Raw genomic sequence first — 144,179 nt, forward strand, 5'->3', positions numbered from 1 at the left:
ATCCAGGATCTGACTGACACAGAGACACACGCACACAGACGCATAACCTCAACGCTGTCATTGAAAACGTTGCCAATCCATTCAGATCAGGCCATGGCCTGCAGTAATTCAATCTCTCATGAAATTATTCTCAAGAGAATTTACAATTAATAATTCCAACAACGTGGTCTTTCTTAATTAAGCCAACCTTAACATTTCCTTTTGCAGTGTTTTCTAATATCCTGTTCCACTTATCCCTCCATCCCTAGAGAAAACCAAAGAGAAAAAAAATGCCGTGTTGCAGACACTGCAGAGAAGGACATCCCCAGCTGTTACTAAGTCAAAGCAGAGGCTCTCTTAAGGCACCTTCACTCGAGCCTTGAAAAAGCACTTTACATGCAGTAATGAATGGCATCTCATCAGACCCCTGCAAAGCAAAGCCATCTCCACTCTCTGAAGGGACTGTCTCCATTCTTCAGTTTCCTTAGATTACAGCAAAGCCACAGTTTTGCTTTTAGTAATAAGAGTTTAAGAAATCAAAATGCAAAAGGTGATGAGAATTGAGGGGCCAGAAACCTCTCTCTGATGTTTGCACTTCCCCAGGTGAGGGATTGGGCAGGATCCTTCAGGAACACTTGCACCAGAGATACTGGCATGGGATTCATGAATTTTACCAGGGATTTTTTGTAGAATATGTTTACTGTTACAGCTTTTACCTGGGAACCTGCAGTCCTTCCTTCATACAAGAAGCAAGAGCAGCAGCAAAGCAGGTTTTTGGACTCATGGGAATTGGCAATCCACAAACTTGGATGGGAGTCACCTCCCTTGAGCAGAGAGGCTCACCTCCTGCAGTGCACTCCTTGTCCCACACTGGCCTGGAGGTGGCTGGTACCAACTGTGATGTGAACACACTGAGGTGCAACAAGCCAAAATATGCCCTTTTTTTTTTAACTTCCATGAATCAGGGCTGGATTGCAACCTCACCCTGAGATTAGCTCAGTCGCTTAAAACTTGGTGCTAATAGTGCCAGCGTCAAAGGTTCAATCCCTGTATGGGCCATTCACTTAACAGTTAGACTCGATGATCCTTGTGGGTCCCTTCCAACTCAGAGTATTCTGTGACTCTGTAAAAGAAGGGTTAGATGCTCCTTCTGCCAGATTCAGACTCCCCAGGAACGATAAAGCAGGATTTAAGATGGCAGCATTGTATCACACACTTTAGGGAAATGGCAAAGCAAACTTCTTCAATCTCTGCTGAACAGACACAAAATTTAAAAATAGCCAAAGACAACGATGCCAAATAGTAATCCCCAAAAATGGAAAGTTATGAAGGAAAGTGGAGGAAAGATTTATTTGCTGTGAATAAGATTAGCATCTGCAGGCAGACACACCGGAATAAATTGCAAATCACCCTCAGGAATTGGAAAAGTTCATTGCCTACCAATCTATCTGTATCTCAAAGCCTTTTAACATTGAAACACAGGAATTACTGTACATAGCCATCTCAAACATTTGGGCTGAAAAAGCTGGTCTCTAGACATAAGCAACTGTATCTCCACACAGCCACAGAAGAGAGTCCCCATCCAACACTCACAAATTAAAATGTAGTTCTATACCTGTCAGTGTCCCTTCAGTGTGTGTGTGCTGTTCTTCTTCACGTTGACTCTCCAATTCATCTTTTTTTCAGTCTTCTCCATTATTGTGCCCAACAACCCTGTGCCCAACTATCACCTGGCACAGAGCTACTTCTGAGATCGGATGGAAGAGACACATCTCACCAAGTAGCTTAGCATAACATCAGCATAGCATTTTTGTGTTCAAATAATCACCTGGTTTTTTGCTCCTATTCCATGATTAATATCAAGCATGTAGAGCACTGCTGTGTTCAGAAAAGCAATTTCAAAAGTGCCATGGCAGAGTTTCACAGTTTGTCTTTTCAGACACCAGATAATGTCAGGTATTTACTAAACTGAACACGGATGATTACCCACAGTTTGCAGCCAGACTGAGCAATCAGTGGTATTAAATACTGCATGTCAAGTTTAATAAACTTACTAAAATAGGAGAAATACTTGCACTTTTAATGAAGAAAACCTGCTACTGCAGCCAGGGGCTTGGTCTATGTGATCCTGGACTAGAGAAGTTCTGAAGTATCTGAAAGATACTTCAGTAGGACTCAGACCAGCTGCTAAACATCTGTAGCCCTTACAGGGGTCTTGGTTAGTGCAATAAACTGACTAAATAGATAATTACATGTAGATAATTATTATAGATAATCATCCATATCTATTCTCTTGCCTGGGATGACAGCAGCCCATTTCAAGGCATGGTGCGCCAAAGTGATTTTAGAAGCTGCTTTTACATTGAATAAAATATATCTGCCTCCCTCCTGGCCTGGGGTGGATACACACACACCAAGCACAGACAAGCACTCAGGTGGACTCAGTGTGTGCCAGCAAGAGCTGTCTATTGCTCATGTGATAAGCAAAAGAAATTCAGGAACTTTTTCCCAGTGGCCACCACATATGATCTGTTTCTCATGATTTGTCCTATAATGTCCCCACCAAATTGCAATGGAAACATCTATAGAGTGGTGGTTCAGCAGGCCAGTGGTAAATCACATATCATGAACAGCTTGCAAAGCACTAGGATGAAATGCTTTGATTGCTTTGCAGTGCACTGATTGCTTCCCCAAAGAGCAGCCTGCAGCAGGGATGACCAGGCACCCACTGAGCAAGGGAGACCAGGTGCCAAACAAAACTGGGCTGCAAGGGAGCTGCCCTGCTACAGCCCAAACCCTGGTGGTGCTGGAAATCCTGTCCTATGCTATGTAGGTGGGGACCCAGCCTCACACCTGTGCATCACGTTTAACTACCAGAGATATGCCAGATCAGCCAGACCGTACTCTTCTCCCCATGTGCTTTCCCTACCTGTTGTCTCCTTGGTTTTATGTCCACTGGGCCCAACCAGCTCTGCTTTCGTGCTGCAAATAACCAAATAGCTTTCATGCTACTCAAGAGGGAGAAAACTGGAGTAGAAAAGACAAAAAGAAAGAACTTCCTCTTACTGTTTCTTTTCAAACAATGAGGAGCTATTTATAACATGGTTAGGTTCATTGTTGCGCGACAGCATTGCCCTTTCCCAGCTGACAGAGCCTCTCTAGCAATGACAGCCTCGCAGTAGCCTGCAGGATTTTATTGCCTGAGGTAGCTTAACCCAGTTTCTCATGTGGATAATGAAAATCAGCAGTGGATGAGATTTAATGTGGCTGCTGTTCTTCAGGATCCTACGCAAAGGTTGAAGCAGCCAGGAACACATGAGCATCTCTATCTCCTTAGGACAGATTTACTTTAAAATGGGTGGTTGCAAAGCTCTCTTCCCTCATTGAAAACAAAGCATAACACCTTATCCAGAGTCTGGGGGATTTACAATTAAGTTCAAAAGTTGCCTTCCCTCCTGTCAGCACCTCAGGACTGTGCGATAGAGGCAGTCAGCAGAGAGCAAACTGCTCCCTAGGCAGGTGACCTAAATCCTGCTTTGCCCAATGATGCTGCAGGGCACTGAGGGGGTGTGTGTGCTGCCTCCCCTCCCCATCAGTTAGGTGCTCTGGGATGCTTTCTCCCCCAGGCAGGCCATCCTCTCAATTTGGAGTAATGCAACTGTTCCACAGTCCCCAGGGCTGAGGAGAAGTCTCCCCCGGAGAGGGACAGCCTGCAGAGGCACTGGTAACATGCCCAGTGTCACACATGCCAGGCCCATATCCACATGGGTCATGTCCACACAGTATGGCTGAAGGGCCCAACTCTGCCCTTCTTGTTGCCCTCTACAGTGCCAGGAAAGGGACCTGGAGGTTCTGGTGGATGTCAGTTTGAATATGGTGGATGTCAAGTCAGCAGTGCCCTGGCAGTCAGGAGGGTCAGCCGTGTCCTGGGGGGCATCAGGCAAAGCATTGCCAGCCAGTCGAGGGAGGGGATTGTCCCTCTCTGTCCTGCACTGGTGTGGCCTCACCTTGAATATTGTGTGCAGTTTTGGGTGCCACAATATAAGAAAGATATTAAGCTCTTAGAGAGCATCCAAAGGAGGGCAACAGAGATGGTGAAGGGCCTTGAGGGGAAGCTGTATGAGGAATGGCTGAGGTCACTTGGTCTGTTTGGCCTGAAGAAGAAGAGACTGAGGGGAGACCTCATCACAGTTTACAACTTCCTAGTGAGGGGAAGAGGAGGGGCAGATATTGATCTCTTCTCTGTGGTGACCAGTGACAGGACCCAAGGGAATGACCTGAAGTTGTGTCAGAGGAGGTTTAGATTGGATATTAAAGAAACATTCTTCACCCAGAGGGTGGTTGGGCACTGGAACAGGCTATCCAGGGAAGTGGTCACAGCACCAAGACTGACAGAGTTCAAGAAGCGTTTGCATGATACCTTCAGGCACATGGTGTGACTCTTGGAGATGGTCCTGGGCAGGGCTAAGGGTTGGACTCAGTGATTCTTATGGGTTCCTTCCAAGTCAGCATATTCTGTTATTCTGAGTGTCCAAAGAAGTGGCAAGAACAGCAGATCTGTAGGTCTCTGAGCTGCTCAAAGCAGTGGGGAGAAGATGGAGCAGGAGTGTTTTAGGAAAAGGTGATAAAGCATCACTATTGTGAGATGTTTTAAACCTTTGGTACCTTCACAAGGCCTTGAGTTTCATGGGATGCTCCTTGGATGGACCCGAGCCTCCCAAGTCAAGCTATGGTCGAAGAACTTTGCTGTAACATTGCAGTAGTGGTTGGAAAAAGATGCAGGAGTTGTATTTGGCATGGCTGCCAAAAGTTAATTAAAACAACAAAAACAAACTGAGGAGAGGGCTGTGCATATGACAGAGTTCATCAGTCGAATCAGGTAGAGCTTGTGCTTATTACATGCGTCAGACCAAACTCCCTGCAGCGAGCTTCCTCTACCTTACCACCTCCTCAGGGCTAATTTAAGAGCTGTTCTTTGCAGCCCATAATAATAGTGAGAAAGAAAATCAAATTCTGTTCTGCCACAAAGAAGAAACTGGAACAAGGGAACTGGCAGGAAACTTGTCTTGCTGCCATCTCTGGCTTTCCTAAAGAAACTTGTGCTCCAGGGCACCCAGTCACAGAAAACAGAGCTGCCAACAGGATGCACAACTCCAATTCTCCCCACAAGGGAAGCCAAGCTCATGTGCTGGGAAAGGAAATGACATTTCCCACAGATAAAAAAGTAGGGGGGTGGTATTTATAGGTGAACACAGAAATAACCATACCGTCCAGACAAGCATTTTCTCTGGGATTACCTTATGCTCAGACAGCCTCTTTTGTATGTACAACCCCACCCAAATCATTCCTGCAAGGGGCAGGTAAACCTCCCCTGCCCTAAAAAGTGACCCATGACAAACCAGAAAGCATCATCACACTAACAGAGCTCTTCACACATTACACCCCCAGCTCAACAACACACGCAATACACATTTGGGGCTACTCTTGCTCCAGCCTGTGTGGGCACAGGGAGCAAGGCTGATGTGAGTGCCATCTCCAAAGCAAATATTCAGGCAAAGCCAGAATGGAGCAAGCAGGCTAAAAGGGATTTGGGCCCACCCTTTGTGTCCCCCATGAAACGATCTTTTATTTGGCCAGATCTAAATAAGCAAGTGCTTTTCTTTATTTTTAATTTTTCTGGAAAGCCATTTGATAGTGCTCACTACAAGGGTATCGCTCACTTCTGCCAGGCTAAGCTCTGCTCCATGCAGGTTGGTCATGTCTTCAGCTTCATGCCAGAAAATGTTTTAATCCATACAAAATGGATCACAGAAATACAGTAGTACTGGCATTGCCAAAACAATGGGGCTGGTTCCCACTAAACCCACAGTGCAGGGGTTCTTGGGGCAAAAGCCATTTGCCCTTTTTGTCATAACGTGTCTAGAAATGGAGCCCAGGGTACCCCAACTCAAAGCAAGACCCCCCTTGTGCCAGGTGAAGATATTCAGAAGTTCATATAAGCCATTCTCCAGGCACTGCTAACAAAGGTCGAAATTTAGATGCAGCATGAAGATCTTTGCATCCAGGCTAATTGCAAATCCCATGGCATGCTTTCAGAACTCTATAGAACTTGTTTTCTTCAGAAGCTCTCAAAGACCATCCTTAGGGACTTGTATAATGAAGAGTCACCAGAACGTCAGATGCCATCTTCTACCTAAGAGGCTATTGAGAATGCGAATACTTATGGATTTATATCTGTAGCAGTTTTGAATAGGAATAAAATTCTTAAAATGATGTATGGAATTTGATCCCCTATTCACAACAAAATACAAAATTATTTTCCTAATCTTTTCTAGACTCACTTTTTTTCCATATTTACTCTTTCTATGTGAAAGCCTGAAATCTAAAACCTTTCTGCAGCCATTTTCCATTATAACATAAAAATCAAACAGAAACCTTTTCACATTTTATGCAAGAGGTTAAAGGACACCTCTTTGTAAGTAAGTTGTAGCAAGAAAGGCAATTTGAAATGAGACCTGGAGATGGGATTCTCTGCCTAGCATATTAAATACCAGCTGCTTGGTCATTACTTACTGTTGCTTACATAGCCTGCTGTCCTCCAAGGTGCTCCGTGCATCCATGTGTTTGTTCAGCCTCCAGTATGAGCTACTCAGCACACTTCAGCTGGAAACAGTTAGCCAGCATGGGCCAGAGGATGAGATAACCCCTTAACCAATTGCCTAAGGAAAAACCACAGGAATGGGATTAAGACCAAGTAGTATTTCCTCCACCTGCCCTTCAAGCTCCTATCAATCTCTGACTTAGAGACTTCCTCTGGTGCATGTTTACATATTTGCATGTTTTACAGTCCTGTTTTCCACTGAAAGGGCTGTTACATCCATGGCATAATTCTCAACAATATGAAGTCCTTTTGTCCTTCAATCTCATACCTGAAAACATCTTTTTTCACCTTCTCATTCGCTATTTGCTAAGGGCAGCCGTGCGTTAACTCCCTATCCATATACTCCTTTCTGTTCATGATCTAACCTCTTCTTGTCAGTCAGCATGCCTTTCCAGCTCAAATCAGATGTAGCAAGACATTTCCTGCTACTTGCTGATAAAGAATTTCAAATTAACAGGGAAAGGAAGTGGGCCATGGCATCCACTCTGTGCCACTTGGCTCATAGTTGAGCTATGTCTGCCTCCCTTATTCCATTTTCCCTGTCTTTCAAGATTTACCAGCACACTGTGCAAATACTTTGATATATTCCAGGACATAATCTTGCTCTGAAAAACAGGAATCACAACAGCGATTCTCATATGGACAACAAATTTTTGGGATGTTCCCCGAGCAAACTGACAGAACCTCAAGAGCATTAGTTCAGAACGGTAGCCTGCAAGCACTGCTTGTGGACACCTATCAGTGTTTTCTTTATTGATTTAATCCAGAAAAAAACACCTATAGGCCCAGCATTGATTTACCTTGCCTTGTTGGAAGCCAAGGAAGATGTACCCCTCCTCAGGATCATTGACTCAGAGCACTGCCTGGCTGTCGTCAGAAAGCCCCAAGTACAGTGTGAGGGACAAGCATCAGCAGGAATCTTGCACAATTAACAACCATAAGGGCCTCAACCTATTTTTACTGGGTTTGAGAGGAGGACCATACCTCATACCTCACCATCCCTCCATCTGCCTTGAGGACAGAGCTCAGGGAACAGCTGTAGCAATGCATGGTCTGAAAAGCCTGCTTCTCACCCAGTTTAAAAGGCTCAGTCTGTAAGGGGAAAAGTAAAGAAATAACAATCATATTCCAGAAGCTCTGATTCTGTGAAGAATATTTTAAGGAATCAAACATAATTAGCAGACAAAATGGTTGGGAGCTGAAGCTAGACATTCAGCCTGGAACCAATTATTCATGAAAGCAAAGGTATATTGGAAGAGCTAACAAAAGAATTAGATCAGCTGAAGAGTAAGATTTCCTAATTCTCAAATTCATCTGTTTCTCAAGATTTTAAATTCCTAAATTTTATTTTTAAAAACTGAATGCCCTAAAAACTTCTTAAAATTGTATCCAGGATATAAAAGCTGAGGACTTGTCACAGATATCGCTGTTGAAGATGTTACAGCTTATGCTGTACAGTACAGGAGAGTTAGATCTCATTTTACCTTAAACTATGAATTTACTGACTTTGAAATACATTCGAAGCTGCACTTCTGCAGCTGCTTCTCCACATCCTCTCAACTTTGCATCTCTTTCTCTTCCACTTCACTTTTTCCCCCATCTTTTCTACCTAGACATAAAGATAAGAGTATGTGTGTCATTTTCTTTTGTATCTCCTGCCATGACAGAAGCCCTGACCCTCACCAGTGACCCAAAGATGCAACCCTCTCTCAACTCATTCAACAGCGAAAAGCAAAAGAAACATCTTCATACAATTCTGAAACCAGCTGGCAGAGAGCGTAACACTAGTATGGTGTGCTCCATACCTCACAAACGACATGTAAGGTAGAGCATTTTCTTTCTCCAGATTGTCTAAACAAAAGCATTAAATCCCTTTCTAGTAGGAAACTCTCTATTCAACATCAGCTCGATGTTGAAACAAAGACCTTCATGCAACTTAAAACCTTTTAGTCTCTCTTGCCCCATTTCTCCTCTCTTGACAGTATAGGTGTTGCTGGCTTTAGACTCAGATATCAGCAGTGAGGCTGTTCTGGTATAAGTAATAATAATAACTATTATTCTTATTAAAGGCATCTCAACAGGAAAGCAAACTAGAACATCCCTCAGCTCAGGTTCTGTCATGACAACATAAGGCTTGATTTTATAGTCGAGTTAAGCCAAGCTCAAAGAGCTTTCAGCTACTGAAAGTAACACTTTCCATGTTGTTTTTTGTTGGGCTTTTTTTGCCAGCCTTCCTTATGACCCCCACTGCCTCACCACAAGGCATTCCTAATGCTCCCTTACATGCTGCTAGCTCACAGATGAGCACGTGCAGTGACAAAACTGTACCCAAAATCTCACAGTGACAAGTAGGGAGTAGCAATCACCTGAAGAGATGTTATATCCTATTGCTCCACAGAATGGACAAATGGCTTTTACATTCCACTTATGCTACGGGGAAGGGACATTGAACATCTTCCCCCCTCAGCTACTTCTGGTTATGACACCCTGCCACTTTGTGCCAACTCCAGCTCTCTTCAAAAAGGTCACCTCGACTCTCCAAGACTGACATTTTTTTTCTGTCTACCTTGGCCTGCTGCTTTATTCACTTAATCGTCTCTTGGATTTGGCACAAACACTAGACCAAGGGAGGAGGCAGGATGAGCGTTCCTTTCCCTCTCAGCAGCAACGGATAGTCTGGCTCAGCTGAGCACACAGCTGCCACCTAGGAATCTACCTCACGTTCTCCTCAAAAATAACCTGTTGGACAGGAAGAAAGGTGGCATAAAAGAAAACTCTTTTGCACAAATGGTGCTCACCACACTACCAGAGCACAATAGACTCTTGGTAGTGATTCTCTAACCCTCTTTTTACCAGATTACCAAAGGTGTTGTTCAATTAATATAGGTTTGGCAGAAAGCATAGCTATTTGTTACTTCCAGATCCTTTTTAACTAACTAAATAAAAAAAAAATCAAAAAATCCTTGGATTAAAAACATCTGCTGGGTAGAAATAGGAACTTGAAATCCAACAGGTTCATCTTCCTGCATACAGAGCAACAACATGCTGCTCTGCTGCAAGAAATCAAATCAAATTAAAAGAGTATTTTGCACCCATTCAGACAACCTCTTGGAGAGCTCTACAGAGAGAACATCTGTGGACTGACTTTATTCACAATTTTTAAGCTTGATTACTAGCAGATCTTAAAATAGCTACTGGATGCTAAGCTGTAAATAAAATGTGCACTCTAACAGAAGATGCAACCCTGACATTTGTGCTCATCCTGTAATCATGGCCTATTATCCCAGACTTTTTTTCAGTGGCTTCTATTCATTTGAAATCATTCTGTAAAGGAATAAGCCTCTTGCTAGAGCGTTCTGTAATGAGCTATTGCTATGAAATTATTCGTTGTGTTTCAGGCATGAATGAGGACACAAGTGATGCACACATGCTTCTCAGGGCCATAGAAATTTTAGAGAGAATCTACATTTAAAATAAATATAAGTAAGGCAAAGTAGATGGTGGTATTCATATACAAAAATTAAACAAAATAACTGAGGTTATGACTGTAACACCCCAGAAAGGAACTGAACAATGCTCTACAGAATCCACTTCAAACAAGACAACAGTCCTTACCTCAAGCAGATCACAGCCTTTTAATATCTCCCAATATTCACTTTCCTTTTCAAACACACAGAGGCATCTTCCTGAAAATTCAGGATTTAAAATATGGGGGTTTTAATCCACAAAGAGCAAAGATTAAACATGCCCTTAAAAAGGGGATATAAACACATCTGCTTTTATGCACAGTGACAAGCAAGCAGAGTAAACCCATGCAGAAAACCGGCTAAGAAAAGCATGACCTGAAATTCCGGGAAACAAATGGGGAAAATCTTTTTCACGTAGATTTACTTGGGTAAAAAGGAAACAATGGAGGTTTGGTCAGCAGTAATGCAAAATTTGCTGGATGGTTCATTCAGTCCTGCTACTATACTAAAGTTAACCGAGAACAGCAGGCACAGGAAATATGTAAAACTCTAGGCAGAGACATTAGAGATAGACTTCTACATTTAACATTGGATTAGATTAAAAGCTTCTATTGCCAGAAGCCTGTTGTAATTATCTCTTAGTATCACCTGTCAGGTCCTGAGTGTCAAAGGGCATTTAAGATGGAGAATCCTCATTTGAATTCTCAGATACAATCTGCAGATGCAAAGGTGTTTCTTTTGTTTACTGCAGCTTGACAAGGCCTTTTTATTTTTGCCAACCATAAATATTAAAGACCTATTTCCTTCATTTAATTTACATTGTGAAAGTCACTAACTTCTGCTACACAGAGAGGGTAAGTTTGTACCCAAGACCTCTCCTTTCCCACAGCTTGATAGGTAAAAATCTTCCTGTCAGTACAACTAAAAGAGTGGAAGTGTTTAAATCTTTCCTACAGATGCTTCTGCAGGTTATGCTAGCTGACCACGTCCTTGGGGCCAACTGTAAAGCTAAGTTTGTTAGACCAGGAGTAAAGATCCTAGTCCTATATGCCACAGAGCGGGAAAGAATGATGTACCCTAAAAACTGACCTGAGGCATCTCTGAGGCTGGACAGATCACACATTTTTTGAGCATCGTACCATTCCCATCCCCTTTAGCCTGCAGCCCACCTCTGCCAAGGTGATGCTGAGACTGAGCATCAAGCCCTGGCTGCAGCCCCACTCACTCTTATGGTAGCAGGAGAATCTCGCACTTCCCAGCTGCCCATCATCTCCCGTGGAAGATTTGCTCCCTCCCCAGCTGTGCTGGTGCAGGATCATTTGCAAGGTCTCTAAACTAGATCTGTGGAATCACTGGCACAGTGATTTCTGGCAGCAGAGAGAGGGACAGTGGAAGTCTCAAGAAGATTAGGCCTAAAGGGGCAGGAGGGAGGAGTGCCTTGACAGTATAATTTCAGGTGACTATACAGTTGGCATTAACCCACTATTCAATGTAACAGCTTCTAGAATAAGATAATTACCTCAAAGTTATAATATTACATACAAACAAAATCTCTTTTCATAAATAGATATATACATCCATATATACACACTTCTAGAACAGGAACTTTATGAAGCTACCAAGTGAAATGAAGCATTTGAAAACTACTTGAGTGTACAAGTTCCAGTCAGTCTTTTACTGGTTTTACTCAGTTGTATCAACTAGCACACATTTATCTATAAAGTGTTGTTCTTTATTTAAGTTAAACAAATTTTCAAGGATGGTTTCCATCTATAAAATGAACAAGTACAAGCTCTGTACAGCAGACTTTTCAAACCAACTGAAAAAAACAGTTTTCAAACTATGTTTTGAAAATCTGCAAAATAAACAATATCACCATTCTTGTTCTGAAGACGGTAAGAAAAGTTCTCAGGAGACTCCATCGCAATTTCCTTCAAGGACTCTTAATTTATCTTTCAAATGGGTGAACTTCTTCAACATTGAAAGCCCCTAAAATCACAGTAAGTAACTTTGGCACACTGTCATGTAAACATAACAAAAGGATACCTCTTCTTGTCCGTTCTCTCAAAGAAAAGCGACACACAGCTCCTATATTAAAACCCCTATGAGCAGCACCCATGGGGAATTGAAAAAATACTGAAAAAATATTCCTACTTTATGATTGCTGTTGTCATTAAAGACTAAAGAGATGAAATATGGATTTCTTTTTTTTTTTAAACTAGCAATTCTGATTGAGAGATAAGAGGCAGGTCAATATTCAGAGTTGCAAATGCTCATGTCAGTTAGTGCTACCCTTACTTTGATCAAAGTTGCAAATGGAAATACCTCCATGGTTGAAGCTGAGTCGCTGGGCTGGTGTTTTTCCCTTTTAAATTCTATTTTTAAAAACCTGAAACAATTGACTTGCTACTGAGCCCATATTTCAGCATTTGTATTTCCAAATCATGAAGGAATCTATTGCTATGTTTATGAAACATCTTCAAGTTCTCAGCTAGGTTAAAAGGCTACAGGGAGAGACTAAACACTGAAAATAGTTTAACCACTGCCTGGCCTCTAAACAGGCAAGTTTTTGAGAAAGTGGACTGTGAATGATAAGAAAAAAAAGTATTAATTATTCATAAAAAGAGTCAGATGATGGATGGCTAAAACTGGATTTAATGTCCCCATCCAAATCCAAATCCCCATGCAGGTACTTGCAAGTCTTAACTTCAGACACACGAGGTCTCTGTGGGCTCACTGACTGGCAATGTTAAAGCCATGTTGCCCAGAAGAGTACCATCCCTACACCTAATGCACAGATACAGCCAAAGGAAAATGAAAAATCAGGAACTACTCTACTCCCAGGACAAAGAAAGAGGGGGACTGTACCAGCATTCTACAGTACAGCACATATTCTTCATCTCCTTACAATCAACCATTTCATTTTTCCAAGATCATCATCTTTCCAAAACCACTTCCTGGCACTTCATGTCTGCACTAATTTTTGTCAATACTGTCTCACTTATTAGTACTTATTTACTTTGCCTTCTCATTTTAAAAGCTCGTTGAAGCATTTGCTTTTAATAGAAAAGTATATAGTCTATGCAAACATAAGAAAGGACACATCAAAGTTGGGGTTAACTTTGACAGTATTATTTTATAAAAATGACATCAGCTGGACTGAAGCTGCAAAATGCACAAGTTCTATGGTTAAAAACACAAAGGCTATGCAGGTATCCAGGTTGACTCCCAGAGCCAACCCTGAATCCACTCAAAAGCTCCATTTAAAGAAACAAAATGGAAGAAAATTCCCCAGTAGTAGGTCTATAGATTAAGCAAGTGCAATTCAGAGATATTACATAGCTGCTCATCCTTGCAAATTAAAATTCAGATCTTGTGCTGTCATCAGTGATGTAACTTATTTCTACAGCTCAAAAGGGGAGTTTGAGACAAATTTTTCTCATTAGGGCCCAGAATAAAACTGTGCTGAACGAACACCGCTGCATAAAAGATCTGTGCGGTTTATATAATTTTATAACAAAAGAAGAAGTATTTAAAAGACTAAGTACTACAGAAATGATCAACACAAATATCAAGTACAAGTTTAACATTATCCAGAGCACATGTAATGAATTTCCAAGTTGGAATAAACAATCCAAGTGATCATCTGGGCAGAGGCATTGACTTTTTCTGCTGTTTTCTTTTTCCTCCTGAGTTTCATGATCTCTCCAGTAAGGGTGAAGTGTTAAGAAGTAGATCCACTTTGCAAAGCAAAAGCATCCAGTGTTAGCACGGACATCACACCCAGTAGCACAAAATCCGCACCTTCATAAAGTTTCTCTCTCCTAGCACTCCAATCCAATTTCTGGTTATACATATGTCAATCACTGTTGATAATTGCAGGATATAAATCATTGGGAGCTGACAATATATATACTTTCATATATTTATATTTAGAGTCCATCATAGAAAAGTTCATATTCAAATTACCAAGTACACACAGGAGAAAAAAAACAACTTCAAAATGACACTTCTGTTTCTGGAAATAACAAACCATGACTTCTATGCAAATGGAGTTTTCAAATGACCTTCTCCTAGTAATTTTTCCCACCCTCCCTCCCACACCCTGTTCCCCACAGGTGTTTCTTCAGATCCTTTTGTTTATCATACGTCAGTTGTTCCTAGAGTTAATTATCTGCTGTGCAAGTAGTAACTGAAGACAGAAAGGAACCTTGAAGGTTGTAGCACAATTCCTTCTTGGTGCGAAGTAATGCTCAGTGCCATCTTTGCAGTGCTCTGAGTTCCCTGGATCCCTGGTGTCTGCTTCAGCACTCTACTTTCAGATAAAGGTGGAATACTGAGGTATATAAGTTCCATGGAAAGTTTTAAGAAATACATCAGTAATTCAATCAAAACTTTGCCCAATGTTTTTCAGTTGAAACAGCATTTTGCTTGTAAGTCCTTCTACTGCTGCAGATTAAGTGTGAATTTCCACTGTTGTGACAAAGAAGGATTGCAGATCTCAACGGTGAGACCACCATTTTTGGCATTTCGGCTGTCTAGACAGAGGTTGCTGCCAACGTGCCTCAGTTTAGAATTGCTTTCAATTTGTTCCCATTTCTGGAAGAGAAAACACAGTTATTGACCTGGAAAGGCAGGAAAAGGAAGAATTCTACATCCTGTCCTTTCAAGTCTTCATAAGCTTCCCTGGCTTGTGCCTGGGAAAGCTGTGAAAACTGCAGTAATAGTAGCAGTTTAGATGATTCTTGAATAAGAGTATGTAAGTTATGGCAAGCCTTGCCAAAACAGCTCTTCATTAAGCTGACACTCTGCAAGACATGCAGAATACACCAAGCCATTCTCCTCTAATTCAGAACTTCTCAAATACCCTGTTACCTGCATGAAACCTTTGGTCTGAAGAAAAAGCTAAAAATCTTAAAATCCATACGCATACCACTACAATACTGAGCATAGAGAAGCATGAAGCAGAATCAATAAAGACAACTTTACAGAAATGCAGAAATTTGTCAGACATCTTTCAGTTATGCAGAAGACAACCAGTCAGTCAATTTGTGCTGTCAAAAGCTCTTTGCCTAACGTGATGTCAAAGGACAGAGTAAATCCCAGAAACAGGATGTTAAAAAACAAGGTTTTTCCTCTTATATTTCTAACATACTGGGCCCTGTAAACCTTATCAAGAAAATCTTGCTTAGTTTCCTGTTCTGAAAAGTGGCAAGAATACTCTTCCCTCATCAAGGACAGAGTTTCAGTTATCTGTGTGCAAAGGGAGATGCAGAAGCAAGGAAGCTGGCAGATGATCAGAACTGATGACTGAGCAGAAGGAGATGAATTGTTACATGACTAGATCAAAAAGACGGTATGACTCTGCAAATGTGATTTTCCTCAGGCGTGGGAAATAGATGAAGTTACAGTACTGCATAAATAAAAAAAAATTTAAGGAGTCTAATGCTGTTATAAACAGGTCACCATTGAATAGAAGGAAAGCCAAAGAACACTCTTCTGAGACACAGACTACACAATCTTCAAACTTCATTTAGTAAGACCTTTCAAAAACACACTGTGGAATATAGAATCTATTTCAGAAAACAGACGTGGCAGTTGAAGACTGTTACACATCAGTGCTGTTGGGTGAAACCTTTACATAAGGCCCCTGTTGGGATAGAACCTCTACGTGACAAAAGATTATCACTGGCTATGAAAAGAAAAGCTCAACACACAAGCTTATTCCTGCTGCTCTGTCTAGACGTCACGCATCCTAACTTTACACACATAAGCAACAGCATGAAGAGTAGAAGCTGTAGATGATCATCAGTGCATGTTCTTGCATTCTCATTCACAGCCCTTGTTTTCCCCACTGTTTGCAGAGTGCAGTCACGATATACTGACCTGTCTGCTGTCATTTTCCCTACAGCCCTGAAGTTTTATTAGTGAACCAGGTGCTCTGTCCACAACAGTAAGGCACAAATCCATGTGTTTCACTGACTTGTCCTTTGTTAAGGCCCATTCCTACAAAAAGGAAGAAAAAAAAGTGTACAAAATTGTGTACATTAACAGATGCACATGCATATACAGCAAAGGTTAAAATCCTAATAAATAGGTATGTGTGAGCATTAGAATTGTTCATTGCTTCCCACAGAACAGGAGAGGAAAAACGTCCTTTCCAAACACAGTAATTCCAATTGCTTCTGTGTCCCCACGTCAGCTCAGGGCTAAACTGGCTGTCTGCTCCCTCTGCTGGCTTCACACAGCTGCAGCAGGCAGTCACACCTAAATATCTATTTAGGTATAAGTTTATTTATGTGTATATATACATGTGCGTGCGTGTTACACCTTCCCCATATCTTCTTTATATATATGTATATATATTTTAAAAAAGGATGTAATTACATACATAAAACCCCTAAAAGCTTGGTCTGCAGCATCACTGGCCACCTACTCACACACTAAACAAAGCATATGGACCACAGTGAGGAAACAGTAGTTCTTAATACAATAGACACCACCAGAAAGCAATACACAAGAGGGCTGAACTCAAAGGTAGAGGGAAAATGTTCCTTCCTATCCAAGGCACGAGGTACAAAAGAATTTTTGTTAAATGCATTTAAATAGGCAACTCTTAAAAGAGCAAAGGAAAGCTGTTCTATATGTAACTGTTGCCCAGCTTATTTGATCTTGGTATCTTCTTACACAGAGTCTGATCTTGCACTGATGTTTAGACTCTCCACATGCCTTTCTCCTTCAAATTTGATCTCCAGCATCTCCGTTGGTCGTCATTTGTCTAACTATGCTTTGAGGAAAGAAGCCACTTCATTAAAGCCACACTAATTATCCAAATCATGCTTGTAACTACTTAAAATGGCACAATTAGTTTCTCTCAAACAATTAAAGAGGATTTAGTTGTATAACACAAAATCCTAGATATATGGGGCCAAGCCTGGTTACATTTAAATGTTATTTTGCAAGCAATCAGTGTTTCAGAAATAAATTACATTACTAATCCCATCCCTTGCTTTTAAAACTTAGCCCTTCATGATATGAAACAGATACTTTCCTTCAGTGATCAGAAACTAAGACTAGCTATAATGGAGATAAAATGAAGCAAGTTCCACTATACCAGAGGAGAAGAAAAGTTGGAAACAGTGTATATGCTCAGGGCACAGCCATAGGATAGCTGTAGTAACACTTTGAAAATCAGGACATCTGAGAAAGCCTTCTATACAAGTACAAAATTCCCTGGAATTTTTTTGGCCTCTAGTGTAAAAGTAAATATTAATAGTGACAAAGGAAGGGGATAATGTGATGCACACTGAATGTATCTTTGGGAGAAGCTATTTAGTCAATCTGTTATAACAACTGATCTGCTAATTTGGGATCATCTTCCTATCACCAGTACATAGTAACTGCTCGAGTTAAAAAGCTTAGGTTCACGTTCACTTCTTTTAAGACTTTTATTGTGAAAAACAAAAATTAATGGCATACAGACCTGGTTTCCCCCGGCATTATGACACTCATAAACTCCAACAACACCATCTGCAAAATGGCCCAAAGTGTCAAGGCAATTGGTACCCTGCTGCAAAGCCCCAAAAGCTATATCTTGATGATCAGGTACCCTAAAACAAAACCACAAATATCTGCTTAATTCAGTTGGGTTTTTTCCGTTGGTTTTTAAGTTTTTCTATAAACTCCTTGGTTTTACTCAGAGTACTTTTAAGATGAGACGTTAAGGATCAGTGATGACTATCGTCTGGAAATCTCAATCATCTTTTGAAGGGAGGCAATTATCTGATCATGAACTGATCAAGCACAGGTAAACTCGCAAGCTTAGAACACAATACAAAAAGACTTGTGCCAGAGAATGAGGATAAACATATGAACTCAGCATAAAAATCAAATTAAAGATGACTTATTATTTAAGGTGACCCAAAGCTTAATGCTATCATTAAGGTCATCAAAACCTTTTGTCTTTTCAGGTAAGGTACCTTGTGGCAGAAATAGGACATTCTACATTTTTCTCAGACTATTTTTTACTAAAATGTTAAAAAAGGGGTTAGGAATTTAAAAAAAAAAAAGTAATCAAAGTTTTTCTGATATCTATTTTCTAACAGTTACATATAAAATACACTCATAGTATGGAAATACCTAGGTAAGCCCATTCAGCAAAGCACAGTTGTGGGGTAGAGCCCATGAGTTCATGGGCATATCAGAGCCTTTAAAAACTTCAGACTAATATGACTATAATAATTCAATCCAGCAGAATGAGCACATGAGGGATGACACAGAGTAAGATGACATTACACTTCAGCAGTACTTACGGTAGCACATTTTCCAGGAGAGCTTGCAAGACACATTTTTTCTGACAAATTAAACAAAACCAAATATCCTCTGGCACTTTTAAGAGAAAATAAAGGAAAACTTACTTCCTCAGCATCACCCTGGTTTATGAGACTCCTTAGTATGTGTGGTACTGTATATATTTCACTGGAGCTATAATAGCTGGTGCTTTTGCATCATAGCCTATACATCTATCACTAGCAGTTACCTGAATTCACTGAAGTGAAGTGCCATCAGGAAAAAACCACCATGTATTCTTACAAGCTACACACAGTATGTTGCACCATTACACTACTAACTGGTTTATAGACTCAGATCTGACCAACATACTTATTAATGGGCTATTTAACCACAACCTTTGTATCTTTTCAAAAAATGTTTCTCTTCAAGGATTTTTCACTAGTTAGGATGCATTCATGTTAGAGAAACTGTTAGCAGTATTATCCCTCACTTCCCTCTTCTCACCCCTACCCAAAAGTCAGTGATTATCCAGTAACAAGAGACTCAGTTTCTTAGAGTCTTAGGCATCTGCCCTTGTCTGCCAACCATACAAGGCCCTCTTGTCTACTGACTCCTGTTACTTGAACTGTACTGAGATTCAGTCTCCTTACTCAACTAGGCATGTGATTAGGTAAAGGCACAAGCTTTAAAGGGATGACAACAGGATACAGAACAGTGTGCTTTTGAGCAAATGGCTTGTGTAGGAGACTAACTTCTAGGTAAGTTGAGTCCTTTGGACACTGTTCTCTAATATATCTGCTACTGCAGCTGTAGTTGCAGTAATTAGAAAAAGAAAAAGCAGCTTACTAGGGAGAAGTTACTCTTAAGGGACAGAACTAACAAAAACAAAAAGCAAATAAGCATGCATGAGGCATTGCATTCACAGATAAATTAAAAAGCATCCTTCACATCCAAGGAAGGAGAAACCGATAATTTCTGGGGAGGCCAAAAAGAGAACTGCATACTAGTGTCAGCCAAAACTCACCGTAACTCAGGATAAACATTTTCAAGATACCACTTGAAGGGTTTGCAGCTAAGTCTCTTTCTGAGTTCCATTCGGCTTTGAATACTAGAGGAGAAAAAAAAAAAGGAGTTTTCAAAGTCAGGCTGTTGTCTTCATATAATGTTATGGATTACACAGAAAACTCAAGAACAGCGGAATTGTTGAAATAAACTGTAAAGCGACAACACGAGAGCCAGCACTGCTTTCACCTCAGAAGGTGCTGTCGCATGAAGAATAAACAAACAGGGCAAAGAAGCTCTTGTGACTTACTTGCCATAAGGTACATTCCTGGCTGAAGGCACTGCTGCATAATAGAAATTTTTATACTCATCCATCCAGACTTCTGCTGCCCTGCGTGTATTTCTAGGAACAATCATATAAAACACATGGGTTATACTTTCTCGAAGTGCAATTAAATCATGTAATTTATCCTCTGTTTGATTTTAATCCTTCCTAGTACTACATAGTTAGCTGCCTTGAGCCAGACAGAATAGTCTCTATAAAGGACCCAAGTAATAGAAAACCATTAGAGACTAATATAACTGAAATAAATGCATTTAGAACAAATTTTATGTCTTTTCCACACTCATCACTGCCTTGGGTTTTCATCCAGAATTTAATACACATCTTGGAGCTCTTTCTGCAAACCTAATGGAATTTTTTACGCTGGTGTTTGGTTGGTTTTTTTTTAGTAAGAATAACTTCACAGAAGCCAAATTTAGCGAGTGTTCACCTGGATAAAGCAAGCTAATTGGAAACATAAAAATCCCAACAATTTTTGGCAATATTTAATAATGTCTTTTACCTTTTTGAAAGCAGATACGCTAACATAGGCAAGACATTTTCAGTCTTCATCCTATTCCTACCAGCACAGCATTCAAAGTTCCAAAAAGAAATAAGCTACCATGAAGTTTAAAGCTATGAACAAAACAAGTTCAAATCTACAAGTCTGCTGTAGTTGAAGTAAGAGAAGAGAAGAAGGAATCAAAAAATATTTTTAATTCTTTAAAAGTCAAGAGAGATTATTGCAATTAATGTGAAAAAAACACTACCCCAAATGCTTTACTTCTAATCATACACATCTCTAACTGAAATTCTTTTATTTATGTATCTCGTGTCTTTAAAACTCCTTTTGGACTGCAAAAGTGCAATGGCTTTTTCCATTCCCTTGATTCTGTGTAAAACTCATTTACTTTTATTGTTCATAATTTTTGCTTAGAAAATTAAGTCTCATTTCACTTGAAACTGCCATGTTCTGAACCTTATTTTACATTTGGCAGCAAGCTCATCTAAAGCAACTGGAGTAAACTCAGTGAGCCAACAGCTTCTCTAATATGATTTTCCAATTCAAAAGACAAAAGCAGTCAGGATAAAGTGAGGAATCTTGCAGGTTGCCGACAAAGAATAAAAATGATAGGAATAAAAATGTCACAAGAATGATCTGAATAATTTTTTGTTTGAGGACTGATTTTTTTCTTGCAAAGATTCCTTTAGATTTTTGTAAGCAAAATTCCACTCAATTTAGATTAGAAGGTGTGTCAGTTTACCTTCACCTGCAGTCTCTCAGACCTGTGTCAGTGTCAACCACTCAGCACCTGCCTCTCTTGCTTGCTCAGCAAGCAGCTTGCCTGCCCACAAGCCAGATTTTGGTGGTCAGAGAGGAACTATTTGGTTTGCCAGGATTTAATGACTCCAAAGGCACTTTCAAGGCCAGAATACATGCCTGCATTATGCTTCCCTACACTCAGGGATGAACAGTTCAGGTTTAGTGTGACATTAATATAGGCACTGTGTAGATGCTGAGAACTGCCTAAACTAGTAAGGCCCCAAAGAAGGCAGGGTGCTGAGGAGCACAGCATAGAGTACACTTAATGCTGAGCCACAGTTAATGAAACCGAGCACCAAGCAATGAGGTAGCTTTGCACAGAGCAGACTGGGGTCTGCAAGACTTACTGGCTTGTTGAAGTGGTGTATTGAGGCAGTGCACACTGGTCTAGCAAATCCTGCCAGACACAAGCTGTATCTGCCCACACCACAGAGCCAGGATGTGGTCTCTCCTTTCATGAAACAGGACTCCCAGTCTCTCATCCAGAACTACCAATTTGTTTTGGCTGCCAAAAGGCAGTGCATACTGACTAGCCAGCTAAAAATAGGATGGTTACCCAGAGCAGTCCAGAATAAATTGCATATAGCCAAGGGAGAGATGATAGCATAAGCCAACAAGTCCCAGCTGCAAGACCAGAACAGATTCCACGCACTAAGTTTCTTGGCAGCATGGTCCTACATATATCTGATAATACCTGTATTACAAGGATAGCCCATTACCTTAGGTTTATCATTCTCTTATTGGTATAATTGATTTTAAGGCATTCTGCTTTATAGGTTTGACATCCAAAAAAGCTAAGTGAGGAGGAAACCTTCAAATATACAACCTGTAAACCTTGCTTTTAAGTGATATACAACTCTTCTAGGTCAATTCAAAAATAATTCCATTGAAACAAAGAATTTTAATGGTATTTCGGAATTTGAGATAGTTGGACAGATAAGGACAAAGGTAATAAACCCCTTTCAGAGAAACACAGAACCGGAAAGGGATCTGGAAAGGGTAAGTACCCAAGACACCAGTTTGCAGGCTTCAGCTGTCCTCACCATTCAAGTACATATGGGATCTCTTTGCAAAGTAATTTTGAACACAAATGACAAACTTGTCACAGTAATTGTGAAGACATTTGAGAGATCAAATCAAAATGATGATTTGACTTCACAACAAAATCAAAAAGCTGTAATCCCAATGAATGCAGAATCTTCAACCCATGACAATACAATGCATTGCTCTACCCTGCGTGCATACAGCCTCACCTTTTTCCTATTTTTCCACTGAGTTATGTTTAAGTATCTATTTACATCACAAGATGGAAAAGCTGCAGGAGTGGGAAAGCTGCACATTATATTTATATATTTATTCACTTTTGTTAACCATGTTCCTTGTTATGACGTCCATTTCAAAACCTCATGAAACTAAACCAGTTTCATCCTCAGCCTGTATGATGCAGTTTAATTGGTAGATCTTTCTACCATCTCAATGCACATGATAAATGCTGGAACGGAGATGTGATGTATTGAGGATATTTCACTGCTAGCTTTTGTTTTCCCATAAGTACTATTATTAGTTTTTCACTGCAGCATAAAATACAGATCTCAAAGAATAGGGGAGCAGAAAAAAACCCTACTATAACTAGTGGAAGAAAGAGGACAGTGACTTTATTTTAGCAGACTATTGAATTCACTAAAGTCACCTTGATGGTATAATCAGCATGGAAGGGAAGAATGACACCCTAAGGAGATTCCTCAGTCTAAAGTGAATCACAAGTCCAAAAATATCAGGAACATTCTTATAAATTTAAGAACATCTGCACTCTCTGTGTTGCTTCATGTTAAATGGAGTTTGGGTTCCATATCCCTTCAAGGGTAAAGAAACAGTTTTATTTCCAGCTCTTAATCTACAGAATCTTTAGCAGAAACTTGTACTTCTTCACCCCCTGAGCACTAAGCATTCTCTAAACCATTCTCTAAACCAAAACCTACAGTGATTCTTCAGCTATAGTTGATACAGCTTTGATCAAAATATCCACCAGTCACATAATACTTTTATCCACATTAATTAAAAAACACTATGAACATAAATCAGCACTGCTATTTTCACTTTAAAAAAGAGAAACTGAGGAAATAGCTCAGTATTTCAGCTACTGCTGTGCATTGTACCAACAGCAAAATTAACCAGCATAATAATCTAATCCCTTAAAACTGCAGTTTCTTTGGTCTATAGAAAAAGCATCTTCAAACACAGCACCGGAAAGGCAAATGAGAGAGAATGAAGTTGCTAACAGACTGGCACAAATATCAGAATCAGTCTACATAATCATTTGCATCTCACATACTGACCATGCATTAACAAAAAGCAAGCACGTTCATAACTTATTGTATTCTGGCTCTTAATGAACAATGAAACTGTTTCTATAAAATGAAGTTTTATGATACAGTTCTGAAAATAAAGCCTTCTTTAAAACCAAATAAACAGAAAGTGCTCAATAGTGATGGAACGCCAAGCTAAGCATTTCCTTCTTTTACAGATTCTCAGTCTGGGTCCACTAGAAATTTCCCTCTTTCAACTCTGATTCTTCTCCCAATCCATAATAACTACCGCAAAGTCATTAATTTATTTTAATTAATATTTTTCTATGATAGATAATATTGCATATATTTCTAAAGACGAGATCCCTAAAATGAAATTACTGCCACCTGCTGATCATCTGAAGAAATCCAAAACATTGCTATTTTGCTGAAGCCTTAACAGTTACCTTGCAAACACGGTACCACTCCCACCAGGAAACGTGTAAGGATGCTGTTTGCGGAATACATGACCCACTCTGCTGCAAGGGATGATTTCTAGGCTCCCACCACATTGCCAAACTCTGAATGAGATCTCTGAAATAAAAACAGGAATGAAAGACCAACATCATAAACCACTGTAATTTTGTAGCATACTATTTACAGAGAAGGCTTTTAGTGACTATTGCTGAGAAGATCAGTAAGGTAGTTTTCTGATAAATTCTAGGACAAACAAAGGCATACCTGAGCATTTCTTATTCTGCAAGGTCATGAGAAATACTCATATTAACTTGGAAGCAAAACTGTATGTTTTCTCCTATCTGAACTTACCAGAATTCCCCAAATCCATAAACCATGATGTGATTTGCCAGAGTGAGTTAAGTGTATGCATACTATTACTTTGCTCTGCCTGAAGGGTAAACAACAGTAAGTACACTTAACAGATAAATTAGTGATCTAGCTTATAATAAAATTTTTCAGCTGAAGATAGAATAACACAGTGGACAAAAATCAAGGCATAATAAAACAATCTATTGATTCAAGCTCCTAACTTATTATAGTACATAAGCAAACACTCCCAAACATTGGTTGTAGAAGGAGTTACATCAAGTCAATCTTGACTTGAAAATAGACTAAATAAAGACAAGACAATCGTAAATTGAAGGTTATGGACAGTACACTTCTAAGCCAATCCAGTGATCTGAACCAATTAGTGATGACAAGAAGGTCTAGAAATATTTATACACTTTTCTCAACTTTGGCCTTTGATAGTAGAAGTCACCTACTACTGACAGAACGTTTCCTCATTCATTCCAACTAAGGGCAGTAAGAAGGGTGCTTCCAGTAGCACTGTTTCAATTTTGATGATACCCCCTTTAGTCCAGCAGCTGTTGCTAGACAGTCTTAGTTTCAAGCCTCTTCATAATCATTGTCTTACCACAGACTTAAAAAAAATGGTCTGCCCAGAGAAATAAAAATAAATAAATATATAAAAGAGGTGCTGTGATTTCAGCAGTGCAAGTTAACTGCCATTATTCTTGATGATCTCTGCTTGCACAAGGATCATTTCCTATTTGTTTTACTTCAGTGACAAATTCTGATGCGTAGGGGCCAATTAGCCATATTCATGTACTTTAGACAGTCAACATAGTCCAATCTATAGACAAATTATCCTCCAAAATATGAATGACTGTACCGCCCTTGACAATAACTTACAGTCTTGATTTTCCAATTGAATTTATGTAGGACAACAGGCAAAACTGATTTTTAAAGCAAAGATGACATTCACTCTGTGCATTTTTCAGAGCACTGACTTCAGTATTGCACCTCTTATTTTGAGAATGAAAAAGAATCACAGTAAATGACTGGATGCTGCTAAAGAAGTTAGAAACATAAAAGTGCTTTTGTTACTACAAGATTAAATTACACATGGATAGAAGACTTTAGGCTTTTCCATATCTAGCTCAAATTTGGTCCCATGTTGCTCAAACAGTGAAAGCAAAAGAGTAATAGCTTTCTTGTACCGTTTTGAAGCACTATTTATGGAGTTCTGCTATAAAGTTCATACAGTTATTAGCCCAATATGAGGGGATACTGCACTCAGTAAGAACAGTCCAGTGAAAGACGACTGAAAGATCTGATCAAAGACAAAGGGTTTTGCATTAGACAAGCAAGTGCAGACTAAATGCTTGAAATAGAGTATCAAACTTATTTAAGTATTAGTAAATACATGCCTCTGAAAGAGATGGACTGAAATCCTAGTTAAAAACAAAGGGCAATGCAGTATGCCTCAAGCTCACTTTTTAAAAAGATTCATCTGAAGGTTTAAACCAAAAAGTCACTGTCATCTATTAAATGTATGTAGACAATGAAATAGTATTTTTGTTTTACAAGTTAGAAATGTTTTGTGTCAATTTTTTTCATTATTCATAACTTCCTTTACTGTGTACAATAATTTCATTAATTCTCCCTCTATAAATTCCCAGAAATGTAAGCCTACACATGTATATTTTCCAGCACCTTAAATTGGGAAGAATCACAAAAAAGGTGAAAATTATTACAAATAGCTCTATGGGAAAGGCAACAAAAGGACTAGCATATAGGGAGAAGCAAACTAATTCTTATTTGCACCAACATGGTTTCTAAAGCCTGCATAGATTTTTAAAGAAAAAAAGAATATACAGCATCTAAAATCCAAAACAACCCCACAATCCCAAGGCCAGACTGAATCGGGCTCTGAGTAACCCGGTCTAGTGGAAGGTGTCCCTGTCCATGGCAGGGGGGTTGAAACTAGATGATTTTCAAGGTCCCTTCCAAACCAAACCATTCTATTATTCTATGAAGCTCCCTGTTATAGGTTAGAAATCCAAAGGGGGGGGGGGAATTTTTCTTCCCCCTGCCCCCACTGTAGGAAAGACCAAGTTTGAATGGAAAGGGGGGCGATTAGCTTTACAAAGGACCTAGCTGCTGAGCTGCATTCCTACCGAATGGCCCATCAGAGACTGGGGGGAGGGGGGAGGAGTTCTGGGGAGGAGCTTGTCCTCCTCACAAGGGAGAGGACAGATTGCTGGGTTTTGAACGGAGACGGGGTTTTGAATGGAGACGGGGTTTGCGTGCATTTGGAGAAAAAAGTCTAGAGGTCGGTCTTTCTGGCTTCTCGTCCTGGTCAGCCCTGACCTCTGGCCTCAGCTTGCTTGCAAGCTGCCTTTGCCTCCAGCCTGAACCTGCTGTGTTTTCATCGGAGAGTTTTGTGCTCACTGGGAGAAAAGGAGGAGCCTTGAAACATCATCATCTGAGAACAACAGTGAGTTCCGTGGGGGTGGACTGTTTTCCCTTCTGCCCTTCTTCCACTGGGGGAAGGGTCCCCGTTTTCTTTTCAGCTTGTCTGCGATCCGATACCACCCCCCAGATCCCCTCCCCAGGTAGTGACCGCCAGAGACCAACAGCACCTCTGCAGGCCAACAGAGAGCACTGCAGGCCCTGCACTTCCAGCGATCCAACAGCACCCTCTGCCAACCGTGATTAGAACCGCGCTAAAGGACAGAGAAGTATTCAGACTTTTCCTTTTGTTTGAAGGGGACTACTGTCTAGGTTTTCTTTTTTGTGTTCTGTTACTGTTCTTGCCAACATACATATATCTTTTAATAAAGGGTTGTTATTTCTTTTTCTCTACACTTCCTCGATTAGAGCCCCCTTAATTTTGGATTTACAATTGCTGAGAGAAAGGAGTTTGGTCTATCTCATAACTCATCCTCTTTAGCAAACATTCCAGTCTCATCAAACTGAGACACTCCCTTAAAGCATCTTCGTCACACTCCAACAGTGGGAGGAGAAATGCTACTATTGTAACAATTTCAGCGGATATAGTTTGTAATTGAAAAGGCAGAAAGAACATGTAAAAAATTCTTTGATATTATATTACACCTCCCTAACAGATTTGTTCTATGTATTATAGTGTGTCGTCAGTAGAGAAGGTAGGGAATGTCTTAATAAGAAAAATTAATAGGAAAATTAATTACAAAATTAATAAGAAAAGCACGGATTTTCAAATTAGACCCAAACCTTCTAATAGTCCACCCAGTTCTCCAGTGTACTCTTATTCTCCTAGGCTTAACAAAAAGCATCATGAAGATGGTAAGAATTAGAGTTTACGATTTGAGACAAGCTGAAATAACCTTGATCCACATTTCATACAGTAAGCATGTGTTATCAGTCACATTTAGCAACAGTCTGAAAATGCACCTATCTTTATGGTAATTTGGCCAATTTAGGCAAAATACTGCAGGTCCATCTTGAAATTTGTCAAATTTAGACTATACTAGCATGTGAACAAAACCTCATATAAAAGCTGCTCTGTACATTCTTGGGCAAAAAGCTAACTTTTGTAAAATGAATAAAATGTGCAGAATTATTTTGCAAGTCCATTTAGCAGTTTATTTGCATGTAATACTGATCCATCGATTCAGAGAGCCTGGAGGCCTGACAAGTGTGCACGTTAAATTTTAAACAGTATCTGGTGTATGTGCCATTTATATCATATGCCATGTGGTTTTTACTTGTCTTCAGTTAGTATGACAGCTAGGAAAAAATCATTAGCTGCCTTCTGCCTGCTTTTCAGGAATCCCTAAGTCTCCATCTCCTTCCTGTGGAGGAAGGGGATCAGAATGCAGCAGGAGCAACATAAACAGCTTTTTGCACCCTTGATTGAGGAGCCATTGCTTGTGCCCTTTCCTGCTATCAAGGCCTCAATTATCAAAGCATAAACGTAGCTGATAAATGTTCAGAAAAAATTCAGTTGCTCAAGTACATGTTTGTAGCTAATCAAATATTTAAGCGCTCTAGTGGCAAGAGTGGTTTTCAGAGTGAATAGGAGCATTGCTGGAGGAAATTTATCCAATGACTTGGCAGGACGTTTAAAAGTGACAAATTATTATACTTATATTAATACGATTTAGCAATTTACAGCCAGAATAGTGAGGAAACAGAAACATGGAATGTAATTGTTCAGAATACCTAAAAGGATTCTTCAAGTACTGCATAGGATGGTCAGAGACAGGTCTGTAGGGATGTCTCTTCCAACCTTAGTGCGTTACAGTAGTGTTAAACATTTGGTTACCGTATCTCCATACTTAGTGTGCTGCACACAGCAGAAATTTCCTTGTAGACCAAGCATATGCTTAATGCATATGCAGATTTCAGTAACTCAAAATATTCACGGGTTTTTACAAGTTTGAGGTATTTTAGGATTTTGTAGCTGGCACGTGCAGTAGAGAAGCTTCTATCATCAGAACTTTTCCTAAAACACATTATTTGGAACGTTTGAGATGCATCTCTACTCAGAAAAACTACACTAATGACAAACTGGAAGTCTCGAGAAGTTTTAGAATTCTGCTGCTTCCAAATCCTTTTCTGTTTTCACACAATTATACCAGTCTTAACTAACTTTGTTCAATACTGTAATGCAAATAGCCAAAAAAACCCAAACCTACTAATGCCAGATTTAACCAGCAGGTCAAAGCAGAAGTGGCTAAAGCACAAGTTCTTTCAGGCCCTCCTCCCTCTTGCTTAAACCTCGCTCACTTAAACATCTGAAAATAAGGAATTACAGAAAAAATGCCTTCTCAACCATCATTATCTCCTAGGGCTAAAGCAGCAGCATAAAACTACAAAACTCACTAAGTTTAGATGTCAGGCAATATTCTATTGCAAAGGTTAAGAAACAGAATCAGGAAAACCATGACTCTGCGACAGTATAGGCAATGACAAAACCTGCTCTCTTTCAAGACTGATCAGAAGGTAAACAATATACATACCTAAGTTTTCTCCACCCCAAACATCCATCATCATGTCATACTTTCCTAATTCTTCAAAATAGGATTTGTCCATCACAAATAACCCACCAGCTATCATAGGTGTCCTAAACAAATAAGAAAAATTAAATTAAATACTTACAGAACCATGAACTGGGGGTCACTATTATTTGCGCACCAAGGCTAATATCTCCTTGAAAAAACTGGCAATGCTTTTGAATGCAACTAATTTTGCATCTATCACATCAAATGTTGTCTGCACTCATTTCTATGGTATATACAGTGCTATTGCCACTTTCTGAGGCAGCTTCAAAATTCCCATTTGGTTCGCAAGTTCCTTATGCAAAGGGTGGCAATTTGTGCCAACAATAAAACATTAAAACACCAATGCCGTATTTTTAGTCCTCAAAATATATAAACTTTAAACAAAGTGACATCTACTGGTAAATAATTTACCAGTGTGTTTTAAACTATTTTTTAAAATACAATTTATTTCTGGGAGTCTCACAAGGTTCCATAAATATGAATGAAATTTCAATATTGATGAAAGCTATAGTAAAGATCCTCTTTCAGATTCAGAGATGATGATTTCTAACTATCTTTAGTTGCAAAATTAGTCTAGTTGAGAAGTGGTGGTACAGACATACTTTATGGGAGCAACGGGATTTCCTTGTCGTGCTCTTCTTTGCTCTGGTGTCATGTAATCCCACTTGAATACAAGGTTCCAGTCAAAGCCTTCAAGAAGAAAAATAGGATGTTAAAAAGACTGCGGTCATCATTCAACTTTTAGTAACATTGTTGACTGAAAACATGAGGAATTAAAAATTTAAACTTGTACAAATTTCTGGGTAGAAAACAAACAAGTAGGAGACCAGGTAAATAAGTTGACTGGACAACAAAAAAAGAGTAATCAAATAACTTTGATTACTCTTGTCATCATCTATCACACAAAATAAGAAACCCAGTCAACAAGTGACAAATAGAACATCATATGAAGATCTTCCAATCTTTTTACTGCACAACTGCATTTCCACTCTTAATAAGTGATCACATATTTATGTTTGCACAGCCTTTATGCAGTACTCTTGGTGCTCTATCAGCAAGAGTACTCTATCATGAAGGTCACAAGAAGTTATGTAGGTCCCACTTACCTTCTTAACATTCATTCAACTTCTTACTTTCCCACTGTCTTTTTAAGTGTATCATTTTTTAAACCTAAGGCAAGCGCTAGAGCACCAAAATCTTACTTAGTTTATGCATTAACATAAAAGTGTGTACACACAGCAACAGCTGGTCTGGTCCTGTCATGAGTTAAGCACAGAAGCCCATAAAGGTCACTAGAACAGACATGATCAGTAGGTCACCTATAGCAGCTTCCTACCTAACAATCATTAAATTAACTCCTTTAGGCAATGATACAGAGCTGGTATAAGACAAACCTCTTATAGGAAACACTTTCATAACAGTTTTTGTGCTGGGTTATGCCCATAAGCATGAACATTTATTAAAAAAACTGCACAAGGTCCATAGCCCTCTCCCAGTACACCTAGAAAAGCAGCCTTGCAGAGTCTGCCTGCTGCCAAACACATTTAGATCCTGTGAAGTCATATAATGAATGATTTCCAGATTTCTGGTGCACAGATGTCAATACTTTTCTTTCTCCAGCATAAAGATAAAGAAATTATTTTTTGGGGAAGTGGAGAAAAAAGCTGAAGTAAACAGACAACAATTACAGTCATACAAACTATCTGTCTGCATCTGTAAAGGTGCATACTAATGACTGATGTAGAAAGTTGAAAATAAAGCAGTTTTCATTGTAACTCACAAGATACTTAACACACACAATACAGAAATTATCCTGAACAGTCTTTACAGCATGTATGCCAGCTCTTTCTCTACATGTTTGAGTATTTCATGAAGTGTTGCACTGTAAAAATGAAAGACTGTCTGACTACTTCAAAACTCCAAGTAGCAAAACAGTAAAATGGCTACAACCCACAGTACTGCAAAGCCTCCAGCAAGAAGAGTAAAATGAGTTCCAGTATTTCCATGTGGTTAAAAAGTCACATTTCATCACACATACCCAGCAAAATTACTTGCATCTGGGAGAACTTGAAAATTCTACTGTTCTCCAGCAAAAGCAGAGGGATAGAGTTACCATATACTCCAGTGAACACAAGGGGTCTCTTTTGGAACACAGCACTTTCACAAACTGAACAAGTGTATTAATTCTCTGTCCATTAAAAACTGGTTTTCCGTCTCCATTTTCACAGACTCTGGGAAAAATCTGCTCTCAATGAGATAGTATCAGTAACTCTGCAAAAGGAATATTTTTAAACACAAGTGCATACCCAATATGAAATTCTACCCAGTGTAAACTGCATCACAGGCATACTCTAAATTATTAGATCTCAGTTAACTACAGTTTATTCCAGTAATTACAGTATTTTTCAGTGTGGCATAAATGCCTTGCAAACTCCCTCCCCCCCCCAAAAAAAGTGTAACATGAAATGCATGGATTTAGTATTGGCCAGACTCGGGAATTATTTCAGACATGTCCACTTAAAAAAAAATTGTGTACCATTTGCTAGGTTGCTTGTCTTGGGTGATTAAGTCCTTTCAAAACAGACCAGGCACAAATGCTGTCCCAGCTGTTTCAGCTCTCCATGCTTCAGCCACACAGACACTGTATCTAAGGTTGAAAGCATAGACTGGTTTCCATGTTTAGACTTGGCCTCAGTGAAAGTGTTCTGTGATGCCAAATGCTGTAGTGCCTCTAACATGGCAATCTGTCCTTTGGGAACTGACAAGAAATATATTATTCATATTTCAACTGACCCTCAAATAGCTTGAAAGGTTGGTACGTGCAAAATTTCTATTAATGTTAAAAAAAACAACCGAGTTTCTCACTCCTCAATCCAGAAAGTACATAGATTTCATTCACTTTAAAAAAAATTAAAACCCTAATCTATTTCTATTGTGTACAAGGAGAGAAAACGAGTACTGAAAAGAAAGAGATGAATGAATTGGGAGACATCGTTTCAAAGATGAAGTGTGAAGAGCAGTAACAAGAGAAACAATCTCTCAATCTTCTCGCACTTCACTTGGGAAGAACTTAAAGAGTATGAACCCAGCAGCAACCTATCTAAGGTTTCAAGGAAAGAATTCCTCCTACTACTGCAGACAACAGTAAAAGCCACATAATGGTATAGAGATTTCTGTACTCAAAGTTTAATGAATAGACTGGGTAAAGGCCTTAAGGTTTAGTAATGCTGGCACACAGATAATAGCACAGAACTATACATTAGCGTACTGTGAATATATGCACCATATAGGTGTCATTTGAAAACATTAATAAGAAGGATATAGAACCTCCCACCTCCAGATCACTGATGAACTTGTAGCATATGCAACATTATGCAAATAATGCTTTTATTTTAGTTAACTGGAACAACACTTCATGGCCAGTTAGAGACCAGAACCTAAAAGAACAGGCTTGAAAATGGCTTTTGGCTTCCTCACTCAAGAAAGTTCATTCAGAAAAAGCTGAAACACTGTGAGAAGAGCACTCTAATTTTTATATCATGGCTCATCTCATATCTTTATGCAGACAGTTCAGTTTCCAGGGTTGTGGGAACAATTATTTACAAATAAAAGAAAAAAAGGGATAAGTGGGTAGAGAACAGCTGTTTTAAATACCAGATTCTTATTAGCAGTGAAAAAAGTTTTAAAAGTCTGTAATAAGCTTAGCATGTAGTTGCCTTTTCCCTCTTTTGAAAAGAAGAGGGAAGGAATTTTTGGTATTTATTTTTATTTAGGGCTTTACAAGTCAACAGTTTATACTAGCTACACATATCAAAACTGTAGTTTTTCTAAACTCAATTTAACAGGGAATTTTTTAATGGCAAAGATATAAACACTAAAAATTTTCATGGTATGTTAGTCTCTTCACAATTACAGATCATGGCTAACAAACACTTATTTCTTTTAAACACATTCCAAAGCTTTCTGCTTATTCAGAAGAGTTGAATTTTTTTACCAAACCAGCATCTCGAAACAAACCTCATAGACACTGCGTTGTTGATGGGCTTCTAAACTAGTGAGCAATTAAAGCCTATCTTATCTAAAATGAGAATGACAAGCTCTGACTATAAGCTTCTTCTGACATTTACACAACCCTACAAGCATTGGAGCGAGTCTTACATAGTCTTACATACTGGTAAAAGGTAGCATAAACTTACAAGAAATAGTATAACAAAGATGAACTGTTTTAAAGCAGAGAACAATAAGGCCAATTAAAATCCAAGGCAAGAAACAAATGACCTACAGAACTTAAAACTAGATCTATGACAGCGAAGAGCGGTATGTTAATTGCCCATTCCACAACTGCAGTGATTATGAGCTTTGATTCTTGATGCTTTTTTTTAAAATCTGTATTCCAGTACAGGTACATACCGCCTTTTAAATCAGCTGACGCCCCCACGTACTGGAAGTTGTCCATATTAATTACATCAATAATGGGAGACACAACTCTGGTCTTGTCCTAAAATAAATATTAGAAAGTAATATTGAAATAATGAAATCAATATATAAAGACTCAGACAGGATGTGATGTTGAACAGTTCAGCAGGATTTAATTAGCATGTCTCCCCCGGCTCTCCCTCTACTTCAGCTTACGGCTCTGAACAGTCACTGCTGTGAACAGCATTGCTCAGCATTGCTTTAGAAAGCAGAAACCATACGATATGACTGGAAATCCTCCTTCTATTCTAGGCTACTTATATTCAAGTAAGCCCCCTCTTCTGACTTGCTCTTGAAGAAGGCAGCAAACTTGTAGTTCTAAAAGGAGTCGAACAAACAGCACTTCTATTCTTACTTTTAAAACCAGCTCAAAGAAAAGAAGCATCCAGGGAATTCATATTTTCCACAGCAAGTCTCCAGCCATGCAGTGTACTATGGTCCTATTATTTCAACCTTTAAAGAACACTTAGGCCTTTCTGCAAGTCTCAGGTTAATGCCAACCCATTTCACACTAGAAGAATTACACTTCAATACTAGAAACTCAGACAGGAAAGAGAATCTAAAAAGCACCTCAAACTAACAAATGCTCTTAATTTCCAGCAGCCAAGATTCCAGTGGTACAGATAACCGCACTCCTCTGTCCAACCGTGGTCTCGTATACTATTCTGAGCCATGTTAATTTCTTTAGCTGATGTTTTTGCCAAAATAGTTTAAGAACAAAAATCTTTCCAACAACTCCACATGCATCATCAAGTAGGATCACAAGACCTCAGTACTCTAAAAAAAGACTCATCTAATGTTAGAAATGCAGTATCATGGTTAAGCCATTTTGTCTCCATGGCTTATTGCTTGAAATCAAAACAGAAGTTTTGAGCTGCACAATTTAACATCATTCAGAGAGCAGATAACTTCAGAACAGTGTATCACCAAATCTGTGAATATAAAAAAAATTTTTTTAACAAACCGAAGATATTTTGGTAACCTCTGTTATAGAGAAAGTGTTCTCAAGGTTAAAAAAAAAAAAAATCACCTAAATGTCACAATTTTAAGAATTTTTAAGAACTTATTTTATAAGTACATATTCAAACAACAACATACATATTCTAAACAGTGGTTCAGCAATGTATTTCCCTTGCTAATCAGTATTATACAGATCAGATTGAGCCAAACTAGCATGAGAATAATTTGAGTTCATAAGAAAAGACTTAAAAGCAAATCTTAGTCAAATGCTTTGCTTGGTCCAATAAGGATATTTAACACTCATTTTCTTTTATTGAACCTTAACTATTCAATCTGTGCTGATTTTAATAAGCCCTAATTTTATAAATGGCATTTACTAGTTCATTCTGCGTGAGTAAGCAAAAGGTCACGAACTTCTTTATCAGCCAAAAGAAAAATTCAAGCAAACTTAAGAGAATCCAAGCTGAAGACTATGCTGAAAGCTGAAGATACAGTATTCATACCTACATTCCCTTTTAGTATCACCACAGGTATACTACCCAGGCCCAGTATCTGTTTTTATGAAGATGGATTATAACACCTAATCTGGTCTGCTACTAAGTATTAACTAGTTTGGTCTAAAGCAAAGTAGAGACACAAACAAAAAAGGCCAACCTATCCTATTCCCCCATCGATCACATCTTTAGCTCCTGTTCCTATTAGCAGTAGCCTCAAGCCCAAGTTTGCAATGGTAAGAACACAGTATTGGTAACTGTGTTGTACTTGGGAGGCAATTACAATTTACTGCACCCTCACTGCAAAATACTGCAGATATGTACCTTCCTATATCACTGAAGTGCTTCGGGTGTACCCATGCCCTTATTTTAGGCATTCTGTATAGAGTGACAGAATTAATAAACTCCTTTAAATAAAGACTGATGAGGCAGAAGATATCCAGCCTATTCAGTTATTCACAAGTACCCATGAGTATAAAGTACAAAAATGAAAGCACCCTTCCTTTCTTTCTTTCTTTCCTTAGCTGAAACTGAAACAGCTTATAAATCTATGTCCACCTCTAAAAACAGTTTTTGACAAAAGTTTATGTTTCTCAAATGGTTCTACTTGGCAGGGTTGAACCTGATGGTAAAAGTTGCCCAAGTCATCAGGTGTCACATTAGGCAGAGATTCATTTAGGCTTCAACTTATCTCTGCTGTGCCAAGTAAGCAGAGAGCATATTGTGTCTGTACATTTGGGATTTCCTCAGGCTTTTACTTCTGGTCTGATTAGTTCTATCAATATCAGTGCGACAACACACTAACATTATTTGCTACACCTAACATTATTTAAACAACTCCCAGTTGTTTCTCTGACAGCCAAATACCCAGGTTGTGTGCATTCAGTTCCATATATAATCCTCACATTGTTGATTTGGAACCATGCTGTTCCTTCTATGACTTGAAATTACAGATTTACTCACTAGCAAAGCAGAGAAAAGATTTGCACATTCTTAAGTTGATGCTTCACAGAGCATTATGAAGTTGTTAATGCAGAGACTGGTAAAAAAGAGCTTGCGGGTCTTCAAATTACAGAGAGTTCACTCATTTAAAACACTAAAAAGCAGCTGCTCCTTTTAATCACACCATGGATAAATAAGTACCTTGCTTTAGGATAATTTAACATAGAAATCTTTGGTCTCCTAATGGAAGACACAATTGGAAAACCACATACTTCTTGATGAGGATAATGAAAAGAAATAGCCTGCAAATACTGCAGGTCTCTAGTGCCTGAAAACTTGTAGCAAGCTATTTCATCTTAATATTTCATAAGGAAGTTATGAATGCTCTAGAGACTTAGATTTTATATATTGTTCTCATAAACCATCAAAAATTATCCTCAAGATTCTGCATACATTGCTTCCTCCCCTCTAAAAATTTCAGGACACTTCAAAGATTAAGCTTCACAACACTCTTAAGAGAAAATATAAATATTTTCCTTTTAGCATTATGCCAGTTAAAAGTTGACTCATTCAAAGTCACAAAAATTTGAGATGGGTATGAAAAAGGAAACCATAGCTCATTTCTTAATCTTAGTTATTCCTTCCTTTTAAGATCTTCTTTGTTTAAAAATATCTTCCTGAAAGTGATAAAGGATTTATAGCTATTCTATGAAAACAGATGAGTTCAGTTCTCTACCAGAATCTTTCAATTTATTTTGTTTATATAACTGCTGTATTATTAGAAAAAACCAAAGTGTTTAGAAATCTGAAATGGAAAAAGCCAACTAGACAAGTGTCCATGAAATCACTAATAGTTACAGATGTTTTCAGGATTGTATATATTTATTACTTAGGTTGACATTTTTTAGGAATTAAAGGGTTAACCTCCACAGTCTCATCATTTAATCATACACACACACAAAATCTAGAGGGCATAAAAGGTAGCCTTAGGAAATCAGGCAGAAAACCATTCTCCACAAAGGAGAAAAGAAGATATACCAGCTCCAGGTTACAGAAATATGTGTACACACGTTGAATGCTAAAATATTCACCTTGCGTGTATGTTGTTTCTGCTTTAAGCATTTGCTCAAACTGCTGAAGAAAAATCCCTAGCAGAGTCAAACCCCTCTAGGAATGCTAAGCAAGCATGGTCCATGAAAAAAAAAATACTCTAACCAGAAAACTATCTTATGGAAGAAAACTGTGGGATAGATCATTCTCCAACTGAGGAGGAAAGCTCAGTGTCTCAGATGTATGTCAGATGCACAGCTTTCTAAAGTGGTTACAGCACATCAGATAAGAGTACTGCAGAACTGACTCAATTCAGACTGTTTCTTGGAAGCTATAAATTTTTATATTGTAACACACGCACAACTAATCTCCCACAGAAAAACTCCAACAGAACTAAATGCCAAGCAGGCAATTCCGGAACAAAAGAAAAAAAAGAAAAAAACACACTTTCCACCAGATATATAACAGATGCAGCAGCGTATCAGAAAACATTCTATTAATGAACAGTAGCCCTGACCTGAAAAAAGTTACCTGTGAGGCCAGATCAGAAAGCAGTTCACATCTACTCAGCTTCTTGTCACTGAGACTATCAAGAAAATGCTGCCAATTAACATCAAGTAACATACTGTCTGCACTGTGAGCAAATAACAAAGAACTATCAAATGCTATATGTAAACATTATCCATGCCTTAAGTATTCGAACAAGCAGAAAGCTTAGAAGCTACTTTATCAATCCCCATACCTGTTGGTTGGCAATCTTTGCAGATGACAGTTAAGTGGAATTCTATATCAATTATTTATTTAACAGTATATCAGCTTTTAAGAATAGAAAAATATATACATATAGCTGAAAACTATTCAATGGCACACATGATTACTGTGTATCATGATAATTGAGAAGAGCAAGTTTTGAAAGATCTAGTGATTCATGTACTACTAAAAAATAGCTGCTGCACAAAGCAAAATACGTTCCAACTTCTCCAACCAAATATACCATATGCAATGCTGGATCTTGACAAAATTGCTGGCAATTTAATAAGAGGTTTTACATTTTGTTATGATGAAAAGATAACACTTTTTTGAATACCTTCTCAGTTTCAGAAAGACAAATGAGTATGTCCTGGAAAAAGTTAGACAAGAGAAACAGGAAAATGACAAAATAGCTGTCTTAGCAAAAGCAGGGTTTTGCTGACCAAAACTACCCTTTCTCTTCTGATTTCTTGAACAGATAGATGCTTCAAACCATTTACACAAAAAGGTCTGAAAACTGTTTTCATATTCTAGAATTCATTAGTGCTTTAGCTGCAAGCATTCTCCACTTCATTTTGAGATATTTAATGCCTTCAAGTTTATTTTCCTGGTTAATAATTAAACAGAAATTCCTCTAACCCTTCTGAGGCAACACTTTAGATGGGTACAAAAACAGAAGGAATTGCTATGTTACTCACACTGAAGGGTTTTGTTGATTTTAGGTACTTTAATAGTGTCCAGGTTTGACCTGATTAAAATTATTTTTACTCCTAAACAGGATTTCAACTGCTGATGTGTCTTGGGCAACTTGCACTATTTCTGGAATACCCAGGAAATATAATGGGCTGAAGCCAATTGTACGAGGTTCAACAAGGCAAGATGCAGGGTTCTGCAACTAGGTCACAACAACCCTGTGCAATGCTACAGGTTTGGGAATACTGGAAAGCTGCCTGGCTGAAAAGGACCTGAGGCTGCTGGTCAACAGTGTCTGAACATGATCCAGCAGTGTGCCCAGATGGCTAAGAACAGCACCCTGGTCTATATCAGCAATAGTGTGGTCAGCAGGACCAGGGTAAAGGGAAGAATAGGGAGGATAAGAGAAGATCTGGGCATTAACAAAACAGAGTAGCTTAGCAAAACCATTTTGATTAGGAGCATTTTGGAACCAAGCCTCTCCTGGAAGACTAGCTTTCCAGAAAGGGAATGCAATTAAGAAAGAATAAACCCCCTGTTGTCTTGAGTGTTCCTCAGTGCTTTTTGGGATCACGGTCCATTCACTTTCCATTTCAACTGAGTGCCTCCAGAGGAAGTTAACAAGTACAACCAACCTCTAGAGAAAACAGTATACTTTCATTCTCAGTCCCATCAATTGCTTTTCCAGGACATAGACTAAGCACTATTTTCACAGAAGCTGAGAGCCTGTAGTTCCTGTTAATTTCCATGAGAATTTTGGTTTCACAGTTCATCCTCTCTCCTACTATCATACTGAATCTTAATGAGGCATAAAGACTCAGGTAAACTGAATTACACCAAGATGATACCGGTTGAAGAGAACTATACTTCACTCTAAAGATTTTCAGCTTACTGAGGCATTCCCCAAAGAACCAAGGAAGCATATATATGAATGTTTGCAAAGATAATAATAAATATTCAGATTTTATGTTCCTGTGTTCACAGAATTAATGAACAAAAAATATGTTTCAATCACAGAACACCCCAGTCATCTCCATCATCTCCAGTCAGAAAAAGCTTCCTTAGAAAAATGCATAAAATTAATCTAGTATAAACCAGATGGTTTTAAAATTTAAAACCTACTTCTTCAGGAAATTACTTTAAAACTCTTTACTAACCTCAGCTACTCTTTCCAAAAGTGGTTCCAGCCAGTGTTCATTGCACTCACAGTGACTATCCAGGAAGGTCAGCACTTTTGCTTGTGCTGCATCTGCCCCTCTGACACGGGATCGCATCAGGCCTGAGAAGCAAAGATAAAAAGTTTTAAGTACTTCCTGAGGAAAACAATCAACAGCATTGAGGAATTATAGCATTCCAAGTTAGTCATTAGCTAAGTTACACCAACTCAAACAGGACAAACACAAAAGAGCCATTATCAAAACCAGATGTTAGTTAAGAACTCAGTGAAACGACTTCACACCAAACAACCTGCAAGTGTCCAACCTTCTGCACCCTACAAGTTCTGATCTAATTTAAGCAGAAGAATCAAAGTGCCTTTTCAAAACAAGTGATACACAAGTACAAATGGGTCTGCATTACTGTAAATGGTATTGATACTGGTAAATGTTACTCAAGATCGGATCTGAAACAAACATGTCAGACAGTTCTACTATAGAACTGAGGAAAGCACCATCCTCTTCACTTTTTTGCCACCCCTCATCTTAGTTCTTACTACACTCTGTCCATTCTTCTATGAATTTCTTCCAGAAATAACCATGATTCATTAGTTTACATCTGAGAGCCCTACTTCCACCCCTTTCATCTGTCTTTTCTCTGTGCTTATGGCAATTCTCTTGTTTTGTGGTTTGTTTGGGGTTTTTTTGAAAAGATTTCTTTAGGAAGAAACTTCTGGTAAAACCAAAAGGTTCTTCTCTTCTCCTTATCTTAATTACACATATACCCTTACTGATTTACCCTGCTCCTTTCCTTCCTTCGTTCCTTTCTTTCCTTTTAATATTCGTTCATTGGATGACCTCACCGTTCCTTAAAGTTCCTTGCTATATATACACACATAGCAAGCTTCCTATAATTTCTTTGCAAATTTTCTCCCTGCTTTTTTCTACTATTAATAAATGTACTGATTTCATTGTCACTCAAGATCAAACCCAAGTAATTACTTTTTTTTCTCCCCCTTCTTTTTCTTTCTATATTGTTTCTCATCAAATTTGTTCTGGTTTGTTTGGGCATTTTTTGCCCCCTGAAACACTGTAAAGGAGTCAAGCCCATTTCTTACCACTCCCTTTACAAAATAAATACTCAAAATATGACTATGCCAAACAGAATACAAGATGCTTAAGAGGAAAAGTTTGTATGCTCTTACTATTTCTTACTTCAAGTGGGAGCATTTCACTGTTGTAGATATGTGCTGTGTTAAGGCTCTCTGACAGTACTTTTTACACCTTCTCTGTGGCACACTGGTAGTTAACTGTACTTCACTGATTTTATGCTGTTTCCCCAATTCCAGCCTTTGAATCTGTTCTGTTTAGTCTTTCCACACCAAACCTTCCTCAGGCACTCTTGCTATATGTTTTTTTTTTTAATTTTTACATTTCAATTCCTCCTTCCACAGCTTATTATTTATAATTTACATTGTTGTAGAATCTATTGTCTTGCTATAAGTCCACAGAAAACACGCAACAGCGTTTCTAATTTCAGATTTAGTGGTAGAAAAATAGAGGTTACCACTTGGGTCATTGAGTCTTCCACGATCACATTCAGACTTAAAATAAATAGAGCTGAAAAAGTTGCACCGAACATTTATTTTGTAGACTACCACACCCTTCAGAACACATCTGTTCCCAGAACAAATTCTGGTCCTACAGATGAGACTAAAAACTACTAACATTTATTTCTGAATGAAAGGCAGTTAATGTCATCCCTTTCACCAACACCATCCCTTTAACTTTCATTTTAAAACACCCTGCTTTCCTCTATTGCTTATACTGCTGTGCCACTCTTAGCAGCCTACACAGTGGTTGATTTTACCAATTTTCTTGAATTTTAATTTGTATGTGCAATATTTAATCTTAGTCTCACAAAAATACAAAGTAAACTAGTACTCTGCCTTCCATCTGCAAACATTTGTTCTTTTCTGACAAAGTAATAGATCTGTCAAATTGTATTTCACTTTCAGATATACTAATGCCTATTTTTAAGTATGAATCTGTGTACGCACTACAAAGTTAATATTTAAAATTACTAAAAACCAAACATCAAAAAGGTGTTCCTTCCTTCTGTTTTTTTTCATTACTACTATCTTCAAGTGCTGTACTGAAAAATGACATTAACTTACTCAGAACCTGACAACCATAGCAAGTCATAAAAGACCTGCATTGCTAACATGTCTTTGTTCACAAGTATATTCCAAAGAACCCATCAGTTATTGCAATAACGTGAATTATGGGACAACACAGGTTTTGTGCATGTCATTTCCAATACCTGACAACCTAATGATTCCAGCTCCTCCCCAGGCCAGGTTGGCAGTCTAAAAGATACAGTCCTTATAAAAATTAACAAGTATATATCTGCTAAATCAGTCAGCTATTTCAGCTGTCAAATCTCAGTTATTATTTCAAACAGCTGTAGAATAACAGTTGCCTGTATCTAATACATTAAGCTCCAGAGTCAGGAAACTGTTGACTGAAGAGTTCAGTGACATGAGACCATAATTCACAGAGCAACATAGAAGAAAACAAAAATGTAAGACAAATTTGTTACAGGGCACACTGGCTTCAGCAAAACTGGCATACTGGGTCCCAGCCCTCCTGGCTGCTCCAAACCTCTAAAGGCTGCCAAAATAAACTGTTTGTCAGGCTATCCACCAACTAAATCCTTAAAATGATATCTAAAAAGGGAACCAGAGGGCTATTTTTAAGCTGGATCATTTCAAACATAGATACATAGATAGTTTACAGTGAGACCTTGCATACAATGGGAACAGTTTAACTGAGGATTCAGTGCAGGAAGAGAAAGGAAAGGTTGAAGATTAAATGCAAATCCTAAAGGAAGTTTTCACTGTAAAAGCCAACAATGGACAATAGGACACAATAGGACACAACAATAGGACAACAATCAGAATTAATGTTTTTACCTGCATAAATACATTTTTTTTATTCCTTCCACCAGTAGATTTATAAAGTAGAATGTTCCTTTAAAAGACCTGATGAACACTAAAAGCTAAGGAAGCACAGTGGAATTTGTATCTCCCTTCCCCAGATCAAACTTACCTTCTCGGCGGTCATTTCGAAGAACTCGTACTTTTTCAATTTTTCCCAAGAGAGCACCATCCTCAGCTTTAAAAAATAAAATAATTAAAAAAAAATAAAAATCAAGTGATAAGAACCCATTTGATATCCAACACTATATACCAAAAGAGGGGTTGTCTTCAAAGAAAAGCAAAGGCTTTGTAGGTAAAAATGTTTGTGGTCATAAATAGTTAAATATAAGATACATGTTTAAAAAAACCAACATATCTCACCAGAAATAAAGAAAAGTTATCAGGTTAAGAAATTATTACTTTCATTATGTTATTTAAAGCTAACTTAATTTTACAGTCTTGAAACATTTTTATTTAACTATATTCTCTTTGTTTATTTTAGGCCATTCCTACATTGCATAGAGAAAAACACTTTTATAGGATTAAATAAACTTTTCTTTTCATATAGGAGAGCTCTCTTTAATCCACATTAAGGAACAAAGATGTATTAAACTAGCTAAAAACTAGTAATGCAAATATAGACATTAGTTTCCTTTAAGAAATGTTACTCAGAGGTCCATTTCTATTGCTCGAGTTTCTATCATGATACTCTAGTACTTATAAAACACTGAATTATTTTAGATTCAATAAGAACTTTTCCAAGATGGAGACCAGCATTCATTTAAAACAGTGCTACAAAAATATTTGTTGCAGGAACCATGGGTTTTAATTTTACTTAAGATAACATACTACGCAAAGGCCCTTTTTAATGATACACTCTGGTCCTTCAACTAACACGGAGTAATAAAATATACCTGAAGTATTTACAGGAACTCTTCACACTTCCAAAATTACAGATATGGAAGAATTAAGACCTGGTTTTGGATCAGTCCCTGTCAGCTCCTATTCAAGTACCCTATTCTCAACCAAGTCACCTACTGACATCTACAGAAAGTCTTACCAGAATAAGCACTGTAAGTTCGGATTGTAAAAGTACTTACGATCATTACTATAGTCATCCACCAGTATGATTTCCTTAATAAGATGTGATGGACTTTTTTTAAGGACACTGCAACAGAAAAGAAAAAAAGCATTCAGTACTAAGCAGTATTAATTTTCCATAATGATGTCATAAAAGGAGTTATTTTGTTAAGCCACAGCAGAACCTAGCCCAGGATGTTATCTTCAACAGCAGCTATTCACTTATTCTTACAGAAAGAGTGAAGAGGTACATGTGTAGAATTTGGGTGTTCCTTCCTCCCCACCACCCCTACCTCCCCCACCTCCACTATTCCAGCCCCCAGAAATCAGAACATTAGATAGACAACGTGTAACATAGAAGTTTTGCAGGTATCTTTGGCTCAAATATCCCTTAAGAATCCATCTATCCTGACTTTGGCTTGAAACAGTCAGTCTCCAAACATCATCTGGTAATTGGTTCCATACTTCAATTCATCTGTAGTTAAGGCAAGCAATTTTGTATAACATCACTATTTCAAAATGTAAGAACTGAAGACTTATCTTTTCCTCTGCAAACAGTTCAGAAGAGCATAACAGGTTGTTACTTTCCTTCCTTATCATAAACCATTTTCTGACACAAATAAACGGCCTTTAGGGAAAAATTAAGCTCTCTTATATATACCTGACAACAGTTCGAAGTAAAGCAGATCTTGCCTCATTATGAAAGGTGATCACCACACTAGTAGCTGGCAAATCTATCCGCCATTGTTTCCGCTGACACCTGAAAGAAATAACACTTTGTCATTTGAACATAATTTTTACATCCTGGGCTTAGCAGACAGCCTTCATTGTGAAGTATTTATCTATTAAATTCATGTACACACTGCCTAGGAAGAATAAAATGCCTTGTTTTCAAGTGAGATTATCATCAAATTGTTTTCTCACACTTTTGGTAGTTGTCTTAGTATACAAAAGACTAAGAAGTCAGTGTCAAATATGGGGAGGTTCAGAAAAGCCACGAGACCATCATCGCTGCAGGATGTCATAAATATCTTTTTTGCAACTGAGTATGAAATCAGAGTGCTTTTTTTACATTAAAAGCATTCAATACATCTAAGGAAATAGGTATATTTTCAAGGAAAATCGACATGTTCACAGGCTACCATATACTTCTTCTTTAGAATTGCATGTGTCCACTTCTCCCTTTTTTACATTTTTAAAGCTTCTGTAGCATCTTACTCATAGATAAAAACAGTTATCTATTCTAATAAGAACTGGTAAGGATCATAACATTCGGAATTTGAAAAACAAAGCTAGCTGTGACAATGCTCAGCCAACTATACACAGAACCACATCCTTCCAAACACAAAGATGATGAAATATTCCATCTAATGTCATCTCGTTTTTCATCACCTCTAGAAGCCTGAAATTAATATAATAAGAAAAAAATAAGCAAATCCTAAAATAATTCATGCAGGACTACACACACTTAAGATATTTAATCCAATAAAATAAACCTAAAAAAGACACTACTCCCCTTGTATTAGAAAGTAACATTACCAGAGTTTATGCTGAAAGCATTATAGTCTGACAGGTCATGATACTGATTGCCATTCATGCAATGACATACACAAGTTATATATTTCTTCCACATTCTTTAATTATTATTAAGGGCAGAGTTTTAACAAGCCTAGTTGCCTTCAGAGGGGATAAACCCAGATAGCGTACACCTGTAGCAAATTCAGCAAGTATTTTTGTACTCTGCACAGTATTAATCAAACCAGCTTTTCGGGGAAGTTTGCCACCTACACTTCTAAAACGAGACCTCTGCCTGTATAAGAGCCCACTCCACACCTGATTAAACATCTACAATGCACACCATAAACCACACAAACCTTCAGCTTCTTGGAATCCATGAGTGAGCAGCAATGCACTTCTTGCTCGTGCCCACTCTACAAAATCCCAGGAACCTGGAGTGTTTTCAATACAACACACCCATAATGTCACACACATCAGTGCTTGCTGTCAAACAAAACATTATTCTGCTCCAACGACCTCACTTGCTCTGAATGAAAACAAAGCCCACGCCAATCCTACAATTGCTGTCTCAGATCAGCAAGGCCATGTCTAGCTTTGTGGTGGGTGTACAAAACGGCTTTGTCGCTAGCACCCAGCACTGGAGCAATAAATCACAAATGCCTATATGTTCCTGAAAAATAAAGAATTAAGAGCTTCTCTAATGTGAGCTTTAGGCAATTCATCTAGACAGCTAAAAGACATGCAAATATTATACTCCAAAGCCTATGGTGCCAAAAAAGATATTCTTTTTTTCTGCTAACTTTCAAATTGCTCACAGAGGACAAGGCTACCGTGCATGCAGTTATCACATGAAGCACTTGCATTAGAATAATTAAAAAGTCACATTAAATTTATACTGATATCTTTGCAGAAGAGAGCACTTGAGCCAGAATGCATATTAGAGGGAATTACTCAAGGCAATGGAGCCTCTCAATTTTAAGAAAACTCAAGAGAAGAGCACGACTGCATATTTCTGAAGGAGAAATTAAGACTTTTAGACTTCCGAATAAAACAGGAGGAACATTTCAGTGAGTATTTTTGTTCTCAGCTCTTCAAAAATCCCTTCTTTAACTGACTCAGTATCAGTCCTCCTGCTGTGTCAACAGGGCCACAGTTAAAACTCAGACTGAAGAAACAATGTCATTACTTTTGGCATGGAGATTAGATGTTGTTTTCTCAAGCTGCAGCACTTAAATTTTACATGCAGAATATGAAAATACATTTAGTTAAAATAAAACTTGAACACAAAATTTCAGTCTAGACCCTCAATGTTTAGCATAGGTCATTAAAATCAGTTAAAACATGAGATTTGGACTGGTTCATATAATTAACAATTTTTCCCCGAAACCTCAGCAGTTTGTTTGAAACCACTTTTGGACAAAAATATCTATTTTAACCAGCACAAGAACATTCACTTCAACTGGTACCAAAGACACAGGAAAGTTTGTTTCTTCTTTTCTTAGGAATAAAACTGGAGCGTGAGGTCAGAAGCTTCTAACAGGTGCCAAATGAGAAAGAAAACACAGTTCAGCGCAGCTGAAGTACTTACCAGTAATTCTCAAGAATCATCACAACACATCAGTTAACAGATGTGATCAGAAACCACTGGTCCAAAGGATGCATGGTGGACATTGGTCCACAAAAAACATGGAGTATTTTATCCTTCATCCCTGCTGGGAGACTTTTACACTGGCAGAAGAACCACTCTGTGAGTTTCCTATTACAACTGTGACACTCATTTTTAACTTTCTGGATCTCCAAAATCTACCATGACAGTGAGAGCTCTCAGTTACACATCATAAGCAGACTGCACTGAAAGGAAACCCAGTGGTTTCTCAATGTTGTTGAAAGTAGTAGTTGTGAGCATCAGCTGGAGTGAGAATCTGCATTCCTGCTCAGAGTTCTCTCCGAGTCCTTTCTTATGTTGCATCTGCCTGTTTCTCACTTCTTCCTTTTGCTCAAAATGAAAGCAAGCAGCTTAAGTAAACGAATCAAGTGGTTTCCAGTTTTTTCAGTACTGCTGCCAGGCTTTCACAAAAAGCAAGTGGAAATCTTTGGTCTTGATGCTAGTAAAAGTTTGTGTGATGTGAAAAAGACTAAACAATATAGTATTAAGAGATGCATAATTATACACAATTGTTTATTAAATAAATTATATTTAATGCAGAATCCTGATAAACTGCCTCTCAACAGACAATTTCAGCATTTAAATAATATTACTATGTAGTTATTTCAAAGTCAAATAGCCTCTTAGACACATCAGTACAATTAACAGCAAGTTGCTTAAGGAGAAACAATATTTCCTCATCTCGGTCACTTTTCTTAAAGAAAAAGATTGCAGTAGCTCCATGAAAGATTTTAATCTCAACCCAGTTTGCCTCCAATTTTGTTGAAAATAACATGCTTCCAAGCATCATGTGATCAGATATTCTTCCTATGGCTATTGTTCTTCTTCTTGCCATCATGCAGTTCATTTGGCTTTTTCAGCTTCTGCAGTGAAACTTCTTGCCAAAAGAGAAGAAAACTTAATTGCAACATGGTAGGGAACTTATCATGGACAGTTTGCATGAATGATTGCTGCAGTCTGGTTTTTTGTTTGGTTGTTTTTTTCTTTTAAAAGATGATTATTTATAGTCTGATGGGCACTTAAATCTGCTCCATGGCAAAGTCAAAGTAATAATCCCAGTTCAGATACAGCCTTTCCCCCAGAAATATCTCTCTCTCTCTCTCTCTCTTTTTCTCCATTGCAGGGTTCTTTTCCAGCTTCATGTTGTGAAAAAACTTAGGCAGGTCAGCATATAATCACAAGACTGACAGTTAAAACAAGCATGGCCATTGTAATATAATTTGTCTCCTATCATCTCTTACATTCTTCTCAAACAACAGCCTTTGTCTGTCAGACACTCCCCAGCACAGAGATTATGAAATATTTAAAAACTTCCAAATTCAGCAAATCTGAATCATAAAAGTTTCTAGAAGCTGGTAGCTGAGTTTTGATGTCATGGAAAAGAATACCTGGTCTAAAAAGTTAGAATACATTTCTTGTGAAAAAAAAAAAAAAAAAAAACGCTATGAAGAAAATTCAAAAGTCACTTCAGACTTCTCAGTACACCATGGGCAACATTCTTTTCACTGCTTTCACTCCACCAATGGAGACTGAAATGAGGCACCAGTTTGGATATATAATAGACACTGACTGAAGTCATGGAAACAGAAGAACTCAAATAAGATTCCTTGTTCTTTAACCCAAGGATGATGGAGTTTACTGTTCCTGTCTTTTCTAAGGCTGGAAAGCTCCTGTTTCAGAAAAACCACCTGCAGCTCAAAAGCAATAAATACAGAAAGGTTAATCCAAGTCAAACAAGGCTCAGTTTGGCACTTACTGATCATGCCTAGTGTCAGGAACGCTTCGGTCCATTCGCAGTTTGTCACTTTCTACCTGATTGAACTTATTGCGGGCATATGGATCCTGACCAGATCGCACCACAGTGGCACCAACATATGCATCTTGATCAAAGTCCTGCCACCGAACTTTTCCTACAACAGAAAACCAGGAAAATATCCAGATTAATCTTCACAATTTAAGGAACAGCATTCAGCAACCCAAAAGTAATTGAGGAAATGTTTAACTTTGCAACAAAGTAATTAAACTTCAATGCTACTGTTAACTGTGTAACATCAAAAGTCACTTTTGCACATTAAATTCTTCTAGAATATCCTGCAAATTAATATAAAATTGAACAATTTTACAGATCACAGTTTGTACAAGTAATCACTAGACAATGCTTCATCTTGTCCACTTTGTGTTGGTTTTTTTTTAACCCCACAATTCCCATTTAAAAAAAACAAACAAACATCTACATATCAACAGGCAGTAAGATGATAGATGATTTGGCTATAATGTTATCTTAGAAACATTTGTTTTTAAAGACCTAGTCCAGACTTCGAAGACATAATTTAATTTACTGTCTCATTACAGAAGCAAAAACATAGTCACTAATAATCAAGCCATTTGAGAAGCAGGCCTTCTAGAAATACAAGACAGCCTTATTCTCAAAGAACAGCATTTCCTGTAGGCAGAGCACTAGATCACTCTCCACTATGACATAACTGCAATCTCCTTGACATTCAGAATTTATTCAGATTAATCCCTCTTTAACACGGACTGTGTTATTATGTGACTTGTTGTGACACTAACACAGAAAGGCAGATTAACATCCAGCTACCAGGAACAAAATTTCAGGACTCCCACCATTTTCAGGTGTACAACAACAGTACGGTATTTACCAGGTATCTTAAAACTACCAGTTCTTACCTCTACTTAACATTTACTCTTTTAACTATTGACAGACAGACCTATGCCACCTATTAGCAAATTTATACCACACTTAACTCAAAATCAGAGCTCAAGTTCTAATGCAATACAGACATTCTTGATTTAAACACGGATGTGTATGACAATCTCCCACAAGCAAGTTGTGGTGAACCAGCATGCTATTGGCACAAAAAAAGATACAAAAGCTGTCTTTTGTGGTCACTGTTTATTACAGACGGGAGGATTTAATATTCATTGTTTTTATAATTACCATAAAAAGCTTTTGAGGTATTTTTAGTTAAGTGCAGTAAGTAGCAGGTTGCAAAGATGTCACTCCATTCCAGTGCAGCTTTTAGAAAAATATCATAGCTCAGGCATATCCTAAATTAAGTTGATATGCATACAGGGAATACTACTCTACCAGCTATTAACAAGAGTTAGAGGTTGCTCAGATTTTCCACTGTTTGCCTTTGCTTGTCCTCTCAACCAGCACAGCATGAACACTAAGGCAGACAGGCCTCATTTACAGCTGTATTATCACCTTTGCTTCTAATTTATAATAGAGCTTCAATCTGAATAATTTGTTGAATATTTTCTGAAATACAGGACATGTCACGTTGCCACTTTGCTGGCCTAAAGATTTTTAGTGCATTTTACAAAGTATCATGAACACTTGAAATGCATTTATATAAGATTTTCAACTTCCAAACACTCCAGCTTTAAATTGGTTTCGAAGCTATGCGCATTTCAGGACTTCCACTTGCAGCTACCTTCCCAGCAACCTCTTCAGTTGCCTTCCATCCACCGGAAAGAGCAGCTAAAACACCAGAGGCCATGAGGGCATTCCATGGGTGATTAGGGTGATGCTGTTGCAAGTGTTCTTCTTAAACAGGTTGTATCCTTTATGAAATACAACATGCAACATGGGCTGCCCACATGTTTATAAGTAACCATGGTTTGATTTAACTGCTGGAAACTGAAAGGTTGATTCAAAGCTAACTACACTGTCCAGCCTTACTTTTGTCGAAAGGCTTGCCTTTCTGAATCTATCAACTAAATTTTGAAGTTAGAAGAGGTTTAGCAAACCTTTTCCAATAATAGGTACTATTTCTGTTATATGCTTCCCTAGGTACACAAATCAGAGCACGTTTGATTTAATTTCTTCTGGAGAGTTAGATAGCTCCGTAGTTTCCTGCATTTCAATGACTTTGTCAGGTGGAATGAATATCAGAAAATGCAGTTATATTATTTCAAACTTCAGTTAAGTATGTAACTTCAAATTCAAGCAAATATTGAGACCTAACATGACAATAAATTAGTCTTTTAAACAACAGTAAGTGAAATGCAAAGTTTGCTACCAGAGTCAAATAGAGCCAAAAAAAGAAAAAACAAAATCTCAATCACTGAACCAGCTAAGATCCTGGAGCAGGGTATGTTGCAGTACTGAACTTGGTTTTGACAAGAAGTGTTTATTTTACAAACAGTCCTAAGCCTGAAAAGTTGAGTAGAAGCCAGAAAAAGGTGAAATCCAGTGAAGTTGCTTCTTTTTGTCCCAGTTCCCATCAAAGCTCGATATAAATAATTTAAAATGTATCATTTATCATTTTCCAACACTTTAAAACTTGCAAATGCAAAATTAGTCCAGAAAGAATAAAGTAAACTTAAGAAGAAAGGAGACCACTTCGTAGGGCTAAATTTACTGAAAAGCAGTGACCATGGAAGCAGTGAATTTGGCTTCAGAAGACACAAAGGAGGTAATGCTTGGCTCTGACTCAAGCAGAAGGCCCTGTCAACTATGTGCAATAGGAGTCAGATCGATTAAAGATAAGTCAGATAACAGTAAAAGCAGCTAGAAGTGAGAGAAGAGAAAAAAAGCATATCAGATAAATCTGTAAGCACTCAAGCAGCAGGCAACAAAGAGTAGGAATAGATGGATACAAAATCCCCTAAATAGCTTGCATTCCCTCTTATGGACTCAATACAGCTTAAAAGCAGTTGAACACAATATAAATATGATTATTTTGATTTACATGCATTAAGGGGTCCCAGATCTTCAACAACTAACAAAAAAAAGAGTGTTCGAGTAACTGCTGAAACTCCTGTCAATACAGGCAACCTCTTATGCAGTTTTGCCTTAGTTATCCATGAAGACAATTCAGGGTTCGTCTTTCTAAATACAAGGGCTAAGATCACTATTTTCATATATCAATAATTTTTCAAGGAAAAAAAAAAAAAAGCTTTTGCAGCATATAAAAGTCACCAGGAGACAAAGGATAGATACACGCCAGCAAACAAAAGATAAACTGACAGGTCTAATCTTTATATAAAAAAACATTTTAAAGATAATAAGCATTTCCTTAATTCCAAGAAGTCATGAAAGATGCTACAGTCCATCACGCTGAAACCTAAACTATAGGTTTCCTAAGTTCAGTTGAAAAGCAAGAAAGTTTTGAACCAGAGCCCTCCTAAAATTTGATCGCTTTAAAACAATGCAAACAATGCACAGAAATGTGAATACCAAGCTTCCCTGCCATAATGACTCAAAAGTTTGCCTATATGGATTGAAAACAAAGAAAATAGCAACTGAAGAGTGCATAATTCTCTCTGATGTTTGATTCCAGACTCTCATACTACTTCGCAGTAACAATTCTCCTGCCTGTTACATCCAGCCGTAAGAGACTTCTAATCAACATATGAAATAAAAAAAGCCCTGACCTGCTCTACTTTTACACTTGATCTTACTTCTGGTTTCAACCCTTCCAGCTTCTGATAGCTCTCCCTTTCAGCCTGTGACACTTCCCACTTCTTTTAATAGTCAAACCACCTACTTAGGGCCACTGGGAAAGGAAGGTGTTTGAGGAAAAGTATAGGGTTTGTCTCAGAATACATAAACATCCAAAAAGGGGAAATAAGAAAAACAGCTGGAAGGTGCAAAATTGGTTGACCTAACCCCAGTAACAATATTTGTAGAGAGTTCTGTAAAACAGAAAAAATACTTGAACAGACCTGCCAGAAACCAAGTTAAATAAGTCAGACTCTTCAGCTTTTTGGGATTTATTTCCCAATACATATACAAAGTAAAGGCTTCACCAAGAAAGTATACATACATAACCAGTCTTGTTTCCCCTCTCCAGACAGCAGCTAAGACAAGGTAGGCCAAAGGATACAGGAAAAAAAAGCCATCAATAGCGAACAGCTTATACTGTACCTGGAGAGTCTATGACTGTAAAACAAAAATCATACCTCACATGTTACTGGGGATGGAAATTCCAGCTGCTTAAAGCAAAGTTTACCTTGGTTAGTTCTTTCTGCAAGACCTCATAGTGTTTCAAATGTTGGGTCAAGATAAATTTGTAAGCAAAACATTAGGATTAATAGAAGAGGAGCAAAACGTCCTGTGAAGCTACCTGATCAGTAGTCGTCCTTCTTGTACAGTAAACTTTTTCAATACTGTAAAATGTTCAGACCCATTTTTCATTTTTCTGTATTCCTTAGTATGTCAATTGCAGCTAATATATTAAATCTCATTGATGTGAAACAGTTAAGCAGCAAAGAAATATTATGGAAGCAGTCATATGAATGAAGATTCCTTAACACTTAACTTTCTAGCTCATCCTCAAGGTATAAGGATTTCACTCAAATAGAAAAAAAATCATGTTGTTCTCTTATTTGCCAGCATATGACAAGTATGAGAAAAATAAGGTACACCATCAGCAGAGTCAGGAAAATCTGCCACAACAAAAACTAGAAAAAAACTGAAGTATGAACCTTGGCTGAATCTTCAGTCAAAACAACAGTCCCACAGTGACTTGCCTGTTGCCTGTCAGCATTATCCATTGAGAGATATGGACTACTTTCATATCGGGGGCTTTTACAGTACCTCAAAACTATTGTAGGACAATACAAATGTACTAGCAAAGAACCACACTCTCTAAGGCTTTAAACCCAAAGGAGCAGTGAAGCAGGTAAGATTTAAGGAAGCTGAAGCTGTAAGAAGTACATGTTGCTAAAACAATCCCAGCACTTCCAAACTACAAAGAATTATTAGAATCAGAACAACTGCTGTGTTTCATGGCTTTCCATGATAAATGTTTTATGGCTATGGATCTTTTGTAACAAATGTTACTGCAATACCTGGAGGTAGCGTCTCCACACTCTGTGCTTTGTCCTCCCCATCACTGCCACGCACTTCTTTCCTTTTGGGATCGATATCATTTGGGTCCTCCTGAAAAAAAGTACATAATCTTTAAAACAGTATTCTTATTTAATTTTGTGTTTTCAAAGCAAACAGTAATAACTAAGTTTTGTGAATTTTAAACTCAGAGTGGTTCAAGAGAGGTCGAATTTTAAGAGAAAGTAATCAATAACATTCAAATGAGCTACACAGGCAAAAAGATTAAACAAAACCTGAAGAAAGCCCTATTTTAACAAGAAACAGCCTAAATAGGAAAGTTATCTGAAAAGAGCAGTCAGGTTATCTAGCAGCTATATCCAGAATGGCAGTCTTGCTATTGGAAAGAGACTTCTGAAGTATTTTTATGTGTTCATTTCAGAGGAATTTATTCTAGGCTTCACAGGCAACTCTGCTGTCTCTGTGATTCCAAGGATATTGATGATAACCATTTAGAAAGGGGGAAAAAAACCCCAATTTCATCTACCTCCAAAAAAACCAACCACACTTTTGTATGGTGGTTACCACAAAAATACAAAATTCAAAGCTGGAATTATCCCATTATGCATTTGGAAGAAGTCAAGAAGAGGATAATTCTTTTTTTTAAATTTTTTTTAGCAACTGTATGTCGATTTTGCACACTACACTTAGCCAACTGATTTAAGTACCATCAGCTTCTGTTGTTCTTGCACACTTGCCAAAGGAAATTCAGTTTCCTTTTCTACATCTGAAGGAGTCCCATTTATAATACCAGTTATATTTGCACAACCCTGATGAAGACAAGATCATTACTACATCATGGAAGAAGATACAATACTATGCTTATACTAATCAATAAGTGCACCTAAAAACATTACCAGGCCCTGAAGCCAAGCAGTGCAGAACAGTTCATATCTCTTATAGGAATCTGCCAGAATCTCCAGAACAGGGTGGTGGTGTACAAACTTCATACCATAAACTGTCTCTGCCATCCCAGCTCCTAAGCCACATCTGTGAATTCTTTGGTAGAACAGTAAGTAGTCAGAACAGGCCAAGCTTACGTTGGGGAAATTTCAACCACAAATTATACCATTTCAGCATGCCCCCAGGCATCTCTGAATTTTCCAATGTAAATTCAGCTTAAGCATCTACACTAAGTAGGCATTAGGTATTTGGAAATATGTTGAAAAAAGGCAACAGACCTCCAAAACACTGAAATGAAAAACTAAATACCAATGCTTTTTTCCCAGAGAAATACAGCTATCTAAACACTAAATCAGTTAAAAATTGAGTGCTACCCATGCATGCTTTTCATAGAATCATGTATAGGTGATACCAGAGAGAAGGAATTTTGTCCAGGTTCTTACACTACATTTCACCATGTTGGTACATGCTTTGGGCCACTGGTCCTTGAGGAGGCCAATACCTTTGCTTAAAGAAAGAATTAAAACAAAAATAACAAGAAAAACCCCACCAACACAAAAACACACTCTCAAAACAGTTCTGTAATCATGAGAGTACAAGAGGGAGATTTCGTGAACAAAAAAAGAAAAGGCTAATGCATTTTTCTATATTACAATACTATTACTTTAAAATATTATTTTCTTGACATACTAAAAAAGCTGGCAACATCAGGCTATAACTTGGTATGTAAATGCACCTGGACAACTAATTTGAGCCTATTAAAAAATAAAAAGGAAGCTGACCAACTAGCAGAGACACTGACCAAATATTAGATGCACATGTAACATCACTAGAATAATACATTTGTGGTCACTGTTCATGCAGTTATTTTCTTAGGCCAGGACACACATATGTCAACAAGAAAATAAGTACACACCAGCTATAATGCACATGTTGCAGTGATGGGGCATACATTACTTTTATACATCACGTCACTGCTTCCTGCTAATTCCTGATTCAGTACTAGATGACATGCAAAGAAACAAAATCGCAACCTTTTGACTCCATTCAGTGGGAAATATTAGAACAGTATTTTACTAATATTTTAGACATAACAAATAAATGTACATTAAATATAATGTTTAAATTCAATTATCTAAATACCTTTGCTACTCCAAAAGCTCAGAAGTTAAGGTAATGTGCATTTACTTAAAAATTTGTTAAAACATTCCTTGCAGCAATAACCACAATTCATTAATGGTAAATTGAACAAACTGAGGGTGGAGTGGATGATTTTTCAGGCTGATTAATCACTGAAGTGCAACAACTTTTTCTTTCAGGATACATTAAACTCTCAATGCCTCAGAAAGCCTACATCTGCTTACAAACCTTGCTATTACCACTCACTTTTCTTTTCCTGCTCAACTCACCCACTCCATTAAGACGACTGTAGACTGAATCTGAGATATATCAAAGATGTAACATTAATTTCCAGTTTTGAGAACTAGACTCAAAAAAATTGTTTCAGGAAGTGACTAGTGACATATTTGCAGCTGCTCTGACTGATGCAGGGAAAGAATGAGGTGATTCAAATTCAAAGCAGGATTCAAACATTTTATAGCATTTCTACACATCTACGACAAGACACAGTCATATTCCACAAGAAATTTAAGAGTAGTCAATTTGAGTTTAGAAAGCTGTAATTATACACAGATGTACATTACTGGATAATTTCATTACCATTACTTAGATCTTCCAGACGTTCTAGTTTGGGTGTAATTTTTTTGCATTGAATACTATATTCCTTACAAGCATTGCTAAGCAATTAGCATTTTGTCAATTGTTATTTCATTTGGCACCAAAACCAATTTTAAACCGTTCCAAGTCCCTAGGTATTCCTTCTATACAAAAAAAACACTTAAAACCAGTGCTGTTTTTCCTATCTCTGTCTCACAATATTTTTTTATCTTTTAATTATAGTTTCAAGTATCACGGATTTGACATTTAACTGCTACGTAGTAGATCTAATTATAGCACAGATTTCAATCCTACACTGGCTTCCTATCAACAAGAGAACAATTTATCAACATGAAACATCCTTAGATATATTAAAATATCACACAGATCTTATAAGCAGCAAATCAACACAGATCTCTGCAAAGTTCTTGTGGTTGGAAACATCTTAAGTGTGTCTTCAATAGCAGACATTCCTCTCACAGACAACCCAGATGCTGAACAGCATGCAATATTTGGGCACGGGAGATGGCTGGGAGGTATGTGCTACCTGGACAGGTGGACATTCAGAATAATTGATAAATGTGTCTTCATGGGACAAAACACACACTAAGGTTTAATATCTGTTTCAGGACTTGTTTTTAAGATATTGGCCAAGGGCAACTGCAGACAGATTTACTTCTACTGGTGATTTTCTAACAGCAAAGTGAGTAGTGGCAGCATTTTCAAAGAGCATCATTTGAGCCAGCTGGCCTAATACTAGGTTGCATTCAGCAGTACGGATCAGTCAAATCAGTAGATGATTTTGAAATAGCGCTCTTGCTGCAAGATGACATTCCTCCCAGTACTTCATATACTTCTGTTCTGATCTTGTACTTGGGACCAGACACACAGAAGCACTCTGATGTTGTGTAGAGCAGCCAGCTACAATTCAGACCTCTAAACCAAGCATGAAGCTTCCTACAAAACTTAGCTATCTAAAAGGACTCAAAGCTGAGTAGAGTCAGACAGTTGACCAAGCCACTGACACAGAAAAGTCCAGACTTCTTTACTACTGCTTAGTATCTCCCTCTGTACTTAATATGTGCCCTTTTCCCCCACCCCAATTCAGTTTACCATCTTTTAATTAGCTATCACATTAGCTAAGCAAGCTCTGAAGCACCAGTTCCTTCTAACTCAAGAGAAGCTTCAGCACAGTCCAGCGTGTTGTCACTTGCTTTCTGATTCAACACTCACTGCCACCTTCCAAGAGATCTTCAGAAACACAACTCCAAGTCTCTCTTGCTGCAGTAAATGAATTCAGCTTTCCTATGTGCCAGGTAAGCACTGTAGCAATTTAATGTAATTACATTATGGGGCAGCTGTTTCTTCCCTTGTCAGCAAAAATGTTTTGTACAAAACTGAGATAAAGTATCCTCTGAAAATGCCTGGAATGCCACATCTTACAGAAAAGACAAGCAGGAAATGTCCCATTAATAAATGCTGACTTCCTTTAACTGTCAACTTGCTTGGCATGACTAAAGCAGACATTTCTAAGCACACCAAGAAGTGAAGCATAAATAAATCAAAAAAAAAAATCTGAAAATTCGTATACTTTGCGATATTTGATTACCACTGTTAAGCATAATGTCTGAAATGATTACAGCAAAGATGATTTCATTTTCATTCTTACTTCTTTACCCAGTGTATGTAAATTGCTGTCAAGTATATTCCTTTCATCTGTAAGTATTCAAAACAAAAATAGAAGCTTCCAGCAGGGGGAAACAGAGGTACACACCCCTCCCATGCATACAAGAAGGCAATTTTAAATTCTCAAAAAAACTAGGGAAAAGTAATCAAGATTATACTTTGATGGCTCCATGTACAGGAAATGTGTTTAGATATACTCTCAGTGAATACATTTGAAACATTTTGAAAATGCCAACTACTATAAGCTGTAGTCTCCAGAAAAACTTAAATTAGTTAGTACCCAACCTTCTCTGTAATTTTTACCTTTACTTAGGGTAAAGTACATATTTTGGAGTTTTCATGCACTACTTGAAGTACTAAAACAACTATAAAATGTGACATTTTCTAAACCTAGAATGGATTAAACAAAAATAATGCTTTATCTGAAGTTTCTGAAAAACAAGTATACATATTCTCTGAGGAAGATCTGATCTAGCTTTGCAGCAGCAGACTTATTTGTACAGCAATTGGAATCAACTGGAACTTCTGGTTCAACTTACTTTCTGGGCACAATGAACATATTCAACAGAGAAGAACCAAGGAGCAACAGAAATCCCAGTGTAGGGCTGGCAGGGCTATTAAAGCAGTAAGCTTTCAAGTATAGGTAAGCTGTCAAATATGAAGATTTGCATAAAATATATGAAAATTAAATAAATGAAAATTTGAAGATAACCTAAAAGTAACAACATGACTTACCATCCGAAGACCCACATTGGTAAAATATATACTGCATTAATTGATTAGCCTGCAAATGCTATACAGTTTTAGACTGTATTTCAGTATTTCACAAAAAATAGTATTTTTTCTGTAAGGACCTGTCATCATATATGTGATCCTCATGGCTGGGCTTCGCGAACGAAGATTTGGGGAGGGCTCTACCCACATTTGTCACAAGTGTGTTGGTGGCTAAAAAGGCCAATACGAGACAGGCACGTCCGGCTGCAAAAGGCACAGCAGAGACTCCTTAGGTGGTATATTCTGCAAGGCACGATTCTTTCTGCGTTGTCTTTTCTCCTCAAGAGTGATCCTGCGTGCGTTCTCGAAGGCATCAGCAGCGTTATAGATGGTGTGTCTCCAGGCCTCCCGATTGGAGGCCAGAGTAGACCAGTTATGTTGATCAATATGGCCAAGGCTGAGATGTTGTTTCAAGGAGTCCTTGTATCTTTTCTTTGGGGCTCCTCTCACACGGCAACCGGTGGCAAGTTCACCATAAAGTGATCCTAAAGGCATTAAAAAACCCCAAACCATAACACTCTTACAGCTTCCTGAGAATTCAAGTATCCATCTACAGGTGACCTCTAATAAACCATGTTCCTTTTGCCTAGAAATCTCATCCATTCTAGTAATAAGCATCAAAACTAAGTGGACAACCTTATGATCTACCAAAAAAGCTTGCCTTACAAAATTGGCAACGTAGTGTACCACTAGAAAGAGGAAACAAAAAACACACAAAATCCACAAACCCCAAAAACTGCAACACTCCCTTCTTTTTCTTCAGCTGTACGATGAAAAAACACTGTTAGAGCTGAAGTGATTGTCAGATCAACAGTCAGGATGATACAATAACACGCACTCCCGCTCAGATGAAGTAAGAAAACATCTTCCTGCCACAGGCTACTTCTACCTGTCTTCCATGCTAAAAGAAGCCCTCCCAACCAAAGATCTCCACAGAGGCTACCACAGACCGGAGGATTGGCATCTGCTATGAAGTGCCTAAGCACCAGAAAGCAAAAAAAAAAAAAAAAAAAAAAAATCTCACTCTGACTTGATTGTCACCTCTCCACTGAAAGAGTAGAAGTGAGGGGAAGGTCTCATACACTAGAAAGAATATGAATACAAGGGAAACACTGCAGAGGAGACATTAAAAGGCTTTGCTGTTTTTTCTAAGATCACTCAGTCCTCATGATTCATAAAGTTGTGTACAAGGGTGGATGGCAAGAGAGGGTTTAAAAAAAAAAGGAGTAGGAGAAACACTTAAGGGTACTGGGACTGATAGAAGGGTAAATCTCAAGTGCACCAGTAGCTTTGAAAGCAAGGAATCAGCATCACTAAGTATGGCAGCAGGGAGCCACAAACAGTATCTGATATTTCCTGTTAAATTTATCATGTCTCGAAAAAATCTCACTTGTCTGTACTACCTGCCACAGACTATGAAAATAAAACATCACAAAACATTTGTAATGGTTATTTAAATTCAAGATAGCATCTAAGTCTATTATCACTCAATTTTAATTCCCAAAAGGAAAGGCTGATGGTGACAAAATATGACATTTCTTTCAATAGTTAACTCACGGGTTTTTTCAAATAAGGTTGAAAACAGCCTTCTGTTCCAAAATTATTGTCATTGCAGACACATAGTTCCACCATTTATACAGGAAGTGCACACTCAGCAGCTATGTTGTTTACATTGCTCTTTTAGTTGTGCTAGATTGGGAAAAAATCCAAGAATACAATAATCATAAATCATCATCAATCAAAAGGAGCTGAGTGATCTGATCTGTTATACGTATGCTCACAAAAAAAAACAAACTTCAATGGCAAAAACGAAGAGTCAGTTAACAAGTTGCAAATGATAAAGCTTCGTTAAAAGCATCTTATTGGCATATTCACCTCCAAGGATTATTTTGTCATCGTGTTTCATGTGGGTTAAAATGTGTTTTGAGGTACATACTTAGGCAGCAGCAATAATTTTAGCACGGCTATCCCATACCTACTGTTTTTCTCATACTTAAAAAAGTGAAATATTATTTGCAAGCATTATATTCTTTTAGTTGATCCATTTCTGGAATGGGAAAAGGTAGAAAAAGTGGCAGCAGCTCCCAAAAACATAGGGCATGACTTGATACACAAACAGTATCTGCCCACTGTGCTTCTTTCAAAGTCCACAGCTCTTGTTTGAGAATTATTATGCATATTATTCATTTGCTCACCTGAGTGCTTTCCAAGATGTGAAATCTGAACATTTAAATAGCTTAATACAAGTACAGAGGCCCCAATTCAGATCCAAGAGGTACAGTGGCCATGTTAGTCATTCAAAAAATTAATGAGATTAGATTAAATCCATTCAACAATCCCAGTTGATTCTACTTAAAGCAGATGAAAGATCCCATAGAACAACCAGTCCAGCAAGAGGAAGAAGTCAGAAGGACAATGTAATCTCTAACTGCAGCCACGCTTTGCAAAGTAAGCAGGTAGCTGGTGTTGCTTACCCTGACAAGTCAGCTGCTGCTGAAAGGGGCTGTTCTCGCTTCACCATGTCTCCATCCTGAGCTGCTGGATTGTCCCTGCTTCTCCCCTTACAGACACTGGTGTGGCAGATGAGGTGACCCAATTAATTCGGCTGACTTGACAGCGAGCTGGGGAGGGGTATGGATGTATGGATACCTCATTTTACTGGACTTTTTTTAAACCATAAGACCAACCACTAAATTATATGAGGCATTTGATGCAAGAGAAGCAGTAGCCAGGGTAGCAGGGAAAAAAGTGTTGAAAGGGATGTTCCCATTATAAGTAGAGGACTACAAGTTTAGTTACAACATTAAACAACCCATCACTCAAAACCTCTACAAATTTTTCTGCTTGAAAGAAGGCAATTACTCCAACAAATGCTCAGGCATGATTTAATGCCACCTCTTGTTAATTCTACAATATTAGTAGTGTCTGATGAATTAGCCTGCATTTCAAAGTCCTATCCCTAATCTTCTTTAACTCATCACTGCTTGCTCTTAGCTCTCTAAAGAATGACTCTCTAAAGAAAAAAACGGAAAAAAAAAAAGCTTTTGCACACAAAGAAAGGGGAAAGCACTGAAAGTAAAGCTTCGTTTTAATATTTAGGTACATGAGAAAAATCTCATTTTCTGGAAGTCCAGGAAACTGAAGTTAGAGAATTGAAAGAAAAGTGAAGGACTGAATAAATAAGCAGAACTCAACGTGCATCCAAAAACCTTAGTACACTGAAGTATTCCACTAACCCAGGTATTTGCAAGTCTCCATCCATATACTTCTGAAGGAAGCAGTAGTCAAATCCCTCACCTGCAATACAACAACCAGATGCAGCAGAAAGGAAGAATGGAAGCAAAAAAATTCCCATGACTTTAACACACATCTTGAAATACAGAGAGCAGAAAGGGAAAACAATTGGAACTAAGCCCTTTTCAGCTTAAATTTGTTTTACAAATATTTAAACCTGCAAACATAGCTGAGATCAAAAGGATATCAGAAATGCAATTATATCTAAAGGTAAAAGTGCTGTGCCAGTCATGCCCACAGCTTGCTAGTAAAGGGAAAAGGTGACTTTTATTCTAAAACAATATTGAAATAGGATCCAAGAAAACTACTTTGGATTAAGGAATGAGAAAGAAAAACGAAAGATAAAAATGATGCAGTTAACAGGTTGAATGTTTTGCTGGATGAGATCTACAGGGTTACAATGCAACACATTACACCGCATTCTCAGCCACAACAGAAGGTTACTGCAGGCATATAAGGAAACTGAAGTTAAGTTGAGGCAAGGGAATTAAAGTTGCTGTGTCTTGGATCTTTTCTGTAGAATGAAAAAGCATTGCTTTGGTTTCTAAGAAAGCAACAGGAAAACAAAAAGCAAGTTAAAAAAAAAAGGTTAAGATTTTTAAATCAAAGGAAAAAAGGTTAATCTTCAGATTCAGAAACCAAGGCACTGAAAAGCAAGGAAATAATTTCCTTCTAACTCTTTAAAGGTGGACATCTTTGAACTCAAAGAGATGGAGTAAGTCCCAGGAGCCTGAAAAATTACTTAGTAACTCCTCTAATTAAATAATCCTAAGAGACGGCTCGCACTTGACAGATGACTTCTGCCTTCAATAATTCTCTGCATATTTCCCCTTCCATCCAAAGATTAGGATTTATGATCAGGTCTCTGCAGCTCTGGGCATATGACACAGTACACAGAGTATCACTTTTCAGTATCAGTGTTTAACTGCAGATTCTTACTAAAAAAAAAGAAAAATATTGTTCACAGCTAATGTAAAGTTTTAGTCCAGTCCAAAAATTCTGACAGTAAGTGATATCTATTAATGCATTCAAACACTAAAGGCTCCATACTACAAAATTCACAGTTGATTGCCAATAACATCTTCCATTTTTGCCAGAGCTAGACAGCATCATTCATCTGCAGTACTCTGGACTACTAAATCAAAATTCAATCCCATAATGAAATGAATGCCTATCACAAACCAGGCAAGAAGTGTGGAAGGCATCAGCAGGAAGAAATACTAATCACGACAGAGATAATGGACATCTACACTTCCCTCAAATTTTTTCTGCCAAACGTAAGTACTAAGGTTTGTACCTGAAGTAGGAAATGCAGATCTTCATATCTTTGCTCAACACAGAACAAAACTATATAACATTATGCCTTTGAAAGACACTATTCTGCAATAAGACATCAACTGGAAAAGAAAAAGTTGGGTTTTTGTGTGTACTAAGGTTAACACCCAAACTGATGCTATTACAGGAAATCAATGTCAGAGCACTCTATTAGTAAAATTTCAACCACACACAGACCTGGAGCTTCAAGGCAGGCAATTAGGCATTTTGCCTTGCTGCTATACATTCTGCTCCTAGCATACAGCACTGCTTTTCCTCTTATCTGGGCTGCGTTAGTTTGTCTGTACTCTCTGAAAAAGTACAGAGTCCTTCTTGTTGGGAACCTGTTTGTTCAGTCCTGAGCAAAGGCAGATATGTAAGGTGCAGAGGAGAGGAGCAATTTTAGGCAGGTAAATTTTATATCAAGTGTAGAAATGGAGCCCTTTAGATACGATTTAGGTCTGTGTGCAAAACACTGAATATTCCCACTGTGTATCAGATACATCTATCAGACCTGGGAGCACATAAAGCTAACAACACACAAACTTAATTCATGAGTTTCTCAGGATTGAGGGAAAAGAGTTTAGAAAAGACTGGGCAATTTACTAAAGCATCCCAGGAATCCTGCACACTTGCAAGCAGCAAGCTGGAAGGCGATTTCACACTATATAGGCAGGTACACTGGAGCTTATCTCCTTCCAAAGAGAGATGGAAAACCTGCTCCTGGATGTTAAGGTCTAATAAGAAGACGATGGGGTCTAAAGTCTGCTCAAGTTATGGCCTGCTCATCTGCAGTCTGTCAGAGGAGAGGTCACCAACTGTGCACCCTTTGTGGAGATTGCACACAACCTCCACAGAGCTCTTATAGGAACTGACATAAGTCACAGTGAGAGGCTGATCCAAGCATGGTGGCTGAACTAGTGCAGTGCAGAAAGCTTTTGTGCTGCTCCCAAACCTACCAAAATAAGGGAAAGTCTTGGAATTTAAAAATTCAAAAGACTACAACAGGGAAAAGTGACTCCAACTCAGATTCCACTTTAAGGCTAACTCATAAAACTATTAGAAACCTCTCAAAGTCAAAATCTAAACCTTTCTGCAGAATTTGATGAGCTACCATATTCTAGAATCCATTAGCTCAAATAAGTTTTTTACTACTAACTTGGAAGTGGAATGTTAGCCTTAATGTCAAAAAATGCCAAAAGATGAGGTAAAAGCCATTATCTGGTTTGAAAGTCATGAATGGCATATAAAAGACAAGGGCAAAACATCACTCCTACCATCTCCTGTTCCCACAATACATACTACCCCCACTATTTTTAACAGTGAGCTCTCCACCTCCTCTCATTAGATACACCCACACATTTACCAACATTTAAATCATAAGTCATCCCAAAATAAGTGAGGAAAAAAAGGATTTGAGGAGAAAGACTTCTTACATTCATGTGTGTGCATGCATATATACATATAAATGCACAAACAAAAATATATATACATATGCATGCACACAGAGGGAAGTACCCTTTCACATTAGAAGCCAGAAGTGAATTCAAATCACAGACTTACTTTGCAGTAGAAAAATGGGGGGAGGCACAGGATGGGAGACCAAGTACTTTCAAAAGTACAATGAAATCCCAACAAGTAATTTAAAATACCACTAGATGACAGAAAGAAATAATTGGTCTCTGGCAAGTGAGAGAAGAGTTGAAATAATAATAACAAAATTAAGTGGTATATTACAAAAACAAAAACAAACCACACAAACAAACACACACACCCCCAAAAAACCAAAACCAAACGAACAAACAAAAACCCCCAAACAAAACCAAAAAACCCAGAACTAAGGAGAAGCAACAAGATTTCACAAAAACTAAGGAAAAAATTAGTAATAACTGTCTTGAAGCCAAGTCACAGCAGCATTCTCAAATTTATCTGGTAGAATAAATACATTGTCACATGGATTAGAGAAGTCCTTAAAGATGAGAGAGTAGGGAATGTATGATGCTCTGAAAGGACAATCAACGTCTATTCAACAGAAGGCAGCTCCAAATCACAAATTAGCTCCAGTAAGAATACTGTTATCAGTTCTGCTTGTAGTGACCAGCAGTCTTCATATTGAAAAAGTTGACTGCACTGCTGCAAACATTTTAACCACTCTACATGAGCATACTAAATAACACATTCATATATTGGTGGTCAATCAAGCAAGATATAGTAGGATAATGCAGTAAGTACCTAACACTACAAATAATTTAAAAAAGTAAAATAGCACCACTCTCATGACCATGTTATATTACATTAATAGAATATTCTTATTTTTCATCATTTTTAGTTTCATTTTCTTTAACAGTCAAAATAGTAGCAGAACTGACAGAATGAAATAGCTGATGTGGTGGGAAAAGAGTGAGGATTATTTTAGTATTGAATACTGTACAAAATACAATCTCAAACAGTGATATTTTCTTGCCTTGCATCAGTCTGAAAACATAGGTTTTATTTATGCCCTCACACACACCACAGATGTGGTCCTCCAATTTTCACAGCAGTAACACCACTTCACACCTGAAATCTGACTCACCCACTCTTTTCCAATTGCTATCCAACTAGAACATCACCTCTACAGGATACCAATCTTCCTTCTAGCTAAAAAAGTGATCACTGACTTTAAAATCAGTCTCACACTTCATTATGAAGTGCCCTGGGTTGACTAAATTTATCAAGGATATCATCACACACAAAAAATAATTTTCAACACTAGACTGTGCAATTGGACTGCTGTGGCTGCATTTCCACTTTTACTGATTGTAGAGACTGTTTAACCTCTCTTTTATACAGAACCTCATGTTATGTGTATCTTTAAGCAGGTTCATCCTTCACAAACACATAAAACAGTTGTCCAGCCACAACAGTTCAGATAACAGGGAATGAAGGAAAGCAGCAGACAGATGCATCAGTGGCTTTTTAAACTAGTCCCTTTATTGTTGTTCTTTCAAATCACCTGTAATTCTTCATCACAGTGATGCATTAGAAATGTCAAGTTTCATCAGTCAGTCCTTTCACTTCAAGGTCGACTGATAATATTTGAGAGCAACAGCCTATAGCCAAGGACATGCAGTATCTCAAGCCCAAAGATTCTCTAAAGCAAAACAAACAAACAAAATCACAACCCACGCCCAAACCAAAACAACTTTTATGGATATTTCTTAAGTCTTAGAACAGTTTGTTTCACCTAAAACATTCAGAGAATAAGAAACAGGTTGTTCATCAGACTTGGAGGAATTCAAATTACATGAGTCAGAAGTTCTCAGATACTGTCCTATCTTCCTAATGACTTGTTTTGAATAGTGTGGATAAATAAAGTGGGTATAGTCAACTGACTTCAATTTTTAGATCAGTCGCACTATCCAAAAATTACAGCCACCAGGTTTTAAAAACCCCACACACTGCTCTAATGTATTACTGCATTTTGCTTGCATTTTGGAAAGCACCAAAATATTGAGCTCCAGCACACAAGTGAAACTTAGCTTCAGAGAGACAGTACCTAGCACAGCCATACTTCTCACTTGCATTTCTAATTAATAATTCAAAAACCATTTCTAGACTAATGATTAAATATGATCTGTCAAAATTCCTTAAATTCTGACTCACTTAGATTAACAGTTGAACTGCAGCCTAAATGCACCTTCACCATAATTTTTAAGACTTCAGTAAGACTACCGTAGACCAGAGAACTATGCAAGCAGCAGCATTTATAAGCTAAGGCCATGAGAAATTAAGCTTTGTAATCTTAACCCCCAAGGAGCTACAAATATTTCAATTCACAATACAGCCTTTCCTTCAAGGAAGTCATAATCTGATCTGCCCTTACCTACTACATTGTCAAGTTTCAAACAACTTGCTGAAGATGAAATATTGAAGTCTATTCTGAATTCAACAACAGATTCAAAAGCTGGACAAGGAAGAAGACTAAGGAAGGAAAGAATGGGATAGTACATAAAAAGAGTTTTCTGGGTCAGGAAGAAGCTTTAGGGAAAAAAAAAAGACACAACAGTGTCACATATATGCAAAAAAACCACCAAAAACCTAGAGAAAACGAAGAAAAACCTCCGAACCACCAAGTGTTTCTTTAACATTTAATTCTCACCACTGGATACATATGTTTCAGATAACAGCAACTCTAAAAGGTTTATTATTAAAAACATAGACCTCTTGAAAACTCATTTATTTTTCCCTTGCAGGAAAACACAGATAAAGACAGAGACATAGGCTAGGTCACCTGCTCTTAAAGTGTGTGCTGTTCTGTTGATAGATATTATTCACATGTTGAGATTAAAGTTGAAAAAAGAAGTGCTTAAGGAAAGTCCTGAAAGATAAAACCCCCTAAATTCACACAAGCACTAAAAGGAACATTCACAAATGATTTAAAAAGGGAAAGGATGGGGAGACACGTGTTAAATTCTCCAGCCATGCACTCACACTCCTTTCCTCTGAAAGGATTCATCATTCCTTAAAACCAGAGTTGAATTCTCTGATGCTCAAACTGATCAGGTGCCACTGAATCAAGCTGCAATACAAACAGGAGCAAGTTACAGCAGTTTGTTTCTTACATGGCTTCTGAAAGCCACCAACTCTATTTCCTCAACTTAACATCAAAACCTGTTCTAATCCTTTCACCGAACATTTTTAACTGTTGGTATTTAAAAAAAGGAGTTGCTGAAAAATCTATATATTACAATGTCAGATGGTCATACTTGGTTCTAAAACAGTGTTAAACACTGCTTACATATTTTCTGCTACTGTTTCAAAGCCACACATAGCAACCACCAATTTTACAGTCTCTTATGCTTGTGACCCCTTTATCATCAGCAGTTCAGATAAAACACTTAAAACCCCATATATTCAGTGCCAATCATTTGTTGCAAGGTGACATATTTAAAAATAATGCTGAGATTATACAGAGGTAGTACCTAAACTTTCTTATACACAGAGAAATGCCCCTGATTAAAGAAAGAGTTTCCCTTCATAGGGACATGAAAATAATAAATTCGTTTGGAACACTTGTCGCACAAAACTGTGTTTATTCTTGTATCAGCTGCTTTTACTACCAAAGGAATTTTCTTTTCTGGCTGGAGTGGATGAAAACAACTGGTCCATTGCTAAAAATGAGATAGTTGAAGTGTAATAAGTAGTAGTAATAATTGCAATAATATAGTAAGCAGTAATCATTGTAATATGTAGTCATAAGCAGGAACTCGTAATTTTAAATTCACATTTAAGTAGGTAAAAAACAATAGTATATTGAATATTTTTTAAAATCCATGACCTACAATGGGGATATAGGTTCTCTTAAGAAACACCTTTATAAGTAAATGGTTTTTTAATCAGGTTTTTAGTCTAAATGTGCTTCAGTAATAGGATCATCTTATTAAATGCATGACTACAAACAACAACTTGGAGGATAATCTTGCTTCATTGCTTGGTTAAAGTAAGCCTGAAATAGTGCACACAGACAAATTTATTGATTATTTTTGGACACAGGAAGATCTTGCATTTATGAAATCAACGTACTTGACGCAAAGATAAACTTAAGAGAAACTCCTATGCTGAAGTTTACATTTCACTTTAATGGAAGATATTGATTCTGTCTGAAGCATCAGTTTATTCCACTGACTACAAACCACTGCTGCCAGCATCACTGAAGAGAAATAAGGCAATTCAATTTTTAGAATGTCAAATATTCTTTTGCACTGCTTTTCAAAAGTATTTTAATTAATAGTAAAATTGTATTTATGGAATAATGAGATACACTTGACACCACTGCAAGTAAAAAGCAGAGCAGGCTTTCTAAGCCTAGGATACACAGTCTTATAACAATTATTCAAGACTTGTCTACTGAATTTAGTATTTGGAAGTAGTTCACTGGCAACCACGCTAAGCCTTGTGAATAGCAAGCAACACTTTGTATTTCTTACTGTCCCTTTATACATGGACGAACGTATGTCTCTATCTTCTCATATTCAACTTGAAAATGTTTAAGTACCACATTTTTCATATCCTGTTTAATTTGTATTTTTAGCCCAGTTTTCCTACATGTTAATAGATTTTTACTATGATCCTGCATTCTGCTAGGTGTCTGGATTAGAACAGTTTATTGATTTTTTTTTTAATCCACTTTTCTATACAGAATGATTTAAAATAAAAGAGGGAGACTGTCCCCATAATAGTTTTTATTTCACATGCTTTTTCTTCCTTGCCCATCTTCCCAACAAAAAATATACAGCATCTCTCAAACAGTTTACATATTTGATCAAATTCTCAGGGATAATTTTGGGGAGCACCTACCTTCACCACCAATAGGATCTCGACCACATCAAGAAGGGTGAGTATAGGGGGCAGGGGAATAGGTACAAACAGTGATTTAGAGAACATAATCTATCAGTCCTCAGACATGATATTAAGAGGGCTCTCTTCAGAACAAAATATAATGCTTCTCATTTTTTAATCACTTAGTCATTTTTATCTACTTAGATCCATCGAGGTTAAATTACAGGAAAACTCTGTAGTGAGAGCAAAGATAAAGGAATTTGAGGGGAAAAAAATGCAGAACTAAGAGAAGTAGAGTCCAGAAATTTTTCAGAACAAAAGGAACTCTCAAGAGGAGGTGAAAAGAGAAAATAATATACTGTTTACTCATAAAACCCAAACAAACATATCTAAGGACAAAAAAAAAAAATCCCTGCCTATTCAGGTTTAATAATGGAAAAGAATCTTGGGATTATTTCTCCCATAAACTCTTGGAAGGCAGCACAGATCATAAGGAATGGTTGTCCAAATGAAAAGAAACCTAAAGCTCTGCATCAGTAGGATCAAGAAAAAACAAATCTGCTCAGAAGTCCAAAATGAATCTTAATCATGAATATCTACAAGCTATATAACGGCATGAATAATACATAGTCCAGATGAGAAAAAGTAAATATTAGTTCTCTTAACAAAATCATTCCTTTGGAGATGAAATAAAATACTGGCTATTTTTACTTAGTTTAGTTCTCACATTTTCATTGCCTTAAAAGTGCAACTGCATTACTGCATTCCTGATGACAATGGATTTTCTCGGAGAAGTTCAGTACGACCTTATGGGCTCCCAACTTTTTTAAAACTATACTGAAATCTTACAACCTTTTGAAGGTAAGGTGTCTTTACTGCCAGTTAAACATTAAAAGCATGAATTTCTGCAGCTAGGGTAAAAAAACACAGTGTACAAAACAGGAAATACATCATGGTTCAGGAATTCAAATGAGAGATCTACTGGAAGAAAATACCATCTTACTCCTCCATGTCATTGATAAACTGGACATGTCTGCTTTTCAATGAAGGACTAGATTAAAATTAGTTTTCCTTGCTCTCATACCAGACTTTCTGCAGTTTGCATTCTTAATCTTCTTTATACGTTGGTTCAGCACGCAGAAGGAAGGATGTGTTACACATGCACATTGACAATATGTTTAGTTACAGCAGAAAAACTGTCCAAAAAACCCTAACGCTTAGTTCTAATGAGTTTCAGATATTTAGTTCTGAATACACAGAAAAGTAAACCTGGTTTTGTCAGATGCACAATGACACCAAAAGATTAGCCCATTCCAATAGCAATTGACTCAGCTAGCAAGAACTAAGGACACATGAGGGAAAGGCAAAGGAGCAGAGCTGGTGGACACAGAAGATCGTGTCTGTCCAGGTGTTCTTCATCGGGGCTCTGCAGAACAGACAATGAAGGAGAGCTCTGCTTTAACAGACAGAGGTCTTCTAGTAGTAACTCAAAACTATCAAAGAATACTTTCAAGCTGTGTTTCTCATGCCTTCCATTTAGATATCTATTACTCTCTTACTGGGTGCCAATAGAGCACCATTTTTGAACTTTAGTTTCATTTTCCACTGAAGGCAGGCTCAGGGATGTCCAAGCGACCATCACAACACAGTCTGGAGCCCAAGCTGTGCAGCTATGCTAGCTATGACCTGGGTGAAAGTTGAAAAGCTCAAGAGCATGCAAGTACTGACATGGGAACCCAGACATTCAACAAAAGGTGTTGTGCTAGACCAACTATATCACTCCTCCTCATGTGGCAGAGCCAGAAAAGCTGAGTGCACACCACAGCAGAAATGTTATAGCATATCTAGATAATGTGTTGGGAGGACAGGGCCCAGCTACAGTAGCAGGTTTGAGCCATCAAAAGGAGAATCTGGTCATGAGGACAGCTGTCTTGACTGCTTAGAGAACATAACTAGAAGAGTTTGTGCCCTGTGAGGTTTCGTGGTTGTTTTTTTTTTGTCTCCAGCCACCAGAAGAAACACTAAATTTCATCTAGTAGGCTGACCCAGAAAAAGGATGTGCAAGACATTTTAAAAAGTACATAAGTAAATTCAATTTTATGGTAGTAAATTCACTTGCATTTTTGTAATCCCTGCTGACCCCAAAGAAAGGATACATTTTCTCAACAGTGTAATTTTCTACACCAAAATTGCTCTGGATGTAATTTAACAAAAAAAAAAAAAAAGCTTTCACGCACACAAGAACTGAAGGGATGAGCAAAACCAAAACACAGTACATATTTAACACTTCTAAAAGGTACAAAACTTTTAAATATGCCATTTTTTCTATTCATTTTCCTGGTGCCTACTGCTTAAGGTCGTGTAGTGATAGAATGAGGGGGAATGGCTTTAAACTGGAAGGGGTAGGTTTAGATGAGATATTAGGAAGAAATTCATTACTGTGAGGGTGATGAAGCACTCAGCTTGCCCAGAGAAGCTGTGGATGCCCCATCCCTGGAAGTGTTCTAGGCCAACTTAGATGAGGCTTTGAGCAACCCGGTCTAGTGGGAGGTGTCCTTGCCCAGGACAGAGGGGTTAGAACTAGATTATCTTTATGGTTGCTTCCAACCCAAACTACTCTATGACTCTGTGATTCTTACAGGTAAAGTTTCAAATAGGTCTCTTTCCTTGTAAGAGCAGTAAGTAGTGAACTTCCGTAACAAAGCAAGAATTTGTTAGCAACAAACTAGATTTCCCTCACACAATTTCTATTTAAAAGTAAAAACAGATTTCACCTCAGAAGCCTACCCTTCTGGAAGCCAACACAGACTATGAGAAATCATTCTTAATTGTTCTACAGCATCTTACACAGCAACACTGACCAATATGAAAAAAAAAAAAATTCTCCTTTTCCATTGGTCTCTCATTGTACCTTGATAAAGGCAAAGATCACAGCAGAAGCATAAGAAGTCCCTGGCCAATGAAAACAGATTTTTTGTTTCACAACCAGCAAACTATACAGAAACATATTCCTTTCATAGGAAGAAAATGTAAGGAGAGAAGAGAAAATGAAATAACTGTTCTGGCAGCCAACACTTCTCTTACCCTAGAAAAACATACCGCATGTCATCCATCTTGAGAAATGTATTAATAAAGAAATTAAATTCTTGAATCCTCAGGCTGCCAAGTTTCACTGCAGTGCAAGAAAGCCAAACTTGGTTTTCTTTTCCTCCTACTCACGATCTTATCAAGCTCTTGTATTAGTTTTCCAATGACTCACAACCAAGCAAACAAATTTTCAACTTTTAAATGATCTTTAAGAAATTATTAGTGATAAGATTTATACAGAGGTAAACAAGAAGAAAAAGCGCTTTTTCAAAATCAGATAAGGAAAGTGCAAGAAACATGCTAACCCTAAAGTTTCTGTGTGAATGCTTATCTGTGGGTTGACAGCAGTCCTATTCTGAATAAGACTCTGTTTAAACTAAGATTAATTAGAAGTACACTAGATATATGTCTTGGTCTACCAATTAAGGTATTGCTTGCTAAGACAATTATGCTTTACAGATGATTGAAGAATAACTTGGCAAATCTGTCAGAATTTTCTAATTTAATACATTAAAATATTACCTAGTAACATTGCCTGCCATCTTAAGAGGGTGACTATAAAGAAAAGGATTTTCAACTTTTGGTTTTAAACCCTTGGAGGAATGTATACCGTAGACATATTCCAACTATCTAAAAGATAAAAGTAATAGAATATTACAGAACAGTCAAATATGCAGCAGCAGCTCACTTTTCCATGCAGTTTTCCATTCTGGACCATCCACTTTCTCCATACTGCATTAGGGATTTAAGCACTTCTTCGTAAAATGTTTCCAACACTGAAGTCTCTACACACACACTTTATTATATTCAGTTTTTCCAGATTTTTTTAATGAAGAACAGCTATTCCGGACATCATTTTTTTGTAAGAGAAAGTTAAGACTTCAGAATGAAGGCATTACAGCCATGTACTGCAACATAGTTCTATGCATTAACTGAAGAACAAGAGTTGAATTAAATTGTTAGACCAATCTGCCAGCACAAAAACTTGAGTGAATGGTAGTTTTCCTCTTAATTCAAAAGGTTGTGTTTTGGGCAGAATTCACTTAGTGCCTCCACAATGACCCGCAGAACAACTATCCCCAGAGTTCATGGCTCACTGCTTGGCCACGGGCCATGCTCTGCACCATGCAGGAGTTGGCAACACCTGCCTGCTCAGAGCTGCCAGCTCAACTGTCTGCTCTGCCAGGAAGCCATTATTCTGTGGATTCATATGAGTCTAGGGGAGAGAGTAACTGATAACCAATTATTCCTTAAAATCATCTTTAAAAGCAGCAAGCACAGGGGAGTACATTGCTCTTCTTAAGCCATATTTTCTACCATTAATTTACTGTAGTCACAAGGAGCATGAGCTTTTGCTCCACTGTTACACTTAGCCTGCCCAAGTCAACTATGTGCAGTTTTGATGACATTTAACTGTTTGAAAAACCAAAGTGCCTGGACATGCTTGTCCCACCTGTGTTGGTTGTGCATCTAGTCCCACCTTTGTGAGGCCATTCATGACTAAGACAACTTCAGCCTCATCTCTGATCAGCTCCTCAGCCATATCAGCAATAGATGACTTGTTAGAAAAAATCCTTCCTTAATTGCAGTCAGTGCAACTGGATAAACATGCCTCAAAAATAGGCAACCCTTCACTTCCCCGCACTACACGACCTAGAGAATCACTTTTTGGCACACAAGTGAGTATCTAACTAAATGGCATAAAAAGCAAAAGGAAGACTAACAGCCAGTTTTGCCATCCATCTTGCACTGTACAGCATGGGCTCTTGCACAGGGCTATGGCCTTACCTCAAACAAGCAGTGAAGTGTCACAGTAATGGAAGAAATATTTAATTTTTCTTAACTTGCGCAACTCCAGAGTCTAAGGCACCCAGGGACATAACCAGCCCCTAGCTTCTTCAAATACTGAAATACAAAGCTACTTCACTAATCTTCTTGTTAGATTCATAGGCAGCCTTATTTTCACTTTTTAATGGGGAAACTATCCCAGAATGAGTGTGTGATAACAAAGGCAAGCCCATTTGTCAAACACCCAAAACTATTATTTTGGAAACAAAGAGATGTGAAATCTAATCTGATTTCACTTAGCAATCACTAAAAGCCAAACAATGTGATACTAATTAGTTCATGCTGACAACAAAAGGAATTTCCCAATTACTCTAAGGATGACTTTTCTGAAGCCAACTTTGATCAAAACTCTACAGAATTGAGAACTGAGTTTCTGCAAATTTAAAGAAAGATAAAATTTGCATTACAATATTTTATTTAGTACTCCAACAGCTGTACAGTACTTTTAGAAGAGGAAAGTCATCATTTCACACGACTATTAGTCCTCTGCAATAACTAATGATTTGACAAGGCAGAAAGGATTACTGTTATTTTCAGGTAGCTTGATTTAAAGCTATAACATTTCTTGTAAGGATAGTGATTTCAAGAAAAGAGAGAACTTGGACACAGTCAAGATAGCAGGTAGGTCCCCAGAAAAGAGAAAGACAAAATTAAAAAGTCAGTTAAGAATCTCTTCAACATTACACAAGTGTAGACAAAATAGTTAACCAGAAGTCAATTGAGACATTTTCTTCTCACCTTAAACAAGCAATCCTCCCCAATCCTCTACCTTCCTTCCCTCCTCACCAACAGTTTATCCAGACAAAACTGAGAGTCCTAATCAAACTTTTTTTGACTGAGATTCAGTGAGAAGTTTGAAAAGATTAACCATTTGTCTAACTGTACCACAGAACAAAAGAGATGAAGTAATAAAAATACCTAAGGGATAAAACTTTAGAAATATGCCACAGCTGGGCTCTTGATGAAGAGAAATCACTCAAGCAGAAGATAGAAGTAAAAGTAGAGTTAAACAATTCTTCCACTTTAAAATAATTAAGTTAATACTGGTAATAATTTGGGGGGTAGAGGGGAAGGGGGGGAGGAAATCAAAGCAACTTGGGTTTATAGTTACACAAACACGCACACAAACAAAATCAGTGAATTATCTTCATCAATGCCAAAAAAGCTAAGATATCTTGACAGTTAGAGGAAGAAAAGAAAAATATATACACATCTCTCTCAAGTGCCCCATATATTAGGCCTATTTGTATAAGTTTAAGTCAAAACTTTTACATAAAGGCATTTCAAACCCTATTCTGCAAGTAGATTGGAAGTAATTCATCACGTAAAAGCAGATCTTTCACATAAAACTCCTATCAGAGATGTATATAGCTAAAAGTCTGTCATCATGAATTGGTAAAGGGATTTTGAGTACTTAAGAGCCACCTAATTGCTAAAGCAATATTGGAGATTAGTACTATGACATTTCTAATAACTTTCAGTTCAGCAGAGTTGCTTGGGGAAAAACTGATCTCTCTCTCTGGTGCCTTCAGAGTAATTCAAAATCATCATGACTATGAGGAACAGAAGAAAAAAAAAATGAGACAATACCATCGATTCTTGGAAGTCACAATCTCAGTAAAAATACTGTGCAAATTAGCCATGGATATTTATAAGCATGCATACTGAAGTCAGACATAGATGTCCAGTCCAAAAATGTTGTGCAGTTTAATAAACTGTTTTAGCTCCAGAAAGGCATTTAAGACATCCAGTATCTAAAAAGGTACAAAATACCTTAAATATATAATTTTCATGCTTCTACAAAGAAGCTTCCAAGAGCCATTGGAATATTACAATCCTTTTCAACGGTTTCAATACAGATCAAAAATAAGCTCCTGGCATACAATTTTTTTTCTCCTGCAGTCATGAGAGAGGAAAGTTGCAATTGAAAGGGTATTTCCTTCTCCATATGCATTTCAAGAAATATCTTTGCAAGAAGCTAACTAGAATTCCCAGAGAGACATTTTACACCAGCTAACCTAGCCCTCCCGAGTCTTCAAAAGCAACCATGCTCCTTTCCTGTTTAAACTAAGGAAGGAAGCTTTGTCTTAATTTATCAGTCATGCTCTGAACAAATGTTTTCATAACCAGGAATCCAAACCACTGCAGACTTCACAGCCTCAGAAGATACAAACTTCAAAAGATATTGTTAACCTAACAACTTGCAGTAAAAGAACAGCAAGAAATGAGATATAACAGTTTTTCCAAGTAAACTCTGACTTTTAAATTTTCAGTTGAGCAAATCTGAAAAAGGGCTGGTTGCAACAGTGCTCTGTGCCCTTTAAGTTTTCCCTACATTTTGGTTTTAAGTGAGAGAACAAAGGGTAAAACATCAAATTCTTTTAGTTTCAGATTTGTCAAAGGACATCAACCACGAATTGCCACACCTTAGCAGAAGACACAGGTGAAGTAAAGAACAAACTCTTAAAAATAGTGCAACTTCATATGAAGGAGCAGAAAACATTTTTCTTCACTGAATAGTAAAGGAAGAAGTAATTTCTCCCCTCACTGAACTGATAGTGTGTGTGCATCTTTTTCTCTGATAACCTGAACTGTAAACTGTGTGTTAAATATCCAGGGTCTGCTTAGAAACTGCTGAACACTATTTATACAGTAGGAATACGCTCATGTTTCTCACACATTTGATTTTTGAAAGTTTTTTAATCCATCCAGATAATTTGAGGGTCATTAAAACTCACATCTTTTATTATTCATCTTATCCAAATTCACTTTCACAATCATAATTATGCAGGTAACAACCTTAAAAAGACCCTTAACTTCTTTAGAGCATCTTGGAACTGGCATCCATGCTACTGCAAAAACAAGTATGTTCACACAAAGTTGTGATCAGGAAGAGCTGCACATAATTTGTGGGAAATAAAGTATGAAAGGTTAACAACATAGGGAACCAAGACAAGAAATACCAAGTATTACCAGCATTTGCATTTTGGTATTTAATTATCTGTGGCAGGTATGTAATTTCTGTGGAATTTTTAAGTACTCAGACAAACTAAGCAGGACAGACAAGAGATTATGTAATTACTGAATTTTAGCCAAAGCAAAGATCACGTGGAAAGAAAAAAAATTTAAATTTCTGCTGATTTTTCATATTGATTTGCACTGCTGATCATTTTCCTCCCTCTATTATTATCAAAGAACTTCAAATAACTACAGAAATTTTTTTCCTACAGACCTTACTCTTCAAAGAAATTTAGAAGGTACAGAACAAGCCTTTAGCAACATCAATATAAATGGGTAAGCATATCTCTTTTAGAGTAATTTTCAGCTAGGGCTACTGTCTAGATCAGATGGTATCTTCTCTAAACTTCCTTCTAAAATAGCAACAAACCACTAGTAACAGGAGTATCACCTCAAACGAAGGCAGAGAGTCTCAGGACATCTCTCAACTTCCTTCATGATTGTCAGACATTAGATTTGTCCTTCCCTAAAGACAATCTTTCAGGAGTTAATAGAAAGCAAATTGACAGTGAAGCATCCCTGTTGAAATCCTGATATTCTTGCTCAAAACTTTCCCAAACACTAGAGAAATATGAACTTAACTAATAATGGCATCTTTCCAATAATTATCTGAGAAACTATGCAACCTACAAAAACCTGGCAACTAACTCTATTTGCAAAACAGTTCTAAAAACAAAGTGACAGCTTTAAATTAGAAACATTTTTGCAGCACCCCTGAAGAAAACATTAACTTCCACTGTTCAGATGGAGCAGAAGCTCAGTTGGATGCTACACTTGCTACGAGAGGCTAGAGAAACTGGGGTGACTGGGCAGCTCTTCGGAGCCTCAGCAGGTAGAACGTAACAATAAAACCCATTTCTTCACAGAACGACAGTCCAGGATCAGAACCGCTAAACCTCTGTTTAGTACTATGATTGCTAACAGACTCTTCAGAAACATTAAGAACTGTAAAAGATTCACTGGAGTTCGGGAGGCAGTGATCGGGAAACTGACTGAACACAGATGCTTGTACACCCAATGTGCTGTGCAACATAACCTATCAATCCAGGGAAGAGTGGTCTATATATATCTACCAAGCGTTTTCCTGCAGTAAGAGAGTAGAGAGGAATGGATGAAGTGGCTAAGGAGATGAGTTAAGATACCATGGAAGACAAGAAAGTAGAATAGAAATGGTTGGAATATTAATGGAAGACAAATTACAGTACACTGCATCAATTTTAAACTTCCAGTTAAAAATCACCAAGTTCTGGGGTCTCATCCAAAACGCCTCAGCTGCATGTTCCACCCAGACTATCAGGCCCCAACTCTTGTTTTAACTGACAGTCAATTTTCAAAAGCTCATCACTCAAGGGAGATTAGTGTGGAGGGGAAAACACAGTTTTACTTCAGTGACAGATATCAAGTTTTAATCATCAAAACCACTTTGAGAAAGCAGCAGATCTGTATGCGACTGGCTCTACTGATCGTTAACTGAAGACAAAGTGCAGTTCTGAAGCTGCAGAAACAAGATACAACCTCTCATGAAAAACTAATCTAATAGAGCGTTAGACAAAGAAAATGTTATTGATATGATTTTAAAAGCAAGCCGTTAAGGAACATTAGAAGCATTCATCCTCCCAGCAACATGCTTTCTATGTCTAATAAAGGGCCATTAAAAGTTGCATTTAAATGACCGCTCACAAGTTGCAAGGTGTGGGGGGCTGTAGTAAAGCTTCAGAGGTCATATTAGCAGTGCCCATTTCCTGGGCAGCACACACAGCAGGGCCGATAGCCCAGTCAGAAGGCTGTTTATAATACAAACACTAGAAAACCCCCACATCCAGAACAGGCCCCGAGATTTTATATAGTCATCACAGAGGCATGCGGCAAGCTGCACCTCTAAATCAATTTCAAGAACAATCAATACTCTTCTAACACACCAGGAAGGCTAGATAAGTAAAGTTTTATTTTCACAATTGGTTGTGAGTGTGCCTTATAGCAAAACTAAAAAGCCAGAACCAAGATCTGCTTCAGTACTAAAAATTATTTTTCTGTGGTCACTCTGCCATGAAATCACTATAACCTCTATTTCCTGAGTCAACTAAAGAAGTATGATTGCAAGAAGTGCCAAGAATATTTTGCCTTATCTAAAATTATAACCCTATATATTCACAGCAAGTAAAGAAGTATTTAAAATCTGCAAGACTGTACGTGATACTTTTTAAAAAATTGTTATAGAAATACTATGAGATATTGACTGAATTTCCATAAAACTTTCTTGGAGTTTACGAGAAACAGAGGTGCATCTTCAACAATTTATATCTTAACTCTTGAAAATGTGTGCCAAGTTGACAAACAGAACATTAGAAAAGTGTACTGACAAGAGTGGTGTCAACTTTTACCCTCTACCCCTCTATAGATTCATTTCAGATATACAACTAATTATGCCAGCTGGCATACCAAAAAGCAAGTCTTACAATCTAAAATGCTGAAGAGCATCATCAGAAATTCAACCTCTTCTAGAGTAGTGTTTGAGGACATCTTTCAGATTCCTATAATTTCCATAGGTAGCTGTTTGCTACAATAAACTGCAATGTCGCCTTGCTAACTCACAACTAGGGAGCTTATTTGTGGCTGCTCCATATTTCAGCTTTGTGCAGCACAGATTTGTATGCTGCTTTGTGAAACAAAACTGAATTTTCTATCACTGGAATTCAATTACTCAGTAAGTACCCTGTAGAAAACACAACCCTTTGATATCCTGGACTTCAGCAAAAGAAGCATGGAAGTGACTGGCAGGTATAAGAACCACTATTCTTTTAGAAAGATGCACACAATAAGTACCACTATTTCAAGTCAGCTAATTCTACAGCTCACTGTAGCTCAAGGAGGCCAATTACACTGTGATTCAGATTGTTTTCATTTTTGCTTAGACAGTCTCCAAGGGATATTTTTGTGTGTTAAAATATAGTCTTGAAGAAGACAACCACAACTAGAATAAGAATTTGCACTTTCTAAAGTAGTTTTTTGTCAGCAAAAATCTAAAGCACTACAATTAGTCAACATTTAATTACCTCTGGCATGCAAGAAATGAAGATGTAATCAAGAATGATTAGAAAAATTGCCACTTCGAGTTGTGCAGTCTAATACTAGCAGTACCTTACAGAAATCTCAGGGTTCTAATTTCATAGAATCTAGCATTACAATTTAGCGCTAGGAATTTCTGAAGACACAAACAAACATCAAATAAAACAGGCCATACTTGTTTCTTCATGTAAATTTGTAAGGTTTATACTCATGTATGCCCTGATGGCTGATGAAAAAACATCCATATGAAGAAAAAAACATCACTGATGACATGCAAGGGCTACATTCAGGGAATTTGTTAGTCACTGAGGTATTTTAAAGATGTGTGGTTGTGATGGTGATGCTCAGGACATAGTTTTGTGGGAGATTTGGCAATGCTGGGTTAAAGGTTTGACTCAATGATCTTAAAGGTCTTTTCCAACCTAAACAATTTACAGTTCTATGAAATTAAGCATTCAGTAAACAGATTACAGCTGGTTGAAAACATTAACAATGAAGTAATAGATGTGGCTCACACCAGCTGCATCCACAACAGTAATTCAGCATGCCGATGGGAACAAACACACCAGCAAATATTTTACAAGTAAGCTGAGGTGAAGTTTTAGATTAACATTCAGGCTTATTTACATTTCCTAAAAAGTGATGATAAAGAACAGGTGTTTAGTCTACCCACTGTCACTTTAAAGGCACAAGATCAAAAATAATATGCTTAAATTCAGTCTATGATCTACCCTCTTTTTGCTAAGACCCATCTGCTCCTTCAGCTATACAGTGCCCACTCCCTCTGTTCTGCCAACTATTTTCTCCTAAAGCAGAGCAACTGTTCCTACTGTGCTGTGTTGATACTCTTTGGTATATATCCTTTCATATTTTTTTCTTCTGCCCTTCTTCAATCCTAATGGGTTTTTTTGAACTTATCCTGCTCCCTTCCTCAATTCTGCTTTCCTTCCTCTTTCCTTTATGGGTTGCATAACAGCTGAGTCTATCAGACTCTCTAGTAAAGTACTCAGTAGTATTGCCCAGTAAATTATCTATTCCTGCTAAGTAAGTATTGATTCACAGTAATTGAGATCTCATACACCTATTAATGTTAATAAGCTGATTAAAAGAGGGCTCCTGCAAAAGCCAAGTCTCACACCTGAGCTAGACTGCTTTTAATTAGACTGACATTCACAAGGTAAACAGAAAATTGTTTCCTCATCACTACTGCTTTGCTTCTAAACAATGAACCGTCTTACCAGAATTTATAGACAAAAATAAAGGGCACTGGCTCAAAATTCTTTGAAAACACCCTAGGTGTTAGTGACACATACTGTAAGGCAAGCAAACTTGAGCAGTGTGGCAAGGTAGATACAGCCATTCACCACATTCTCTTGCATGTTGTCTAACAATCCAGTTATTACATGACAGGCCTCACACATGTTTACGGGACCTCTAACAAGACTAGTAACTGTTTTATATCAATGGTTTATATCCTGTGAACTTCTATTTCCTCAAAATGTGGCAGTGAACACACCTGTTTAGATTCTACACACACACACTGATAATTACTGCTGTTTTATTCAGCAATCTACATGTTTTAACACATGATGATAGCATCTGCAACAAAAATGTATAAAATTGTTCGAGGTCCATGGTCATCCTATTAATGATACAAAAGCCCCTTATCCTCAGTCATAATTCCTGTGTTTAAGACAAGCTGGCACATTTTACTACACTGTAAATGTGCCTACAAACTATGGACTGGAATTGTTCACTCCCTTCCTTACTACCTTTCCACATTAAGTTATGCCATGAGTTTCTACTCACTTAAAGAGTTGAACAAGCAGAAAATTAAAAAATGATTGAGTTTTACAGTACTTTTATATGACAAAAGGAAGGGAGGAGGCAGAAGAGTCAGGAATGAAGTTGAGCCTGAAAAGAAGGGAGGGGTGGAGAAAAGTGGTTTTTGGTTTTGTTCTCATTTCTCACTATCCTAATCTGTTAACCAGCAATAAATTAATTTCCTCAAGTTGAATTTGTTTTGCCAATGACAGTAATTGTTCAGTGATCTTATCTCAAGTGTCCTTATCTCAACCCACAAACTAGTCATTATATTTTCTCCCCATCCTAATGAAGACAGGGAGTGGAGTGATAGAGCAGCTTGGTGGGAACCCTGTGACCAATTAAGGTTAACCCACCACACTGAGCACAGATGAAGTGTTATAGTCATACGCTTGACTTGAAAACAAATAGCCAAACATTCTTCTTGCTTCCAGAGTCTCCTTTCTACCCTGTGCTGCTAAGTATTTTGTCTACAACACTGTCATACTCCCACCCCTCAAAGAAGACATCTTCATAGCTGCCTGTAAAAACATACTGTCATGCACAGCTGTCTGAGCAAGACACACTAGGAAAATTAGCTGAAGTCCAACACCAGACTTCCTTTTTAATTCAGTGACACTGCTCTTCACACTCATCTCCTTATGTTCTTCCTTCTCTACAGGAAAAGCCACAAAGATTTATAGCTAAAAATCTGCTAAAAAGAAACAAATTCAATCTACCTCAAATAGAAGAGGAAGGAGATTTAGGGGAATAACAATACTGGGGACTGGATAAGGGCACCCAGATGAAAAACTTCCTTCAGACATATCACACACTGACAAATAACAGTTCTTACTGCTTAAAGGAGAACATTGAGTAAAGAGAAATTTAAATAAAGTCAAAACTCTCTGTCTCTTAAAAGTTGTCAAAAATTAAAAAGCTCTTCTAAAAAAAAGTAACAGTTAAAACTATGATAACCATTAATTTATTAAACATAGGAGCACCAATTCTGTGTTCAACACAAGAATTCCACTCCCCTCAATACATGCAGTTCCTGAGAAATTAAATCCCAAAACACAAAAAGGAAAATCTGCTTTTTCTCCTTTATAAAAAGCTTCCATGAAAGTTTGTGCAGAATCAGAAAGCTTTGGGGTTTGAAACATTTTTTCCAGAATGCCTGCCTTTGGAGTTTGTGACAGCTTGAAAATTAAGTGTCCCATTTCCCAAAACTTCAAGACAAGGACCATTCCACCCACGGTGGGAGGCTAGCAGATGCGCATTCTACAGAAGTGGCCAATACTGAATTAGTCTATCGGTTATTACAGTGAATTGCGCATATTTAAAATCTGGCCCTTAACAAAATAATTATGTCAGTTTATTTACTTTCTGAAGAAATTGAGACCACTTATTCACTGATTTAACAGATAAGTGGCCATGCAGTACTTCATAAGACTTGCTTCCTAATGGGAAAACAAGCTACTCAACAGTATGACGATACTACTACTATGGTAATGTGAAAGGAAGACTGCTTGAAAAACTTGACCTTTCCATTGGAAAACCACACTAGACTGACAAAAACCCCTTAAGAGCGGTCATATGGTTAAAGGGAGCAATGGTAGGCAAGAATTCCTGTATATTGCTGTTAAAAAAGCCAACAAATGGATTTCTTTTTTCTTACATCAGACAAATACTGGCTTCATCAAAGTACAACAGTATTGCTTACAGCCAAAAATGTTAAAACTTTAAAATCCAGAAACCACTCTCATCTACTTATTATAATGTTTCAACTTCTGAATCTAGCTGTTGATATACAGCTTCAAAGGCTGAATTTGAGGGGGTTTCTGTATTGTGGTAATTTCTACCCATATATATGTGTTGATAATCGGCACCAATAGAGCATATTTCTCTGCAGCTCACATATTGTACTCTTGTCATCAGTACCTGCTATGGACAAACGCCAAATGTGAAAAGCAGAAGTGTTAATTTTTATATCCCTCTCAGTAAATACAAACTCATGGGTTTGAAATCCAGTCCTTCAAGCCAAGCAATTGACAATGTCACAAAGGCAAGGAAGTTTCAAGGAAAAATACTGAGGGCTGTATCTATTTCATGGAATGAATACGTTAGAATGCGCAGAACAAAGATGGTTGATTTTGTATGCAACAAGAATAAAGAAATAGCTACATCACCACTCTTCAAAAACAAATTTCCAAGCCTTTGGAGATATGCCATACCACACAAACACAGACTCCAAGACTGCTACTAGAGCAGATTTCTTTGGAAAAAGAAAGCCCACAATGAAAACAAATCCAGATCTGGCAGAAACTGTTTTTCAAAATGTCCTTGTGAAGACATCTTTAAGTTAACCTTCATTCAAAAATTTGATATAAATTCATACCCAAGATCAGTTTGAAACATAAAATTGCCTGATGCAGCAAACTGAAGTACCACCATCCACCCTTCTACCACCCAACACACACAGTCTCACCCAGAAGAACTGGGATTTTTTTTAAGACTGTTATATTCCTTGAGTTCTGGTTACCATCAGCATAGCATTGTGTCACACTTTCCCTCCAGCAGCAAAACGATTGTGTTATTTTAATTTATTTCTGAACTTCCCCCTTGCACACTGATTTGAGGATTCACCCTCACCAAGAGGGGGAAAAAATTATCCTTGTTTTATGGCAATGCTTTACGTAATTCCATCCTCAGAGTGTACTAGTCTGTGCTGAGGGTCAAAAACATCAACAGTCAAAACCTCTGTTTTCTCTAAGTCAGTGCCTACACCTATGGCTTGCATCAGAAGAAGCACTACTGTGAAACAGGTAACTCCTATTGGCAACTAAATCCTTTAAAACCTGGAACAACAAAATAGCATAACTTTGTAGGAAGATACTCAGAAAAAACTTCGTGAGAACAGGAACTACACAGCTACTTATTTGCAGCAGTCTAGTATCAGCTGGAAGGGAGAAAGCAGAAAAGTCAGAGGGACAACATAGTTACCTGATGCAAAGAAAGCCAGTCAGTATAGGAAGAGAACCTACTCAGTGATCTTTATAAACTCAGTCAAAGCTCCCTTTCTGGATCAGAGTCAACAATGCTTCTTGGTAGAGAAATGAACTAATCATCTGAACACAGAACTGAATGTTTTTCAGTAACATGTTGAAAATAAGCATTCATTTTAACTTTTACATTTGGTAGCCTCTGCACACTTCTGTAAAATGATTCAAAGAAAGCTTACTAAACCTTTGTTGAATTTCAAGCATTGGCTACACACCGAGATTTTTTTTTATAATGACAAGTGTATGTGGAAGATGCTGCAGGCTCTGCAGAAGACTTTTTATATAGAACAACATGCTTCTACAAGGACTCTTGGGAGCTACTTGGTCTCCCAAAGGTTATCACTTTCTGTAACTGTCAAGGAAAATAATAGTGTAGATTAAGATTTCATTCCTCTTAGTTAACAGTATACAATGAGGAGAACAAAAAGAGGAAAGAAAAAAAAAAAGGACTGTCAAATTTTTAATTAAGCACACTTATGCATTAATCATGACCATATGGTCATAGTATTATGCCATAAAATAGTTCAGTAACGGTGCATTTCCTCCCACAGACAAAAATAAAGTAAAAATGACCTGACCACATGGATTGTACTCTACTTCTTCAGTCCTTTGTAGAGTAAATTATTATAAATTTACTATCCTTGTGACATTTCAGGTCAACATTTCTCTGATTTGGAACGCATGTTCAACTACAACTGTTTAACAACCCGAGATGTAGAAAATAAGGTGTTGGTCTGCAGCCCCATGTAGAAAACCAAAGGCTCCAACACGACTGTTGCTTCAAACTGCCACCGAGAATAAATGGTGATACGAAAGAAGGAATCACATATTTTGCTATTCTCAAATAGAAACAACTCCAGCATATTTAAGAAGTCTTAAATTGTAAACAGTACAACGGCAAAAATATCAGAAGCAGATTAAATTAGCCTTTATTTATAAGACATAATACTTTCCACTTGCATTCAATGCAAACAGTTTATAAAGTAAAATAGCGTGCTTACATCAAATGGTAAAAATATTTTGGAAAACTGGTGCTCATTATTTCTTGTTGGAATAGTAGAAAACTCCATTCCAATTTCTTTTACAGCAACATGACAAGACGGGTTTTGTTTTAAGAAACAAAGGTGGACAGAGAGGGATGCTGAACATGCAACACATTTAGAACTAGTGCATCTCTAAAAAGGCAGATGCAAAATAGAGCCTTGGCAAACGAACACTGCTGTGAAATAAAAAGCTTCTCCCAACGAACAGCCCAAGCCTACCACTGAAGTAGAGTTTGAAAACCATATTGCAAAAATAGCAAACGAGATAAAATTTGTAGATACCCAATCCCTTTAAAAAACTAAGTTGTCACTTTCACCTCTCTTTTATAATTACAGATTGCCTCTCAAAACACCTTCTGATCTATTTTGAAATATGCTGAAGTTGTACAACATTAAGATAGGCATTGACACCTTTATAGCCAGCGCCACTTACTAGCAGGAGCGATGGCCCAAGAAGAAAGGAAGACTAAAAAAAACAAGTTCAACACCAACTGTTCCGTACCACAGAGAGGCACTGAATGCAGTGGGAGCCACAGGTATCCCGTGTTCACCAGGATCTAATTCACTACCTGTCAAAACTTACTGTGAGTTCTCAAACAGCCATCAGTGCAAAAAAAGGATATGTATTCTAGCTTTATAGATAACCTAAACCCAGTATTTCAATAGCTGTAATCACAGTGATGGTTACAGAGTAAACTGTGCCTTCGCTAAAGAGATTTTGAATACTTTAGTTTTGCCACAGTTCAAGCTGTAACTTCACTTGTGGGCCCTCTCAGCCAGCTAAGTATTTCCAACAGTTTTTGAAGCATGATTTGCGGTTGCAGAAAACCCAGATTTTTACAGATTACTGCAATTTGAAACCTTTTTTAAAATGCATCCATCAAAAATGGGTACAATCAAAATCAGCTGGCATCCTAGGATGACACACCATGACTACTATATTTTTTCTTAGTTTTGAACACCCATACACAGCATAATTAATTTCTCTCTATATATGACATACTTTATAGCTGCCAAAAAAGACATCGTAGTACCACGACAAATGTGGATTCCGTTTCTAGAAGCCTCTTTCTTTGCTAATGCAAATCTGAAGGGAGCTGACAGTCTATGAAAAAACCCAATTGTTATCATTAAAATCCAGATGTGACTGAAAAAGAAATAAATCAGTCAAGTTGTCAAGAAGTGACTGAAAGGTCAACTAGATGGATACAACAGCCCAAACAACAAAACAAACATGAAGAGAACAGCTTTCCATTCATATTTGCTCTTAATGGGAAATAATTGCTTTCATCTGCAAATAAACTTGGTAAACACGTATACTGAACAGCTCAGTCTAAAACCACTTTGTTATTCTTAGCACAGAGACTATTTATTGTTTTGTAAAACTCAAAGCTAAGAGAATGTAATAGGATAATTAAAATTATATATTGTTACTACTAGTACAAATAAAGATCAACCAAAAAACCCCCAACTCTGCAGCATGGTATTCTCCCCAGATTTTCTTCACTTCAACTGGATTTGACTTTCATGCAGAGAGTAGATAATACAGGCAGCATTTTATACTAACAGTAAGATTAGTGAAAAACACATTTGTTCTCTTAGGGCTTGTGATGATTTTCTGAGATAGAAGATAGGGAAGTAAAAGGTTACACTTCTTTAAAATACCTTTTTTTGCTTTATGACCTGCAGCTTATCTTCAACCTGTTTCTTCCTTTTCTTACACAGAATGCTTTGTTGGCAACTGATGAAAATCATGTACAACCGATACTAAGCCTTTTAAAACAAAGTAGCAGCCTGCATAATTACCTTTCCCTTTCCTGTTGCAGAACACAAGTAAAATGTCGGTGTGTGCCAGACACTATTAAAATTACTCGATTCCTGCAGCCCTTCTTCCTCCACAGAAACACTGGGCATGGGCATGAGAAACAGAAGCAGCCAGTTCCTAGTTTAAATTACTTATTGAAACAGAAACACTGAGCTTTTTTTCATATTCTACCGGTACACAATCATTTAATGCTTAAATCTAACATCATAAAATTTCTAATTAGTGGAAAATAACCAAGTGTACATCTAACTTTCTCTTTTTAAGCTCCTGGTTAGACAGCAGATTTCCCAGGATGTATTCACCACATATTCTTGTTGTACATGGCAGGAATACTGCTGTGTCAGTATCAGTAGCTTTCTATTCTTGCAGGGAAAGAAGAATATGCAATTTATGTACACAATTTAGTACTTTTTTTCCAACTATGATATAAAGAGCAAAGCAGCTAGAGATTCAAATACAAACTAAAGAGCACAGCACAGAAACTGGGGAAATAGAACTAATATAACTTCTGCTGTACATATTCAGTCCCCAAAGGAGTAAGAGGGCAGAGTATGTTACAAGTCACCTCTATTATTTGAAGGACTATAAGAGCCTCATTAGCCACCAGCGTGCTTGTAACAAATGTGGATAGAGCCTTCCTAAATCTTCATTCACGAAGCCTAGCCATGAGTATGAGATGATAAGAGCTAGAACTGCTCTTCCAGAAAAACAGGCAGAATCAAGTTAACAGCTGAAAAACTACCTGGTGCTACATGTGAGATAGATTAGGCTAGGCTAAAGTATTTAGGGAATTAAAGTTAATGTGGACAAATTAAGACCACACATTTATGCATGCTAGCACTCAAAGGAATAGTAGGAATACAGCCCATACCATATTATGCTCCTATTCAAAGAGTATAATTGGGTCAATTCCCATCTCAACAGTAGTTCTATCCATGTTAATATCATTGCAGTAACTGTCAAGCACTGCTGTTCACTGGCAGAGCTTGGAAAAGCTTTGTTTTCTCCCTTCCAACTCAGAATATTCTGTGATTCTGTGGAAGAAAAGAATGAAGTGCCTGGTCATTGAACTAGGGGCAAATAACAGCATTTAGGCATGCAATAACCACTGTAACTTCCAAAACTAGAAGGGAAGAGAGTACTTGCACTTCCTATCATTCCACTGCCATTTTCTTCACTATTTGTATAATGGTAAAAAGCCATTCAAATTCAGGGGGAAAAAATTACTATACAATTATTGTCTTAAACTGATAAGCCTGAAAAAGAAGCCTAAACCATGTCCCAAGAAAGCAAACATGCTGGCATCCCAGCTGCTACAGCCTACTGCCAGTAAGAGCATGAGAACAGTCTAAATGAAAACATCCTGCAGTTGCCAGAACAGCAACTGACATACTTCCAAAAACTCTCCCATTGGAGACTTTCTTCCTTCAGTTGACAAAACAATTCAGCGCTAGAAAGTGGGTATCTGCAAGCCCTAGCTGATCACAGAGCTTTTTAATCATACTGATAAGATGCTTATGTAAAAGTATGTTTTCCAGACTGATCATTTAACTCCCTCTCTATCACCTTCCTCCAGGAAAGGGAGTGCATTGCTTTAGTCTACAGAAGACAAAAGGAGACGAATGTCTTCAACTCACTTGAAACTGCAGATATCAAGCTGTGTTACTGCAAAGTTCATATATCTAAGCAAAAAGAAGATTTTCTCAAATATTGTAGGAGAAACAGCAGCAAACTATCAGTATCAATGAGAAGGCCATTGTCTTTTGTTTTAAACGAAAAAAAAAAACTAACACCAAGAACAAAAATCACACACCCATTTTGCCAAAACAAGTTCTACATCTATCCTCACCTGTACAATAAAATAGAATCTCTACCTAAAAACCTGCCTTACCTAATTATGTTTTAAAAAAAATCCACCATGTGCCAGGACATTCTGACAAAGCATTATGACAGTACAAGAGCAAAGCAACACAGTCATATAGCTAAGGGGAATTAGGGATAAACTCAAAATAAGATGGTATATAAGACTCAAACAAAAAAGTATTAATAATCGAAACAAACTACAGACACTCGTTTTGCATACAGAAACAAGTGCTTCAAGTCCAAAACTCCAGTAAGTTCAGCGCTTCTATGGACTATTTTAATAGAAATAGGCATTTTACATACAGCAGTTTTCCATAAGCTCTACCAGTCACATCTTTTTTAAAAGATGGCATGGATGACTATCAAGGACATGCATCCGCTAACATCCAGCACCTCGTTTATTCAATATTATGAACTGCCTTCATCACAAACTGGGTGCACTAAACCCAATGTTTTTCATGTAGGTTTTAAAGTCTTCACAAGATTCTACCAAATCACTCCAGTAAAATTCCCCTAAAACAAAAATCTTCAAAGCAATTTACAATTGAAAAAGGAATCAGTTCAGGCATAGTAATCCATTTCAAGGAATTAACATCTAAAGTACTCCTAAACTCCAAGATTCATTGAACAACTTCCCTAACCTGCCTTTTTTTGTTGTTGTTTAAATACACCAAGAACATTTCTCCAAGTTTTAAAAAAATCATTGCAGGATAAATAACATTCAGGAAGTAGAAGAAAGTTTTTACATCAATTTTCTTCCATATTTTCCAGATCTGTCACTGGAAATTTATCACAGAAATTGAGATAACATCATGACATGACAGGCACAATCACAATTAATTTGAACAAATGCCATGACATTTCCAAACCATTGCCTGCATCTGAGCTGTAGCTGCTCTTGGAAACAAACATTAGAATATCACAATTCTAAACCAAACTGAACATATGTGAACTGGAGGTTTCAGAAGTGGTCAACACCAACCACACTAAGATTAGACACTAGATGTGGTTCACTGCTTAGCCTGGCTATTGTGGCAGATCCAGCACACATTCTAGTAAGCTTAGCAAGCAGCATAAGGTCCCATCACACTTCAATGCTGAAGACTGAAAAGCTTGAGCTATCCCATCCATACAATGTATAATTTGGGATATTATAATTTCTTTAAATCCATTCAATTACTGAGATTTAATCCATAAAACCCAATAATCTAATATAATTCGCTGAGATACAGAAAAAGGTTGGGTTTGAGCAAAATGCCATACCGAGAAATAACCACATGAGAACTTCTACTATATGACCACAGCTAACATTCACACAGAGATATCTAAATCCTACTAGGAATAAACCCCTTTCCTAATTCCATAGTGTAGAAATAACCTGTTATGATCATTCAATCTTTGGCACTTTAGAACCGTGACTCTAAACAGTGCTACAATGCAAACTACATTCAAAAGTGTCCTGAACAAGTGGTCTTTTCACCTGACTTTTCAACACCGTTGAACAGTGTTTACAACAGCCAAGTTTATTAAGAAAAAGATTTCTTATACAGAGACAACCTAGCAAACACAGTATCTGAAATCATCAAAAGTATTTTCTACATGTTTAGCTAAAAAAAAGAAAAATCACAACCAAACTTGAAACATTTGCAAACTTTAGGGAATAACAATGACAAACTGAAAAAAAAAATTTGGAAAGTCACACTCCAGGACAATCCATGTGTATAAAATCAGGTTTTGCCTAAGTTTCTGGCTCCTGGAATTGCAAGCACATGAAAAAGCATTAGATGATTGCAGGCTGATTTTAACATCTTGGTTTTCTCACTATTGTTTCCAGGATGCAAGAAGTACTTTTCCTAGAACACCACTATGATCTGCATTAGTTATCTCAGTAGGTAAGTGAAATGGATTTTTAAGCAAATAGCTTTTGCTTTGTATAAAGACAGGTATTTTAGATCTAGGCTAACACAAACATAAAAATCAATCTCTTGCTTATTTTTGCTAGAAAATATTCAGATATTATTGGGAATAACAGAAAAATTGTACCTTAACAAGGCATAGTGCGTTTTTACCAAGTCTCTCACAAACCTGGCAGTCACTGTGGAGAAGCCCTTCAAAAATTTTTTCACCTCTGATCAGTGTAAGTTAACATATCTCTAACTCTCGTGATACCAGTTCAGCCTTTCAACTAAGAATCTACCAGGCTAAACAACACTTGCAGTTATGCCGCTATAAAGAAAAAAGCTTCCTCGAAAAAGTGCCTTAGGACACACTTTTTGCTGTACAGAGAAGTCAAGTTTCTCCAGTTTTTGCGCTTTAAGTATGAAACCTAAGGATGCAAAGAAATGCTGATACTTGCTAGCCTACTGCTCACTACCTTTTTTGAAATACTTCTTTCAGACTCCAAATGTCTTTTTATTTAACTATCAAGACCTGCAAGTCCTTAAGATGTAGTAATTAACAGAAAGTATACAGCTTAGCATATGGGGTGGGGACATGGTCTTTGATCAACATCTATCAATTTAAGAGGTAATAAGAATGGTTCTTTGAAGAGCACCAAGTGAGAGTCAAGCCCCAACTTTCTTACTGGGCCCTGAGGGCACCTGCTACAATTACTGTTCACCCACAGTACTTACAGAGAACACTGAAAGAGTTACATGCTGTGTCAGTGGAACAAAAAAAGAACATTTCCTTAATTAAACCTTTAAAAAGTATTCACTAACATAGTGCTTATGGGTTATAACTATTCCACATGGTGGAACAGTCGGTTCAACATCTGTGGAGGCTAAATGACATAGCACATCTTCATTTCAGTGGCTATTGGCAAAGGAACACATTGTGTTGTGAGATCACTAAAGAACAGCCCCTGTTTGCTCCACATAGATAGTGCAGGAGAAAGTGAGAAGGCTGCTGTTGATGGATAGTCTGCTACAGTAACCAGAAGAACTTTCACATTCCTCTGTAGCAGGAGACAAGCAACCAGCCCTAACAAGAACTTATTACACTGTCTGGGCAACATACACAAAGCTAATTTTGCAACACACTCCAGCAGATAGATACTGCAATTCCATCGCCCCTATTCTCTTGGTAGGCACACCTACCACAGCACTGGTTTTGTGATAGGGATGTTTCCCAACAGTTAACAATGCAACCTATAAGTATAGAGGCTGCTCACCATTACTCAGGAGCAGTTTGCTACCAAATGAAGCAATTTATGAGAAGAAAACTTTCCTTTTCCTTACCAAGGTCTTAAGAGAACCAAAGTGTACTTGAGTGAACAGACTTTTCCATTTCACTTAAGAGAAGCAAGAAAAAGAAAAGCCAAGCTATTTAAAAACCTTAATATTTCATGTCACTGAAGCGTATATTCATATATACACACAATCATACTTATTGACCATCCATAAACCAACAGGCCAGCTAGAGAAAATTTAGTTTAGTAACCAAAACAAATTTCAGCTATGCTCATTATCTCCAGGGTGGCTAAACATTTGGAACTTAATACAAGGAGAAAACATTTTCTTCTCATCAAGTCATAGCGCTTTGAGAATTTGTACACAATAGCATTAGTTTGGTGCCAATTTTTTGCATAGTCTTTCCTTGGCTAAAGTTCTTTTGTTCAAGCAGACCTGTTACTCAGTACAGGCAGTCTACTGCATTTTGATAATGTTTGAACTCAGCAGAACCTCTAGTTATGCTCTGCTTCCCTTAATAAAGTGCCCAGGTTCTATGACAACTTTACAACTTCAGAAAAGTTATTAACAACTGAACTTGCAACTTTTGCAATAGGCTCTTTTTTTCCATACAAGACCATAGTTATAAAGAAGACAAATCCAAGTTATTGCCTTTGATGTTCACTACACAGCAATTTCAGGGATATATGGAATGCTCTAAAATTCAAACTTGCTGTTCTTTTACTATCTTGTTCCTTTCCCATTTGAATTTCATAAGCAAAGCTCAAAACTAACATCTGTCCACAGAGTCCCTTTACACTAATGTGCTCCTGTCAGTGGATGGAGCTATTTGAACAAGCATATTTTAACTTGTTTAAATGACAGTAAAGGTACTCTGAACAATTAACAACACCAATGTATAAAAAAGGGATAGTAGGAAAAATAAAACAGTTTAGACAGATGAAAAGTCAACTAGGGAAAAAAAGCATTGATAGTACTTTGCACAGGCGACACTGGAAGGCTGTCATATTAACAAGTTACTTTGTTTCTGCAAAAGAACAACAACTCTTAACACAAGGTGATATGCACCAAGAAAAACAAACAAACAAGAAAATAATAAAATGCCTACCTTAAAGGTAAATAGAAGTTTAAAATACACTGCATTCCAACAGGGGATACAGCAGTCGCAGTTTATAGAAAGAAAATAGATGCTGATTTTTTTCACTTTCTTGATCATTAACAACTGCCACATGACAATAAATATTCCAGGACTGATTAATTCATGATAGGACTACATGGCAAATGAACACTTAAGAGAATGATAAGTAAACATTTACTTAGCATATGTCAGTAACTTATTGGTTTCATAAAATAATTCATTCAACGGGAGATCTCATCACAGTCTACAACTTCCTCATGAGGGGAAGAGGAGAGGCGGGCACTGATCTCTTCTCTGTGGTGACCAGTGACAGGACCTGAGGGAATGGCCTGAAGTTGTATCAGGGCAGGTTTAGGCTGGATGTTAGAAAAAGGTTCTTCACCCAGAGGGTGGCTGGGCACTGGAACAGCCTCCCCAGGGAAGTGGTCACAGCACCAAGCCTGACAGAGTTCAAGAAGCGTTTGGATGACACTGTCAGGCACATGGTGTGACTCTTGGGTATGGTCCTGGGCAGAGCCAGGAGTTGGACTCAATGATCCTTGTGGGTCCCTTCCAACTTGGCATATTCTATGGTTCTCCAGATGATGGAGGGAAAGTAAAAAAACACCACCCATTTAAGTATCTTCACTTCCACTTAGCAGGAAAGGTTCACCATACGAAGCTTTCTGTGAAAGAACCTTATGGACTTAGAGGGAATATTAAGTGGTTCCGTTTCTGGTTATATAGACTCTCTTATGCCATGATGTCAAAGTCCCAAACACATAAACCAAATATTTTTATGTGAACACTTAACTTTTTTTTTATCTTCTTCCCTCCTCAATGCAGCCCTTATTCCTTTGAAAGCTTACATGAAAGGGAAAAGGAGCAGAGGAGACTCTACATATTTCAAAACAAACAGCATGAAAGACTACACCCAGGTTTTAAAATTTATACAGCTTAAGATACCACCACTTTGCATTACATGATGGCAATAAAACAACCTGCTAAGCATTTCCTTCTGTAACACCCACACTGATATTCCATTTCCACACTACCCTGATATATTTGGGCAATGACATTTAGACCCATATTCCTGAAAACATTGCAAATGCCTCACTGCTTCCTGCAGATTCATTTTTAGAATTCAAATGTATTGCCAAAACATGGCATTGCCAACACATTAGCAATACACATCTTCTCCTAAGTCCTAATAAAAATCACATTTAGTAACAATTTTACCCATGGCCAGGGAGTTGAAAAACTGTTTGTACACCAGCTAGCTTGACTGGTATTGACTTGTACCACTACAGCTTAGCTACTATAAAGCAGAGGTTATTTAAGAAAACTAAGTGGATCAAATCAACTCAAACAAACCATTTGCACTGACTTCATTTTAGCAGCTTACATTTTTCACCTGAGCTTCACGGGATCAACTGTGTCCCAAAGTTTTCTTTTCAAACAGATTTAACTTAACCAAAAGTACTGTATATTAAATTATTTATAAATTATCGGTAGCCCACCAAAAGCCAAGCAAAACCGTTTTCTAGGCTGTCTGATGGAATTATTTTTAAACAGCTTCTATGCATGCAACAAGGATACCCAGTACCAGTACAAAAGTCTCTCTTCTATTTTGGAGTAGAGTATCATTGTGAGCAGCTTTCCAGCAGACAATATCACATCTCTCATCTGACATACCATCATTTTAACCAAACAGTATCAGATATACACAAGCACTTGGACACCTAGAACACTGAGAAATGGAAAAGGACAGGCAAGACAAAAGAGGATAAAAGAATCAGATTTCTAAGGAAAAAATGTAGAATGATCATGTAATCCTGAAGAATAAGAATGAAGCTAAGATATGTTTAAATGTTTTATATTTTTTTCTAAGTTGGTCTAAAGACTGAGTGAGAACAATTTCATTTCAGTAATTACCACTAAGATGGATCTTTAATATTTTTTACTTCACATGAAGTCCTATTATGCCTTTTCTAAATTGGAAAACAGTGCTATTATATTACTTTTCATGTTGTATTTTGGGAAGTATCTATAACACACGGAAAGAATGACTGGCATTTATTTGCAATATACCTCAAATCACAAGATGGACAAGACAGAACAGGTAAGGCACACACACAATTAATTAGTGAACTACCTAATTTTTAAACTGTATCTCTTAAAGGACATCACTACAACTTACAACCTTTGTACACAGAGATCACAGCAGCAAACCACAGCAGCAATGGAATAACACTGAGAAACACGGCAAACTACTACAAAATCCACACAAAAGGGAAAAATTATGGGAAAAGTTGATTAACTACCCTACTCAGAATGAAACTACTGAAGAAGTCATTCTTTTTACCCAGCCCCTTTTGTCTACAGTCTTGCTCTACTCCTCCATTTAGGAAACAAACAGCTAACAGTAATCTAAGAGCAATAGCATCTGTATCAAAGTTAGAGTCATCAGTTTCTAACCTGGCAGGTTGCAGGAGACAACACAAGTCTTCTAGCAAAGAACTAATTTCTCAATGTCCTGACATACCAACATGCAAAAAAAAATCCCTCACTGAAGCATTTCAAAAAGGAAGGTAAGAAAAGAGAATAGCCATATACAACCACAGACATAAACAGACTGCACAAAATTTGCATACAACTGTCTTTTCATTGCACTCAAAGTTTTATGAAGTAATCCATAAAAATAAGTGACTGAATTGCCAAGACAGTAAATTTGTTAAGTGACATATGTTAGATTAAGAAAATATACATGTATGACATTTTTACATTCTAATGAGAGAATGACAGATTTAATACTGAAGTGCCTGGGCATTTAATCTCTTTCCCATTTATTACAGAATCGTATAAAACAAAGATCTATTAAGAGAAACTGTTACCTGTTATAGGGAAGAACATCCTTTCTTGTCTCCTTGCACCTTCTAGGAAGAAAATGCCAAAGGACACATGATATTTTGACTTTTTTAACCTCTGATATCTTCACTTGTCTAAAGGTCAATGTATTATAAATCACATCTACTGTCATATCACGTAAGGGACTTAAGTTACATTTAAAAATGATGCAGCAAAGTAAACTTAATATTTAGAAATTAAAACAGGCAATGCCTTCCTCAGATGAAAAAAGCCAACAGAATTGGAGAGGTTACTTATAACCCCCTTGAAAAAAAGCTCTACTTCCCATACTGAGAGAGAGAGAGACACTCAAGTTGCACTTCACAATTTCATTCTCTGATAGAAACAGATTAATGAATCTAAAGTTAAGATGTTTTTCCTCTCCTCCTTACTTAAACCTTCAAAAATAAACTTAGGTACACTAACACTCTAGTTTAAGTAGAAAGAGAGCAAGAGCTCTATACATGACATTATGTATAATGGCAATAAGAGCCTCATTTAATAGTAACTGAAATAGTACAGGGGTTCAAAAAAAAGGGGGGGAAGAAAGATTTGTGTATGCTGAATGGAGTTTTTCTAAAGTTTTATCTTTATAGAACAAGAACTCACAAGACTTGCTTCTTTTTTCCCTACTTTACTCAAAGTGATTGAGTGACATACTTGAGACAAAGCATCACCTTTTACCTTTGGCTTTATTTCACCTCAGCTAGCTCCACAGTACAGTCACCTATCAAAAGTCTGCTTCAAGATAAAGAAAAAGGTCTAAACAAACAAAACCAGAATATGGAAAGAAAAACCAGCACTAGGTACAGGGTATTAACCAGTTCCACAGGAAAAGCCTGCCTCCTTGTGGCTCAACTAGCCATAAATTAGATTTCTCCAATTCGCTCCATTACACCCAGTAAATCCGGTGAGCCAAGAAAGTAACGGGCTTCTAGTTGATGAAACAAGAAAGATGTTTCTAATTTTAGGAAGTATTGGTGAAAGCTATCCAGCACTTATTACCGAAATATTGTTTTTAGCCTCCTCCTCTAGATAGGGTGGGAGGTGACAAGAGGTTCAACTTAAAAACAACTGACATTCTTTACATGGCAACAAACACAAAAGCTTGTCAGGGCTCTGGTACTTAAATTGAGAAGGCTCCTAACCTTGATTCAGATGTGGCTTAACCTAGCAGGCCTCTCTTGATGCCTCAGCTTTCAATGGTAAATCCCCATTCTGCCTACAGGTCTCCTTCTGAGAAGGCCTCAGAGGATTTCACTCTTGGCAGCAGCAAAGCATTTGGCATTTTCAACAAGACACAGACATTCCTCTGTCCAGCCTGAAGGGCTCAATTACATGGGGCTACTTTCTTAATGCCCAGAAGGGTGAGTTCTTTAGAAACCAGCTGGGGGGTTTGGCTGGGTTTGGTGTGGGTTTTGGTTTTTCTTTTTTACGTTTCTTTTTTATTTTAATTCAGTCACTCTATTGTGCAAGAGCTTAGTGGTTCAAGAACTCAAAATCCGTGTGACAATACACAAATTCAAATTCACACCAGTCTTAGGAGGGGATCACACCATCAGGATGACTTTGGCTTTCTAACCATCTTGCAGAAGTTGCTCCATTTTCATGCAAGTCTGAGGCAGAGAGCATGAACCATTTCTGCTATAGGTTAGGAAATTTATCCATGAAAAGAAGGGAGCTTCCAGTCTCCACTACAAAGGCTTTTTAATATAAAACACATTAAGTGAACACAAAAGTAGCCCACACTTTTTTCAGTCTCCTAACTGTTGGGCTTGCTCTCTTCTATGTCACACCATCTGTATAAGAACTATTTCTCTAACCTTTAGACATGTGAATCAGACTCACTCTTTCCAATCTACAACCCAGTGACCCAGTTGGAAAAGGAGTGAACTGAACATGGCTCTCTCATGTTTACAATAATTTTACTGGAGATTCACTGGAGAAGGGGAAAAAAGAAAAAAAAAAAAAAAAAGACATTTCTGTGCCCTTCAAGCACATTTGGAATGACAGGCTGTGATTCTACCCTTTTCTTCTTCTCAAGAAGAAATGGAAAGAGTGAAAAAAAAAAAAGCTTGTCACACCCTAAATTCCTGGTGTGGAAGATATCACCTCTTTCTACTACAGTTTTTACACCTGGGTACAGAATGAAGCATTGCACCTTCATCCTTTTTTTTGTTATTATTATTTAAACATTTACCAACGACACAGGTTCTTCCCTGTGTGTTTTAGACCCTTTCATGCCTGCTCAGCTCCTACCAGGTCAAAGCACGGCACAGAGATCTGAGGACTTCGCCACTGTTGACAGGGGTTAAAAACTTTATCAAGGTTGTACCACACAATGCAACATCCAAGTAGCTTCACAGATCTCATTAGAAAGGTTGTAAATGGAGAACCAAAATAAGTAGAAGCTTAGATTAACTCTGACACTACTCTAACAAGAAAAGCAAAAGGGAAAAAAAAAAAAATCACTCCTTTCTCTTACTCAGGTACAATCCTGGCAAAGGGCAAACACCTTCAACTCTACTGAAGAAAAAGGGAATTGGTGGTGTTCAACACACCGCAGGACTCAGGGCCATATCAAACAAGTCCAGTATGTCTGGATAACACACTAGGTCTGTGTATCAGAAAAAAAAAGATCATCCTTATGAAAAAACACATTCTGTTTGTACAACTAGATCTGTAATTAACATGTAAATTACTTACTCGCACAAAGGAAGAACTATCCCCTCCTGGTTTTTGTAATTTTATAGACTGAACACGGGAGAGACTTCAATTTATTAAAAGTTATGTTCTTCTGTAAGCAATTTCTGTTTCCATTATACTGAAATACTGGGCAAGTAATAAGGACTACATGAAGTCATACACATCAAGAAATTTACAACAGCAGGGTTTCTGCTCATAAGTTTAAGACAGTTTGTGTTTTTTGCTTTACACCAGTGTCTGACACTAAGTTAATAAGCCTTTTATTCTGATTCAAAAGCTATTACATTACACACATCATCTTCTACATACACTTGCTAACCTGTGCTGAAGCCCAGGATTAAATTTTACGCTTCACTGACAGAAAATAGAATCCTAAATCATCAATCCACATATAATAGTTAATTTCCCCACTTGTTACTTGTGGCCACAGTACCTATTTTCTTCGTTACCACAGTCTTAAACTTTCTCATTTTTGAACTGAACACTGAGCTTCAGCTCAGGTCCACAAAATCTCATTTTCTTTAAATTACCTTCACTAAACTTTACCAGTTACCCAGACCAGTAAGGTTTACTAAATTTTGTGCAGAATGATACCAAATTACACTACCAAAGCAAGTATCAGGATCATTAATGTCTTAAAACTATAATAAAAACTGCTACTAATATCAATAATAAACAGCAACAGGTTCTAGTAGATTAAGTACCAGACTCTTAGACAGAAAAACCGGTTTCTTTCCTATTTAATTCTCATCAAGTCTTCTAGGTGACCTTGGGCAAATCACTACCCCCACACTGCAGTTTCCCCAGTAGTAAAAATGAATTGAACAGAATTGCAAATTTGTCTGGAAACTCCAAATGAAACAGACCATAAGAGTTAAAAATATATTTCCCTATCTACAGATACATTTGCCTTGATAGCTTTTCTTTATCCCATTATACATCAGCAGCAGCCTAAGATTGCTTTTACTTTCTAAATACACTCTAGTCATTCTTCAAGAACAGCTTTAGGCTACTGCCTTACTTTTTATCACATGCTTGATCTATTTCTGCTACTGTATCTACTTCGAAGGACCAAGAGCTTGTAGCTGGCAATACATACTTAACACTTACTTTAATATATTACATCAAAAGTTGCTGTTGAACTCATTCCTAAGCTACAGAGAGAATAAAAAACAGGACACATCAGAACAGAGAGCCAATTATCAGCAAGCAGTGACTCATTATCTAGACCCTTGCTCACGCAAGTAACCATCCAAGTATTTGCTTCCATGATCTGCCACAGGAACATCAGCTGGCTTTTAGAGGGAATACATACATTGATGAACTGAACTGCAACAAAGCAACAGGAAAATATTTCTCTTTTTATGCAGAGCCAGACTTAAGAAACACTACTTTTCATTTAACAGAAGACAGCCATTATATTAGTGAATAACACCATTTAACTGTGGCACACTTTGTTCACTTGCCCTCTTCCCATTTCCTTTTTTTTTTTTTTTTTGCGAAAAATGACAGGATTATGAGACGCTTTTTCACCTTTTCTACTCCAAAACAGAAGGTTTAAACAATAGTTTCTAAAAGCTCTTCGATTTGCTAATCTTGGGGGGGGAGCCCACTAAAGAAAAAAGCACTTATTTTTCTAAGCAGAGACAGTGGATAAAGTCGCCACTTCCCACATCACTCTACAACAACTTGTTTTGATTGACACAAACGTGAACTATGACGTGCCCAACTTCCAGCTGTGCTCCTGATCAATGAATTACTACAACACATTCAAAAGTCTACTTAACAACTTGGTGGCCAGAACAACGAAAAATTAATCCTCCACTGTCCACAGGCAACTTCTTGAATATTAGTAACTGAGCTGTTACAAGACGAAGAAAGAGACAGACCTTCCATGCCACGGCCATGAAACGTGACAAATCCAGCTATTTCCCAGAATATTGCAAAACCGGTCAGAAAACGGCATCTTTAAGGCACAGCGCTAAGGAGAAACGAAACAGCTGTGCATCTAAAGGGAAAATGCGTTTGCAGCTCGGATCCTCGGCGTGTTCTCCAGGTGGGAACACGAGCTCGAACGACTCCGGCGGGGGAAAGAAGGAAGGAAGGGGCAGACGGGGAGCGGAGACAGGCGGGGCCCCCCCGCCCTTCCCTCCCACACCAACTTCCCCCGTTCCCGGGACGTGGCCGGCCGCAGTTGGATAGGGAGCGACGTGACGGGGCTGAAACCGGTCTGAAGTCCACAAAGAAGCCATCTCCCTCCGGGAAGAGGGTTGGGGAAGGGCGGGCGGGAAGGGGGAAGGAGCAGCCTGGGGGAGTTTCACGCCGCCTGAAAGCGAGCGGCGGTGAGGAGACCCCCCCACCCGCCGCCCCTGCTCCACTGCCCCTCGAGCACCGGGCAGCGCTGCCCCCGCCCGGCCCGAGCCGCCCCGCCGCCGGGGCACGGAGCGGGCGCACCTTCCCCGGGATGAGCTCTCACCTTCCTCCCGCCGCCGCCGGCCAGCGCGGCGCTGCCGCCCGAGTACATGTAGTAGGCGATGCCCAGCACCCAGAGGAAGGCGAAACAGAGCAGCAGCCGAGACCTGCGCCGCATCCTCCCTCCCGCGCCGCCGCCAGGCCACCAGGAAACGGCCGCCAGCAGCCGCCGCCTCCGCTCCTGCCGCTGCTGCCGCCGCCGCGCAGGGTCAGGGGGCAGAGGGCGAACGCCCGCCCCCCGACCAATCCCGCGCCGCCCGGCCCCGCGGGGGGCGGGCCGGCCCCGCCGCCGTCGCCATGGTTGCAGCACGCCGCGCCGCCGCCGCCGCCTCCGCCCCGCCCGGAACGGGGGCCGCGCGCCCCCCGCGGCGGCTGCGGGGCGGGCACCGGCGGGGCGGGCACCGCCACGGCCCGCACCGGCACGGCCCGCACCGGCCCCGTGCCGCCCGCCCCTCCCGCCGCCCGCCGCCCCCGGGCACCCCCTGCCTGAACCGGCCCGTGGCGTGGGAGCCGCGCCTCGCGGGCAGCGGGCGGGCGGCGGGGGGGCGACCGCTCCCCGCCCTAAGGCGGCGGGACACCGTGGTACAGCACTGGTGTGTGGGTCCCTCCTCTTCGGAGTTGTCGCACTCCCTCCCCGCTCATGTTGAATGGTTATTAAAAAGAGACTCCCAGTACCACGGAAATTCCAGACTGGCCCCGTCCCGCTGCCTCCCACCCCATTCCCGCCCCAGCTCGCAGCGCCCGCTGAGCTGGGCACGGGCAGTGCCGCAGCCGCGCCTCCGACAGGACGGGTGTTCCGGGCCCGCAGCGTTGGCAGTGGCTGTGCCCTCGCTCAATTCAGCCTCCGGGCACCGTAGTACAGCGCTGGTGTGTGGATCTCGCCCCTTTGGAGTTGTCTCACTCCCTCCCTACTAATACTGGCTGAATACATAGAGGCTCCCAGGTCCACAAAAACTCCAGACTGGCCACAAGTCGTATCTCAGTCTCTCAAACAGTAAACATGCTTTATGAAGATGTTGTCCCTGAAGTCACTTTGGGGCAGCTAGTGAGGCAGGTGTCCATTACACCTCAAGGGTCAGAACACAGAGTCATGTCAGGGGATGTCCACTGCCCTCTGCATGACAGGAATCTGCATCTCATTCAAAAAGTCTCTACCTTACTTACTATATTCAAGAGATTCTTCCATGGCCTCATGGGACACATCAAGGTGCTGACAACCCCACTATCCCACAGAGGTCATGTACCTGTTCTACTTCTGAGGTCACCACTACAGTAGTGCTCAGTCTGGAAGCATGGCCACTCCCTATGCAGGCCTAAAGGGAGCTCTGTGAGACCCTGCCTGGATCTTCCCAGGAGGTTGACACAGGTAGTGCTCCATGCCAGTCTGTTGATATGGGGTAAAATTGATATCTGGTAAAATTACCTTAATTTCTACATACCCAGCTCCACCCTTGAACACCCCAGGACAGACACTACAGCGCTGCTAGTTCTCACTGTGGTTCACTGACTTGTATGTGCACAGCTCATGCTGATGTTTTTCCACACCAGTGAGTATCCTGTTGTTCAGCATTTGCTGCTATCTCATCCCACTGTGAGATATCAAGAAATGAGAACACAAGAATGAGGCACGTTCCCTAACAATCAAAAAGCCCTTCTATTCCAGAAGCATTATATCCACTCAAAGGAGAATACTCCTTATTTTGAAATGTTTCGAGGGTTTTTCTGTCGTGTTACCTTGCTTTATCAGTAGGCTGTTTTGCTGTCTCATATTCTGACTGTACCCCACATTTCTGTCCTCCTTCTGTCTGTATTGATGTCAGATCTCTGCCAGTCCAGCCACACCAGTGGCTACAGAGCCTCTGTAGCATACTGCTCACCAAGCTGTATCAGGATGTGGCCAGGGGGTCTGGCATAAATTCTGTTGCATAAGCAGGAAAAGATCCAACAGCCAAAAGAAATGACATCAAAAGTTCACCTGCTCAACAAGCACAGTCAGTCCAGACAGTCTCATCAAGAAGGTGATTTGTGTCAATGTTGGCACTGCCTGGGCTAAAGTTGTCTGGCATGCAAAGATTTCAGTGAATAACTGCATGCCTTTCCACCTGCCAGAGCACTGATGGAGAGACAGCAGGGTGAAAAGAGAAAGGAAGAAATCCCAAATAAGTGTCTGTTCAGGGACTGTAAAATAAAGAGATCTCTTTCTTCAGAGCAAATGACTCTCTCAATAAACTCAGCATTATGACTTTGGTTTTGGAGGGATTTGGAGATAGACGCCCAATTTGGGCAAAATAGAAGTTTTGGAATCAAATGACTAGCATCTATTTGAAGTGAGGTATGCTGGAGAATATGGGCTGCCAGGAGACACACAGATGTTCTGGATGAGAGTTTTTGGTTTATCCAAAGTGTGTTTGATGCAAGCAAGAGCAGTTCCTGCAAAAGCATCGACTTTGCCTGCATCTAAAAAGACACACACACACATACACATACACACACCCCACTCCAAAGCTCAATTTTAATTAGCAAGATTTCTATATAATTCAGAGCACTCTCAGCAGCTCAAGCTTGTGAACATCCTGATAAACTCCTGCCATTTAAGCTCTACAATCAGCTAGCCATGAGATGGAGAAGCAGGAGGATTCCTTCACTGGGCATATCTGCTGAGGGAAAGGGTGCTTTGCATGACATACTTCCCCACAGAAAACATCATATACTTTCATCTGCTAAGTGCTCAATTCTGAAGCCATAATCTCATTTAACTTCACAAAATCTGCAGTCTACTTACCCTTTAAACACCCTGCAAAGCCTACAGGAACTTTTCTTGCCCTTTTCATAATCTTAAAGACCTTGGGATGGTCTTCAGAGGTCTTCATGCAGCTGCAGGTATTTTCACTGATTTCAGCAATATGCTTGGATAGATTTTTCCCTTTCCAGCAAAATTAACCAGCCATGCATGTACAGAAAATCCTTCTGTAGCTGCACACTTCACAAGCTTATTGAAATAATCCATTGCACATGCTCAACCACAGTTTTCAAAGGTTTATAACTTAGGCAAATCAAAACTAATTTCTTCTCAAACAAGCAAATACATGCCTACTTCGAGGAAGGCTACTTCCATGTCAGAGTTCGTTTTTCAGCCTTCTGCTGATAAAGTTACAGAAATGCTCAAAAAAGGCTGTAAGAATCCATTTAACTCAAGAAATGCTGCCTTTTTTTTTTCCCACTGTCTTGATATTATGAACTGGCTGAACCAGTTTTGTTCAAGTCTTTCCAAAATGTTCACATTTGGACAAAGTCCCAATCTGGCAGATTTCATCCTGAATCATTTATATTTCAGAAACCACAGAAAACACAGGGGTTTAGAATGGAAAATGTTACATCGATTTAACTCTAGGAAAAGCTGCCTGTTCTATTGCAATGTATTTGCATACACATACCTCTTTATCTCAAAAGTCCTAATGTGTTTAGTCAGCAAAGACAAACTGGGAAAAAAACCACTTCATTAAAGGAAAGAATTCAAGAAAATTGTAAGATATTTTTTAATTATTTTTCCAATGCATTTCAAAAGAAAATATTAACATATTTTTAAGAGCAGCGTTGCTAGAATGATTCACAGAATATAAATGCTTCTGTATCAACCACATCCCTTTAAACAAAAGAGAGATCAAGCATGTGAGAGTACAAATAGGAGTGAAATTTGCAGAAGGAATCATCAAAACTTTGCCTTTGATCTGTAATGCAGACACCTAGATTTGAGGGACCAAATTCTGATCTAGTTAGCTAGGGTGTAAACCAGAGGGAATTTCACTGAACTTACATGAGAGAGGCTACAAAACCAGCTGCAACCACGACCAGAGTCTAACTCAGAGACTGCAAAAGTTGCTTATTCTTTTCGGGAGTTATATGATTTAGTCAGAGGTGAACAAACCCTTCAGCAGTGTCAGTGGAAAGCAGTCCTCACCTTTAGGAATAAGTGAGTCAGTCTCTTACTCAATCTCGTCCTTGCAAGCAATCTTGTCCTTGGAAAGACAGGAATTGAGATTTTCAGATCAGGTCTAACACACAGAAGACAGGTTTTGGAAACTTTAAAAGGCCAAAAAAGCGATTAAGATACCTGAACCTCTTTGATACGTGGAAGCTGATATGTTGCTGACCCAGTTCAGATTACATTCTTTCAAACCTATGCAGTTATAAGTTAAATCATCTCTCCTCTCTCATGAGAAAAGTTATTTATTAGCCTAATGTAAGGTGTTTTATAGCAGAAATCACACATTAACATGAAATTTAAAATGCATCTGTAGAGGATATAGGTCTACTAATGTCTTGAGAGCTTGAGTTGAGTACTCAGCCCAAGCTGAGTTTGTGTTTGTAGTGCTAGAATTGTGTTAGTAGTGAAAGATCCTGATCCTAAAAACACTTATGCAAATGTTTAACTTCATTCAGTGTGTATTCCCATTGGAGTCAGTTGGACTACTCAGACATTTAAAATTATATGCTCATGGCTGAGTACTTGCAGGATTAAAGGTTAAGTGCAGCTAGCAGGTCTGAAAATCTATGTGGGTGTTTTGCAATTCCTCAGTGCACAGTGGTAACAATGAGAAACAGACTACCTCCTCAGCTAAAGATCTGGGAGTCAACATGTCCTTTCCCATCTGTTTAGATGCCAGGAACTGTGTTTGTTTAATTTTTCAGCAGAGTTTCTGAAGCTACCCAGAGTAGGCAGACGTGCTGGCAATAGCATTCAAAAGTGGCTCATTTCCAGAAAATCTTGTTACCCTCCAAGAATGCTTTCCGAGCTGTTAAAACCCCGAGTAGCAAATATTGTGTCATCGACATTTTACCTTGAGAACAGTGTGCCACCATGCCTGACCACAGGATTTGTCATGCAAAGTCCAAATACATTCAGGCGTTTTAGAACTAAAGCTCTCTCATCCCAGACTTTGATATTGAGAAGGTAGCATCTTCTTTTTTAAAGCATAAAATAATGGCTACTTCCTCTGATAGCAGTGTTTTTATACTGTTTCCCCATTAGAAATCGATCATTACATTACATCATGTGATGCAGATATTGTAAACACTGCATTTTCTCACAGAGGTTCAAAGTATCAGCTTAAGCCCTTATGCTTCCAAGGCAAATTATCCAAATCTGTAAACCTTTCCTCTCTATTAAATAAAGTTTAAGGTTCAACATTCCTTGGAGTTGTTCAGTTGTACAAAGAGAGGAAACAGATTCTTTTCCTATGGGTGGTGAAGACAAAGAAAGAACAACTCAGCCTTTGGTAGGCCTCCCGCTAAAGATGGCAGAAGCCAGTACAAACTTCAATTCCATTGCCAACTATTCTTCCTGAGCTGAGTCACTTAGCATGTTGAATCGAACTTCAGCAGCACAAAACAAACCTCTTGTGGCATTCTGTAGGCTGATGATCGGATATCAAAATGTGATATGGCTCAGAAGCATGTCTCATAGGAGAGTGATGATAGATGAAAGAGAGAATCAGCCGTGGAGGGAGACTTGCTGAAACGACAACCTCACCTTTGATTAAAGTAATTTGATCCCCCTTCATTGCAATTATCTGAATTCTGAAGGTCATGCTCAATTCCTCATAGCTGCCAGAAGTGGTAAAGTGATGATCTATGGTCTGAGGCAAGGCAGGAAATTCCATCCACACCACTACGTTGCAGTGGTGTGCAGCTGTAGTGCTGTAAGTCATTTGAGGCTAGGGGTAAACACTATGTCCTAACGCATAATACAAAAGTCTATTTTTTAACAACAAAGACAAATGTTAACCCATCATACAATGGTGCTGTAATCTCAACTGCTACTTTGTCCATTCAAATTTATAATCCAGATCAGTAAGGCTACAGCCAACTGATTTGAGACTATTTATCCATGATACAGCTTTGCTACAGCAAAGCATGGACAATGCAGCTAAATTACCCTACAATAAGATTCCTGGAGATCAAGAAAAAGTTTATCCCTAGTCAAAGTGTTCAGATTTTTTTATCTCTTCACATAGAGATTTTCCTAGTTAGTTGCACCATCATCAGCTCACCAGGGAATGTGAGAGAAAAAGACGCAAAGACTGAAGGAAGCATAGCAGGAGGAGAGATGAGAGTACAAGAAAGCACCATAGGCCTTTTCCTTCCAAAGTTACTACAACATCTGCGGTGTCTGAACTGAAAAGACTGATAAGTGGTTCAGATCGCCGGCTCCCCAGGATGTCAGACCCAGACGGCAGTGAGAACCTGATGCTTAGCAAGCGCTCAATCTAGGTATTGCAAATGCTTCTCTTTAGTGACTACGTATCATTCAGAAGGGCAGAGAGAGAAAACCTTTCCTTGCTTATACAATAGATTAGCTTCAGCTGGATAGCAGAAAGCACCTCCTTACTTCTCTTCTAGTAGGGGGTAAAGTGTTTTCAGTCTGAGATATGGAAAGCAGGTCTCCAGTTTTCTGGAGAAGCAACACTGACAATTACAAGTTACATCTAGAAGTGCCATAGTGGACAGGCTGAATACCGCTGTCTCTGATTTTTTTTTTTTTAAATATCATTCTCCATGTTCATACTATTGGCTCTCACTCAGATGCACACAGTGGAGTCCATGCCTCAAATGTTATATGCTGCCTAGAGCAACCTATTTGCGCGATTCCTCCTGAACACAGAGCAGTCTACTAGTCAGCAGTGCTGTACATCCCCAGAGGGTCCTTTGCACCAGGTGAAGGACACGGCTCGCCACACACCTGCCCTAGCACCACATCTGCTTTTTTCATCACAACTGTGGCTAAACAAATAAACCCCAGTGATACATTTTTATCAACCCTATATACTGTACTCATGGATATTGCGCAATTAAAAAGCACATATCATCAGTAAATACATTACTTGATCATGTTCTTTTGCACATTCACGACTTTGTGAAGTTTGGTGTTTGAATCCCACAATCATTGTAACAAATTACACAGATTTTCTCTATCACACTAAAGAGCACATTTCATGTAAGAGGGAAAAGAGATGTTCGCAGCTATTTCAGTTCACATACTCTCTAGAAGTCATATATTGATTTCTCCCAAGTTTAATCTTTCAGTACTTTGTAACAGACAATAAATAGGCTCACTTACCACAAGGGGTGGAAATTGACCCCATTTGTAACCTTCATCACCATTTTGGCTTCAAACCTTTATCGTCATCTGATAACAGGACCAAAACCAGCAAACCTGGAAAAATTAGTTTTACACTGTTCCTCTTCCAACAGAAGTAGCCAGATCCACTCTCTGTGTAACACAACGGAACTACAATGAACTTGGCCCCAGCGCCTATCACATAAAATAATTTGAAAGAGAAACTGAGTTTGCCCTGCAGAGACCATGTATTTTCCACCCCCTTTGTTCTTTCAAGAGTTTAAAGTAGAGGAGCAAGTGCTTTCTTCCAAGGAGTCAAGCGTCAAATGAAAGAACTTTCTGTTCTGGCCTTGTAAGCTGAAGGTCTGTGGGTTTGTGAACTGAGATTAAGACTCCTTTGTCTTTCACATTTTACCAGAACATGGCTCGCTGTTTTCTCTAACTTTCAAAACTATATCTGAACTGAGAGACATGCACCTTGTGGAGAGATGGTCAAATAGTAATTTTACTTTTACTTGTAAATTAGATTCTTCCAGCACATAGTGGTTTAAATGCGGCCTTCCCCCTACAAATAACATTTTTTGGCCTTGGGAATTCACCAGCAAGGTCATTCCCTCCATAAGTCCAAGAGGGAGATTCTTTGTTCAGTTGTCATCTCACATACACTGGTGTAAATTTGGAGTAACTCTGTAGAAGGCCAAGTCATTACAACAAGCTAAAACTGATGTCAGTTGGAAAAAAGAATCAGGTTCCCCATAGAACTCCTTCTCTCACTCAAAAGTGGTAATATATAGTGAAGAAAAAGAAGATACTTGCCCAAAGTGCTGCACTTCTACATGTACTTCCCACCAAACACTCCTAAAACTATCACCACAGGAGATGTAGTATGTGGAAATACTCATGGGGCCACTGTCAGTCCCAAAGGCTTGTGTGCAAGGAGGAGGGATGGCAGGGGAAGCAAGGGCAAGGAAGGTGTGAGAAAACGGAAAGGGAGAGAGAGGGAGGGGAAAAAGAGGGGAGAATTATAAAAAAGAAGACATTCCTCTGCTTAGTTATGTATGGTGATATACTGGTTGTATCAGGAAGCAAGAAGGACTTGTAGCTTTTGCACTGTAGCCTCTCACACATCACTTGTTAAGGAGGGAAACCTCCCACATTTTAGGAAATGCTTCCTGCTGTGATACTGGGAATAGAAAACTCTGTGAAACTAAACAAGTGAAACACTGTTTCTGGTATCATATCTTTGCAAGCAGCACTTCTACTGTATGCTTATTTTTCTTTTGTACTGTCTGAGTCATCCCCTCCAGATGGATGTCCCAGGACAATCTTACAGGAACAAATATCCTTGGCTGTACTACACAATATAAAACATTTACCAGATATTTTCTGTGTGTCCTTGTTACAGAGGAGCTCACTAAATACTTGCCTAGGGACACAGATGTACCTGCAGAGGTGCAGAGTGACAGTGGTGAGACAAATGTGCATACACTGTACTGACCTTGGTGGTCATACACCATGTGGAGCGCCAGCAGAAATCCTGTCTTTAACTCGTACAGCCTCTGCCAAGCCTAGCAGTGCCTCACTTAAACCATTATTTGTCTGAGTTTTCTGCCCTTTCAGGATCCTGCACGTTACACACCCTGAAGCAGCAGAGACCCAGAGCCCTGCTAAGAAGAGTGCAAGGCAAATGGTGGCTTGACACTACAGACACCATCACACCTGAAGGCAAGGATCCTGTCAGGAACAGGGCCGTGTCACTACACATTAGCCAGGTACACATCTATGCACTGCAGAGAAACCTTATATTTAAGAAATATCTCCCTGTGCTCCTACACGTCCCCTGGACTCTGTTCATCCACTGGTACAGAATTTCATCCAGAACAAAATCAACATCCTCTGTGCTTGATTGTCACAGTTTTTCCTGCTTTCTGGTGGGACTCTGCTAGAGGCTGGATGCAATGAGAAGCCTTACCTGCTGCAGGACCACTGTTAACTTTTATTTCAGTTTATCAGCTTCACAGATTTTGTCTTTTTTCCTGGCAGGTAGACTTCATTTGAATTCAGTCAAGGGCAGTGCATTTTCTTGCTTCAATTGTGAGTAAGACAACATGTGAGTAAATAACAAATGTTAACCCAGCAGCTGGAGTTACCCTGAGTTAGATCATGATGCTCTGTGCTGGCTCTCCATAGTGTTTCCTTGCTGTCAATGCTGCTTTCTTGGCTAGGCTACCTCTAGGCATACCATGTGCTTGAGTAACAATAACAGGAAAAATGAGGGAGTTCATAAGATTATTATTTTAGTTTGATTTTCTGTTCTAAAAGCAAAAAAAACATCAGCAGGCCTAATACACCCAGGAGAGTTGTTTGGGTGGCTTTTTTTCTCTCTAGCCACTAAAACCTTGATATAGCTGTTATATAGCTATATCAAAGAATTTGATAGGATACCAAGTTAGTTCAGGATCCCACTGGCACCTCAACTGCTGAATTTGATCAGCCATGAGCTCATATCATCTTTCATGCCAAAAGAGAGGGAAAGAGAGAAAGAGAAAAGATGTGGAGTTTGTCTTTGAAGAACCTGAACAGATTCAAGATCTCAAGTGCTTGTCAGGGTCAATCTGCACATGTCATTCTATTAATTCTTGAAGAATTGTATTGTGTCACCGCACAGGAAAAAAGACTTGAAATAAAGGGCCTCCAAGAGCCAGAATAGGTCCTGACAGGATTCCCACACCCCACCCCCACAGCTAAGGGAGCAGGGTCCTAGTGGGAACTTGAGGCAGTAGCTAATACATACTGAGAGGAGACAGCATGCTTCTGACATCCCAAGAAATGTAGAATCAGAGGGCTTGTACCTGCAAACGCAATGGAAGTCTGAATTACCAGGTGGAGAGGTTTCACCTTTCAAGAAGAATAAAATCTTCAGAGAGGAACCTCTTCAACGTAGGAAACCCTGCCATAGTTGTGTTTTTATTCTGCACGCCCCATGCCAAGTGACATTACTTAGAGCTGAGAAAAGTTTGAATAAATAAATCAGCTGAGCCAAGGTCTCTTTTCTGTGTGTAATCAGTCACTCCCTTCTCATGTGAGTCTCTCTGCCAAGATTTTCCTCTGCTTCCTTGAGAAAAGCCCAGAAGCATTCAAACTGGTCCTGCCACAAGTAGGGTCTTCATGTGTCTGCTGAGAGAGCCAGCAGCCTCAGGCAGCCGGTAACAGCACAGAGTTCCCAGTCTCTGCCAGAGAGAAATCGTCAGGCTGACCAGTCCCCCCAGATGCTGTTCAATAACTGTCTGGGAGATGGTCTGGTCTCAAGCCACTGATAGTGGATCAGAGTCCACAGCACACATTATGATCAACGTTTGTACTTGTAATAGGTACCTGTGTTGTGGGTTGTTTCAGGGACCACAACTGAGCAAGTACACTGCTCTTAGTTCTTCTGGTCTGAGATACAATCCAGTAAGGAAGCTTAGTAAAGCCAACACTGATCCTGTACCTGCTTTATGGAAAAGAAATGGAACATTGGTACAGAAGCTTTTGACCCAGTGTCATTCAGAACCATTAAATTTGCTAGAACCAACCCAAAAAAAGAACAGATTTTTACTGGAAGTTGGAATTTACTATACTTTTGGTTCATTGTTCCAATTAGATCTCCAGGCATGAAAACAACCCCACATGGGAAAAACTCTCTTCAAGTGAAGGCAGGATGAATACCTTCTGGAAGCAAAGAGATATATTTTGTCAATTGATTACACAGATGGGAAAATCATAGAAACAGTGGCAAGGTTGACAGCAATTTGGGAGAACTGGCAGCATCCCAAAGGCTAAGAAAAGTATCCTCTTCATCCGAAGCTTCTTGACAATTCCTCAGAGAGCAAGTTCACAAATTGTGCATTTCTGAGTTCAGACAAAACCTCCCAGGCTTGTCAAGAGTATAGATGCTGCAATTGCCAACCCAGGGCTGTAAGACTTATATAGGTGCTGCCACTTCCTCTTTTTTTTTTTTTTTTTTTTTTTATCTAGAGTTTGCTCTTGTAGCATCTTGACTCCTGAGAAAGATGAATTCTGTCACTGTGCCAATTCTTAGCACTAGGCAATGGAAGGCAAAGATAAGGCTTCAGACATGTCCCACTTATATGTCAAAATACTGCAACACTGACAAGTATTTTAGTGCTGTACAGCCCCTGAATACTAAACTTCTTCCCGGTACTATCTTGTGCTATACAATATGGCTCTTTTTATACCTTAGTTTACCAGCATTCTTTTTCATTTGCAGCTAGGCTGGTAGAGGAAAAAAACCCTCACAAAAATTTAGATTGTGTTTTTCCACAATCCAAGTATGTAGTACATGCGAACTAGTCACACAAACTGGATTTAGAAGTCCTAGAGCTGAGATATATTTACACCTTTTTCATCCTGAAGTGTTCTTTATAAGAATTTAACTCACTATTTATCTTTGCAAGGTTTTAAAATCATGTTTTATTACCTAGCTCAGTACCTTCTTGCCATCCTCAGAGATGATGGACTGGAGAGGGCACTTATAAAATTTGCTGATGACATCAAAGCCAGAGTGGATGGAAGCACTTCAGAAGATGGGATCAGAATTCAAAATTATCTCAATATGTTGCAGTAACAGTCTAAAACTATCAAGACAGAATTTAGTAACAATGCATACAAAGCACTACATGGAGAAACAAAAGATCAAATGCACAAATACAAAATGAGAAATCATAGAAGAGGTGGAAGGACTGGAAAAAAAAGAATATGAAAGCTAGAATATGACTCAAAGCAAACATGAGCAAAGCAGTTAAACCTCCTGAAAGACAAATCTCATATGAAATGTATTATTACAGGAGTGTCACATGCAACAGGGAATTACTCAGCTCTGCAAGGCACTGGTGAAGACCCAGCTGGTGTATTGGATCTAGCTCTGGGTGACTTTTTAAAAGAACAATAAGAATATAAGACATTTAGAGAATGTACTCTATCAGAAACAGCTTGGATTATTAGTTTGATCACTCTTGAAGCTCCATAGGCAAATTTGATAATAGTTTTCCAGTATACGAAAGACAGTCCAATAAAAGACAACAATCACTCCCTTTGCTCAGTTTTCAGGAAAGAGTCCACTGGAACTGCAGAAAAGTAGTTAGATATTGGAGGAAAATCTAAAGCTGGCTAATAATTCTTAGGAAGACTTGGGACTCTGTTAGAGGAAGAGATTAGGAATAGATTTGACAGCATTACAGGTATATTTGATCCCACTTGGAGCAGGGAAATTCTCTCAGTGGTTTCATATAGCTTCTCAACATTCTCAGTCCTATTTTATCTACAGCTCCATCCAGTTCCTTTTTGTTTGCAACAGCACACAGTTGAAGTTGAGCTGCAGGTGCTTTTCAGTCACTTAAACACTTTGGCAGTTACAAATTCAGGATCAGACACCTTTCCTTTCTCATGAATTTCGTGGACAAACAGAGGTCATTCTCTTCATCTAATTCTGCTCCCTGCTTGCACACATGAATTTTACAGTAGTGAGAGTTCTGAGGGCTTTCCATTCCCTCTTCTCTCCCTGACAAACTGCATATATTCCCAGTTACATGGCATGGGTATGCTCCAGTGGTCACACATACCCACTTTCCAGTCACTTCTGGAACTTGTTCTGATGTGGGACTCTACCCGTAATATTTTCTAGGTCACCCTGAATCTTTGTCCTCACTGTAGCTGAAGGCAGAGAAGGTTTATTCAGGCTTCAGCTATTCATGGTGTCCCCCAGAATTCCATCTCTACCCCAGGATCAACCCTGCCAAGGGCAAAGCCTGAGCTGTAGGTTGCTGCATCCCCTCAAGCCTACCTGTAGACTGCTGTGCAGGTGCTGTGTGAGCCGCTTCAAGTCCTGCATCCTGCTTGCTATGGCCCAGAAAATGAGGAATCCACAGCATTGCTCCAGTTTACCTGCTGCAGGTTAAAGAAGTGCCTGTGTAGCAAGGAAATGAAGATACCATCACCTCACCTACTCCCTGTCTTAGTGGTGAGCAGTAATATGGGTAATGCTTGTCTTGGTCTCTGCTCTCTTGTGTGCTGCAGACTGTGGTACAGTATCAACATATGTGAGACAACTTCAAATTACAAGACACAGTTTAGCTGCAGAAGGATGGAGAACCATGCAGGCTGATTCACTGTGGATCTTATTTGTTCACAGACCAAAACTCGCAGCAATGGAATAAGCTGAATGGCAACCTCAGGACTGAGACACATGGATGTCATTGACTGGAGATCTTCCTTGAATCACCATGCAGTGTTTTCATTTTACTTGCAGAATATCCTCCCTCTGCTCCAACAGACAACCAAATATATATGAAGAGGTAGTGAAGAAAAACATGGAAGCTTTTATGCAAATAATTATTTTCTTGGAAAGTATAAAAAAGTGCAATTGCCTGTATTTTCAGAAGATTTTTTTTTCAAAAAAGATTTAAAGTCAGAATAAAGAATGACTCCTGGTGGAACTCTAATTTGCTCTTAACAAACTGTTGAGCTTCTGATACATCAGCATTCACCAAAAATGTCTTTGCATGGATACACTTAGGTGACTCCTGGCCACCACAGAAAAGCTCAAGAAAACTTCTGAAGCAGTAGAACCCTTGCACCCAAAATTCAGGGACTTGTGTGCACATGATTCAGCCACCACCAAACCTACCCAGTTCTCTTACCTCTCAGCAGTCATGCATTGCAGAAACCAAAAAATTAAAACTCATTGCCACAACATTCTGGCATCAGCCTTTCTGCAGTCACATTGATTTTTTCTTTTTTTATCTTGCATATTCTCAGCCATCTAATTCTCCATCTACCTCACCCTCCTGCGAGATTCTTAGACCTTCTCTCACAGACAGGCCCTTTGCTCTGCAGAGCAACCCTCTGGGTTCACTGGCTTACTGATGCTGAACAGCAGGATGTTGTGTTTAAGGATAGTGAAGTCTGGTTCTGCTTGCTTTTTACTTCCTTTCACAGCCTATGTTTTCCTATCCCATAACTTTAACGTTATCGTTAACAGTCTTTACATCTCTCAGCATCTTCCCTTTTCTCCTTCCTTTCATACATCCTAATTTTCCTATTTTCTTTCTTCCCATGCCACAATTCCCTCTCCCAACTCCCTCTAGGAAAAATGAGCACCTGATAAAATACTTTGTCTCATTGCTTCTCCTTTCCTTCTCTTCCAGTCCTTTTCTCTAATTCTATCCTATATTTAGCTTACTTTTCTTACTACACCTGGGGACATGTTTCCTCGATCATTTATGGATTTATTTACTTACATATTTATTGCTTTTGGCTACTGTCCTTACAGAAGCCCTCACATTTTTCACATTTCCCATCAGTTCCCAGTTTTGACTCATGTTCCCTCAAGCTGGGATAAGTTTCTGCACTCCACCCCTCCAGCTATGGATACACTGCAAGCCAGAGTACAACCTCAGCTGATAGAACACCTAGTTTTACATTAGCTGAGGATGAAAAATGGTAAGAGTATAGCTATGCAGGGTTTATATGGACTCCAAAATCTGTCCAGGATCTTAATAAATACATGGGAGCTTAGCTGTGGCTCCACTCTGTGCTGTAACAAATATACAAGGCTCCAGTGAGTTGTAAGCACATGCTTGCATAGTAATTTAGCTGTAATAAGAACAACAGGGAGCTCACAACCTCCATGAGCAGGGCATGATAGCCTTTAGCCACCTGTACTTTATTCCATCCTGTGTTGCTTCAGAATGCTTTGAGTAATGTAGAAACTCCACTGGAGTTCAAAGGAGACTGTTCCCACAGCTTTTCCAGGGGACATGGTCCTGTCTAGAAATGGCGGTGGAGAGAATCGTCCCTTTTCCTTATGTACCCCTTCCTCACAATTCATGATACCCCAGCACATTTCTGCATAGTTTGTCAAATGCCCAGGAATATAGTCTTTCATCTGTTCCCTGTAGAACTCAGAAGGAAATAACCTTTCCAAGGAAATTACCTTCCCCCAGACAAATGGGACTTTTTGTAGACCAAGTTAGGAGTCCAAGCAGGGAGGAAGGTAATGGAGGTCAACTTTTTGGCCGTGCAACACATCACATCACCAAGTGCCCTGTGTGCTATTCACATCCAGGAGAATGTTGCTTTTATGTTCAAGGGAATAAGAGAAGCCTTGTGGTGTTTTCCTCTGATATGATGCAGTACTTTTTCAGCATGCAAGAAGAGGTGTAAAAGAAATAAGAGAAACACAATGAAAGGAAAAGTAGGCTGCTGTGGTTTAGGAATGAGGCAGTGGAATTCCCACTGCAGCTGATTTAAGTCCCAGTTTCTCAGCAAGGACAGTTCCCCAACGGTGTTTGAATGCACAGTTAGCAAATGTAACAAGCTCGGTACCTAACACACCTGCGTGAAACCTTTCGATGGGAAGCCCTGAGGATAAGGGAGTGAGAGTCAGACTCACCAGAGCACAACATGCCAGTTTAACTTGGCTGAGAGTCAGGCTCTGCATGCTTTTCTTACATAGTGTACAAAGCTGAGCTCATTGGCAATGTTCAATAAATAAATAATGATAACAAAATCTGCAGCATAACCAAAAGGATACACGGAAATTACATGTGTGGGGAACTCCCTTGGATATGGCACATTGCCTTCAGCACAGGAAAATACACTTCCCTCCCATTGCAAGCTCATAGTACAGTGACTGTTACTTTTCACCAGTTATTTCAAGGTGATAAAAACAATAATCTGTGGCTGTGGTAGGTCAAATAGTATATAAATTATCAGTCAGACTATATTTAGGCCCATAAACCAGAAGGATGGTGTTCTGGGAACAATGACTGAAGTCTTAACTATATTTGAATTTTTTTCTTAACATACAGTCCAACCTTTGCATCTTGATGACCTGCCAGACTTGTCTATCATCACTTATGAGAGAGGTCTGGGGGAAAATAAAAAGACTGGATGAGTGCAGAAGGCATGAAAGTGTGTGTTGATGGAGCAACATCTATCTCAGAGATTGTCCTTCTCATGTTGTTCAAAAGTGAACAACTGAAGTGAAACAAGAGATTTCTAGTCGCTGGATACTGACATGCAAAATTTTTCTGTGGGTCTGTACTATTCTTTTGAGAATGGATACAAGGCCCAAAAGAGTAAACTGCAGCAATAAAATGCTGTGCAATGGATAACAGGTAAATAATTCAGGGCTCTGGACAAGCAGGTGATCACCAGCTAGTTCAAGCTGGTATTAAATGCACATAAAATTGCAATTCAGTGTTTTGGGTTGGAAGCTACTTGCTGTCAATAGGCTATTCCCATTCAGGCACTTTAGACAAAAATTTAAGAGCTACTGCCTGGCCTAGTGCAACCAGAAACATTGCTGCACTGGAGCAAGTAACCAGCCATCCCTCCAGATCAGCTTCGGGTCTCCAGTTGTGACCAGAGCAGCACAAATCACAAGGCATCCCCATGGATCCATGCAGGCAGCTGAGCTCTCCCCTGAGCTAGCAGGTCCTCTGAGCCCCTTGGTATACACCTTGAAGGGTAATAGTGATGACTTGCAATTATAATGGACTTAAGCTTGCCCCTGCCATAGATAAGGGTGGTTTCTTACAGAATTCAGTTGAAAGGATAAAATCAGGAGATCATGTCCACCCCGCTCTAATGATGAGAAAATGTTATGTGATTGTTATTTATACTAAAGCTAGACAAGAATCATGCTGTCACACAAGCTCATAGGGAAAAATACATTTAAATCATATTTTAGACGTATCATTCAGTGCCAGAAGAAGACCCATAAGGAAGAAATGGAGAAATGAATAGAAGGATTACAAATGATAAGACACTTGTGTTCTGGGCACAAGTAGCATAATTATATTCTTCAGAAGGTTCAATTAGGAAATACTGAACCATGTTATCAGTATCTAATAAATATTTATTCAAAACAGTTGTACAGTGCTTCACAAACCACATGAAATTTGCAGAAGACAATGTGGTATTTTATTAATGAGTTACAGAAGTTTACTCTGTATAGCAGAGAGCAAAAGAAAGTGCAAAATCCATCTGCTGTCACTCGTTATCTAGTCTTGTCTTCCATCACCCTATAGAGAGGAATGTTTACCCCCTGCTGATCTCCTTTAGGTGATTTCTGACCTGTTCATTCTGCTCACATAAAAGCCACAGGCTACAATATATTGATGGGTCTGGACCAGATGATGTGTGTCTCAAAAATCGAGCTTCCACATCAGCAGATGACAACAGCCTCTTGACCAACATCTGGCAGAGGAAACAAATCTTGGATCTCCTATATGAAAACCACCAGCTCTTTCCAAAAATCCAGACACCAGCAGAGAGAGTGTCCTTTATAACCCACTCACCAGAGATGAGTCCTTCTGTTTGAGGGGTTTGTCATGACAGGAAAGCAGGGTATACCTGATATGCATCATGAAGACATCTTTCCAGTTCAGGAGGACTGTGCAGGAGTAATACAGAGCTGAAAGTAAGTTGGATCTAGGGCTTGTGATACTTGGGTTTTCAGTGTGGTGTGCAATTTTGGGAGGGTGTCCTAGTTAGGACAGCTGAGATCAGTTCATCATGGTGGGTGTAACCCAAAACTGTGTATTCTATAGCCTTCCATGTCATTTCCCAGAAACTAGACTATTGTTGTCAATAGACTATTCGCACCCTCTGCCCATAGAGCCTGACTCCTCAGGCTATAAACTAGGTGTTAAGAGGCCTGTGAGATAGGAGGATGTTTCTGTCCTCACACCCTTTGTGGAACTCCCCGCCCTGAGGGGAGCACTGAACATTCCTGCCTGAACTGGAGGATATATAATCTTGGAGTTTTGGAACATTTTTCAACCCACTCGTGGGATCCAGAGGACGGCTGCATCTCATCGCTCTCAACCAGACTTAGACCATCACTGGACTGCGATCACCAGTTCTGGCCAGACTGCAGCAGCTCTCCCACCAGCAGGTTCTTCCCCTCTCCCTTTACTTTGGACTCAAACAGGGCCCAAGGAACACCACTTTGTTCAGGCCCCAGGGTACTGGGTTATACATTTGGGTTTTTGTGGGTTGAGACCAATTGTTTGTTTGTATTATTGTACTTACTGTATTATTTTAATAAATTGTTATTCTGACTTATAATCTCTCCTTTGAGTTGAGTTCATTCCCCCTGCTGGTTAACTTTTAAACCAGCACAGAGGGAGAAAATGAAAAACAGCTCCAGGTTTAGATAAAAGTGGACCAGAATAAATCAGAGGTTTGCGAAACCCAAAATTAATTTCCCTGAAATATTTTGTTTTGTTTTGAATAGTTTGTTTCCATCTCAAATGATGTTACATAATAAATAACAATAATAATGATAATAATAATAATGATACCAGGATTTCCATAAACAAAACAAAATCATGAATATTGTTCCTTGAAGAACTGCATCTTTTCACATATGCAACCACTCTTACATCTCACACAGACTTGCAACACATTCTTACTGCAAAGATGGTTGTCAAATGCTTCCCTGTTCTGTCCTGTGATGAGCAGTTACCGACTTTTCAGGGGATGGCATTCAAATGGCACTCTCAAACTTTAATTTAAAAGTACTTAAAATATTAGACAGGTCCCCTGCTGTGACATTCTAGATCTACAGTTTCCAACAGCAAAACTGTCATTGTTTTTACCACCCTTCTAAGAGTCTGCAGTGAAGATTCTTCTGTCTGAATTGGCTGGGTTTGAACCTCATTAACAACAGCACAGCTGTAACAAACGCTGTATTCTCAGTGTCATTCTTTCTAAAAAAAAAACAAACAATACAAGATTGCCAGTTTTACGATACTACTGATATATGTTTACATTTTAGGTAAATTTGCACAGTGCTTTCAGAAAGGAGTTTCAAATCTCTCTATACTTCCAGGTCATTATGTCTCTACTGGGATTCATCCAAGTCCTACACTATACTGATGGTCTGCCATGTCATAGTGGTAAAACACTCTAATGCAGAGGTTTAAGCACTGTTTACAGATTGAAACCTGCAAAACAAAGCAAAAAAAGTAAACTTTCCTCATTAAACCATATCTGATTTTTGCTTAAAATTTACTACAGCTGGAAACAATGTGGGCAGAAGAATGTGGGTTTGTTCATGGTGCTGCCTTCAGCTGGAGGAATGTGCTCCAGGCGTGTGAAATGATGGAGCTGAGCGCAAGCCAACACTAGCACCCGCAGGCTTCTGGCTCTCACTCCCCTGCTGAAGCCACCAAATGCCTCAGCTGACATGGACACAGAGGTTTTCATAGGAAAGTCTTCACAGGGTTTTCAGGAAGTAGGTTACTGCCATGCCTCGTGTCTGTCTCTAGTCACGAGGTGCTCCAGATGTCTTTAAACTTGGTTATCTCTCCAGCCACCTTGGACATGGAAGATAAATTTCATCTTAGTCGTGCTCAGGGCTTGTTGATACAGGGACATCCAGAAGAATTAAATTGATTTATCTTTGGAAGTGGATTAGGTGCTGACACATAATCAGCGGTGGATTAAACACTCTTATTCAGAAATAGAGAGCCCCTGATTCAGTTTATCTTAATTCACTCTGGAAGTGAGTTAAGGCTGTGACTGAAGTGTGGGGAAGGCACAGCAGCTGCTGTACTCCCACAGCTCTCCCCCAGCCACTGAGCAGGGATTGCCATCCCACCCAAAGTGTTGGAGAAGGACGGCTGGGATAAATCAAACTCGACTCTTTCCTAACCACCATAGGTCACTGCCTGCATCTCAGAGCAGGTTCTAAGCAGGATGGCTTGGGGTCTCAGCACTCTCCACGCCACTGCATACTGTGTCCTCGCCTGGTTGATGAGTTCCCAGATGTATCTTCGGAAATCCTTTTCTCCATCCTTTGTAGGTATTTCAAGAACTGAGGTTCTGGCAAGACTCTTCTCCTCACCTTTATCTGTGCCCATCTCCCAGATGATGAGCATTTTTTATTAAAACTCAGGCTGTTACATGTTATGTACTTCATACTACATATAGAAAAACAAGAAAAGCATGAGGGAGTCAGTCCTCTTCATCAGGTCTGGCTATAGCACACACATAGCTTTCTCCTAAGTGGAGGCAGTTGACAATGCAAGAGGAGAAGATATCTCTTGGGGCCTACCCTGCCAGCCATAAGAGCATGTTCTACAGTCTGAGACACCTCAACACCCTTTGCTAAAGCAGTTTCTCTTTCCCATTTCAAATCCTATGATCTGCCAGAAGTAAACTCTTTATCCCAGCTGATGCCAATGAAGTGTTCTGTTGAAAGTGGCTTGCAGTCTGGCACACACTCTCCCATGAACTGCAGTTTGTTTTTGTTTCAGGTCCCCAGTTTGGGCCCGTTTTGTCGCAACCAAAAATCAGCTGCTTCACTTTCAGGTGCTTGCTCATGCTCCCAGCACAAGACCAGCTCCCTTCCCTGCCTTGCCTTTTCCAGATGCTCACAGCAGTGCATTACGCTGAATAATGGCAACTTAAAAAAAATTGGAGCCTTTTCAGACTTCAATTGACCTTAAATATAGGTTCAGTTTCTAAAATCCCTTCCTCAGCAGAAGTGAATGTCTGGGAGAATGGATAATGGAATATGGAGCATTGCTACCTCTTGCTGTGCTTGGCAATTACCAAAAATTGTTACTGTTTGACAGCAACTTCTGTGTGACTGTACACCCACAGCAGTGATGATGTTGAGCCCATAACTGCTACTGTCATGCCATTAGTTAAGTAGTAATGCTCCACTCTCTGTCATGGCAGCTCACCTAAACAAGACAGCAGTTGAGTGCAGGTCCAATTATAAGTATTTTACAATCTGGAAACTCATCGTTTGCTACAAGCAAGTTTTTATTCGTACAGATCCCAGCGACAGTCACACATGGAAGTACCACCCGTAACCATTTGCAGATTATTCCCCTGACATGAATTCTCATGTTTGCTAACAGTAAAATTCCTTGCAGAAAGTTGGAGCGTGAACAGGTGACTTAGGACCATCCGCTAGCATACAGATGCTCAGGCTGTAGTGGCAATAGATGCTTATATGGGGTGCCCTTACTGCTTTTGTAATATGTAAATGTCTCTCACCTAAGCGAGTGCAACTTTTGTGTGGCTGCATATCACCTCTTGTACATGAACACTCACATACATGAACAAACACCCTCACACTCTTTTCTGTAGCTGAATTCAGGAGCCCTAATATGCAACATGTTTGTTTGATTTGGTAAATCTGAAAAGAATAAGTATATATCTGAAGGGCAGTAAGACAAATAATCATATATCAGCCTATTTGGCAATGCTGTATACTCTTTCTAAATACATGTAGAACACTTAGACAGAAAAATGCACACATATATATGTGTAGAGACAGACAGGAGGATATAATGTATGTATGTGTGTATATACACATAAGTACATATATAGAGAGTATTTAAAAACTAAAAAGAATATTTAGTCACACAGGTCCTTGATGCAAACTCATACTCTATGTCTATCTGCATACACACATGAGCACACACTGCTGGTACTGTAAAAACCATCTGCACTTGCACTGTATAGCAATTTTAGTCACATCTCCCAGAGAAAAACATGATTTAAGAGATCATTCTCCTTCTGCCCACTTGCTCTCCTTGCAATCTCAAACCTTTTTAGCAGCTCCAAGATTACCTGGAAATAGCTACTTTCTCACAGAATCAACAAAAATATGCATCCAGACATAGGAGAAAGCCTCAATCTGTATTGTGACTGAGGTAAAGGCTGTAGTGTGAACTTACCCTCACTTTAACCCACAGAATCTGCAAGAGACAAAAAATTTGAAAGTGTAGCAACCCTAGGAAAATTAAATGGGAGCTTTCATTATAGCACCAGACCCGAGCCAATGGGAAGTCTGGTTTCATTAGTTCCAGTGCTCATGGCACTACTTTGTTTCTGTTGATCTGAAGGAGGGTGTACCTCTGTCCATTTCTAGATTGGATCTTTGGCAAATACACTCATTCTTTACAATTTTGCTTCAACCCAGCATATTCTTGTTTGTTAATGGGCTGAATGACTCACTTGCAAAAATATGATTTCCAGATTTTGAGTGAGTGGCATATACTTATGTCAGAAGGAATTAGACCAGGACTTAGCCGATGGGGTAAAAAAGGGTCCAAGTATAATGATGAACTCTGGCTCTGGCAGCTGGGGAGGAATTAAACCTTAAAAGAATTTCCAATATGTTTTTGTTTTTCTAGATCCTCAAACTTATTCCCTTCCAAAAACATAGGGAAGGGTGAAAATGATGCACACCTTAGCAAAATTTGCCCACCAAGAATGGAAAGGGTGGTTTAGAGCCCACATAAAATAGTAGGAGTGTCTCAACTGAATGAGAGATTTATGCATCCTGGAGGTTGTTCCAGATGACGATGGGAAGAAGGTGGTATCATGTTTCCCAGACCTTTTCAGTCTCGGGACCAAAACCCAGGCCAAACTGGGGCAGCATAGTGTCAGCTGGCTCCTGCACAACACTTTCCAACTCCCACACTCCTGGAGAGGCAGGGGCAGGAGTCCAGAGACTTGAATACAGCAAGTGGCTCTAATTGTGGATATCTAAATTTGTTAAGAGTTAGAAACCCAGATCTCCTAAGACTCCTCCTGGTGAAGGAAATCATGCACTTCCACACTGTGTAAACATACCCATATTGAGGGCTTTGTGCATGATGGCAAGATAGACCTCATTGGGATTCAAGTCACCTCATTCCCATTAATCATGTTAATAATTGAAAACATATGTTCAGCTTGAAAGCACAGCAAGAAAGCCAGGCAACCCTACATGGAAGTGTGTTGTTACCCAATTCTAACGATACTAATTAACATACCTTTGCCAACCTCGAACAGAAAATCTTCCCATCTAAAATCAGTATTTGCTGTAAACTTCTTGTGTTCCAACCTGACAAAGCCCTTCCACAGCCACTTGTTTCATCTCCGAAAGTGTTCAGTTAGGTCTGTCCCTTCTCTCACAGCATGAACACAGTGCTAGCGGTGAGATCTTCTACACTGAAGCATTGGGGTAAACAGAAAAGCATTGGGGTAAGGCTCCTGACTGCTGGGTTCATTTGGCCATGGTCTGTGCCTCCCTCTCCAGCAGCTCTATCCCAGGGACAGGTGCTACCCACAGCCCTGCCACCACATTTTCAGCCTGGTGCTGGGTTGTGGCCCTTCAGAAAGACCTTCAGATTTCCAAAATAACCAAAATAATCCAAACAAGCTTAAATAATCACTGGCATTGATACTGCTCTTTCGTTGCTCCCACTAAAGTGAAGAGAGTGTTCCCATTATAAACTGGTTTTGCCAGAGTTTGCATGATGGAATCACTAAAATGAATTCCAGGTGAAAACCTGCAATGCAAATTCTAACTGGAGCAGTCTGCTGAATTTCAGAGCAAAACTCACTGCCTGTAGGCAATATTCTTAATTCAACATCTCAGCCTCTCCCAGCTCTCAAAGGGGGACCCTTTACCTTGAACAATGCAAAGCTGGGCTCTTCTTGGGCATGGACACACTATCAAGTTACCATGGCAGCTCCAGAAACCACAGTAAGTCCATCGTGCGTCTGAGCCCTGAGGGAAGAAGGAAGAAAAGAGAGTAAGTTTGGATACAGGTGGAAGAAAGGACGATGTTTTTCTTTTCAGATACATTTCTTCTCCCAGTGTGCATGTAAATCACTTCTTCTGCTATTAGTAACAGGAAAGAAACAAGCCTGTTTGGAAATGAGTTTTGCAATCCTGGAACAGGAAGGCAGGAGGAAGGGAAAAAAGGAAAGAAAAAAAAAAGCAGGCCTTGTTTAAATATTAATAATATGGTTTACACAGACTTTGAAATCCTGACAAAAATTCTGGTTTAGATTGCATACTTTGCTCAATCATCCCTTCTCTCCTCCTACACCCTTTCTCCATTGATCCATAAACTCAGCACAAATAAATTCCTCCTACCTGTATAGCAATCCTCAGATGCCACCTACATTTGTGTTCTTCCTTACTCAAAGGAACACATGCCTTGCAGAGAGGTTCTGGAGGGTGATGAGGGTCAAAAGTGTGACATCCAATGAGGGCCACTGCTGGAAACAGAAGCCAGGGCAAGTTGGATCCCATGGCTGACCTGCTGGGGCTGTTTGTATGTAGAGATGGGACTGAGGCTTCAGCAGTGCAAAAGAACATCTCCTGACCCCTCTGATCATGTCTGTTTTGCCTGTTCTCCTTTTTCCTATCTCCTGCCAAATGGATCCCCACAGCAGGTACTGGCAAAAGCAGTGCCTGTTTCTGAGCTGCAGGAGGAGCATGCAGAATAAGTGTAGAACCAACTGTCTAGAACCATGCAGAATAAGTTTAGAACCATCCGACTTGGGGCATGGGATCTTGCAGGCACTAATGCACTAATTTGTACCACTGTCAGAGATGAATTTAGGTAATGGGAGGAGGATATCTCTGTGATGCTCTTGGGGGTTGAAAGAGTTAATCAGTGTTGAGACTTTTAGACTTTATGCCTGTTGAAGGGTGCCACACAGCTTTTGAAAGTGGGAGCTGAGTGCATTACAGATGGCCTTTCAGAGGGTGTGTGAGCTAGCAGATAAACTCCCAATGCCTACAGCCCTCACCCAGCACCCCTGAGCAGACTGGAAGAGACAGTACCCAGGGCTTCCCTGGGGGAGAATGGGGAGACAGGCTCCCTACATTCTCCAGCCTGCTCACTGATGTAACCTAACCCTGCACTGGTCAGACCACTCTGGTATTTTTCATTAGCAAATTTTGGAAAATTCTTTGGAAAATATAGGCCAAGGCCTCAGGCAGTGTAAATCAGTGTAACTCCCCCTAAAATGTATCACCAGGGATCTATCACGTGAAGTGCTCAGGATTAGTATTGTATAAACAAAGTATAAAGCCTTGGGCCAGGCCCAAGAAGCTAGAATCCCAGACAACTCCATCATCCTTTCCCCAGCATTCCTACATCCCTGTGTGCTCAGATATTTCTCCGTTTGGTTTGATCAGCTCCCACCAAATCTTTAGTGGCATGCCTGGCACAGATGCTTCATTCTGCTTTGAAAGTAGCATGGAGGTTGTGCATTGACAGCGAGATAGAATATATTCCAGCTGTCAAAATGAGTTGACAAAACACACCCTGTGTATGTATCCACCTTATCCCCTTACTGAGATAGCATTTGTTTGCCAACACACCAGCAGCTACTGCTTGCAACGGGTCTCCCTCCCCTCAATGCACCCACTAGCTGGATTTTAGAGGGCATGGCGTGGGAAGGGACCATCTTCATTCGGACTGCTAATCCCAAACTCCAGCATCACAGGCAATGTGGGGTGGCAATGAGCGGCAGAGGGATGGTCCATTCCACCCTAAAATACTTCTCAATGGCCCGTTAAAAGTTCAAGTCTTGTAGTATAAGACCAAAAGCTATTCCCACTTAAGGCCGTGGGAGGAGGTCTGACATACCATCCCAAGTGGTCTAGGGGAGCAAACTGTGACAATTCCTGCAGAGGAGTGGGAAACCAAGTCAGCACAGCTGACCTGAGGGAGAAATCCCTTCTAGCCCCAAAGCTGGCAACGGGTTTATCGGAGCATGTGAGCAAGGCGTACAAGCCAGGCACTTCTGTTATCGGCTTGGAGAAAAGCCACACTAATGATCTCATGCAGGGGGGGGGTGGGGAGGTGGTATTTTGCCAGAAGAAGCAGAATTAAACCCAAATTGTTGTTTCCTCTCTGCTTTCCGAAACTTCTCTCCCTGATTAAAACCAAATTTTTATAGTATCCTTTTCTTCAGTACTCTAAACTTTTTGGCTACATCTTTTCTTTTCCATGTCTGGCGAAGGACAGAACTGCAGAGGCCAAAATGTTTTTTTCCTGAGAAACTCTCTCACCACTGCAGCTTATCCCAAATCTATAAGCAGTTCAACAGAGTAAAATCATTGAGAGAGGTGGTGACTGAGCCACAGACACAGATCTTGGATATTATTTCCTCTGACCCTGGCCATTCCACAATGCCGTCCACCTCCTGAAGACTCAGCCCTGAGCCAGCCAAGCATGTGAGTTTCCTCATGAAAGTCACAGGACTACACACGCCAAAAGTGAAGCGCGTATGTAGCTGCATTGCTGAGGCAGAGGCCAAAGACCCCTCTTCAGCAGAATTCTTGAGTATAAATCAATGTTACCACTCACATGCTTACAGTAAAGGCGTATGTTTAAACACCTTGCTGGATCAAGAACTTAACCCCTCTTTCTCAGAGTGAAGCAAGTTTTTAAAAGACTTTGCATATGGTTATCATAATTTTTCCCCCTGGCATTATATGGAGCATCAAGACTAACTTAAACCAGCGTATATAAAGGACAACTGTAATGTGAATGCCACAAACCTAGGGGGATAAGTGGGATGAAAGGATAATAAGTGCATTTACTAGACCCATGGCCTTCCACATTCCTTTTCTCTTGACTGGGAGAGCTTATAATCTTCTTTTTCAATCTGATTTCTTCAACATCCTTGCATGGCTAACACAGGAAAACAAACTAGTATCAAATCACAGAGCAATCATATGTACAAGCATCTCCTGTTTCCCCTGAAGATCATAGTAAGATCCCCCACTGACATCAATGGAAGCAGGAAGACTTGTACATATTAATTCAACTATTCCAGCTCTCAGGATCCTTTTGTGCCTGACCGGCTTTCTACCTATCTACTCTCTCAACCCTGTCCAAACTGTCTGCTTCTAGTCCTGAAGCTGATGGCACTTCACAAGGCATGGAGGAGAGCCTATTCCAGGCAACCACTGCCAGAGATGAGAGATTACAGGTTGCAAAGCCACAAAAATCTCTCTCTGGATTTCTTCCAGTTGACGGCATTTTCAAGAAATCCCATATTAATGTGACATTCAGGTTGGCATGTGTATCACCGTGAGATATCCTCCGTGTTCAGAAGCTTGATGAGTTTTGTGGCAGATATGGGTCTCAGGGGACGGAAGACACTAACACCACTCCCATCATATCCCCTCCCACTTTGCTTTCTGCTTTCCCAGCTTATCCATGACTGCTACAATATTTCATGGGGACTGGGACAGAGCCATCAGGCTCAGTCAGTGCCAGCTCTTGGTGTCACCTGGAGCAAACCACAGATGGGAGTCTGCCACAGGATGGAGAACGCCTTGACAGAGTCAGGCTTGGATACTCACTGCAGTCCTGTTTGTGAAGGTATAGGTGGTAGGGAAAGTTGTTTTCTAGTGTCTTTTTCTGTCCTGTCTCCATGTTATTCCATCCAATAAGTCACTGTACAGCATGTCTTGATGTAAGACCAGTTCTGTGTTTCCCTAATACATGGCACAAATCAGATTTCCTATATGAGAGCTGAGGAGCCTTTTGGATTAAATTATTTCTCTTTGCAGATACCCTTGGGATTTGCTACATTTCCTTTCGTCCCTTTTTCATTTGCTTGATTTCTTTTCTTTGTGCTGTGTCTGACATTTTATTCAGGGTTGCAGAGGAGCAACAATTTAGGATGATGAATTATGGATTAAAAGAAAAGGCTGGGTTATTTTGGAATCATTTTTCAAAGCCTTCTGCAGGGCCAAAGGAATTCCAGAATGACAGTTTTTCAATTATCTGTGTTGAAGAAGGGGAAGAAAGAAGAGAAGGAAGAGAAAACAAGACAGGGAGGGTGGTAAGGCAGGAGGGAAGGAAGGAAATGGAGAAATTACAGAACAAAATAAATACAATTTCTTCTGTTTGGAGTGCTGAGAAACCACTCCACTCTGTGATGAGTTTTCTCTACCAGACTTTCCAGGTAAATTCTGAAACCCATGTGAAATTTTACTAGTGCTTACAAAAGCAGTCCCTTGAATCTACTGAGAGCTTCTCTCAGGAGCATAAACTACCCAGCAATTGATGGGTTGCAGAAGGCTGTCCCCCTCTGCTGTAACTGACTTTCCATAAGCGCTGAACTGTGAAATAACCCATGGGGAAATTTCTGCTGGAAATTTACTTAAAGCCATAAACAAACATTTTCTCAAGTACTCTGAGCAATATCTACATAAATACTCCTTCCCTTGGCTGGAAGATTAGGAGAAGAACAATTGCAATTTTGCTCACTTAACTTTGGCATTTAAAAACTATTAATAACAAGGCATGGGGTAGCTTCTGCCATGGAATAGAAATTGCTGCCTATTTACACTGAAATTTATTGAGCTACAGGCATTTTTGAGGAATGCTGAACAGAAATGCCAAACTTAGGTAAATGAAAGGACATAGTTGAATAAGGGGTGCTTCCAAGTAGATGATTTGTTGCCCATTTGGCACGTAAGGTAGTGTGGCCACTGCCCTCGCACACAAAAATCCTGTTGAAGGCCCAGCTTTGCTCTCAGGCTGTGGACACAGGCAATGGACAATTGAAATTTGCCATCCTTGAGTTCCTGACTCCCATCTGCAAACCAAGAATGCTTAGACAAAGACATGCTTCAAGATCTTGGGAGGAAAAGTGCTTTACAGGAATATGAAGGTGACATTGCAACAGCTGGCTTTTGAAGGGAAATTGTACTCTGCCTGTTAGATGGTTTAATATCAGTTTGGTTTGTTAATAAACTCTCAGCAATGTACTTGTTTCATGCTTCACTCCACCTGTTTCTGTGACCCTGGCAATACAAGTGTCAGGAAGACACAGTTGTAACAACGAATTCTTCTCTGCCTGCCCCTACAGATTTCCTCTAATCTCATCTGAATAGTTTCATTATGTGACATGGTAATGCACCAACAGAGCTGGAAAGGCTGAGTGCTTCTCTAGGTGTACACAATGTAAAGTCATTAGGCTGCTTAAGAAGCTTCCCAAAAGCTTTCTGTTAGCAGTTAGATGGCAATTACAGAATTAACAGGAACAGACCACATCTCCTTGCTGACCTGCAGCCTGCCAAGAGGGGATATCATTTCAATGGAAAAAAGGTATCACCTGTCAGAAGAACAACACAAACATCAATAGCACATGGAAAACACTTACCAGCTACCACAGTATGCACTCACTAAGCACTCTGAAAATTCAAGTACTGCTTGGACCAAACCGGGGTCAACAGACCTACTGACGACACTTGTGTTACCCTTTTTCTGCAAACCATGCGGTTGAATAAAACCATGGAGGGACCAAGACTTTCAGTCCCTTGTGCTGATGGGGCAAGGGCATCAATGACTAGGGCAGGTGGGATGGCAAATGGTGGTGGGAGGCACCCCACCTGCCTACACTCCCTGCTGCCTGGGGCTGTGTTGCTGGCAAAGCATATTGTGATGCTGGAGGGAGGAGACAAGTCTCCCTAGTCTGCTCCTGCGGTCCATGCAGAGCAGAGAGGTCATCCAAAGAACTGCTTGGAGGTTTTGAGGGAGGACTCCACTTCAGGTTACTTGTTTCAGTCTCAATCCCTGACTCTCCCTGCATTCCATCCTCTGCCTTGCCACTGTCTTGCTCGCCCTGACGGCGCAACTAATGGAGCAGCTCTGGTCATGAACATACTAATCCTAGCCAGATGTTTCTCAGAGTGATTAAAAGCCAGACACAGCTTACAGTTTCATACTGGGCCACACACTTGCTGGGCTATTACTCTCACTTCACCCACATTCCACACAATAACCATAATCCTTCCCCAAGCCATCAAACATATAAACCAGTACAATGGATAACTTCCTTTCCTGGCTTTTCAATCTTTTCCTGTCCTCTCTGGGCCTGGTCCCCAGCCTGCTCCTGGTACCTTTTCTCTTGGGAATGACTAAGGAGGAGCTGTCCCAGCAGCCGTCAAGGCAGCTACAGCAGACAGTGCACTTCTATCTGCCTGCTCTGAAGGCATTTCTCAGAAAGAGGGTGGTAGAGATCAGGCAGCAGCAATTGTCCTGGTGATAGCCACCTCCTGGGAGCTCCCTAGGAAGGCAAGAACGTCATGAATAGGATGCACAACCATATGGTTGAAGGGACCCTGTGAGCCACCAAGCCTCATCTTATGCTAAACCTACAGCCCTCCTGACAGATGTTTGCATAATCTGCTCTTGCAGACTGTTGGGGTTGGGGAATGTTCACTGTCCCCAAGCAGCAGGCGTAGCAAATGATCTGTGCTGTCCAATACATTGATGAGGGGCTGGGATTTACAGTAATAGACTGTATGGTGCAAGGGCAGGAAATCCAGTCAAATAGAAGAGAAATGGGTTTGGCATCCAGCCCATCCTGACACCAGAATGACATCATGACCCACCACACTGGAAAGTTTCATCTCACTACTCTGTATTTTTCTAGGCAAGAGCTTATTAAGTGTTTTTACACTCTTTGCTGATTGCAAAGAGCCATGTGAGTTAGGGGAATTGGTTAAAATATTCAGCTTTGGTTTGTTTGACGAGAGAAAAATACATCATTTTGCATTTTTACATCTTTCCTTTCACATTTTCTTCCTCCAAAGGAAGAAAGAAAAAGAAAAGACTACCAGTGGAGGGGCATTCAAATAAAGCAGAATGATTTTTTAAAAATCAAAAGCCAAAACAAAAAAACCAAAACCAAACTCAAAAACTACTAAAGCATCTCTTTTTGGGTTTTGTTTCCCAAAGTGCACTTAGTAGTTGCTGCGTGACATTCCCAATAACTATAGATGCTGCTTTGTGCTATCCACAGGCTCATTCATCAGCCAGATCATCTGGGTAGACACACCAAACCTCACAGGAGACATTTTTTCAACAGGTGAAAGACATGACAGAGCAGAGACCACGAGCTAGGCCTAGAAAGAGGGGTAGAAAGTGCTCACGGGGGACTGGCTAATATGTGTAGCTACTCCTTCTGCCAGCATGCATTAGTCTTGTAAATACGAAAATGAACTCTTCCATACTACAATTTTTATTCTTGCGTAGGACAAGAAGTAAAGGAAAATAAATTGTCAATCCATAGAGCTACTGAAAGGGCAGCTGTGAAGGAGGACAGGGTTTGAACAATTCAGGGCACCTAAAATAATGAGCATCTTAGAAAAATATAACCAGCAAGAATGCAGACAGAACAGCTGTCTGGGCTGCAGCTGAGTCCTGTCTGAAGAAAACAATGAGTAATAAGTTCACTTTTCAGTCCTCTCCATCATTGTTCCCTGTGTTAACAAATCATCCTGGAAGGGAAAGCACTGATGGGGAAAGTCTGACCCTACTGTCTGGCCCAGTATCCCCTGACTGCCCCAGCTGGCACTTGGCCCAGGCACTTCAAATACACATGGGTATCTCAAACCTCTGACCTCACCAGGAGCTCAATGCCACCCAGTCAGACTCTGAAAGCCACCTATCTGGTGCTGCCCAAGGTGCCCTCTGCTTCCCAAGACATGGCTAGGTAGACCAGTGCCTTTGGGCCCTGTGCCACTCCAGTTGCAGCCATGGCATGTTATCCAAGGACATCTCAATTGTCTCTAAATGTCCATGTGGGGCTTACTGGATCAAGTCCAGTGGTTTCCCAGTCCCCTTCAGCAGCTTGGGCAGGTTAAGTTGGGTGCCTATGTAAATCAATGCAAAGCTGGAGATTAAGATATTTAGTTTTCACTGTGAATTAAATTTTATTATTTCCTACATAAAGTGCCCTACACACTTTTGGTGATACACAGATAATCATTTTAAGGCCAATTGATCTCCTCACTCCATGTCAGGTAACACCTTCTTGTCACCACACAAAATTTCATCCTCTGTGTATAAAAAATGTACAGCAACAGACTTGCCTGCCGCATGCCTGCAGAGATAATTAAATGTTGATGCCAGAAAATATGAAGCTGGAGGTTGGCAAAATTTCTATATGCCTTTTCATCCCTGACTTTTGAGTTCATGGAGAAAGAAAATGGGAGTTTGGCAATGACAAGAGATTTAAGGGAGTCTGCGAGAACTGTTTTTTCTGTGAGCATAAAGGGAAGATTTCATTAATCTTTTTATCTGCCAAGGCACTGAACTAACTTATGCATAGCCACGAATTTTGCTCAGTGTGTGATATTATACTACACGACTGCTGATGCTTTTTTTTTGTAAAATATGTTTTAGGTTATTGAGTTGCTGTACCAAATCATTCACTTCTCCGTTTTCTTCCCTTTTTTAATAAACATCCCCTGCTATATATTATGTAAAGGCTCTCCCCATCTCACACATCACAAAGCAGTGGTGTAAATCCAAATGTGAAGAAACAGAGAAAAGAACCAAACTGGATGAAAATATCAGCAGGCCTGTGTCACTAGCCATCAGCAGAAAATGTAGGATGAGGTTAAAAAAGCGCAATGGTTAGAAAATGGTTTGTTTCAGGTGTGCACTTTGGGGCAGAGGTGGGTGATGAGCAGAGGCAGAAGGCCATAGCAGAACCAAGCCTTTTGCTGAACACCAGCCCTATGGCTTCTGGCCCCAGGCAACATCTTTGTTCACCATCTGCTCTGCCCAGCCTCCTTAGAAAAGACAGTGAAGCAATATTGTTGGACACAACACAGGAACCAGGGCCTGCTGTCCACACATACACACAGGGAGGTGTCAGCATGATCCTGCTCTTTATCTTTTGTTTTGCCATTTTCTCTCCCTTTTTGTCCTGATGCTCTTGATCTCTTGGTGGATTTCATCAGCTCCCTTGCCAATGATATTATTGGCATCTCAATTGTTTTCTTCATGTTTCTTTTTCCATGTGCTTTTGGTGACCTCAGCATCATGCCTGGACTCCCCACACTTCCTCTTCTAATTACTGCCACTGCTCTTGGTTTCTGCAAGGCTCTCCCAGCTCCCTTCTTCCTGCACTGGGCAACTGGGAAGGTGCTGAGCTCTTCTAACCCCTCCTTTTCTTCTTTCCTGAACAGTCACAGCTCTCAGTCAGGGATACTGCTTTCTCTGCAGATTTCTGCTTATTCTACCTGTCTACGAACAGCCTTTTCTGCTTTACACATGGGAACTGAGGACATGGAAATTATGTATTTTTGCTGTTCAGATATCACTAGGGACAGGAGTTGGCAAGGGATTTACAGGCAAGTCATTAATGATCTGTTCTAAATCAGGCTGCAAGACTCCACCTTCCTCCTTATCCCTTATCTTGGCCTCTCTGTCACTCTCAATGCTGGCAACTGCTGCATTTCTTTCCTATCCCTTCAACTAAGAGATCTTCTCTGTACTTCCTTTATCTTTTGGGGTTTCAAGCTCTGCCCTTAGTTGCACAGTCTTTTCTTTCTGAATCATTTATTTTACAGCATATGAAGCAATTTCCCAGCCAGAATCTTACTGTGTTCTTCATTATCTCTCATCTCTGTTGGTGCAACATTCATTTCCCTGGCTTTGGCTTGACTAAAGCGATCCTACCATAATCCTTCCATAGGGCTAATGATGCAGAGACCCACATCTCTTGCCCATAATGCTGAAGGTTCACTATTGTTCTGATGACTATTGTTCCTTTATCTCATTCTGCTGTCTGGATGGGTTTTTATCTTGAAAAAGTAAAGCATTCAGGACAAGGACTGTCTTTCTGGTTTGTCCTTGCACAGCACGTAGCACAGTAGGGCTCCAGCCCACAGTGAGAGTCTCAAAGTGCTATTGCTAGTCAAAGCGATAAAATGATAGATACACCAAAACTGGCAGTAGGTGTAACTAGCCTGGTCTAGTTTGTTTCTCCTGCTCTCACACAGGTGGTCAAAACTGACTGACAGTGCTGTTGCCGGTGAGAAGACTTACAAGCCATAGCAACTGGCAGCAAGGACATTAAAACACTGGACACTAGTGCACCCAGACGCCAAGTCTGGTATCTCTACACTTACATGCATAATAAATTTACACAGATTTAAAAAGTCCCAGGTGCCTTTCCAATAGTTATATTCAACAGGCTGGGTTCATTGAATCTCAAATGTCTTCCTAAGGTTGTAGTCAGTGAGAAAGCCTACCCTTACTTTGGCCCCAGATCATACTTTGCCATGATAAACCTCCTCTCCTGTCAGCACTCTTACTGCATATTTGCTAGAAATGATGAGAAACTAGAGAAATTGTTTTACAAAATGGAGTAAGGCCATGTTCATTTGACTGAGTTTGAAGTGGAGCTCTTCTGTGTTTTCCTCAAATATTTTACATTTTTCTGGATTTTACCTCAACCACTTTTCTTAACCAGCCCCTTTTTCCCATTAAATTATACATTTGTAAGATTTTCATAGAGATGCCAGATGATGTAGGAAAAAAAAATTGTAGCCTAAACATCTTCCAGAGGCGGGAAATTTGTTGCATGGCTTTTGCAGAGCCGAACACCTCTGTGCCCTGTCCTTCCTCTTTTTCCTGCTCTTGCCCAGTGGCTCAAGTGGAAGACAGCAGTTCTTCATGCTCATCTAGCAACCTTCAACATGAGTGCCAGAGGTGTTTGGTATTAGGAGCAAGAGGGTGACTGGAATCAGATGTCAGTGACGCTGCCCCATGACACTGTCCAGGGTGCAACATGTGGTGATGTACAGTAGAAAAAAATGTACGAGGAAAAGGAGCAGAAAAAGGCAGGAGGAAGAGGAAAGATGTCTTTTGACATCAGTAAATATTTGAAGCAAATATAAGATTGATTTTACAATCTATCTGCGTATGAATCGACTGCCGGATGTGGCTTGTTTGTTTTTTTTCTGCCAAATCCAACAAATGCTATCAGGGTGGAATTCGGCCATATCTCCAGTATTCCATTAAAGAAATGGTCTAACTGTGGGTACAGAAAAAAATAACACCACAGAAATCTGATGAGTTTATAGGAAGAAACATGAGCAACTTTATGACATGACGAGCAAAAGGGGAAAAATGAAACCAAGAAAAAAGTGTATAAATATTTATAGAAAGGAAATGTCATCATTAAAGAAAGGAAATGTCATCAACATAGTGGAGGAATAAAAACTACAGAAAAATAATGGGTCAATAAATAGAGCTATTGGGGAAAAAGAAACGAAGAAACGAAATGTTTTCCTTGCCTCTCAATTAATTTAGAAAATATATTAACAATAAACCTGTGGAGGACGTGTGGGTACTGAGTCTGAACCAGAGATTACTGAGATTAATGAGAGAATGCAAAAGAGCCTCATGTGTAGGATACAGATACAAAATGCCAGGCAAGTATGAGTTAATCCACAGTTAATATTGGAGATTAGGGATCAAACAGTTGGACCATAAACTGTACATTCTGAGAGAATTATTTATTAATCATGAGTCAGGAGAGGTTTTTGAAAGGCAAATCATGTCAGACAGATGTAGGTTTTCTTTACAAAATAACTGCCTTTTGGAAAGATGTGGTAAAAAATCGAAGTGCATTTTCAATAAACTTCAGATCACATGGATGTAAGAGCCAGGGGTGACCTTGAAAAGTCTGACCCGAAGGAAAGCCTCGGCTCATGTGAAAGTCAGAGTTCAATGTCATCAGTCCTGATTTTCTCGTGGGTAATGCAGAATAAATGAGGAAGCACCAGAAGTGTAAGATGGTTGAATTAAAAAATACAAATGTGATAAAATTTTTGGTGGGCCACAGAATTAAATTTCAGAGCAAGTTCCAGACCATTTCCCTGAAAAAAAAAAAAAAAAAAATCTTTGAAGGTAAATGGATGCTGGGATGAAACACAATTTTCTTTGCAAGAATTGGTAAGGCTAAAGTCCTTTCTCTGTCAGAAAACAACTACTTTTGTAGCCACATTATTGCTGATTTTGACATAAGAATAATGTGCAAAACATATTTGGAAGTGATACTAAAACAGTGTGGTTAAGAGACATTCAGTGCTGTGCATCTTAATTAGTACAGTAACATGAGCAACAATAAAAGGCTCTGAGTTACAAATTAACAGCTATAATACCACTCTTACTTTTGCTGCCATAAATTGGAAGTATTTCTAATGAAATAATTAAAAAACCCCTGTTGATATAAAACATCCACATATGTGTGTATGAGGCCTGGTTTTGTATGATTATGTAATTAGGGAACATAGTATCCCCTCAAGGATGTAAAAAGGAAAACTGTAACCTTAATTACGGCATTTTTTAATTCCTTTTTGCAAACTGAATAATTATCTTCTGGTTAGTTTTGTTTTAAGGAAAAGTAATGACAGGAGCTAATGAGTTGCAGACAAGAAAAAACATACAAAATGGGGCTTGGAGAAAAGCAAGAAGGGACAAGACAAACTGCAACCCTCTCAGTGATATTGTATGTTTAAGCAAGAATTTCTAATTGAGGTCATTTCACTCACCAGAATTAGAACAGCAGCCAAGGGAAAGGTGGAATATGTATCTAAATAATTTAAGGAGGATTATTTTACAGAGAGAGCAATCAGGAGGTGACGCACATATACAGCAGAAATGGAGAGGTCAGACAATGCCGATGTGAGCAAAATCCTACCATCCACATAGAGCTTTAACTGATGCATGTTTGAGGTTAGCCAAGAACCCAGACTACTGCGGGGAGCAAGGAATTTGTCAACCATCACATTTTTCTTGCAGGCTGGCTGTGCAGGGCTGTTTGTATTATATCGATTTCTCGGAGTGCTTTTGCCCTTTGGCTCACGTTTTCCAAGTTTACAGGCCACAAAAACCAGATAGAGTCATAAGCCATATAAATGTTATTATATAACTTGTATTGTTTATAAAAGAGAAAAAGAGAATTCAAATTCACATTTTTCAACCAGTTTTGTGCTAGAGAAATGCCAGTTCTGTCATCAAGCTCCCCTCATCAGGAAGAGAACATGGCAGAAACATTTCAAATGGCAGAAAACAGTAATTATGAAGACTTCACCTTCCACATCTAGTCCAAACACTCTGCCCAGGAGGGCTGGTGAAGTTGTAATTCTCCTTACCTGTGTGAAGTCACCGTCGAGCAATTATTGCAGAATCTTGTAAGGTTTACCTGAAAAAATTAAAAATCAAATCAATTTGGATTAAGTTGTCTCATGGTTGGTGAAAGAAGGTCGCAGTTCGTGACTTACAAAGTCATGAAGTAATATGAAAAGCTAATATCCACCAAAATTTAGGAAAAGGATTTATGAAATTTCATAATGAAGCTTACTACTTGCTTACTTTTCAGCTTTCATTTAGACCCCTCCAACCACCCTCAACATGTCATGCATCCTGTTGCACTTAAATTTAGGCTAGGGAAGAGTTCACATGGACTGCCTTCCAACCCAGCAAGAGAGTTTGGAACCGTGAACTAGCTGGGAGTGTCCTTCCCTTCATTTCCTTGCTGTGGTCCCTGGACAATGCTGCCTCCTGTTAGCTCCATATGCACACACACGCAACACACACAGGTGCAAAAGCTGAAAAGAAGGATCCCCTCTCTCAAAGAATGGCCCGTTGAGCCTGACTGACTTTGCATTTAGACTTCAGCCTTCTTGGCTTCCACCCAGTGCCTGCTTCCAAAGAGCTGGGAGCCCAAATCAATATTGTCTCTAACTTCTCATCTTGGCAATTGCACACACAACAAACAGGCACTTTGTGTGCTTCTGCAGAAAGAAACAATCCTGCACCACTGAAGAATGTTTCTTCTGCCTTTCATTCTTCAACTTAATTGAATCCTGGCCTTATCCCTTATTGCCGTTATAGAAATAACTGAGATAGAAGTGTTGTCTCAAAATCCAAGCAGGAAAAACAAGATAAATGCAAAATTGCAATCCTAACCCTAATATAACTTCCCTGGTCAAATCTTAATCCAGCTCCCATGAAAGTCAAAGAGTCTTTATAGGTGGTCAGGAATTAGGCTGGGCAATAAAGATCTTTGCTTATTATTAGTTTGCAAGCTAGCTGCATTTAATTGTGCATTATCTGAATTAAATTATTAAAATTATCAATGACAATGTTTTAGCTGAGCCTAAAAATAAGGGAGTATGAAGTGGTGAGGGAGGTGACTCGTTTATACATATCAATCTGGGTGGTTGATAATGTAGGAGCCAGAGCGTGCCTGTAGGAACAAAGAAATGGTGACATATAGAAGCTGGACTGCAGGATACTGAAAAAGGTTGAGGATTATCAGCTGATCATTCAGCTGAGCATCCCATGCAACAGTATAGCTATGGAGGGGACATGAGGAAATACCAAGGAGGTGGAGGAACCATTTCTATAAATCCAGTGAAACTACTACAGTAATACTATGCCCATTTCAGAAACTGACTTGGAAATGTGTTGGTTAGATACGCAGAAGGGATCAATGGGCCAGTTTGATCTCCTGATGTGTCCATGGCTACTTCTAGGAGGTCTGTAGAAGAGCACAAAAAGAGCAGTAGGTGTACAGAAATTTTCAGAAGTCCATTTACTGAAAAAGGTGAAAATGGCTTTTCTAGTATGATCTCCCATATAAAAGAGTTTTATTTCCTTTTATGGTGACAAAGAATCTGCTAGAAACCTTAGGAAGCAGTTAGATGGCTAGGAACTCCCGGTGTTAAAAAGGGGGAATCTTAACTCAAAATGGAATTTTATAGCTTCAGCTCCAAGCTGTTGGGTCTTGTTATGCCTGTAGGGTGAGGAGCCCTTCAGAATCAGATTTCTTGGCCAAGTCCTTTCTGGGCTTGCTGTTACCCAAAGCAGCATCCCCCTTTTTGTAAGTGCAATCTTCTCCCCACAAGAGTCACTTCACTTTTGGCTGTACTGAAGCACACCGTATTTGCAGTCTTCCATTTTAAGAAGTAAATCAGCTCAATGATGTGTCTTCTTCATTATCCTCTCTCCCCAGCCTTCAACAATACTTATAGATTTGCTTTTAGGTAATTCATACTGCCAGGGGTTAAACAGCACAGGTTAAGAAAGCCAAGAGTTTCCTACTGAAGATGGGCCTTGACAGCAGATTTTGGACCCAGTATGTTACCATATTTTTAATCCCACTTAATATGTCATGTTATTTTGAAGAATTCTTAATAAAAATATTCAATACTATAACAAATACTTAGAGAATTATGAGTACATTACCCCCAACACCTCTACCACAAAACAAATTGATTTGGTACCATGCTTGTTATTGAATAATTTGTTTCTCTTAAGCTTAAACTGATTACTGTTAAGTGTAGTTTTCTTTTTACCTTATTGTTAATGAAATCACTCTACTTTGCTCATGCTCACTATGTCAAGCTGATATGCCTATAATTACCAATATCTGTATCAGCTTTTTCTCCAGACAAGTCTTTCTAGCATTCCTATGATTTACCAACTTTAATAGCCCACACACCTCCTCATCCAGCTCTTTAAAGCTCTTGCTGCAGACAGACCTACTGGTTAAAAACAGCCGGCTTATTAGCTCTTGCTCCGCATATTGCCAAGTTACTGTTGGAAGGGAACAGATTTCATCTTCACCCTCTGTGAATTCTTCATGCAGACTTTTCAAAAACCCGCTTGGAACAACAGGATATATTGAAACTATTTGACATTTCTACATTAAAAACATGTTTTTACAGGCTAGAATAGTTGTTAGGATTTTTTTGTACTATGAGATGTATCAAAACCTTTTTTTCCCCATCTTTCACCCTCTTGCCTTAGGTTTTTTCCTCATATCCTGTCACTTCATTAAGATTTTTTCTAGTTTTCCACCAGTTTAGAATAATTTATATTCTTTACTATCTCTTTTTCCTCTGAGTGTGTGTGCATTTGTATTCAGCTACACTTGCCTATTTCAAGCCAACCTGGTTCTTTTTGCCAGTGCAACTTTTTTACTCTTACTTGAGCAGCTGTATGGCTTTGGGGCATGCAATAAGCAACTGTTTAAAATTCCCGATTACACTTCCCATTTTAAGACCATGAGAACAGCAGGAAAGAGTGCGATCAAAGGCCTTCCAAAGTGACCCTCCAGCAGTGGCCAGTTTGCCTGGAGTACAAACAACCAAACAGCTCAAACACAGCCAGTGCCTCCCAGTACCTCTCTTTCAACCACTCTGGGCCCCACATGTCCCCCAAGAGCAGTCTGAGCTGTCACTGGGGACCTTTACTGGATCTTTCATCCCTTCCTTTACCCAGTTGCTTCTGGAATATGCATAGACTTTTAGCAGTCACACAGCCCACATGACAGGAAACATTCAAGTTTATTAGAGGACAGAAAAAGAAGCACCTCTTTTTGTTCACTCTGTCTTTTCATTTGATGCCTCCTCATCTTTGCACTCAGTCATTGCCATTCACCTTTCCTGCATTATTTTCAGTTGCATTCTGTCACCTTCCCTTCTCAATCAACTCTTTTCCAAGCTGACAAAGTCTAGTATGTTTAATAACTCCTTGAATGAAAGTATTTTCACTATATCTGTGATCATGCCTCTTGTCCTTCTCTGAACTTTTCTACCTCTTCTTTACCGATTTGGAGCTGCAGGGAAACAAAACTACTGTGATGTCTTGCATTTTAAACTCTTTCTCCAGGATGATTTGGCTTTTAAAAGTTTTCAACATCATGAAACTGGGTTTTTAAATGACAAAGTTTTCCTGCGTTACTGGCTTGGATTTTAGCTTCTTTGAATGCAATAGAGGCACTCAAGCCACCATCGATGCATTCCAGAACGAGACAAATTTCAGCTCTGTTCTCAGTGGACCCTTCTTTCTGAGTTAATGCCTAATTCACAGCTCTGTGAGGCTGGATGTAGTCCCCAGGCAGGGAACTGCCAGCTATGGGTTTTGGCAGTTCTAAGGAAATTTTGTGTCTGCCTCATAAAAGCTAAAACAAGAAAAGGTTCGGGTGAAAACTGGAAGAATAATCCAAGATGGAACAACCTGGCTGTATAGTAAAAGACTAACAAAGCTTAGTATTTCTAGCTCATTCAAAAGAAGACAAAAGGTAACTTGATTCTGACTTACAAACCATTATGAAAGGGATTTCTGCTGGCAGATGGATCTGTAATCTTGTGGTGTAAAGGAGTAACAAGATTCCACGGTTGAAAGCTGAAAGATTAGAAACAAGACAAAAATGTTAGTGACTAGGTTAATTATCCAAACAGCTTAAAGGGATGTACCGGATTCTGTAATACATGATATTTTCAAATCATAATTATCTGTGTTTTTAAAAGATGTACTGTTGCCCAAGCAAAAATTGTGGTCTCCATGCAGAAATAGTCAGAAGAGAGTTTTTAGCCTGTATTAAGCTGCAGGTCAACCGAGCTGATCTTAATTACCCCCTTGGCCTTAAGATCTATGAATCTAGGAAAATGGGGATAATGGCATGTATTTAACTATCTTGTGTTTTGAATGGAAAAAATAGGAGAATTGTTCACGGTAACAATTGATTCATACATTTAGGCTATTTTTTTGCTCATAACATGTCTGGGGACAGACC

At 39.2% G+C, this 144,179-nt stretch overlaps 1 protein-coding gene and 1 long non-coding RNA gene across 2 annotated transcripts; both read right to left on the bottom strand.

Moving 5' to 3' along the window:
* Window positions 1-11,817: 11,817 nt before the first annotated feature.
* Window positions 11,818-103,029, bottom strand: GALNT2 (polypeptide N-acetylgalactosaminyltransferase 2). The gene is made up of 16 exons (XM_051783524.1): window positions 102,828-103,029; window positions 53,771-53,861; window positions 48,705-48,858; window positions 44,426-44,524; window positions 43,785-43,852; window positions 42,815-42,880; window positions 39,707-39,828; window positions 33,595-33,682; window positions 29,787-29,874; window positions 29,143-29,246; window positions 23,800-23,926; window positions 19,712-19,804; window positions 19,424-19,507; window positions 17,591-17,717; window positions 15,994-16,113; window positions 11,818-14,706 (listed from the first exon to the last, which is right to left on the bottom strand). Exons 1-16 carry the CDS (start codon window positions 102,939-102,941, stop codon window positions 14,551-14,553), a joined length of 1,701 nt encoding a protein of 566 aa, XP_051639484.1. The 5' UTR covers window positions 102,942-103,029; the 3' UTR covers window positions 11,818-14,550.
* A 35,264-nt stretch (window positions 103,030-138,293) lies between these two features.
* On the bottom strand, window positions 138,294-143,738 carry LOC127469360 (uncharacterized). Its single transcript, XR_007903960.1, has 3 exons — window positions 143,705-143,738; window positions 139,747-139,796; window positions 138,294-138,468 (listed from the first exon to the last, which is right to left on the bottom strand). It is a non-coding gene; the product is annotated as an uncharacterized LOC127469360 (long non-coding RNA).
* Window positions 143,739-144,179: the final 441 nt, after the last annotated feature.

This window comes from Manacus candei, unplaced genomic scaffold (assembly GCF_025592945.1).
Source record: "Manacus candei isolate 608988 ecotype Guabito, Panama unplaced genomic scaffold, ASM2559294v1 h1tg000017l, whole genome shotgun sequence".
NCBI classification, from domain to species: domain Eukaryota; kingdom Metazoa; phylum Chordata; class Aves; order Passeriformes; family Pipridae; genus Manacus; species Manacus candei.

What these genes read in the sequence shown, in the direction of transcription:
- GALNT2 (XM_051783524.1), bottom strand. Translation starts at nt 102,941, where the DNA reads ATGCGGCGCAGGTCTCGGCTGCTGCTCTGTTTCGCCTTCCTCTGGGTG. An exon ending in CCTGACACTAGGCATGATCA is followed by an intron (nt 44,525 to 48,704) that starts GTAAGTGCCAAA and finishes TATTTCTTTCAG; the next exon opens with GTGTCAGCGGAAACAATGGC. An exon ending in ATAATGCCGGGGGAAACCAG is followed by an intron (nt 16,114 to 17,590) that starts GTCTGTATGCCA and finishes TCCTTTTTGTAG; the next exon opens with GAATGGGCCTTAACAAAGGA.